The 126365-nt window shown below is 41.1% G+C and overlaps 3 protein-coding genes across 7 annotated transcripts; 1 reads left to right on the top strand and 2 right to left on the bottom strand.

The window, feature by feature from the left end:
- Positions 1-44119: 44119 nt before the first annotated feature.
- Positions 44120-56510, bottom strand: ormdl3 (ORMDL sphingolipid biosynthesis regulator 3). Of its 3 annotated transcripts, none has more exons than XM_039788585.1 (4): positions 56189-56509; positions 54697-54948; positions 52907-53058; positions 44120-50858 (listed from the first exon to the last, which is right to left on the bottom strand). In XM_039788585.1, the coding sequence occupies exons 2-4, from the start codon at positions 54868-54870 to the stop codon at positions 50723-50725; spliced, it is 462 nt and encodes a 153-aa protein (XP_039644519.1). In that variant the 5' UTR covers positions 54871-54948; positions 56189-56509; the 3' UTR covers positions 44120-50722. The 3 variants fall into 3 exon arrangements, with proteins under 3 accessions (XP_039644519.1, XP_039644520.1, XP_039644521.1); XM_039788586.1 differs by having other exon boundaries at positions 54697-54945; XM_039788587.1 differs by lacking the exon at positions 44120-50858 and having other exon boundaries at positions 52903-53058; positions 56189-56510.
- Positions 56511-68606: 12096 nt separating this feature from the next.
- Positions 68607-91597, top strand: LOC120551288 (proto-oncogene Wnt-3-like). The gene is given in 5 exon segments (XM_039788584.1): positions 68607-68919; positions 81768-82009; positions 85337-85602; positions 89793-89907; positions 89910-91597. Coding segments are annotated over 5 exon segments (996 nt in total). The 5' UTR covers positions 68607-68839; the 3' UTR covers positions 90203-91597.
- A 2642-nt stretch (positions 91598-94239) lies between these two features.
- LOC120551313 (vesicle-fusing ATPase-like) lies at positions 94240-126089 on the bottom strand. 3 transcript variants are annotated; one of them, XM_039788633.1, is made up of 22 exons: positions 125971-126089; positions 122410-122495; positions 122207-122303; positions 120951-120990; positions 117691-117857; positions 117242-117349; positions 115896-115971; positions 114547-114702; positions 111866-112065; positions 109510-109675; positions 109252-109326; positions 107958-108145; positions 106477-106572; positions 104526-104682; positions 104266-104399; positions 103771-103837; positions 103548-103627; positions 101754-101888; positions 100954-101067; positions 96166-96221; positions 95859-95931; positions 94240-94554 (listed from the first exon to the last, which is right to left on the bottom strand). In XM_039788633.1, the coding sequence occupies exons 1-21, from the start codon at positions 125980-125982 to the stop codon at positions 95901-95903; spliced, it is 2241 nt and encodes a 746-aa protein (XP_039644567.1). In that variant the 5' UTR covers positions 125983-126089; the 3' UTR covers positions 94240-94554; positions 95859-95900. The 3 variants fall into 3 exon arrangements, with proteins under 3 accessions (XP_039644567.1, XP_039644568.1, XP_039644569.1); XM_039788634.1 differs by lacking the exon at positions 125971-126089 and adding an exon at positions 125733-125754; XM_039788635.1 differs by lacking the exons at positions 122410-122495; positions 125971-126089 and adding an exon at positions 121754-121769.
- Positions 126090-126365: the final 276 nt, after the last annotated feature.

Genomic DNA, 126365 nt, shown 5'->3' with positions numbered 1-126365 from the left:
TTCCACCATTCCACTATCCACCATCCATTCCTTCTTCCATGTGTCCTGTGTTTCCTACCACTTAATCTTCCCTTCCATGTCCACCCTCCATTATCCTTCCTTCCTTCCATTCCATTCCATTCCATTACTCCTTTCTTTTCTTTCTTTATCCATTCCATTTCTTCCATTCTCCTTCCATTCTTCCATTTCCTTTATTCCATTTTCAAATATTTATCCTTCATTCCATTCCATCCCTTCCATTCCTTCTCCATTCCATTCCACTTTCTTCATACCTTTTCCTTCCATCTTCAAATATTCCTTCCCCTTTCCTTCCTTCCATATTCCTTATTTCATTTCATTCCTTCCATATTCCTTATATTCCTCTCTCTCTCCATTCTATTCCATTCCATTCTCTTCATACCTTCATTCCTTTTTCTCTCTCTCTCTCTCACCATTATTCTTTCTCTCTCTTTTCTCTCTCTCTCTTTCTCTCTCTCTTTCTCTCTCCTTCTCTCTCTTTTCTCTCTTCTCTCTCTTCTTCTCTCTCTTCTCTCTCTCTCTCTCTCTCTCTTCTCTTTCTCTCTCTCTCTCTCTTTTTTTTTTTTTTTTTTTTTTTTTTTTTTTTTTCTCTCTCTCTCTCTCCTCTCTCTCTATACTCTCTCTCTCTCTCTCTCTCTCTCTCCTCTCTCTCTTTCTCTATATCTCTCTCTCTCTCTCCTCTCTCTCTCTCTCTCCTCCTCCTTATCTCTCTCTCCCTTTTTCTCTCTCTCTCTCTCTCTCTCTCTCTCTCTCTCTCTCTCTCTCTCTCTCTCTCACCTATCCTCTCTTTATATATATCTCTTTCCTCTCTTCTGTCTCTCTCTCCTCTTTCTCTATATATATATATATATATATATATATATCTATATATATATATATATATATATACATACATAACATATATATATATATATATATATATATATATATATATATATACATATATATATATATATATCTACTATACATATATATATATAATATATATATATATATATATATATATATATATATATATATATATATAAAATATTAAAACAGTATTTTCATCTCTACACTGCCGCTATTCACTTGAAACATTTGGGAATCATCCAATTACTTTCTAAATGGTGGCTGCAGTGCTCATTCTGCCTCTCCTCTCCACATCTAAATCTGCATTCATACACAGATCTACTGCTGCATCTATGACTTTCATATCTTCTCCAAGCTTATGAATTGCTTTTCTGTCCTTTTTTATTAGAGGATTGCTATATTTGGCTGGGAGGAGAATCATATTGAAACAAGCCTTTATTACATTAGCGAGCCGATTTCACCAGTTAGTCTCGGATCAATTGGTAACATTAATTCCTTTTGAGGAATTAATGTTACAAATTGTTACAAACAACTGAATCTAAATGGGTAAGGCTACGAAGCAGAAACAGATTAAGACAAAGGAAAATTTCACACAGCGTGTATGGGGAATATGGGATTGGGATATCAGCTTTTGTTTTTCAGCCGTTGCTTCGGTGTCCTTGACAGAGTAGCAGAGCTTTGCATCATGCCACAGTGCTGCGCAGAGAGAAGGTCAACTCTGTTCACATACCACGCTGTTAGGGTGCCAATGAATACAGTACACATGAGGACATTAAAGCAGTACAGTGTATGTCCTTCAGGCAGGTGTCAGTCAAAACAGAGGGAGCCTCACCAAGGGTCCATTACAACAACGACCTGCACCCATTTAGCCTGTGAATCATCGCCTCTGTCTGACTCAGACTGATGAGTTGCTATAGAGGGTTAAGTGTTGGGTAATTGACCCAGGCTGCTGCTGGTTTTCCGTTCTACTATCCAATTATATGTATTTAGCTGGAATTCCAGGTGTAAAGCTACAGTCGGTCACACATGCGCAAAATTAACATCGACAAGTATCTGCCTCCCGTTCGCTTCCAATCTATGAAAGCAAAGGGGCAAATAAAATATTCGCTTCTGGTCCATCCATCCATCTTCGTCCGATTCTTTGTGGGGTGATTGGTGCACAGTTTCTTTTATGAACTCACAAACAGTTAAATCAGTCATAAAACAATTCCCGTAAAAGAATGCCAAATCATCTTACTGTACAAACCTAACACACACACACACACACACACACACACACACACACACACACACACACACACACACACACACACACACACACACACACACACACACACACACACACACACACACACACAAGCCAAAACATTAAGAGACTGTTTTAGCAACCAACGTAGTAAGAACTTATATAGCGCATTTCATGAAACCCATGTACGCTTTACACAAGTAAAGGGGGACAAGGGAATAGAAAATAGTCGTCCAACACAAACACAGACTAAAAGGAATAAAACGTCCACGCTCAATGGAAGGGGGATGTAATTTAATGTCAGCTACTGGTGTACAGTACAACCACATCGCGCATTTTAAAGTTATTTTATGAATGAAATAGAAATATGACATACCTGAGGGCCAATTCAGGGACGATTGTCATTTACAATCCCGTAATTGTTTCCATCTGTTGAAAGCCCGACCGAGATTGATTCATTGTTCTTTGTTAATTTCCTTCTTTCCTGTGATGGCCCTGCCCCAGTATCAGCCATAACTACAACAGATAACTTCTAAAATAGACCAAAAATACAATTAGGCCTATATAAAGAAATCTCCTGCTACCTTTTTCCTGGCTGGACACACTAACACAGGCTATTCCGGTATTCAGCTGACATCTGTGACCCGTCAGAATGAGTGCTCTGCCTACTGCCCGCCGTAAATCATTTTGTGACTTTGCGGGAAAAATCGGACCCGGCCAGAGGCATCAATAAAAAACTATATTAAAATAGCGTTCTTTTTACCGTTAGTCTTGTTTGCTGTTACAGGTCATTTATGATCATCAGATGGAACACTACACAGTTTTAGAAACATTTAATAGTTACAAAGTCACTTTAATATACTGCCACCTACTGATATTGTATTAACACGGTGGCCATTATAAACATGTCACGTGATTGTGATGGCAGTTTTAATCCCGTGACAGTTCTGTTTAAAGTAACACTTTTAAACACAGTTAACGCTGTTAAAACAGAACTACAGTAGTTAAGTTTAGGCAACAGGGTAAGTAAAACATCAGGGATTGGTTCAAAATAAATCACGTAAAACTGCTATAAAAGGAATACGTTACGTGACGTCAGAGACATCATTGTGTTACGGAAGGTACGGAAGACATTCAAAAAGTTGACCGTTGACTTTTGGTTTCGCACATAAGAGAGGATTCAGACTGTAATACAGAATCAACATGTTCCCGACATTTCAAATACGTCCGTTGGTGGCACTTAAAGTGCTCATATTATGCTTTTTGGCTTTTTTCCTTTCCTTTATAGTGTTATATATCTTTTTGTGCACGTTATAGGTTTACAAAGTGAAAAAGCCCAAAGTCCACCCCAAAGGGACTTACCATCTCCAACAGAAAACACTGTTCACCAACTGCTCCAAACAGCTCTATTGTAGTCCAGCCTTTACTTCAGAGACAAACATGGTCACTTTGGAACACACGTTATAATGCTCGCCTAGCTGCTAGCGTGGCACGTCCTCATACTCTGCAACTGACTGGCTAGTAGTACTTAACTGCGCATGTGCGACTCCCAACAAAGATGGAACAGAAGTGAGATGCCTCACTCTGTAGCTAAAACAGAGCTCAACACACAGGGTGAAAAGAGGAGCTGCCGCAATGTGCAGTACAACAAAAATATGGTGTTTTTTGAAAATTAAACCACATAAATCTATTCTGGTACAACCTCTAAATTATGAACCTGAAAATGAGCATAATATGAGCACTTTAAATATCCTTTTGAATTGTGAAACACTGAATATTGTACATTATAACAGGTTAATATTTAAAGCGCCCATATTATGCTCATTTTCAGGTTCATAACTGTATTTTAAGGTTGTACCAGAATAGGTTTACATGGTTTAATTTTCAAAAAACACCATATTTTTGTTGTACTGCACAGCTCTCTCTAACTACTATAGATCCTCTTTTCATCTGGTTTCTGTTTTAGCTACAGAGTGAGACATCTTTTCATCTTCTTCTTCTGTACTATCTTTGACTGCTTCCCTCCTCACCGATAGTTCAGATGTAGATCATGTCAGCTAGCTAACTCTAGAGACAGTAAAAGAAAGGCTGTTTCTCCAACTTTGGTCAGTTACAAGGCAGGATTAGCTGGGAGACTTCTAAATGAGAGCACACATGTAAGTAATTCTTTTGTAGATTATAGTGAACTTGTGTGTGTTGTAGCAGTGCTTTGCTATTGAGAACGACGTAGCATGCTAGTGTTAGCATTAGCGTTAGCATGCTAATGCTAACGGTTAGCATGCTAACAAGCTAACGGTTGTGGTTAGCCAGCTCATTTCGGACTGTGATGTCACAGTCCGAGCCGATTTTGAACAGCTCACCAGGAGACTGAAGGCAGGACACATTCAGAAACCGTATCTCACTCAAAACAGCATGGATGGATTTTTTTTAAAGTTTGTATGTGTGTGGAAGCACCAGAGACACAAAAGAACACCCCAAATCCCAGAAAAAGTGATTTTTTCATAATATGGGCACTTTAAGGTGCAATAGGTTAATATATCCCATATTATCCACTGCACATTAATATCTTGTTTTACATAGCTCTCAGTTGGTCTTAATCTCTGAGGATGAAAACAATAATTGGGAGTTTTTTATAATAACGTTTGTTTCTTTTTTGCATTAACATAATACATTTGTTTTTAAAGCATTGTGACTAATACTGATCAGGACATTTTACAGTTGAAAAATAAACTTGTCAGTTCTCTCTGGTGGACCGTTTATAATCTACCTCAAATGTTCATTTGGCATTTCTCTACCGCAGTTTTTTGTTACTTAAATACACATACAGTATATGTAGTTATATAAGTTGTGGATGTGTTTACTAGTAACTTGTTCGTGTTTGGCTGTGGCATTTACAGCTTTGTCTATTGTTTGAGTGCAATTTCATGGAAGACATTTTCGAGATAGAGTTTACACACAGTGTTAAAAATTGCCTCTCTGACTCAGACTCTCAGATCTACTTCAACAGAACAGTGTTGTCTTCAGGGCTTGTATGCCCTCCCACTCCATACAGTACAACCGCCTGCAAACAACACACTCTTTTAATCTGAGCCACGCTTTTACACAAGTCTTCATATATCACAGAAAATTCCTACATCAAATGCCGTCTGTTAGGAGAACATACAAGGGTGGAGAGGGAAAGGGAGGAAGAGAACCAAAAGCACGTGGGTGCAAAGAGATGAAAGCACAAGCAGCTTCAAAGAGGAATACCAGTGGTTTTGACCCATGTGGAAAGACAGATATACCGGGCCTCACCTAACAGCTGATTAGTCTTTAAATGGTCTTACATAAAAGTTAATCGTTATGGTGCTCATCAGTATTCTCTTCCGTTTTATGGTAAGAGCAGAATTTGCTTGAAGAGACTGTGCTTTCACTCAGGGGGAACATCTTGTTGCTCTTCATGCGAGTAGGAAAATAATTGTCAAAATGCATTTAACATTATCTTTATTATGCCGTTATTAAAAATTTAAGTTTTTTTTTTTACTTTCCTACATGCATTACATTATCAGACTAACTAATTATGCAAACATCAAATTCAATTTAAAAAAGGGAATGCTGAGTGCAATAAAAAAAAGTTCTGCTTGGATGAGTTTGTATTGCTTCTTAACATAATTTTTCCTTTCAGGGTATTTTAACTCCCCCTGCAACTTGCCAGCAGATTTGTTTATCTAGTATGTAGTCAAAGTGAGCGCTTGGTTATCATAACTGCAATCCCAGGATTGTGTTTGCACCCAATTCCAATTTGAACTGAAGTATTTTGCAACCAATGAGTTATTTATTTCAAAGAGTGACAGTGAAAATAACTAACTAGTAGGCCTAATAAGTAACTTTTCAATGAAATTTCGTCCAGTTTTAACAGCCAGATGTTTTCTCTATGCTATGCTGTCGTCAACTGCTCAACAAACCAAACAGAAAAAAATGGAGACACACGCTTCTGCTCAAAATCAATTTTAGTTTCATAAATCTCCATTAAGTCCTCACGTTTATATGACGACTGACCAACCAGGAACCACTAAAGACGGAGAAATCTCCCATCACAGGGATAATGGTGAAGACGCCACCACGCATATCTCTTGCTAGCTTGGTACTCTTATGTTTGCTTTTCATTTCTTCTGATTACAATGGAAGAAATCCTGGAGTTTGATCATTGCAATCACAAGCTAGCAATTTGTGCTGGGTTTAATCAACTCGTCACTTTCACATCAGACTGGAGGTTGGACAGAAGTGATACATTATTATAATTTTTTGTCCTAACCACTTTTCAAGTGCTTTGAGATTGAGAAACTTCCATATTCACACAGAATACCTACATCTGTCGCACAGGGCGACCACGAATAACCCAAACATCTCTGCTCCCACTCTCACTGTGAATGGGTTCAGTCCCACTCGGCCACCGCAGTAATGGCGTCGGCCTTTGAGAGCGCGACACAGAGTATATCAGCCGCCGGACTCACCTATAAAAAGGCACCAAAGATGTACTTAAAAACTACTTGAATGTTGTTGTGCCACCTCTGAACATTACCTAAATGAAGCAAAGCCTGCAAGCTTGTTCCTGCAATCGACTTGAAAATGCAACTACCCTCACAGCACATCCTTTTCACTTCTACATGATACAGAAATTAGTGATTTGTTGGGGGGTCTATTTAGCAAAGCAGTGGTCTTCATCTGAAAGAGACAAACAATGAGATTTTTAACCAAAGGAAGATGTTATCCACCAATGTTAATTTAGCGTTCTCGTGTCTCTTGACAGCGTTCTGCAACAGAAATGCATGCTTCCTGTAGCTTTGCAAGACAACAAAGTAAGTGAGACCTACATGTTTTTGGCTTGAAAAACATTTGCATTTTCAAACAGATGATAATGACTGTAAAAATTAATTGACAATATTGATGATTGCCAGTAATCACCCTTGACAGTAAGCTGATCATTTCTGCCGGTCTTGCTGTGCTGCAGCACACAGACACATTCAATACATTCACAGGAACACTGACTCATCTCTTTGGATTACTGACATTTTAGAAATATTGCCTCTGAATGCTAAGCATATACCGAATATTTTTTTAATGTGAAAATGTATCCCCCCCCTTTGGGCAACTATTGTATATTGTATCTTGCAAGGTGGATATTACTGCAACACATCCTTCTAAACTTTAATCTGATTTTTCATGTGCAGAGTATTACGTGCATGTGAATTCTGAATGCATCTGTTGAGGTCTTTGCAGAGCCTTAAATTAAATGCCTGTCTAGTCACAGTGAGTCTCTCAGGGTTTAAAATCTCTTCACTTTCATCTCAGTCACATCAGCTGTTCTTCGTAATCCTTAATGCAAAACCTGGAGATATTTTGACATGCAGTCCAGTTGATCTTATCAAGCAAAAAAGAGAGGGCTGTATCAGATCAACAGTAGTTTTAATTTAGAGGTGTTGAAATTAATCAAATAATCGATGCATCGAATCGTGGACATGGACGATGCTGCATCGATAATCGGCAGGCTCATAATCGATTATTTCTGTTTACAATTTAATGTAGGCCTAACAACATTTCTGTTTACATATTCTGCACAAGTGCCATGTGCTCAGTGCTATAGTTTTATTTATCCAATTTATTTAGTATTAGAGCACTGCAGAAGGTTTTGTTTTTGAAGCTTGAAAAGCTATGAATTAAATATCCTAAGTGGTTTTAATAGAACAATTTATTTGATGCATCGTGATGCATCGAGATATCGAATCGAAGACATGATAATCGTAATTGAATCGGGAGATCAGTGAAGATTCACACCTCTATTTTAATTCATATCTTGGACTCCAAAAGAAAACCAAGACCAAATCAATAACGGTGATCTGTAGGCCCTAAAGACTCTGTTAACGTGCTCTACTTGCCTCAGCTCACTGAGTGAAGACAGCATGAACTTAGCTTCATCATCTCCCCATTAGCAGGGCAGAACTGACTCCCAACTGGTGTTCGATACCATAATGAGGTCTGAAGCATCCCATTCATTATCACATTTAATGCTCAAAATTGAAAGGAGTTGCAGTCGAAAATCAATACCAAACATCAATGTTTAGCTTCCATCTTCTGTAAACAACCAGGGGCATGCTTGCTTTACCATTGAATCGATACAGCTTGCTCCAACACGAGCTCCTTGACTGAATCACAAACATCGAGTGCGTCAACTCACTCTCAACGGTTGTAGAAATAGCCAGTGGGGGTTTGCTGTTAGCCACGTTAGCAGTGTGGCTCAAGGGATCAATGTTCGCCTGTCTCTCTGTCCGTCCACCACTTTGATCCAGAATTAAATATCTCAATGACAAGTGGATGGATTGCCATAAAATTATGTAGTGACATTCATGGTCCCCAGAGGTAGAAGCCAGCTGACCGGTGATCCCCAACATTTTCTGTAGTGTCACAACACACAGGCTGTTCTCATTCACTGTTTGTACTTAGGCCCAGTTCAGACCAAAGATTCGCGACAAGACGAGTTGAAACTTGCAACTACTTGCAATGCGCCAATCCGCAATGTTCTGAAACCTGCCAGTTTACACCAATGCGACTAGACGAGACGGTGCAACATCTCCATAGCAACAGCTCTCTGTACTTCCGTTCTAACTTCCTCTTCCTCTGTCGTTTGTGAGTCATAGATATCAAACAGTTAGTTGTAAATGACTTGACCAGCTGACTTTGCTATTGGCTGTTAAAACAAATTCCAACAACAATAACTATTCCAAATTTTGCTGTACAATTAATTGTCTCAGAAATAATTGCGATCAACAATATAACGGTCTCTTTCAGTCTAATTTAAAAATATTCATTTATTTATTAAAGTTAAAAATTAAAATTAAAGTTTATGAATTGCAGGATCAGCTTTTGGTTATATATCCCTGTTATGTGACCCAGATAATGTAATAACACAAATACAAAGCCTATGATTTAAACAACGCCTCCTTATTATCGTAAAACATTTTTGTTGCTATGAGGGTGTATTGGGTCAAGTACCAACAACTAGCATAGCTTTAGCTCAACAGTCCGACCAATAATTCCTAATTACAATTTGGTTCATCCAAACTAAATCAACAATCACCCTTAACAGTCATACCCCTTGAGACCTTAGCAATTATTGCAGTTAAACAAAGAAACCGCGATGTAAAAAATATTGACAATTAGACAATTATGTTATAATTGTTACAGGCCTAGTGACAACCCTTACATTCTAAAACCAGCCACTGGCATCCTGAGAAGCTGAGTCGCAGGCGCCGCCCTCAGCTGGCTTGAGCCGATCTGAGACGGGCCGGTTCCGACGGCTGCAACGTCTCCCAACAACATCCTAAAAACGGGTTTGTCTCGTCACAAATCTTTGGTCTGAACTGAGCTTTATACATACGAAAAGTAATGCAATATAATTAGTGTATAGCCCACGTAATCGTGAGCCAGAACGTGCAGGGCTGCCCACACATCCTCACAGAGCTGCTAGCATTGCTGTAATGTTTGAAACATATAAGTGTGTATGTTTCAATCTCAATTACTGAAATTATAATAGAACATTTTCAGCAAGTGTTTAATTGTATCTGCATTCAATCATTGCACAATGAAAAATGAACACATTAAAGCTGTACAGCAGTTTATATGTCACAATTTCACTGTTATTTGGGCTGTGTATTTGGATTTTTTGATAGTGGTGTTGATGCAATGTGTATCGATACGAAAAATGATACTTTCAAAAACATACAAAAACATTGCTTAAGTAAAACACAGTCTGACAAAAGGAATAGGAAACAAATCAGTAAACATCTGATCAAAGAGGAAGTAAATAAGAGACATTTGATGCAAGCTATTAAGTACATGACAGTTTGATTCTCAGTGTTATGGGCACATTTTTTATTCAATACCATAAAAGTATTGAGGTTCAATACCCAGGTCAAACTGTGACGAGACACCAACTTCCAGAGCACACCTAATTATTAACTGATTGAAAATGTTACATACAAGAAAGCCAGAGGGTAAATTTAAATAACATTTTTAATTTAATGGGCCGATTTGCTTAAAAAAATGAGTTTAATATTATAATTTTATTTAATACGGATTTGCTCAAGGTCAGTTTAGCTTATTACGGTGCTCGAAGCTTTGGAAGAAACATTTTTGTCCCCAACAGATTGCCTCACGTACAAAATGGGCGAGCAGAGGACAAAAACATTGAACCCGTCCATCAGGACACCTGGAGGAAACCTAATCAAAGCTACACAGTCAGATGTCCGCAGAAAAGAATGAAAAACATTACATCCTCTCACCCAACTTGCTCCAAGTTAGGACAAAAAAAAAAAAAGCGATGAAAGTTCTTGTATTCTATTGAGGGTGGGAGGATTAAAGATTGAGAGGACGCAAGAAGATGAGAAGAAAATGAGAGATCTGAATGAGCCCTTGCAGTGGGCAGATTACTTGCGTCTATGGTGTTCACACAGATTTCATGAAGCTAATATCAAAGCAACAGCTGGAGGAAAAGGCCAGGCAGACACACGAGGACAGCTGCAGAAAGGGAATGAGAATGGCAATCTATGTCATAGAGGAGGAGCATGTGTGCGTGTGTGTGTGTGTGTGTGTGTGTGTGTGCGTGCGTGTCCATGTATATATTCATACACAGCTTAGCACCCGCCCGCCCTCTGCCGCCTTAACTTTAAAGGAAATTATCTTGGTAAAACTCAGTGGGCTAATATTTTATACAGCAGCAAACGAAAAACCTTGGTATGAAATCAGGAGCCCTCTGATTGAAAACATCTTAAAAAATGCAAACCCCATCAAAGAGCTCCACTCTGAATCCATAGGAAGATGCAGCTAGCTCTCACTGAAACTTCTTTTTAACTCTCAACAGCTACTTTATTCTCTGGCCTTGATTTAAAACCCTTTGAGTGACAAGAAAAAAAAATGCTTTGCTTTCACCATTTCCTCAAAGAATTTTTTTTTCTCTGACAGGGGACGTATGTTTTTGGTTTAACCCTTAAACTGCTCTCATTCATTTATTGTTCTCACTACTGTACGCAGTAACTTATCTCATGTAATGTGCTATCTGTGAGTGATTTATTTGGTTATTCTGGATCGTATCTCAGAGGTCCCCTAAGGGGACATGAGCAGAAAACAAAAAGTGTGCTTACACAAAACTTTCATGTGCTCATGTGAAACTTTCATGTGCGCACATGAAAGTTTTGCAAAGTTTGCATGTTGTGTACATCCACCTATACCCGTGGAGTTGGCCAGATGTTTGACTTCAATGCCTGACGAATCTCTCTCATTCTCTCCCTGATCCTGTCTTTCACTGGTTGAAGCCTGAAAATACTGTAAAACAACAAATTAATAACATAACTAATTCCACTGGTTGGACTGTTGAGCTCGGTTTCAGACTGATACCTCCGGTTCAGGCTGGTCCTCATCCTCAACACGTGCCTTTTTCAGTCGCGGGAAAATACTTTTCAATATTCATCTGGATTGAAGCAGCAAACATTCAGTGTAAGAGTAAAAAATGACATTATTTATAATACATTTATTAATAACATGCTACATATAGTGTTTTGACCTCGACAACCCAACTGCAGTTTAACTTTCTAAAGCGGGCACAATCGCTTGTTTGCTAAGAGTCAGGTCGGTGATTATGAATGTGTGATTGTGTAAAGGTGTTCACGAGATAGATACCAAACTTTCGTGAACTTGTGAATTTCGCCAGCCGTCTTCTCTCCTTGGTGGAGACAGACGCTGTGTGCACGGTGGGATCGATGGTGTTTTAAGCCTCCAACATCGCCTTACAGGCACTAACCCTCAGCGTAACCTTAAACACAACCATTGCCACGGTGCCTGGAAGGTGGGAGGAGCTGTGTGTGTGTGTGTGTGTGTGTGTGTGTGTGTGTGTGTGTGTGTGTGTGTGTGTGTGTGTGTGTGTGTGTGTGTGTGTGTGTGTGTGTGTGTGTGAGACATCAGGTAACAGAGAGACTGAGGAGAGCAGGGAAAGGATATGCAGAACATATTTTAAATAGCGTTTAAAAAAAATAACGAAACGCAATGTGGCAGCCGGTGTTGATAGTGAGGCGGACAGCCACACAATAGTCTATGTGTGGGAAACACTGCTGTTCTTAAATAAAAGTAATTGCCCGATCCAAATCCCTGTATCCCTTGCGCCGGAACAGATTACAAGACTTTAAAATCCGTTTTAAATGTCGTATCGAAACAATATAATGGTGAAGCAAAGCAGCAATGTCCTTGTAATGAAGACCTAGATTAAAATATAGTGCAACTAACTCCTGTACTGTAGTCATTTCTCTAGCTGCCACTGTCTCCAGTATGGCTCCAGGCTACATCAATATACGGCTTTCATGTGAAAAAGTTCCATGTGCTCACACAAAACTTTCATGAAAGCACATGAAACAAAACTTTAAAAAAAAAATGTGAGCACATGAAAGTTTCGCGTGAGCATTTTTTTTTTTTTTTGCTGTCCCCTTAGGGGCTCCGTACAGAGGTGCATCTTAAGACCATTTAATTCTGTCGCAGAATTAATTTCCTGTGGAAAATGATCTGCCCTAAACTAACAGAGTTCATACTAGAGAAGACCGTTTACATTCAGCTTTCCTTTTTCTATGTTTATCACACAAGAAGTGATTCTATTCTAAAGATACATAAGTGATACAGTATTATCCACCATACGTCAATGAGATAGACCTTCAACAGAAATATTAGTCCACCAGACTGTACTCTGCAGCGGCTTCATGATAAGAAATGGAGAAGAAGGACTGAGTGTTCAGGGGTTTTTCTGCATAGAGAAAGTTTTGGCACCCTGCAAAGAGATTTTCAGCCAACGCCAAAGGAAAATCAAGCGCCAGAACGTCAAAATAGAAGACATTAAACTTCATAACGTTTTGTATTCATAACACAATTGGATTATTGTACAAATTAGTTACAACCGTGATAGCAGTTACCTTATTAAGGAATTTAGGTGTTGTTTTTGATTCTGCGATGCCCTTGGAGCATCACTCCAAACAGTTAATTAGAAACTGCTACTTTCAACTGAGGAACATATCAAAACTCCGAACTTTGGTGTCGAAGGTTGAACTGGAAATTATCATCCATGCTTTTATCTCGTCTCGTTTAGATTATTGCTATAAGAGTCTTTTGTACACGTTTGAATAAGAAAGAGCTTTTCCGTCTGCAGGGTGTTGAGTCTGCGAGGCTTTTAACTCACACAAGCAAAAGAGCGCACATCACACCTGTTTTGGCATCACGTCACTGGTTACCAGTTTATTTTAGAATTCATTTGAAAATTCTGGTCCTTATTTTTAGAGCCTTGCACGGACAAGCTCCTCCTTATATATATATATATATATATAACATTTGTATTGCCTACATTGCTTACAATATCATCTCTCAAAAACTAAACATTAAGTGCATTTAAGTGCCATATTACATTGTTTTTAAAGAATTTTTTTTTCAAATATCAACCTCAAACTAAGGCATACATTAAAATACACAAACATTACATTAAGTTGTGCAACTTAACTTTCAGAACTACAAGTTTCAACCTGAGACTGAGCTGTATATACAGTACGCCTATATGTAAATATTAGTTATACTCAACCTATTTTCATTTATACATTTGATTATAATGTCACACAGCTCTGTTACACTTATACTATTAGATCGTTGATCAGCTGTTTCTCCGTGGAGAGAGAGAGAGAGAGAGAGAGAGAGAGAGAGAGAGAGAGAGAGAGAGAGAGAGAGAGAGAGAGAGAGAGATGGGCAACAATCAGCTGTTTTTCCGAAGGGATAGTCAACGTGTCAGCTCTTTAGATCAGATCGTGGTCACTGCTACGTATTTTCTTGTCTTTGATTTTGGTAGTTGTTGTGTTTGGTGTAGTTCCACCGTCCATACGACTCTGTGATTTACTTTTGTCGGGTCCGCTTCGTGGAATGGATGATTAAGTTAGACTCCATGTTTTCTGTTGAGATACTAAAGCACTGACGTCGTGCTATTATTGTGGTAAGCTAGTTCCATTTTGCAGTAGACACACTGTAAAGAGTTTTAGTTTTAATTACGTTTGAACTGATTCCAAACTTTGGACACTTTCTGTCGTTTTCTCCAGCCTGTCTCTTAGCCCCTCGCTATTTACACTCTGGCATGTGTCGCCAGCAGCAGACTGAGCCGCGTCTGTGCAACAGTAATAATGCTCCGTGCGGAAACACCGTCCGTCAGCGACTTACTTGTGTAAGTCACTCCTACATTTTTCAACTTCCATTATATTTTTAATTGTTACCTAGCACCAGAATTGTATGTTTTCCTTGACATTTTTTTTATCATAAATGGTTCCTAAAAATATATCAAAAAGCAGAAAATTAAGTCTTTGACCCCTACACCCGTTGTTATGGAAAAACTCAGTAGCAGCTTTCTTCAGGATACACGAAGGCTCGGGAGACTTTGATGTCTTACACACAAGCATTTATTGATCTCGATCGAGGAGATCAAGGTAGGCAGTACTGTTTAACCATGATGTGCTATTCTGCAGTGCCCTCCCCAACTCGGAGGTCCTGTGCCTTTTCCTGATGCTTATATCCCTAGCCCCAACAACCAAGTATGTGATATCTCAAGATATCAATGGCGCCAAAGAAAAGATGGTCAATTTACACTTACACTGCTTCCACTGACCTCCAATAGGAGATAGTCCTGGAACCAAACACTCCCTGATCATGCAGCTGTCTACGTAGGCTCCTTGATTGAGACAAGAACAGAACAGGTTTGGTTATCAGAGATTGGATGAATACTCTCGTCCCGTGTCCTGTGACCTATGACGACCTGATGTCTAAACTTTCCCATTAGTCTCATCATACCACTAACATGGTGTTTCTGGAAATTCTACCACACTCGCCACTTAATATGTGTCCCACCAAAGGCCCATTCTGAGCCAGGAAAAACCCTGTTGTTTCAGTTGAAATATGACCTTTAAATGAGATTCATTAATTCTCATTAGCAATCAGAAAGTGTATGAATAAGCTGTTAATCAATTACCAGATTGATTAAACCGATTGGTTGTACCTCTTTTGGGTACGGATGTTTTTCTCAAAGAGCACAGGACATTATCAAAGTGAGACCTGCTGTGGCACAATTGTAATGGTCAGAACTGGGAAGGTTCAATCTAAAAACAGCAATTTGTCCTGGGCAAAAAAGTAGCCATTAGTTGCTAAGCAATGAAACCAGGCTAATTGGCTGCCGACCAGCTGGTGGTCTAACCGAGTCCGTCTTGAGTTTCACTTCAGTCAGGAACACTCACTGTGAAGTCAAAACCATTATCTGAAAAGTTATACAGTTTGAGTGTGGTGGCACAGGTGCTGCTCTGCTCTCTATTGTGCTGTGGGCTGTATGAGCGGTCGACTGAAAATTCAGCAGGGAAGAGAACAAAGCTGGCAGAAAGTCACATAAAATATTCAAGTAATGAGCCAACAGGAATCATCACAGGCACTGTATGCTAATTAACAGGGAACCAAAAAAGAGGAAACAAAGAGCTCATATCAACAGCAGTGTGACAGACACATGCAGAAACCACAGGCACGGATGTTGCCGACACGTTAAATGTATCAATGGTGGATGAGTGATTGGTGTTTTTTAAGATGATGGCACAGGATTGAAGTAACCTGCCTGAACGGATTCAACTTGCAACACTCTTTGTTTATATATTAGGGCTGTTGGAACGAATTCATAAAGTCGAATATAATTCAAATAGTAAAAAAATCATTACTATTCGAATGCTGAAATTGCTATTCGAATGTGATTTTTTTTTTAATAAATAGGTTGGCTAACGTTAGTTTATCTCCCTCTTCTCATGTCTGAGGAACAAGAAGTTACGGGAGTGAGAAATACAAGGCACTGTGAACTAATGTTACGTACCGAGTAACATTAGTACAGGGGAGAGTGACAAATCAGAAGAAGGATGGGATATAGTTTTAACATGACTTTAAAATCGACATCCACCGAGCCAAAATGCTTAGGTTATCAATAGTTAGCTAGCTCGTTGTGGTTTTCTAACTGCGTCGCGAGTTATAGGAGCTTAGCTGGGAGCTTCATGGAGACAGCTAAAGTTCATGTTAGCGGCGCCCTACAGCTGTCAGTTAGCATCAACTTCCTATATTACCTTCTAACAGCTGTATTCTCAGTAATGTGACAATCTGCAAGAAACAGATTGCTTATAAATCACTAAAATAGTAGTGGCAGCACCGTTTGGCTTAGTTATCAATGCCGTTAGCATCGTGGCTAACACTAGTGTTCCTTAGTTTATGACAAATCGTTTCGGTTGTGCTTTCTAACATGATGTATCATTGTGCTAAGCGAGCAACGTTAGCCTTTACAACACTTGTTAGATAATGTTTCATTTTATAGAGTTCTCTGTTGATTTGTGTTTGTCGCTGTGTGCGTGGTGGAACATAATGTAAACAGAGAGCGGCGTGCACCTTGACGTAGATCCCCTTCAAGGCCAGGCTGATGTTGGAAGTCCCTCTAGTGGACAGAACGTGTAACAACAACCATATGCTTGTAGTGGCATGCATATGAGCATTACATTTCCGGCTAAACTGCCAAAAAAAGGCCAATAATCGGTCTATCCCTACTTGAGAACTCAATTTTCTGAAATCATGATGCACAACAATAGCTGAAATAAGTAGTTGACAAAACGGTTAGTCGATGGACAGAAACTAATTTGATAATAGATTAATCATTGCACAGGTAGTCAAGTAATTTCATAGAAAAACACTCTTTTTCCCTTTCTCCAATGTGAGGATTTGCTGCTTTTCCCGTTTTATATTTTTGTAAATGTAATACCTTGGAACGTTGACAGTCTGACAAAAGAAGACATTAGCTTTGATTCTGGGAACATGTCATGGCCATTTTTTTTAAAACTATTTTCTGACACTTTATAGACAAAATAAATGTTTTAATAGGCAGATAATGAAAATACTCGTTAGGTACAACCCTGTAACTAATACAGGTTTTTTTCTAAACCTAATACAGCGGCCGATTTTTTTTTACTTAACATGAACATTTAACATCTAATTTATTAAAGTATTGTGACCACATTATGCACTGACTGGGATATTCAGTCATACGGTTGAAAAAAAACTTTAAATTAAATATACTGCAGACCAATACACACAAAACAAGTTAAACAACTTATTCTAGCCCTTGTTGTGAAACATACTGTACAATACAAGAATATGCCCATCAAATCATTCTACACACCTTCACATTAACTTTAATGTTAAAGGGGTGATAGAATGCAAAACCGATTTTACCCTGTCATAGTTGAATAACGACAGTTCGGTGGGTAAATAGGACATACAGTGCCTTGCGAAAGTATTCGGCCCCCTTGAACGTTTCGACCTCTTGCCACATTTCAGGCCTCAAACATAAAGATATAAAACTGTAATTTTTTGTGAAGAATCAACAACAAGTGGGTCCCAATTATGAAGTGGAACGAAATTCATTGGCTATTTCAAACTTTTTAACAAATAAAAAACTGAAAAAGTGGGCGTTCAAAATTATTCAGCCCCTTTACTTTCAGTGCAGCAAACTCTCTCAGAAGTTCAGTGAGGATCTCTGAATGATCCAATGTTGACCTAAATGACTAATGATGATAAATAGAATCCAGCTGTGTGTAATCAAGTCTCCGTATAAATGCACCTGCTCTGTGATAGTCTCAGAGGTCCGTGTAAAGCGCAGAGAGCATCATGAAGAACAAGGAACACACCAGGCAGGTCCGAGATACTGTTGTGGAGAAGTTTAAAGCCGGTTGGATACAAAAGATTTCCCAAGCTTTAAACATCCCAAGGAGCACTGTGCAAGCGATAATATTGAAATGGAAGGAGTATCAGACCACTACAAATTTACGAAGACCCGGCCGTCCCTCTAAACTTTCAGCTCATACAATGAGAAGACTGATCAGAGATGCAGCCAAGAGGCCCATAATCACTCTGGATGAACTGCAGAGACCTACAGCTGAGGTGGTAGACTCTGTCCATAGGACAACAATCAGTCGCATACTGCACAAATCTGGCCTTTATGGAAGAGTGGCAAGAAGAAAGCCATTTCTTAAAGATATCCATAAAAAGTGTCGTTTAAAGTTTGCCAAAAGCCACCTGGGAGACACACCAAACATGTGGAAGAAGGTGCTGTGGTCAGATGAAACCAAAATCGAACTTTTTGGCAACAATGCAAAACGTTATGTTTGGCGTAAAAGCAACACAGCTCATCACCCTGAACACACCATCCCCACTGTCAAACATGGTGGTGGCAGCATCATGGTTTGGGCCTGCTTTTCTTCAGCAGGGACAGGGAAGATGGTTAAAATTGATGGGAAGATGGATGGAGCCAAATACAGGACCATTCTGGAAGAAAACCTGATGGAGTCTGCAAAAGACCTGAGACTGGGACGGAGATTTGTCTTCCAACAAGACAATGATCCAAAACATAAAGCAAAATCTACAATGGAATGGTTCACAAATAAACATATCCAGGTGTTAGAATGGCCAAGTCAAAGTCCAGACCTGAATCCAATCGAGAATCTGTGGAAAGAACTGAAAACTGCTGTTCAGCAAACGCTCTCCATCCAACCTCACTGAGCTCGAGCTGTTTTGCAAGGAGGAATGGGCAAAAATGTCAGTCTCTCGATGTGCAAAACGCATAGAGACATACCCCAAGCGACTTACAGCTGTAATCGCAGCAAAAGGTGGCGCTACAAAGTATTAACTTAAGGGGGCTGAATAATTTTGCACGCCCAATATTTCAGTTTTTATTTGTTTAAAAGGTTTGAAATATCCAATAAATTTCGTTCCACTTCATGATTGTGTCCCACTTGTTGTTGATTCTTCACAAAAAATTACAGTTTTATATCTTTATGTTTGAGGCCTGAAATGTGGCAAAAGGTCGAAAAGTTCAAGGGGGCCGAATACTTTCGCAAGGCACTGTACATAGAAGCTCAAAATCCCACTGACACCCCTTTACTATGAAAATCTCATATTTTGAAACTGCCGCTGAAAACGGGCGAATCCCAACAAAGCTGAGTTGCTTGCGCAAGCGTCTCAAAATCCGGAACCTTAAGAGAACAGTCACGCCCCAACATTTACATAGGCTACACAACTGACCTGAGATCAGGTAGTCTTCTGAATCTAGCTAGGTCACGAGATCTCTGCTATTCCATTACAAAATTCACTTCTGAAACTTTTTTATGCGAGAAATCAACCATATAAAGCTCAAATATGGGCCGCTTTACGAAAAGGATGGCTAATTGCAAATTTTCTCCGACTGTGTGTCAGAGTTTAGTGCCGGTGTTGGTGCTGCCTGGGTTGCTACATCGCCGCCCTGACCGCAGTGTCAGCGAAGCGTATGTTACCGCCAATCTTTTACCGCAGCCCGCAGGTTCCAGTAAATCTTATAATGGGTATGTGTGTTGAGTTATTTAAACAAACAATCGGGGAAATAAAGCCTCTTGTCCGCGATTGATAGAGCCGCGGTGAGATGGAGTCCATTAATGAGAGCTAGCTAGCCTCCTCCTAACTCTGACATTCACAAAAATACATTCAATTGATATCCGAAATCGGACAAGTGTTAGCTAAGCTTTGTAAGACCTTGAGGAACCTGTAATATTCATGCCGTGACGAAATTCAAACTGTAAATATACTTTAGTTATGCGAAAGTGAGCAAGCTGCGGTATTTCCCCATTGTAATGAATGGGACATATAGCAAGCAGCTGCTCGTCCTACAAAGACGCCTCGCGTTCATAAAAATGCCTTAAAATCAAATCGGACACAACGGTTAGCCTTATAAGACATTGGGGAATGATGTTGTATAAGTGGCGTGACAAAATTCAAAATGTAAATATAATTTAGTTATGGCGACAGTGTAGCTAGCTAGCTGCGGTATTTCCCCATTGTAATGAATGGGACATATTGCAAGCAGCTGCTCGTCCTACAAAGACGCCTCACGTTCATAAAAATGCCTTAAAATCAAATCGGACACATCGGTTAGCCTTATAAGACATTGGGGAATGATGTTGTATAAGTGGCGTGACAAAATTCAAAATGTAAATATAATTTAGTTATGGCGACAGTGTAGCTAGCTAGCTGCGGTATTTCCCCATTGTAATGAATGGGACATATTGCAAGCAGCTGCTCGTCCTACAAAGACGCCTCACGTTCATAAAAATGCCTTAAAATCAAAGTGGCGTGACGAAATTCAAACCGTAAAATATATTATAGTTATGCCGGCTGCTGGCCGCGGAGCCCCGTAGTGCAGTATCCACAAAGGGTGACTTTGCCCTGGGTATGGAGCCCAGCAGGCTGCCGCTTTCTCGTCAGACTGTGTGGAGCTCCTAAAGTCCGACACGTCTTACCAAATTTGCAATTAGCCATCAAATTTTGTAAAACGGCCCATATTTCAGCTTTATATAGTTGATTTCTCGCTAAAAAGTCTCAGAAGTGAATTTGGTAATGAAACATTGCAGTCTCTGGAATATGAGATTCTGTCGCTTCTCTAATGTATGTGTTTGTGGATTCGCTCAACCAATCAGCACGCGCGTCTCTAATATGCGTGTGCCAAGTCAAGCTCAACCAATCAGCGCGCAGCTCATCTAAATATTCATGACCATACCATATTTGGAAGAAAAGCTCTTGTTACAAATAGGGCCAAAACACAGGGATGCATAAGGGCCCATAAAATATCAACCAGGCCATTTTCAGCCCAACCAATGTTACATACCCCATTAGGAGACCATAAGGAACAGTGTGAAATACCCTATATAATCATTCTATCACCCCTTTAAATATTTTCCATCTCCTTCAATTCACTGGGTCATACTGTGATATTAACAATTCTAGGGATGAACAAGGTTTACTTTTTCTGTCCTCAGCTGACAGTTCTGCCAAAGCAACACTAACGCAATCTCACAGTAATCTCATTTAATATGACCCGTCGTGTTGAGAGTTGACAAGCAGAAGCTACACAAACATTTTAATGGACACAAAGTCAAGGTCACACGCACATGGATATTTTATGAACTACAGTGACATGCGCTCATGCCATACAGGACAGAAACATTTCATCATTTATTTATTTAGCCTGACGGAGTGCACAGTCTGTATTATGTATGTTTTCATTCCAACACCTCAGATTCAAGCATTCACTGATAACTCAGACACAGAAAGTCTGATACATTATTTCCATAAACATGACTCAAACGGATTAATAAAATAGTTGGCAATTAATTTAATAGTTAATCGATTCATCTTTGCAGCTCTACTTTGCACCACCGTTCAACATACTTTTGTGTAAGCAAGCAGTATTATGCGTCTTCTGACGCACGGAGCTGTAATTTTTACATCTTTCCGAGGGCTTTCTTGCCAGTTGGAGACGTAAAACCATGGTAACCTCAGCTCTGCCGGCATCACCACATAATACCTAAATTACTGGAAAAGGTAAGCAACTTGTCTAACGGTCGAAAGCTGACAAAATCACTGTTTTTTTAATATGTAGTAATGTTAATTAAAGTGTTTGTACTCCTGCCTGCTTCTCCAAACTGGGGGTGTGCAGACAGTCATCTAATGTAGGTAATAAAAACACTGACTATGGATAAGTACCTCATACAACACCGATTAAAAAAAATCTAATCTATCCCTTTAATACAGTCAAGATTCTACACTGTGGGAACTTACATGTACCAGAGCTAGGGCTGCTCGATTATGGAAAAAATAATAATCACAATTATTTTGGTCAATATTGAAATCACGATTATTTAACACGATTACTCATTAACATTTGGATATAATGGATAGTGTCCAGGGTATAATCTCTTAGTGTCCTTTATCTCACAGAAAGAGTCTTTGTATCAGAATAAAATCTGTTTTACTACTGTGAGTCGGTCCAGCTTTACAGATATCACACATATAACATTACACAGCTAATGAACAGTTCCACAGACATAACACAATGTGCATCTCACATCACATGTTCACTCACTATGACCACTACTACTGTCATTACTAAACATTGTGCCAAAATATCAACAATAATGTCGCCGTCAGTGGGCTTATTTGCTAGCTAACCTTAGGAAAAATCCAGCACGTAGACGGTACCTTAGAGTAACGTTACGTGAAACAGGTGATTTAACGTCCTTGCTCATTTAGTTCAAAGTAGCCACCCTTTGCTTTTTTTATTAATAAGGGAAAAAATTCCACTAATTAACCCTAACAAAGCACACCTGTGAAGTGAAAACCATTTCAGGTGACTACCTCATGAAGCTCATTGAGAGAACACCAAGGGTTTGCAGAGTTATCAAAAAAAGCAAAGGGTGGCTACTTTGAAGAATCTAAAATATAAGACATGTTTTCAGTTATTTCACACTTTTTTGTTAAGTACATAATTCCATGTGTGTTCATTCATAGTTTTGATGCCTTCAGTGAGAATCTACAATGTAAATAGTCATGAAAATAAAGAAACACATTGAATGAGAAGGTGTGTCCAAACTTTTGGCCTGTACTGTATATATATATTTATATTAATATTAATTAATTAATTAATTAATTAATTAATATATCCTAGGCTATTCATTTCAGATAACTTTCATTTACATGTGCTGCAGCTGTATATTTTTAAACTGGTAAAGAAAACCCTGTCTTTGCATTTTTTTTAATCACAATCTGTTTTAATAAAAGAGCTTGTGAAAAGTGGCTTTGACTTAAAACTGAACATTTAGCCTACTTTGTAAAAAAAATACAGAGCTATATATTGTGTATCGCCATTCAGCGTTAACGGCGATGCAAGGAAAAATTTGGATGCACTTAAATATTGTGCTGGTGCACCTAAATAAAAAAAGTTACCTTTTTGCAACCAAGGCAAAAAGTTAGTCTGGAGCCCTGATACTATTTTGGTGATCGTTGGGAGCCAAAAATCAAAATTGAAGTTCAATTAATTGCACAGCCCTAACCAGAGCTAACATTGTGGTTAGAGTATAAATAGAAAACTGTATATTAAATGAAAAGTGCAAAAACCACACTTCCAAAAAATCCAAACTATCCCTTTAATGTGGGAAAATAACATGTCTTGTGAGTTACTCCTGTGTTCTGCCATCAGGGATCCCAGCGTCATTAAGCTGCAGGACACACGCAATAACTTGTCGCCTCAGTCACACACATGGTGTAGCTGTAGAGGTTGTATGCATTCCTTGCGATTTTAAGTCCTCCACAACGAAATACAGTCACTAATTACACCGTTTAGCTGTATTTTAACCGGACCTGTCTGGCCGCAGTTTCTCCGTTGTTTGCAAAACTTTCCTCCGCTCCGTTAGCTAACGTCTAGGTATTTGTTGTGCTAACGGCTAGTTAGCCTGCCTGCTAGCGGGAGTTAAAGCGAACCACTCAGGATTTTGCCTCCTGGGAAATCTAATCTATTCCATATTTTGGTAGCAGTAACGAGCTATCCACAGCTTGCTAATACAAGCAGGAGCACCTGCATTGTATTTCGACTTGTGAAGGTTTTTAGGTTTTAGGAGAAGGCCTCCATCAACGTTGCTACTAGCTAAACTAGCAAGCTACACGATGCCCCCCCTCAGCTGTTCACCTGGCTGTGACTCGTGCCTCCTGTTCAGCCAGAAGATAGTGGAACTATCTAAGAATATCGACTCTCCACCAGATCAAGGCAAGTGAAGAGTTCCTCGACTCCATTATCATTGGAAGTTCCCCCCACACACACACTGACGGATGTTTTGATTCCACTGTGCCCTGCACTACTCTCACCCCACCACGCACTAATACAACCTCTGTCCCTGTTGTCTCTCCTCGGCTTCTGCCGAGGACCCAGCCAGCTCTGCCGACCAGCTCCACTCCACACCAACCTGAGCCATGGCGTGTAAGCAAGCACCAGAGCAGGCGGTCAGGACAACGCTCAGCCCCAGCCCAACCCCTACAACTAGAAAACCGCTACAGCATTCTGACGAACGACGAGGAGTTCCCTTCTCTGCAACGTCCCCACGCAGCTCATCCTGGTCCAGCCACACAGTCGACGCGCCCATTGAGGGCGGACTCTCCCCCCTCGGACTCATCAACCTCCACGCTGATCATCGGAAGCTCCATGGTAAGGGACCTCCACATTCCCCCTTTACCTAGCGGTCCCTCCAAGGTCTACTGCTTCCCCGGTGCCAAGGTCCGTGACATCCAGCACAAACTTCCCGGCATCCTCGCCCGCCACGCCAAGGTCGACAACATCATCGTGCATGTGGGCACAAACGACATCAGAGAGAGACGGTCAATAGCACTCCAGGAAGACTTCACCACTCTCCTCTCCACCCTGATGGGCACAGGAAAACGGATTGTCATCTCTGGGCCTCTACCTACCTACAGGAAGGGTGCGGAGAGATGGTCCAGACTGTTCTGGCTCCACACCTGGCTGGAACCACTCTGCACTTCCCTGAGCATTCCCTATGTCGACAACTTCAACCTGTTCTGGGAAATGCCCAACCTGCTGAAGCTTGATGGTCTCCACCCAAACCGACACGGAGCCAGGATGCTATCTGACAACATAACGACCACACTGAAAGGCAAGTATTGACATTATGTTGAAAATATCACAGATTCATGTCCCCCAGGCATTGATCCTGATAGCACTATACCAGTGGATGAATCTGAAAATGTTTTCTGCAGGATAACATGTAGTACTAGTGTTTCCAGTAACGTGTAGTACTAGTACTATTCCAGTAACATGTAGTACTAGTACTATTCCAATTATAATCAACAACAGACCACACAAAGTGGTGAATAGAGGGGCAATACTTAACAACCTAATTGGAATTAAAACTACCACTGCAATGATAGAAAAGGATAGGAAAATTAGATGTGGATTACTAAATATCAGATCTCTGTCTTCTAAAGCAGCACTAGTAAATGAATTGATATCTGATAATCAAATTGATCTATTCTGTCTTACTGAAACATGGCTGGGCCATGAAGAATATGTTAGTCTAAATGAAGCGACTCCTCCCAGTCATATTAATACTCAAATTCCTAGAGGCTCAGGCCGAGGAGGGGGAGTTGCAGCCATATTTGATTCAATCCTGTTAATTAATCCTAAACCCAAACTGAATTATAACTCTTTTGAAAGCCTTGTTCTTAATCTCGAACATCCAACACGGAAATCAGAACAGCCAATTATATTTGTTGTTGTCTACCGAGCTCCAGGTCCGTATTCTGAATTTTTATCTGAATTCTCAGAGTTTTTATCAAGTGTAGTCATTAAATCAGACAAAGTACTTATTGTAGGTGATTTTAATATCCATGTGGACGTTGACAGCAATAGCCTTACTACTGCTTTCAACACATTACTGGATTCAATCGGTTTCAGTCAGACTGTGCACAAGAAGCCACTGTTTTAACCACAACCTCGACCTTGTGCTGGCATATGGTATTGAGATTGAGGATTTAATAATATTTCCGCGAGAATTTGGTATTATCAGATCATTTTTTAATTACTTTTGAATTCTTGCTACCTGACCATACTAAACTAGATAAAGGCTTCTACACTAGATGCCTATCTGACAGTGCTATAGCTAAATTTAAGGAAGATATTACAACAGCATTTGACTCTATGGCGTGCCTTACCATAAACAGAGGACCTCTATGTTAACCTCAGTCCCTCTCGGGTTGATGCATTTGTGGGCGGTTGCTGCGACTTGCCTACGGACGACCTTGGACTCTGTCGCTCCTCTCAAAAGAGAAGACGATGAAGCGAAGGAAAACAGCTCCTTGGTATAACGAACAAACTCGCAGATTGAAACAAGTCTCGCGAAACCTCGAGGGTAAGTGGCGCTCCACCAAAGTGGAAGAATCCCGTCTGGATTGGCAAGAAAGTCTCAAAACCTATAGGAAGGCCTTAAGAAAAGCCAGATCAGACTATTACTCTTCACTAATAGAAGAAAATAAGAACAACCCAAGGTTTCTTTTCAGCACTGTAGCCAGGCTGACAGACAGTCATAGCTCTACTGAGCCATCTATTCCTCTAGCTCTGAGTAGTGATGACTTCATGAGCTTCTTCAATGATAAAATTATAACAATTAGAGATAAAATTAATCACCTTTTGCCCTCAACTTCTAACAGTTCATCTTTAAATACAGGACCGCTAGAACGAACGACTAGTCCGGACATATACTTAGACTGCTTTTATCCTATAGACCTTCAACAATTAATGTTAAAGATATCCTCAGCTAAGCCATCTACCTGTCTCTTGGACCCCATCCCAACGAGGCTACTCAAAGAAGCGTTACCCGTGGTAAACACTTCACTACTAGATATGATCAATATGTCCTTATTAACAGGTTATGTACCGCAGTCATTTAAAATAGCTGTGATAAAACCTCTTCTGAAAAAACCGACCCTGGATCCTGAGGTCTTAGCAAACTATAGACCTATATCTAACCTTCCCTTTCTATCCAAGATCCTTGAGAAGGTGGTTGCTAATCAGTTATGTGATTTTCTACATAGCAACAGTCTATTTGATGATTTTCAATCTGGATTTAGAAAGAATCATAGCACAGAGACGGCACTGGTGAAAATTACTAACGACCTTCTAACAGCTGCAGACAAAGGACTTGTCTCCATTCTTGTTTTACTAGATCTTAGTGCTGCATTTGACACTATTGATCATACAATCCTGTTACAGACATTAGAACACTTAGTCGGAATTAAAGGAACTGCACTAAGATGGTTTAAGTCATATTTCTCTGAGCGATCCCAATTTGTTAACATTAACGATAAACCCTCCAAGCACGCCAAAGTTAGCCATGGCGTTCCTCAAGGCTCAGTGCTTGGACCAATTCTATTTTCCTTATATATGCTTCCTCTAGGCCATATTATTAGGAAACACTCAATTAATTATCACTGCTACGCAGACGATACCCAATTATATCTGTCAATTAAGCCAGATGAAAGTGGTCAGTTAGCAAGACTTCAAACGTGTGTTGAGGATATAAAATCCTGGATGACCCACAACTTCCTGATGTTAAACTCAGACAAAACGGAAGTTATTGTGATAGGACCAACGCACTGCCGAACCGTTTTCGAAGATATAGCTACTCTGGATGGTATTGCCCTGGCCTCCAGCACTGCTGTCAGAAATTTGGGAGTTATTTTTGATCAGGATATATCCTTCAACGCGCCATTTAAAACAAACCTCAAGAATAGCCTTTTTCCATCTTCGTAACATTGCCAAAATTAGGAATATCCTGTCTCAGAATGATGCTGAAAAACTAGTCCATGCATTCGTTACTTCTAGATTAGATTACTGCAATTCCTTATTATCAGGTTGCCCAAATAAGTCCCTTAAGACTCTCCAGCTGATCCAGAATGCTGCGCACGTGTTCTGACGAGAACTAAGAGAAGAGATCATATTTCTCCTGTATTAGCTTCTCTGCATTGGCTTCCTGTGAAATCTAGGATCGAATTTAAAATCCTCCTCCTGACTTACAAAGCTCTAAATGGTCAAGCACCATCATACCTAGAAGAGCTCTTAGTACCTTATTGTCCCACTAGGGCACTGCGCTCCCAGAATGCGGGGCTACTCGTGGTTCCTAGAGTCTCTGGAAGTAGACTGGGGGCCAGGGCCTTCAGCTATCAGGCTCCGCTTCTGTGGAACCAGCTTCCAGTCTGGGTTCGAGGGGCAGACACCGTCGCAACATTCAAGAGTAAACTGAAAACCCTCCTCTTTGACAAAGCTTATAGTTAGGGAGTGAGGAGTTGCAGCGTCCACCGAACCCGGCCCACCTGCTTCTCCTCGTAGTTAGTTATGCTATTACAATTCTAGACTGCAGGGGAGGCTGTTTCCTTCCTATGACACACTGAGCTGCTCTCTCTTCTCTACTTGTTACTTCTGTATGCATCCTGTCCCAGAATTGCTTGTTACTAATCTAGCTCTGGGGAGTTTACTCCCCGGAGTCCTTATGTTTCTTCTTCGCAGAGCTATGCTCTGTGATTCTCTGCAAATCCCGGCCGCATCCTGCTGCATCCTGCTGCATCCGCCGCATCCACCCATGCTCTGCAGCGCCACGCTACATCCCGCAACGCCCTGCTGTGATGTTCCTATGCAGAGAGTAGTCTGGATCCAGTATAGGGGACAGCACTACTCAGTATGACACGATGTGCCCTGCTATGACATGAACTTCCACGATAACCTTCGACGTCACTGTGACCTTTAATGTGACTATTACGCCACTGTTCATCACACCCCCAACCGGCCCGTCAGACACCGCCTACCAAGAGTCTGGGTCTGCCGAGGTTTCTTCCTAAAAGGGAGTTTTTCCTTGCCACTGTCGCGATAGCCACTGCTAATGCTTGCTCTTGATGGAATTACTGTAATTGTTGGGGTTTTGGAAATTACAGAGTGTGGTCTAGACCTACTCTATCTGTAAAGTGTCTCGAGATAACTTTTGTTATGATTTGATACTATAAATAAAATTGAATTGAATTGAAATTCCTCAGGAAAAACACACATTAAGCAAAGTCTACAGAAATGATTGACGGCAAAGATGAGTGGCAAGCGAAGCATTAAAAAGAGGACACGTGTTGCGACATTACCCTGGTGCAGATGAATGAACATACCCACTGCCTGCCAGCCTTATCTTAACCTCAACTATGTCCACGCTGGGAGTCAAATGCAGAATTAATGTATAAATGATCAAAAGCCAATTTTACACCATTTTATTTAGGCAAAGTTATTGTACGGCTGCTTGTGTTTAGACATTTGAGAACTTTGGCTTCTTATGGGTTTTATACAAAAACATGTTGGTATTTTTCCAAGTAAAAAAATCTGTATCAAAACTCGGCACTTGGATTCAATAAAAGTGATACCCAGCCCTATTCAAATCAGTTTTTTATTTTCCAACGGCATTTGTCTTTTCAATTTTGCATATGTCCCCTCTCACTCTCCTCAAGAGATTTGCCTTTTCAAACAAATGCCTAATCTCTTAGGAAATGTGCAAATGGCAGACTGAGCAGAATGTGATAGTGGTGCTGTGTGCGGCTGTTCATGTGGAATTTTAATAGGCGGCAAAACATTCTGTACGCACGCACACATATTTCTTGCAACAATATCTCTCTCTGCCCTGCCTGAAATTATTTCACTTTCCCACATCAGCCAGAGGAAAATGTCATCTCCAGCAAAGCAAAACTAATTAAGAACAGAATAAATGATGTACCTGCCCAATTGATACACACTAGAACCTCTGATCCCTTGTTATATGGTTCATTTCTTTGCTCTTTGACACCATGATAACCAATTGAGCAGCAGAAATACAGAGTCCATCTCAAAGATCATTTCCATGCAAAGGAGCAGAGCAGACGAGTAGACAGCACACTTAACGAGCACTGAGATATAATGCCCCACAGCCGATCAATAAACAACTTGTGGAAGTGACTCATCACCAGTGCGCTCACCCTCCTCGCCCCTCAGGCAAAGTGCTGAGGCAAGGCTCTCCCTACCTATGTCCTCTCCTGAACGGATAAGGAGAGCTGTGCTGGCCCCACTCAGACACAAGTGGCCGGCTGGCAGTAAGTCCATCTCGTTTCATTGATCTGCTCAGCGTCCATCTAAGAAATATGACTGAGGCCTGATTTCCTAATGGGACCGCAAATGCAAGCGGTAGGGCCCTGGCCTGTCTGCATGATGTATACCAAGCAGATGGACAGGCCACTCGTCTTCTCATTGTCAGCTAATCGGCTCTGCACCATGCCTTGTGTCTCGGACGGGCCATGGATAATAGCCGGCAGGCCGTGTCTTCCACTCTTACACCCAACCCCCATCTGGCTTCAGATCAATGTCATAAATACATACATTTACCCTCCTCAGCCCGCTCTACTCTGTCCACCTTCCCATAGGGGACAGGGCGAGTGCTGCGGTTATGGGTAAGTGTTGCCGTTATGGTTATGCACATGCATTTATAATCAAACTTACGGCCCCTTTAAGGCATCTTTGGTGCAGCGCCACAATTCACATTCAGACACACGCTGCCCACAACTATAGATCATCTGCATTTGGATAGGCTCTTACAATTTATTGATTTTAATAATGGAGACACTTTTCAACTCAGTTGAAGTGATATATAAAAAGTAACCAGCGAGAAAAGCCCTGCTCGGTCTGTCTACAGATGATATCTTTCCACAATATTGAAAAGGTGGAAGATAAGATCAGCCCAATCAATCATGCAGAAGGGTAATATTATCTTTCCAGTACACAAACGCAACATTAGTTAATCTTGGGTTCAAATCAGAGAAACTTTATTAAAATCGAGTTATTAAAAGCAGTGCTTCCCACAGGTTGAGAATTTACTTGTGGTGGTGGGTGGCGCAGGCTGGCTGAGTTCAGTAATAAACTAGTCAAATGAAGGTTTATGAACTATTTTTTGAAAACAATGACTACATTACATTAACCGATAATTTAGAAAGAATAACTATTTACATATTAAACAAATTAGACTTAACGATGATGCAGATAAATTTATTGCGATACTATTCTGCATCAGACACAATTTCAGGGTACTTATTAGTGCTGCACGATATGAGGAAAATATGCGATATGCCTTAACGTTGTTGGATATCCCGATATTACTTACAATAAGTAAACAAATATTAAAATGTACTCAGCTCTGCCTTTCTGCTACTTTCAGTATTCTGCTAAAATACAACAAATTGCTTGTTGAATTTAAAACAAATGAAAGGAAAGTGTAGCGATGATGATTTTTGCCAAACGCTAACGGTTCAGCAGATAAAATACCAGATTACCTGGAGCCCAAATGTTATACAATGATAAATGACGTTCGGGGAGCTTTCACAGCGGTGTGGCCGCATTGTTTCTACGGTTTTATTAGTACAGTTAATCCCACCGCAAGACCACCAGCAGCATGCTACTACTAATGATAGCCTCTGCCTGAAGTGCAGCGTTGACGCTGTCAAGCACGCGGCGCGTGATTTCCCAAGGGGGAGGGGCTGGAGGCCGCAGGTCTGTGTCCGCTGTAAAAAAAAAATAATAGTAGTACCTATGTATGGGAAACGCTGTAAAGTAAACCTACATTTTAAAATGGACTTTAAAGGAGGAGTGTGTAGGCTTTTGTGGCATCTAGCAGTGAGGTTGCAGATTGCAACCAACTAAATACCCCTCCCTTTCCCTTTTCGCCCTCTCTAGAGCCAGTGTTTGCTGGGCTACTGTAGGCTGTGCATTGTGGGCTTCATGGAACATTCAGGTGTATATACACTAATGAATGTTTTTTTGCTCATAGTTAATAGCTCATAGATAGCATGAAAGCTATTGACGAAGGACCCACACTTGTTTCCACACTGGATGTTTTGCTACGCCATGAACGAGATGCCAACTCCAGTGGTGGTGTTAACCACTGAGCTCTGCAGTACATACATACATACATAAATACATACATACATACATACATACTGCTTTATCACAAAATGCAACAACGTGTAAGTGAAACAGACTTAGCAAATGACATACAGTACAGGCCAAAAGCTTGGACACACCTTCTCATTCAATGCGTTTCCTTTATTTTCATGACTATTTACATTGTAGATTCTCACTGAAGGCATCAAAACTATGAATGAACACATGTAGAATTATGTACTTAACAAAAAAGTGAGAAATAACTGAAAACATGTCTTATATTCTAATTTCTTCAAAGTAGCCACCCTTTGCTCCGATTACTGCTTTGCACACTCTTGACATTCTCTTGATGAGCTTCAAGAGGTAGTCACCTGAAATGGTTTTCCAACCGTCTTGAAGGAGTTCCCAGAGATGCTTAGCACTTGTTGGCCCTTTTGCCTTCACTCTGCGGTCCAGCTCACCCCAAACCATCTTGATTGGGTTCAGGTCTGGTGACTGTGGAGGCCAGGTCATCTGGCACAGCACTCCATCAGTCTCCTTCTTGGTCAAATAGCCCTTACACAGCCTGGAGGTGTGTTTGGGGTCATTGTCCTGTTGAAAAATACATGATGGTCAAACTAAACGCAAACCGGATGGGATGGCATGTCGCTGCAGGATGCTGTGGTAGCCATGCTGGTTCAGTATGCCTTCAATTTTGAATAAATCCCCAACAGTGTCACCAGCAAAGCACCCCCACACCATCACACCTCCTCCTCCATGCTTCACGGTGGGAACCAGGCATGTAGAATCCATCCGTTCACCTTTTCTACGTCGCACAAAGACACGGCGGTTGGAACCAAAGATCTCAAATTTGGACTCATCAGACCAAATCACAGATTTCCACTGGTCTAATATCCATTCCTTGTGTTTATTGGCCCAAACAAATCTCTTCTGCTTGTTGCCTCTCCTTAGCAGTGGTTTCCTAGCAGCTACTTGACCATGAAGGCCTGATTCACGCAGTCTCCTCTTAACAGTTGTTCTAGAGATGTGTCTGCTGCTAGAACTCTGTGTGGCATTCATCTGGTCTCTAATCTGAGCTGCTGTTAACTTGCGATTTCTGAGGCCGGTGACTCGGATGAACTTATCCTCAGCAGCAGAGGTGATTCTTGGTCTTCCTTTCCTGGGGCGGTCCTCATGTGAGCCAGTTTCGTTGTAGCGCTTGATGGTTTTTGCGACTGCACTTGGGGACACATTCAAAGTTTTCGCAATTTTCCGGACTGACTGACCTTCATTTGTTAAAGTAATGATGGCCACTCGTTTCTCTTTACTTAGCTGATTGGTTCTTGCCATAATATGAATTCTAACAGTTGTCCAATAGGACTGTCGGCTGTGTATCAACCTGACTTCTGCACAACACAACTGATGGTCCCAACCCCATTAATAAGGGAAAACATTCCACTAATTAACCCTGACAAGGCACACCTGTGAAGTGAAAACCATTTCAGGTGACTACCTCATGAAGCTCATTGAGAGAACACCAAGGGTTTGCAGCACTATCAAAAAAGCAAAGGGTGGCTCCTTTGAAGAATCTAAAATATAAGACATGTTTTCAGTTATTTCACACTTTTTGTTAAGTACATAATTCCATATGTGTTCATTCATAGTTTTGATGCCTTCAGTGAGAATCTACAATGTAAATAGTCATGAAAATAAAGAAACGCATTGAATGAGAAAGTGTGTCCAAACTTTTGGCCTGTATTGTACATGATGTACATGAAGCATCATCTTAAATGTCCACTAAAAATAACAGCAGACCAAAACAGCAGATCTGGTGCAGCGATGAGGAAGCTAACATTCCTCAAGTCAATACATGAAACACACATAAGGTCATATTTCCAACATATTTTAACTGCTGCTCTTCCAATTACATCCTCTCCTTGCGTCCTTTTCTTCTGCAATTAATTAATGGCACCCAACTGAAGAATTACTGTAGCGCCATAAACTGTTTACCTTGATGCACCCAACTACTAATACTCACATAAGAGTAGTGGATGAAAATGAGTTTGAGTTCTCTTCTGCCATTTTTCTGGAAACATTTGCTACATTTTAGATGGAAACTTGACAAATGCTTGGACTGTGGCCTTGTCGAATGTATTCTTTAGATCTTCCACAAAAAGAATGGGAGCTGAAGTTGTGAAAAACACTGGCCAAAGTGCTGCTACTCAAAGAAACAAGGCCAACAAGCAAACAACCGTATGGGTTTAACAGCCACACACAATTCAAAGTGTGATGCCTTTGTTGCAGCGTGCTTTCTCGAGGCAACTGAAATGATGCAATTTTCCTAAATAGATGCATGTAGGACGTAACGGGGGAGATGTACTCGCAGCAGCAGCAACTCTGGCTGACCTTGATGCTCCTCACAATTCAGCCAAGCACTCAGCTCAAGACCAGGCAGGGGGGGAAAAAATCACTGTGAATAATTCCTTAATGCTTTTAAAGAGGAACAAAGAGGGAGGTTGAAGGAAAGGGGTCAGGGAGGAAGTGTGGGGGGGGGGGGCGAGCAAAGAAAACGTTAGAAGAGGAGGAGGACAGAGACAGAGAGAAAAGTTGAAAAGGATGGTAGTGAGACAGAGAGCAAATAAGAACTGGAGACGAAGAGCAGCGTGATGATACATAAAGTCAGAGTAAAAAGGAGGAATGGGAGGGGGTTGCTGTGTCCTGGGATCCTGCTGCAGTCTACATTATTCATCGCAGCACCAGATTCATCCAGGGTGACTTACATCGCTCATCATTTACATGCCATTATTAAAATAATAACTTGTGGGTCTGATTATCCATAAAGTATAGGGGTGAGGAAAACACTGACTTAGGTCATAACAAGCAGCTAAGGCTAAATAAAAAAAATAACCCTGAATAGACATACTGCAGTGGTACACGATCATCATGTGAAGACCAGAGAAGATTCTTGTCTTATTCATTCATTAAATTTTTTTCATAAAATGCTAAACCTGTCTCCAGGATAGGGCAATATGGGCAACATCTTCTATCTCGATATAGATCATATCATATCTCAGTAACGATATAGCCTATATATCACGATATAGTAGTTTTCTTGTAATTCAATAAATATAGTAGATAGTGAAATAACCACAAAGCGTAAGCTTGACAAATGAGAATAGTACAGATTATTTTCTCATTTTATTAAGAACTTCAGTGCAAAATGAACTTAACGTGCAAAAGCACCGTCCAAATGACGTAAATATTGCTGTAACGCAGTCCAGCTGCTGGTCTTTCGACATCGAGATAGAAACGATGTAGAAAAATATATACAACAGACATTTTTATATCGTTTTGACGATATACAGTATCTCACAAAAGTGAGTACACCCCTCATAGTTTAGTAAATATTTCATTATATCTTTTAATGGGACAACACTGAAGAAATTACACTTTGCTACAATGTAAAGTATTAAGTGTACAGCTTGTATAACAGTGTAAATGTGCTGTCCCCTCAAAATAACTCAACACACAGCCATTAATGTCTAAACCGCTGGCAACAAAAGTGGAATGTTAAATTCCCACAGAGGCAGGCAGATTTTTATTTTTAAAAGGCCAGTTATTTCATGGATCCATACTATGCATCCTGATAAAGTTCCCTTGGCCTTTGGAATTAAAATAGCCCCACATCATCACATACCCTTCACCATACCTAGAGTTTGGCATGGGGTACTGTCCATAAAATCATCTCTCAAATCAATCGAACCAGCTATTAGGCTAATCGACATAAAACCATGCCAATCTAGACATTAATGGCTGTGTGTTGAGTTATTTTGAGGGGACAGCACATCTACACTGTTATACAAGCTGTACACTTAATACTTTACATTGTAGCAAAGTGTAATTTCTTCAGTGTTGTCCCATTAAAAGATATAATGAAATATTTACTAAAATGCAGAGCTGGGTGTACTCACTTTTGTGATACTGTATATCATCATGTCGCCCAGCCCTACCCCAGGAGAAAATAAAATAGAATTTAGTGGAAAAGTAGTGCAGCTAACAGCCAAGCCCACAGCACCTGTGTGCATGTTAAATCTATGGTAGGGGTGAAGGAATCAATACCTATACAGGGTTTATCCTGACTCAGGACAGGGTTATGCTGAATGAAATTAAAACCCAGATTAACAAAACTGGTTAAATAACTCACCAGCCTGACTCTGGAGATAAAACTGAGATTAGCTCTCAAGTTTATGTTCCGCTTGTTCAACGGTTGTTTGGTAAATTGCTCTTAAAACACATTTGGAGATGATTTGAATCGCTGTTTTTAATTCTCAAGTCTTATCGCTTTGGTGCTGGTGATTTTCCTTTGGGGCTGGCTGAAGCCTCTTGGGGGTAGGTGGGGGAGGGGGGGAACAATTCCTCTATGCAGGAAAAACCCTGCCTACAGCGTTGATAGGACAGACAAAAAACATTTCATCTGTCTCCCTCTTCCATGTTTATGTCAACACAGACTGGAGATTGGGAAAAAAGAAAAAAAACTCTCTGCAAACAAAGTCTTCTTGTCATCTTCTGACAAGAGTGTGACGTTGGATCAGCTTCTCTGCTGCTGCTGTCACACATCACCTTGTCAGTGCAGAGAAAACACACACATGGCACAGATGGCTGAAGGCACAAGGAGCAACACTTTCTAATAAAAAGTATTTGTATGGTAAAGCATCACCCTCTCCCAGTCCATTACATGGCTAATTACACATATAGTAAGAGCTTTTTAATTAAGCTCTTACGATAACACCGTGCACCCCCGTGGCTTAGGGATCAGGATGCCAACCATGAACCACTGTGTTCAAGTCTGGCCAGGGACCTTTGTTGCATCGCTCTCTACCTCATTTTTAATCATCTCTTTAGTGTCGCTATCTAATAAAAAGGCATTAATGCCTCTCCCGTCTAAAAAATATGAAGGTTTGTGTGAAGTGTGATTTATGGTTCTGCGGAGGCTCCACGCAGAGCTTTCGCCGTAGCCTACGTAAGTGGCCTGAGGGTTATACTTGTGCGTTGGTGTGTGCGTCGATCTCTTTAAGAGAATGGCAGGGCCGGCATGTGTGTGTGTGCGCGGAGTGTGTGGTAGAGCGAGGGAGAGAGTGACGTGTTAGCTTCAGAGCGAGTAGCGACTCTAGAGTCACAGTGAGAGAAACAAAGTGTCTCCCCTGTGCTTTCTGACCACGGTGGGGATTCTGGAGCAGGAGAAGTTAACCCTCTCCTTGATCTCATGTTGTTTATGGAGAAGGAGAACCAGGAAATGAGTCGGGGAAATACAACGCTACCAAGCCGCGGCTGAGCGACTTGCGTCGCCGCGACGTGTACATTTTTCGAGAGGTGCAAGCCAGGCCACGGCGTGGATTTAGGCTAACACAGAAGCATAAATCACGCTTTATAATTTACCACAAAAAAAATCGTTATTTCCTCAAATGAAATAATGTGAAATGATAAAACTCTGGTGTAACAGTTAACCCTTGTGTTGTCTTCCCATCGACCATGAACTTGTTGTCCTTCCGGGTCAGCATTTTTTTTTTTTTATGCTTTTGGCACTTTTTTTTTAAATGTTTTTGTTACTTTGAACACTTTTTTAAATTCATGGTCAAAAAAAACGTAATTTAATTGACGTTATACCTCATTTTTGAGTTTGGAAAAAAAAGCAGAAATTCTGAATTATTTTGACTAATAGTTAAGATCAGAGGATGTTGAGTGGATCGCAGACTGGTTTATGTCAACGTTTGGTCAGGATACTGTATTAAAACCATTTAAAAAAAAATACAACAACCAAAAATGAAATGGAAGTAATCATTCATTTACATCAACGTACATCCATGCACCCAAGTTATTTCTGGGCAATTTGGTTGCAAGAAAAAAAACTTTTAAAAACGGGTCAAAATTTGACCCGAGGACATCACAAGGGTTAAAAGGGATGGTTTGGATATTTTTAAGTAGAGTTGTATGAGGTACTCCAAGTCAGTTTCCACCCAGGTCATCACATCAGCCAGAGAAAAGCCTGAAATCTATCTACCGTTGGGAGTACTTAGTCCACATAAGGTATTGTTAGCATTGTTCTATATTTGCTGCAGCATGCTGTGATAACTTATACTGTAGGCCATATATAGTATTTCATTAAAATATGGTTATGAAGCATGACGTTATTAGAACCAGATGTGACACATGAGAGGCTGCTAAGGTCTGGCGGTTTGGCAGAGTAAACTAATCTCACTTTATGAACTTTATTATTCCCTTAAGTCTTTTTGCAGAACACAATTACTTTAGGTGCTTGGAAAAATATGTAGTGTTCGTGTTTGCTATCTATATATTCTAATACATTACTGTTTATTGGAGGTTAGTTATTCAAAGCAAAGCAAAAATCAGCTTTGAGGTCTGTAGTTTGGAAAATTGGGCCAAAGAAAATATTGATATTTGATATATTCTTTGATAAAGAATATATATATGTATTTTAAAACTGTACCATTTTCTAATTAACCCTAAAACAGAAAACTAAAATAGTAAACAAATTCACTTGAAAAAAAAGACAATTGTCATGATTTCATGAGAATTTTTAGATGTTTAGGATGCTCATTAAGTTGTATCTTTAAAGATTGTTTAACTATATTGCATACAGGTTGCTGTTTACCCTTATAATATATAAACTCAAGCCATCTAATAATACTGTGAGACTGCAGAAAAGTATATTCAATTCAATAATATTGATTACACAAGAGGAAATGTCAAATAGTTGCTGTCTTACTGTCATACAGTCTCAAATAACTATACTATCAAATAAGTATTTTGAATAAAACCGACGAAAGAAACAGGGTTAGACAAATACAGATCATAAAAATTAAGTGAAAAAGACTTAAAAAGGTTTTAATGAGAAATTATAATAGTTGTTAAAATAGATAAATCAATTGTATTTCATTAACAGATACCCTTTCAGGTGATTCACAACTTGTGTTGATTCAATGCTATTTTTCTAAGTCCCAGCAGTGGATAGCCAAACAAACCGTTAACGCTAAACATGAGTATGAATTAGCATGTTCTAAGCTAGTTTGTACAGTCGTAGTAGGCTAGTTTGTTACCTGAGCAGTCGCCATGTTTTCTCCTGTTCCATCATTTCGTCTGGGCAGGGCAGAAGACTAGTGGGGATTTATTATTTTATCCAACGTGTCCCGAAGCAACGTATCAGACTTTAGGAGGCGAGTTTAATCACGAGATGCTACATAAACAGCAGAGGTCACAGGTACCTCAGCTGGTGACAGCAGCCGCGCGACACACCTGCACGTTGAGCTAATGAGTGGGCGGGGCATAGGCAGTTTAAATAGGCCGCCTTGAATGGGTGGGTTCGATATACGATACAGCCAGAGACTGATTGCAGCTAGTGCCGCATGTCCCCTGAGTGTAGCAGCAGATTAGATTAGTAGACTTGTACAAGCGTTGATTGTTAAGAGTCTCTGTGTCGGAGAATAGCGCGGACACGCGCTTCACTCCGCGAGCGTGCACGCGCGCCACTCCGAAAGAAAAAAAGAGACTGCCATACTTTGGTCCGTACGCCACTTCTGACGCATATTCGCAGCACCGTTTTATAAATGAGGCCCCTGGGAACATCATATATACTGTCTATGGGAACGCCTCGGGATCCCCGAGTCAGAGCTGGTTAATGTGGCTCGGGAAAGGGAAGTTTGGGGTCCCCTGCTGGAGCTGCTGCACCCCCGCGACCCGAACTACTACCGGATAAGCGGACGAATATGGATGGCTGGATTGATGGATGTTATTTTTCTATTTTTTTTATTGTAAATTGTATTTCTAAAATGGGCTATTCTACAAAATGTGTACTTTTGATACTTTGAATATATTTTTATGCTGTTTGTCCTTTCATGTAAGTAGGCCTAAACATTTTAATGCAGGATTATTTTTTTTTTTTACTTTGAATAGTATTTCTACACTGTGGTATTGCTATTTTCACCTAAGTAAAACAGGTGACCACTAACAATAGTACTCCCCCCCCCCACTGGTTAAATCCAACCGTGCTGGGATGATTTGTCAGATGTTATGTTACTGACTCGGACCACTTAAGGAGATCCAAAAGAAATGATGAGGTCACGTGGATCCAAGCCCGTCAGTCAGGGAGACATGTAACTCCTGCGTGTCATATGTCTTACAGTGTCTTTGTGCCTGAATAAAGGCTTTCAGCGTGAGCTCTCATCCTTGAGCAAAGTGGTTGGAGAGAGTAATGTAATTGTGGTCCAGCAGATGAAATTACTTCATCCTTCAGGAGACAGTGCATGGATGGGGAGTGTCACCCCCACGCCTCAAAGAAATGTTTGATTTCGACTCCAGTGGGTTAAGAAAAACTACATTTAAATACCCCCCACACACACACACACACACACACACAAATATTTTTATCAAATATTTTACCAGGATAATACTACAGCCCTGATTCACACACACACCTATCCCCTCCCTTTCCTTTCCTCAGCATCTTCTCCTCCCTCGCCTTCTCTTTCCCCCGTGCACTCACACAAAGTGAGATAATAAAACACCACAGAAGCTAACCACCACCCCCCCCACAAACACAAACTCACACACACACAAACACACATACACACACACACTGGTAGAAAACAATAGAGCTACCTGTCCTTTAAAGAGGGAAAATAAAACTAAAATAACATAAAAGCCAGCACAAAATGCTCAGTAAGCCCGAGGTAATTCATTAAGAATGTTCAGATTTAGTCATGGCTTGCTACCCAGCAGTGCAGCCCTAAATTGCTGCCAAGTGAGAGCTAATTATTAGGCCTGTCTGTTAAGCCATGATGTGTTTTATTTATGACTGCTTCTGGAGCGTCTTCTCCATTCATTCTACACTACCGCGGTGACCGGAGAATGTCACGCCGCCGGTTTCAAACTCTGGATGTCACAGAGCAATCATAAATCTTATTGGGTGGAATGAGCGTGTTAATAATGTAAAACAAGAGCAGTTTATGAATATTCATAGTTCCCATGATAGATCTGGGTAAGGCGTTATGAGTTGGCTTGTAGCTCCGCCCCGGAGAGACAGCTAATTCCTAAAAGCCATTCATTATTTGAAGGCGTCACCGTGGAGCGTCTCATCTGTAAAAGCAAAGTAAAGTGGTTTTTAGTCTCCGGTCAAAAACAGTTCTCAGTTCTCCTCTCAAAGCTCTGCATCCAATACTGTTATCACAGCTTCAATCATTTTCAATTGTTTGTTCTTGTGTCATATTAGTTGAAGAACCATCTCCCCCCCCCCTTGTGTCCCCTCCCCTTTTGAACTCAAACATACTAAGGTTTTCTTTCCTAATTAGAATATGTTTGTTTTTTTTGAAAGTAGGGAATGTTCCACACGTTTCTTTTCTTTCTTTCTTTAGCAGCAGAAGAAAAGATAAAACTAATTTAAATGCTAATTTTAGTAGCCTACTCCAGTTTAAAGGGATACGCCACCGTTTGTTGAAATAGGGCTCATCACGGTCCCCCCTAGCTGTAGATAGGTGGGCCAACGCATTTTTTGTTGCATGCATTGTTTTAATTTTGGTGCAATTTTGGTGCAACACCGGCAGCGCCACCGCTAGTTAGCTTAGCGTAGTGAATGGAATCCTATGTTGCCGGTTAGCATGTTGTGAGTAAAAGTGAGCCAGCAAAAGACAAAAAAACAACCTAATTATTTACACTGAGACAAAAAATGCGTTGGCCCACCTATCTACAGCCAGGGTAGACCGTGATAAGCCCTATTTCAACAAACGGTGGCGTATTCCTTTAAGTTTAGAGGTACTGCAGAGACCAGATTGACATGCATATTTATACATCCGTACCGTGCTGACATGGACAAACATATAATCAACACACTGTACTGTCTGTTCTGCTTCATACCACATCTATTTCTATTTTATACAAGACTTTATATAGCAGACATGTTTTTCCTGTGTTTGGCACTAAACCGTTAAACAGTAGACTGACCTGCGAGTTCCCTCTGAGAGCCCCGCAGTGCATTTCAGTGACAGCACAGCAGCTTCAAGTTGTCAGTCCCGCTGCCCTTGGCAGAAAAAAACCCGGGGGGGTATCCAGAGCTCATAATTAATTGATCCAACTCTTGTTTGGTTCTATTTATAGAGTTAACCACTTCCATACAGTAACACTTCCTTCTTCCCTCCTACATGCAACCCATGACACTCAGGATCCGGCACATCATGATCAGGTCAAAATGCATCAACATGTCACAGCAGCGTAGGCTAACTGTACGGTTTGTTGTGCTTCATATCTCATTCTGGATGCACAGAAAAAGAGAGCACACGCTGTGGGACCCTCACTACATGGGGCATGCATATTTCAAACGCTCCATCTGAGTAGACGGCATCGCCACGCTTTCTCTCGGTTGCTGAGGGCTCGACGAGGGCGCTGTCTTTCTGGCGACGGTTGTCATCCATATTGAATGATGTTGTTGGTTGTGTGGCGGCCATGTGTGACATTGTTATTCCTCCCGAGGAAGAAAGCAGACATGCTGCCGGCCCGGCGTCAGCACAAACTTCTCATGGAGTTACAGTATAAGTCCTTTTAGGTCAATATTATATAAATAAATGCATACATACATAGATAAATAAATATCCCTATGAAATAAATCCTGAAATAAGTCAATGAGGCAATAAATATAGAAATAAATGTAAATATAAATATAGGAACTAGTCAGCAGTTCAATATAAATAGATGTGTATTTGTTTTCATAAGGACGTTTTACAAAGAACTACTTTTCTTTATTTCAGGCAACTTTTGTTTCATAATTCCACATTTATTTATTTGATATTGACTTAAATGGCATACATCGGTCACAATGAAATAAAATATGTAATCAGAATAAGGGTTCGTTGGGATTTCTGTTGGATTTTTCCTAGGAATTTCTACAGCAGATGGTGATATGATGGTTAGATTTTCTCTGATTTAACATATACAGCAAAAATACCAGTAAAACAATTTGTTTTTATGAATCTTTTGCAACTCATTACACAGGCTCACTGCTTGCAGATTTAAATGTATTAGCGTCATTCTTCTACAGACATACTGTTGGCAGCATGACTTTTTTAAATAAGTGAACAGAACACTTCCCATCTGTGCTAAAACATATTTTAATTTTTACAAAGTCATATTTCCGAATGAATCCTGGCTTATATGGTTCATGTGTTTTTACATTTAGGACTATTTCAGTGATTTCCTGGAGAATGTAAATCTGGATGTGCATAAATGAGTGAATGGGCAGAGAAGAGAAAACCTCTGGACATGAGAAAAAGACCAATAATCTCTCCCGGCGTTCCTATTTATAGATGTTGAATGTCGCTTCAGATTAAGGTCAATGACAGCCATTTGCTGCCCCCTGCTGGAGAGGGACAGTAATAAATCTTCTTAAACTACATTATTCTGTGACCAGCTCCAAATCCTTTATATTTAACTTTTCCAAGAATAATACAAGCACTAAACAGTTCATATTTAGAATTAAACTGTTGTCACATTATAATGCATGCATATTACTGTGCACTGTATGCCTCACATCTTCACATGGCACAGTATAATTCAATTAACTGGACCATGAATTTCACAGATCCATATTTACATTCGCCCAAGGCATTAGTTGCTTAAAGTTCACATGGTATGAAAAGAATATGATAATGCAAGACTGTGCACATGCATCTAGAGGGGAAAGGGTAATCAGGCCTGTCCTTCAGTGGTGCTATGGTCAAAGCACTCTCATTGTGTGTGAACGATGAGGAGACTGGTCTATATTTGGAGGAGGGTCTGGCAAAGCGAGACTAGTATTTGAATAGACTTAGCACTCACGTTCAGGTGATCCTCTCGCTTCATCATTAAGGTTTAAGAGCACCTCCACCTGTGCCAAAGAGAAGACATATGGCTGAATGGGGAAATTCCTCCAGCCAAAACCGCATTTTGGCATCATCCAGGCTTTCCTCCCCCCCCTCCCCCCCATGTGGATCTCTTCTGGACCTTGTGGCACAGATCCATTCTGGCTTCCATCTTTACTTCTCCTGGATTATTTCCATCTAAGAAATTAAGAGACAAAACAAACCAAACACACACAAAAATATATATATATATATATACAAAATCTCTTGATTTATAGTGAAAACTTGAGTGTTGGTTAGGGTTAGCACATTATAGCCATTTGTGGATTTATTTTTTTCTGTCCATATTAGAGGTGTCAGTGGCACATGTGCACAGAGATATATCACTTCATATGGGTTTAGCATTCTGCTAGGCAAATATATAATTGAGTTCCAGAATCTGACTATTTTAAACCTGTTCACTCTATAAGTTTCCTTTCCCTACTGTGCCATTCATTCTCTCAGGGATGGATGTTTTTGTTCACCTGCCACTGTGGCTGGAGGATTCCAAAATCTACCAGCCACTCAACTTCTTTCTTTTTTCTTTTTTTTTACCAGCCACTTTCATGTTTTTAAACCTGCAAGTGTGTAACTGCATATGAAAAATAACACACCAAGATCTACAAGACTCAAGCATGTTTATTTCATAAGGTAAAGTATTAAGGAAAAATACTAAAATTCTCTCTCATGCACACACATAGCACTCCCACACACCATGACGTTACATTTAATGAGCTGAGCAGATTAAACCAAAACAAAAACATTCCTCCACCCATCCTCATCCCCAGTTCCTTTCACTGGTTCATCTTTCAACATGTCTTTCATCAGATCAAACTAGAACAGGAGTAGGCTAACACCAAAAAGAAGAGAAACTATCACATTGGGCAGTGGCATTACAACTTAAATCAAACTTAGAGTCTGCTCCGTTATGATCATTATTTTTGTCTAACATGGTCTGAAAGGGGCTGGAAGCACATCTAACCTTTCTGGAATTCTGGATTTGGCCTGGCCGCACCCACATTGCTCGTGCTTGGTTGAGACTTGTTCGGTGACTACATTCTAGCATCTAGCGCAGGTTGACCGGTAAAAGAGCAGCGCGGGTCTAGATGACAAACATTGGAGATTGGGCCATGGCTTACGCCAGGTTCAGACAGGAGGAGGCGGGGTGGCTGCCCTCAGCTATACGGGACAGGAAGCGCTGAATGGGTTGTTTTGGTGTGACTTGCCTATATCGATGGTTAAACCTAATCAAAACCCAATGCTGATCACAAGGTGTCTGCACCACAGACCGCAGGGTCGAGATATACATCAGGAGTGAGTGCAACTCAGATGAGACCGCAGCAGATTTAGCATCAGATTAGCAACGACTCCGCAAAAGGAATTTCTCCTAGACAAAGCATCTGCTATCTTAACATAAACAGCCACCTGGGACGGAAGCAAGGTGGCTTTAAGAAGAGTTGTGCACCACCGTGGTACATATACTTGCACTTGTAATACTGATAAATGTATCATTTATGGCTAAACAAGGCTGGTTATTCAGTATGTATGTGTAACATGATCTTTAAAGAAAAACATATTTAAGTGTCAAACACAAAACAAACACGGATTCATTTGTATTTCAGCATGGGATGTAGGAAAACTGCGATATCAGCGACAGACCGACAGAAGGACATTTTGGCTATTTGTATTTAATAACATGGTATACCGTTTAACTTATTCCTGTACTTCCATCTGATTCTATTTACCGGTCTGGTTTTTATACATGAAATGATGATTTTAACCTTTTTCACTAGGAACATTTCAAAAATCAATAAGACCAACCTTTTTTTATACATCAGGGTGCCAGATCTCTGTTTTTCAGAACACTAATCCAACAGGATACCCTGTTAAATTCACTCTAATACCTCATTATTACTTTCACTTAATCGATGTTTAACAATCCTCCGGTGTTGTGCAACAGAGCGCCCTTTGTATGGTACCTGTATCAGCTTGCAATGTTGAAGTAAAGCCCATGGATTACATTTTAGATTTGATGTTTGCTACCAGCTGAAATTGACAAGAGGAGTACAGACCAGCGAGCTTAAAGTTGTGGGCTTTAGGACAACAATGTAACTTTTATTAGCCTGGTGTACTGCAGCAAAACAACTATTGCAAGGCAATCAGCATGCTTTGTGCACACTTGTACGACAAACTAAAGCATTTTTCAACTGTAAATACCCATTTCTGTCACACACACACACACACACACACACACACACACACACACACACACACACACACACACACACACACACACACACACACACACACACACACACACACACACACACACACACACACACACACACACACACACACACACACACACCATTACTGTGGACAAATCAATTCACAAATTTTGAAAGAGTGTTCTACTTTTATTAAGTTAAAATGTACACTGGAAGTACTAAAACACTGTTTCAATACAAGCGTGACTATTCTGAGATGCTTTGTAAGAGTTAATTTACTTCTACAAACGCTTCAAGTCAACATTTCTTTGTCCTCAATGAAGGCTGGAAGTGATCTTTAAATCTATATTTAGATTTCATGCTCAACCTTCCCGATAATTAAAAGCCACAAAAAGGCTGGAGGATCCCACAGGTTTCAAAGCCCTTAATAGGCTGTCATCGTGTCGCACCAACTACTAAACAACAAATTAGAAAAACGTTGGTGTGTCTTAATAAGTCCAGCATATCTCGTCCAACAACGTGAGACACAACGATACAAAAAGAATTTTGAGATACTTAAAAAATACTGTATTTTAGGGTCACGTACTCTTACAGAGGATCACGTTGACATTTGCTTCAAAACGCACACTAGTACACTGATTAACAGACCGAAGCCACTGTTTCACATTTAAAATCAACCTTCTGTCAAAAACCTGTTGTCCTAAACGGTCCAGAAAAAAAAGAATGCATTATCACTTTGTGCTATGAAATATTATCGCTTGTCCTTAAGCTAAAGCCCTTAATGGTGACATTTGGCTTGTTTGAGATGAACTGCGCCTCGCCTGTAAAGTGGACGAGAACAGGTGGCGGTGGCGGCGGCGGCGGCAGCCGGGGGCGGTGAGAAAAAGCCGCGGTCAAGACAGTTTCCAGCTGTTTCCAGCAGCCTTCAGGCTGAACAGGAAGTCACAGAAACCACTCACATCCTCTTAGGTCCGATTCTGATTTAATAAAATGTTATCAGAACCATCTATCAGCTTGTACACAGTTTCTAGTTGTTGTTATTATGACAGAGTAGCTGTCAAAATGCTCTACATGCGATCTGTTGCTGATGTTAATAAACAACAGACTGTAGGTGATCTGTAATCTGAACAGATTTAGTCTCTCTGACTTCTGAACGTCACCACCAGCCACACAAGCAGGGTTCTGTACAGAATAAGCCCTTAAACCAGACAAATAGCAATTAAAATCCCTCCAATTAAAAAACAATAAAAACTTTATATAAAACATCATGTTGAGTCGATTCTGAACCAACCAGGCGTTTCCCAGCATGCCCTGGGCCCGCCTGGGGTCTTGCAGTCGGCGGCTGCGCTGCCTGCCTTTCAAACCTGCGGCCGCCTTGATCTCGTGAGGTTATCGCTGCCCACGTGTGCATGACCTCAGAGCGAGTCGGGATCAAGTCGGACACAAATCTAACCGCCACGCATTGGGCGCCGATCGCCGCTGATCGATTCTGCGCAGGCCTGGCTCATCTCGAACGAGCCTAATATCTCAGAAAACATCACGATGAAGAAATGAAAGCTCCAGAAGATCCACTAGTATTTTTTGGTTTATGTTTGGCGTTGGTTGGATTGCATCAATTCTAAATTATGCCAATATAATATAACAATCTGCTAAAGTAAATAACAGATTAGAACCATTTTGGGTCCAGCTGTAATTATTAAACAGCATGAATCTTGTCCCTTTGTCTACATTAAAAGATGAAACTGGTCGTCTACTATTACTACTACTGCCACTGTCAGTAATATTAATATTTATGCTACAATGGCTATATTTTCTTTTCTTTTTTTTAAATATGGGAAATTATTTCATTCTTTTTCAATATAGGATAGAAAATATTGAATCTTCAGATCGGTTACTTTTTGCTCCTTATTGCAGCATAATGTTTAAAAAATAATTCTGCCATTATCGTGTAGAATTAACACATAGTTTAATGTGTTGATTTGGTTTTGTTTTTAACAATAAAACACATAGGAACACATGCAAACATCAGCCTGAGGTAAAGCCAGCCACATATTTACAAGCCATTCACTCGGTTAAGAGCTACAGAAATTCAAGGCATACATCTCACAACCAGCAACAACAGTAACGTAACTACTTTTCTGGGTAGAAAGTAGTGTAACGCGCTACTACTGAAAATTTGGTAACGAAACGTAGTTCCTTTTTCAATTTTCAGGTTACTTTTCCCAGGGACAGATTTGACAGCGACGCTACCTTCTCAGCTGCGCGCTCACAAGCTTTTGAGAGCGTTTTTAAGCTTTGTGGCTTTTTGCTGGACAGCGCTCTGAGCCAGGCAGACACAAAGCTGACAACCTCACAGATGGATGCGGTGGAGATGGCCTTATACATACACGCAGCAGACCGCTGTGGACTGTGGTTGCACGGACACGCAAGGATGTCTACGACAATGCACAGACCATCGTGGCTGCGCGACCGGTACAAGTGGATACAGACATTACATACACTAAAGGCTCTTATATACTAGATACAGCCCAGCTGGCGCGTGCAAATGTGACGTCATGGGATCGCCGTGACTATTTATACCCGCGCTGGTGCTTGAGACACTAGTTGCAGTCTTCTCCTGAACAGCGGTGGCGCTAATGAGCATAGGCTACCAACGTTGCCCTTTCCACGGACTAGAAGGAGAAGAAAAAGGTCAACAACGGCAGAACTGGCAGCAGCATTGCCGTCAATTCTTCGATTTGATTCGATGACCTACTTCGTCGGATCAAGCCTTTCATTCACCATAAAAGAGCTCATCTTAACCCAGTAAGTTTACAGGAGAGACCTGAAGTCACTCTGAGAGTCCTGGCATCCGGGTGTCGGCGAACTTGTTCAGGCCTCCCGTTTCCGCTTTGACACGCACCGCTGAAAAAAGAAAAGAAAAAAAGAGCTGTGTATGCCCTCTGCTTGCGTGCTATAAATCGGGCGCGCCGGCAAGATATTACGTCATTTTGACGTCACGATGGCGCGCGGCACCTTGGATGCGTCTAGTATATAAGAGCCTTAACACCGTTTAACGCTGATGACCTGTTGATGTGCATTCAACCCGCCCTGGACTGGTTCATAATGAATCAGCAGTCACTCTGTGAGTAGAGAATCCAGTCTGCAGTGTAGTTCAGACACTTCACTGATAAACCAGAGATTGGCTTTATGGTCAAAGATAGTTTTTGTATAATTAACTACAGTCTCTGCCAGAGACGCACCGCTTTTAAAAGTAACGTAAAAGTAACGAGTAAAGTAAAAAGTTACTTTCCATAGGGGGTAACTAAGTGAAGTAATGGATTACTTTTTTAAGAAGTAACGAGCAAACACTACTTCTTAAAAGTAACTTCCCCAACACTGCTCACAACATATCTACTCAAGTGTGTATGCTGTGAGATGTATGCCTTGGATATTTCTGTAGCTCCTAACAGAGTGAATGGCTTTTGGTTAGTTGGCTGGTTGTTTCATCTCAGGCGGATGTTTGCACTTGTTCTTATTTAAATGGGTTTTATTATGATGTCAGGTCTTGATGCAGCAACCTCCCTTTCTCAACCCAGACAATTTTCTCCCATGGGAGACACTAAAGTAATCTTAACCGTTATCACATTCATTCAATGACTATACGTTTTTTGGCTTATCATTACTAAATCAAATTGCGGTTTCCCTAAAATGGGATATCATAACTACTTACTACTTCACATCAACTGCCATGGTGAAATGGTTCATGGACATTTCTGCCTTCCACTGCTTAAAAAAAAAGAAAAAAAGATCATACACATGTATTAGACTGGCAGTATGTAAAACTAAAAAGTTCCCTAAACATCTGTAATGAATAGTAACATATTTGCTCGAATACGAAGCAGCTTTGTAACATAACCCAGAATCGCTTTAGCACTTACATACTACAGAATAACTGTAATTTCCTTGGATGCTAAAAAAGGATGTTGACAGGCTGAAGAGAGAGAACTTGATGTTCTTGAAAGATCGGGATTTGGAGCTAATGTTTCTAATATGGGGGGGGGGGGACCTTTGAGTATTTCAAGATTTACTGCAAGGCTAATATATTGGATTGCATTAGACTGCACAGGCTTACCTAATAAACTAATAACTCAGTGTGTAATGTGCCTCTAAACTGAGGCCTATGCTAATTCCTAAGTACTTCTAGTGCCAGGCATGAGTCCCCAGAATGTAACTATTAATAGAAATACTTGTCTCTTAACTCATATTGCAGGACTTACGTGTACAGTATGTTGAATCAGTAGAGTGCTCTTGCGCATACTTTGTGCACACAGGCCTGACGACTCTGCAGACAGGAGGCTTTCTGTGACACAAACCAGGACAAGAGGAGTCCAAATATGGAAATGGTCAGATAAAAATAAGAGTTGCTTAACTTCCCAATCTTGGCCCTGAGCGGAACAGCGAGGGCTAAATATAAAACCTTGTGGTTTGTCGTGTCTCGCCTCTGCAGCAGTTCTCTTACCATATTATTAAAGTATTGTTACTCTTCTCTCTGCCCAGGAACCTTGAGAAAGAGGAAGCAGCTGACTAAATACAGCAGTGTATCATTACATACAAAATAACTTTCGACAACGGCCCCAGTGTGCCAGTGGGTGTAAAACGGCACAAGGTATTTGTGCAAACACGTTGTCCTCTTCCCCTGACACCTGTCATATCACACAATTGTCATTCCTGCAGAAATGGACATCATCATAATACTCCCTTTTAAGCTTTTAAGTGTCTCAAAGGAGATAGGCCACAAACATTCACAACAGCACACTTTCCCTTTGTGTGCTCTGTAAACCTGGGGTTTGGTACCATGGCAGTATCCCCAGCAGGCCTCATTTAGAGTGCTGCTCAGCAGAGACTAGAGCCAGAGAGCCGCGGATCTTTGTGGATCTGCAGCCAAATCAGAGGCCTGATACTGCTCTCAGCAGTCTACGGGGACTTCTAAAGGAAGGAGTCCTCTTCCGCCTTGTCAGTACTTATTAATCCCAAAGATCCGCACGCCGTGCAGCTGGGGCAGCTTGGGGATGAGAACAGTGAGCAGGGAAACGGTGTTGACCACAAAATGGACCCGATCGTATTTGGTGTAGAAGCTGGTTAGTATATACCTGAATCAGGGATAAATAAGAGAAGAAGGAGTAATGATTACAAGGGTAGAAATGAGTAACTGCATTCCTGTCTGTATTTCTCTGAAGACATTTTGTTAACAAGCCTGAGGAACACAACAAGGTATGGAGTAAAGAAAAAACTACAATTAAAAAGATTAAAATTAAAGCTGTCAAAACATCACTTTAAAAACGTACAATATGTAATTTTCTGTGCTAGGGGTCAAAACAATAACAAAAGACAGTTTGGGGATGTTAAATAGCGTGAGACAAGGTGGGACGAGGGTGCTTTATTTAGTGTAAAAACCCTGAATAAAGAAGTTAAATTAGCACACACACACGTACACCATGTGCAGTAACTCTTTTAGTATGTATATTTCTTTGATTTATGATTGTATTGTTTTACTATTTATTTCTTGTCTTTTTAGATTTAGATTTATGTTTACTGGGTGAACTGCTGCTAAGAATTTCGTTTTGTTTTTTGTGCAATGACAATAAATCTTCTGATCGATTCGGATTTCTTCGGTGGACACGGGGCGTTCCAGAGGAGCTGGAGCCGAGCTGCTTTCTCTGATGACTAAAATCCTTCATCCAGTTAAAATATATAGTTAATAACGACAAAGATCTAAAAAGTGTATTGGAAAATGTAGCTTAAAACTGGATGAAAAGCAAATGTATGACACCATCTGGCAGACAACCGCGATGCTGACGCATGCACAAAGGGGAATGGTGCCAGCACACAACTTAACAAAATATATAACACGCTGTCTAGTCATTTTTAGACATTTTTATGTGGAAATGTTACATATTATACCTCTAAGTATGCAGTAACCTCTCACTTATTTTTCCTCTAATAATCATAGCAAGATGTTTCCTAACTCAAACAGTGCAAACACTTTAGTTTACGAGCACACGCTGGACAGGGTTGAAAAATCAGTTCATTGAACTATGCACATATGATGCTGCAACGCTAATCTACAGTACGTATTGGTAAAGCTCATTTTTAATGAAGAACAACTGCATTAACAGACAGGGATTATGACCGAGCCACAGACATCCAGAAATGTGAGTGAGTTTCCAGCACTTCCTGCATAAACCCTGACTGTGTGCTGGCTTCACGCTGGCAGAGGACACACAGATGTTCCTGGTGAGACACTAGAGTCAATAAGAAACAACAGTGATTGGATATAAACAGCATTTTTAGATATAACTGCACACACCACTAAGGGATTTCTGTGAGCTCAGAATGAGGAATTGCCTGTCCTGTGCTCTGCTGAACAAGTGAGGACATGAAATAAAGGCTCTCGAGAGACTTTTGAAGATATGTAGCTTTTATACCCGAAGCCTAGAAACTGACCACTACTGTAGTCTTCTCCTACGGGCACTGGTTGCAAAACAAAATGACAGATAAAAAGGCCAGCGTGAAAAAAAGTGTACACCTGCAAAAACTGCCTTCACAACAGTGTTCAAGCTGAGCTGGCAAATCCACCCTAGGGAACCTGAGGAGCTACCTGTAAACTGGTTAATAAGGACAGAAAAGGGCATTAAAGCAGCAAGGGGTACTGCTGCAAATGCTTAGTAAGCACCTTAACAAGTTGTGAGGTAGGCTAATACAGGAGCAACAGGGACGCTAATCAATCAAAACCCAAACATAGAGGTACAAGAGGAGGACATTTTTTAAATGAAAAGTACTCCCCCCCCATCCCCTGCAGATTTACCACAACAGGTGCAAAGTAAATTCAGCAAAGGTTCAACTCTGTACCACTTTAGTCTGAGCTAAAAAGGTAAAAGCAAATCAATTGAGACCCACAAACACAATTGGTGCTGGTGGGTGGGAAGCTGGTGAGGGATCATGTTATTCTGGTTGGTCTGTCTGCACAGTCTTCTTCTGTCTATACCTTACCAATGCCAAGCTTTAATTCTCCACAAGGTACCACCCTGCTCTACATGTTTCTCCGCGTGTATTCACATTTTGACCCCCCCCCGCCCTCCCCTTTATGATCAGCTGTTCCCTCCTCTTTGTCACACAATGGTTCGGAGGGGTCACTTACAGAACAATGGGTGTGATGGTGAGGAACTTGCGTGAAGCAGTGAACTGCACACCATAGTCCATTTGCTCCCAGTGTGTAAGGAGACGAGCCTTGCCCTGATCTGGGGTCTCGAAGGGCGTCCCTTTGACCGTGTGAAGTAGGAGGTACATGCACTGCAACGGACAACAGACACATTGTAAGAGACAGAAAGAAAAGCACTGCTGTAACATATGAATAACAAATATCATACTGGTGGATGACACAATTTTGTCTAGAATATTCTTGATTTACTGTATAGACCCCAAAACCAAGAGGAAGCCCAACAAAGTGGATGTGTGCTTAGCATGTCCAGAGTAAGGAACACTTTATTAAAAGGTCCTATGGCATGAAAATTTCACTTTATGAGGTTTTTTAACATTAATATGAGTTCCCCCAGCCTGCCTATAGTCCCCCAGTGGCTAGAAATGGTGATAGGTGTAAACCGAGCCCTGGGTATCCTGCTCTGTCTTTGAGAAAATGAAAGCTCAGATGGGCCGATCTGGAATCTTCTCCTTATGAGGTCATAAGGAGCAAGGTTACCTCCCCTTTCTCTGCTTTGCCTGCCCAGAGAATTTGGCCCAACCATTAGAAGGAGACATCATGTCTTTCAAACGAGCAAAGTGGCAGTTGGTCAAGGCCACACCCCCACCCTCCACCTTGTCCCCCCCTTCTCTCCTCCTCAGACACAGAAGTGGCACATCCTAAGGAAAGCTCATTGTGGGACTGGCTCTAGTGGCTGTAATTCTGCACCAAGGCTGAATTCCAGGAAAGAGACTTCAGATACAGTATTAGGGGACCACTAAGGTCTATATAAAAGAGACTTCAGATACAGTATTAGGGGACCACTAAGGTCTATATAAAAGAGACATCAGATACAGTATTAGGGGACCGCTAAGGTCTATATAAAAGAGACTTCAGATACAGTATTAGGGGACCACTAAGGTCTATATAAAAGAGACTTCAGATACAGTATTAGGGGACCACTAAGGTCTATATAAAAGAGACATCAGATACAGTATTAGGGGACCACTAAGGTCTATATAAAAGAGACATCAGATACAGTATTAGGGGACCGCTAAGGTCTATATAAAAGAGACTTCAGATACAGTATTAGGGGACCACTAAGGTCTATATAAAAGAGACTTCAGATACAGTATTAGGGGACCACTAAGGTCTATATAAAAGAGAACACTTCAGATACAGTATTAGGGGACCACTAAGGTCTATATAAAAGAGACATCAGATACAGTATTAGGGGACCACTAAGACCTATATAAAAGAGACTTCAGATACAGTATTAGGGGACCACTAAGGTCTATATAAAAGAGACATCAGATACAGTATTAGGGGACCACTAAGGTCTATATAAAAGAGACTTCAGATACAGTATTAGGGGACCACTAAGGTCTATATAAAAGCATCCAAAGAGCACCATGTCATGGGACCTTTAAATACACTCCTGTAACAACAACAACAAACTGCAGTTAATATTGTACTCTTCAGGGCCAGACACACAGGAATACCTCAGCTTTTGAAATTAAATGCTGGTTGAAACATTACTGGCACCCATTTACTAACAAAGAACACGACTAGGAGCAGTGAAGCAGCAAGGAGGACTTTACTTTCTTCTTATAATACCTTTGTGCAGCGATGTGTTACCCTCTGACTCTTACTCCACAAAGCCTTTCACCCAGCTGCACTGTACAGCATTGTGTCCTTCCCTGTCCTGACTAAAGAAACCGTGGTAGTGCCGCCTCCCCTGCTCCACTCACCAGATTGTGAATGAGGTTGGTGAGGGTCCAGACCACGGGCACGCTGGCGAAGGGAATGCTGAGCAGGATGACGTGCAGGAGGCCGATGCCCAGGATGTAAGACAGCCACATCCCTCTGCTGTTCATCACTCGGGTGTTGGGGTTCACCTCGCTGTGCGCCGTGCCCACGTTCATGACGGCGGTCTTGCCGCTTCAAAGCACGACGTGGAAACGGTCTTACTTTGAACGTCGGCTGGCGTGACGGTCTGTCTGCTGTAAGATAAACAGAAAGAAGTCGACGCCGGATTATTCCAGGGTTATTAAGACTTAGGGCAACTTCCTGAACTGCTCCTGTGTCATTTATCATATCAGTTGCTTGCTCCTAACTCAAGTTGTACAGTTTAAATAATCACTTCTATGTAGGGCTGGGCGATAATTATTTCATTTGTTCTTTATTTAGACCCCTGTAGGCTATACAGTACTCTCTTTTGTATTTTTATGCTCCTGTTTTTAAACCATTTTTTTGTTGTTGTTGTTGAACATTTATTACAACAAGATCCTTGACAAAGAGTCATACACAACAGGGGTACAGATACAGATAGTATTTACATGAAATTACATACACAGGTGAAGAGTGTACACTATTTGCTGTATACTGTAGAACAGGTGACCACCTCTCTAAATAAATGTCCACCCTATGCCAGTTTTTGATGTCGTTTTACTCTGTAGCACTTTGGGATTGTTTTTAACAATGAAAAGTGCTTTACAAATCAAATGTATTACCTGTGTTACATGTTTCTATCTATGTCCCTCTAAATATCGTATAACAATAGCTACTCCTCCTGGGGTATTTCAATGAAAATAACAAAAAACAGCAGTGATCGTGAATGCTGTGTATGATCATATCAGGTTTTATTTAAACAAAAATTCAGATTCTAAATTCAAAGAAGAGTTACTGCCTTGTTGTTCATTTACATATATGAGGAATATTGATACAGTAAACGCCAGTTAACTGCTTAACATCAATTATTTTCTATACTCTTATGCATATCATGATGTACTATCACTTATTATCATTACTATAGGGATGTTGATTTTAAACCATGTGGCCCAGTCCTACATTTTATAGGTGCTATTAATTCAAATCCAAACACCTAAATAAAGCAATTAATACAATCGAAGATGATTTTAACGGGCACCTTCCAGCCAATCAGAAACCGGTATTTTCTGTGGCCATGCCAAGGTATACATGGAACTAACATGTAAATTAAGATATGGGTCCACTCGGAAATAAGTAAGAAAAACTGCTGATGAAATCAGCATCTGCCTGGTCAACAGCAACTGATTGTAAACAAGCGCTCGGTCATTCCAGCATGCTGTCTTGCAAGTTGCCTAAAAATGTAACATAATTATCCGTAACGTGGCTACAGAGATCTACAAGTGGACCAGCGAGCACTGCTGGAGTTCCTTACATAGGTCTATTATAAGGGAGTAAATAAATCAGCACACTCACGGCAGAGAAAAATGGCTTCAACTCCGACCTGTATTAGTCCGTTATCACAGTTTTTGTCTTATCGATGCCTTCAGTTATGTAACGGGTACTATCACCGGGCGACTGGCGAGGCTCCGGTGTTTCCATCAGTCATCCGGTACCATCTCTCGGCTCCAGACGTGCTGCTAAGCGCTGCCGGTCGGCTCGTGTCGGCTTACAATCAATCGACACATCCACTTTTCCTTCGTCTTCAGACAACAGCTGGTGACAACACAGCACACTTCATGATGTAACGTCACCGCTATTCGTTTTCACGGCCCCGTTTTTTTTTCGGGTGAGTATTTTTTTACTCAGCGCATTCTGCTCTGATTGGTTGCTGTGTGTCACGAGGCCACGTCTGACCTATTGGCGTTTTTAGAAAAAAAGACTGTGGATCACGCCCCCTTCCCACGTCACAGCGGAGGAGGGATCCCAGGAAACGGGCATGATTGACAGGACATGATGGAGTACGGAAGGTGTGTAAAAAAAATTAATACCTCATTGACTTAATGTCAATATACATTTTGAACATGATACATATAACACTGAATTCATGTGTAAATATGTTGTGTTGATTTCACTTTCTATGTACATTCTTGTTTTTGTTGAGAATTCAGAATTTATACGGTCAAACATCACTTTTGTCAAACATCATTTAAAGTATTTGATTTGATGTTCAGTCATGAGAATGTGATTAGAAGTAGATTAGGTAACATGTTCTATTAAAGGACAGGTTCACATTCAGGGTTCAAAATTAACTTTTTTGTCCACCAGCCAAATGGCTAGGGAATGTTAAAATTTTACCAGCCACTCAATAGACCTTTTTCCACAGCAGACATGTTGACATGTCATAGTAGGAAAAGCACAGGTGTATTCAAAACCATTACTGATGGCTGCATTCCACTTAGGAGAGGCCCTGGTATTGTGCATGCTGACTCACTGAAACAGCTTACTGGGACACTTGATGGAATGGAGCCATCGTTAAGGTTATCAATTTCGCTTTTCCCACTATGACAAGTCAACATGTCTGCTGTGAAAAAGGCCAATAGATTACCATTGTTTTTTTGGCTGTGGTAAGTGAGGCAAATCTACCAGCCCCATGTATATTTTACCAGCATATGGCTAGTAGATAGTGATATATATATATATATATATATATATATATATATATATATATATATATATATATATATATATATGTATGTATGTATGTGGCTGGGCAACGATTAAGTTTTAATTGTGATTAATCGCATGATTTCCCTGATTAATAGCTTTCCACTTCGCTATGGCATTTGTTAGCTTCTCTTGCCTTTGTTTATCGATACTTCTCCCACATGCTGCATCTAACGTAGTCTGCCGAAGCCTCGTGCCACTGTTTGTTTCGTTAAATGATTTGCTGGTATCAACTGTGTGTATTTCATTTAGGTGATATTTCAGAATGGAAGTGATAAGAAAATTCAACTTTGCAGTGGTTACAAATAACTTTGGTTCTGTCAACTGCGCCGTCTTGAAGAACTTTAAAATGAAAATGGCCATGTAAAAGTTTTGTACCCTTCTCCATGTTTGTTGGTTTGTTTATCCGCCAATTCTTTTCTTTTCCGGTTCCTGTAAGTGTGGCAGCAGTCAGCAACAGACTTTTACAAAATAAAAGCCTGTGAGCAACAGACTTTTACAATAATAAAAGCTTTGTTAATGCACGATAAAATAATTGCCGGCGTTAATGAGTTAACGCGATAATAACGCGTTAACTTGCCCAGCCCTAATATATATATATAAAAATAAGAACATGTCATCTTCATGTTCATGACCCCAGGAAGAGTAGCAGATGTTCTGCAATTTCACTGGATTTTTATTAAAGAATATATATTAAGACTTTTAAACTTAAAAGTCCAATATGTAATATATTTACTGTAATTAATCCAAAAATGACCCCAATGCGGCAGATATTAAGGAAACTTGCCAAGTTGTCTTTTCTGACAACAATGCTAATGCCAGTATTTTCTCCTTTTGAAATGTGTGTTTGTGTTATGGCCTGTGTGTTGTTATCAACGGCCCAGTTTGACAGCCAGGCCGGGTTGCCAGATATACCTGTAAACACGTAAACCCAGCGCGCTACAGCTGTAACGGTAGTACAGCCATGAAAGCAGCACACAAACAAACAGGATCAACGGAGATAGATTCTACCCGACCTAAAAAAAAAAACATGTTTCTAACAGCTGTATGACCAGAGACTCAACAAACCCCTGGTAAATATTAGAGATGTATTTGAAAGATGGAGACAGCTTAGAGCCCAAAAGGACGCCGAGTTGGCTAATTTCCTCCTGAACAGGTAAGCATTAGCTTCAGGCTAATTTATCAAAGCTACATGGGACGGGCATTTTATGTCATTTCAACATTCGGGTTCTCACACTGAATTATATAACTAGCTAGAGTACCCAAGTTGGTTACTCGCAAAAACAAACAGACGCAGCCAGTAAAGTGATCCTGACTGGTCCTCCAAAACTCCGCCATGCTAAACCTGCTAACTGCTAACGTTACCGGAGGACCAGGCAAGCGGGCCACGGCGGTTTACAACGTGTAGCCTGTTCAGCGTCCGTAGCCGACAACGGTGAGTTATTTTAAGCCAAAAGAGGGGGATCTGTAAACCGGGAAAAGAGGACCGTGAGTTTGCAGTGTGTTTAGCGATTGTTGCCGTAATTCTAAGCCGATCAAGTGTGTATTTTAGTCGGGTGGAAAAGGACGGTAAGGTAGTGGTATTTTTAGCGGTTCCTACCGTAATTCTAAGCCAAGGAAGTGTGTCTGTCTAGCGTGTGGAGAGGACGGCGAGGTTGTTGCATTTTTAGCGGTGTCTAATGTAATTCTAAGCCGAAAAAGTGTGTCATGCAATGTTTGTATATTTGAATATTTGTATGATGATTGAAAAGATAACAGCAGGCACGATTGTCATTTGGGATTTGATAACGGAAAATCAAAAAAAAAATGAATCAAGGAAATAATTTGTGACATTTATTAACCTTTTAAAAAAGAACGGACGTTTAGATTGTATTTTATAAACATTTTTGTATGTGATTATTTTCTTCTCTACTTGTTTTTTTGCAACATAACTTAAAAAAAAGTACTAAAAAAAGAAAACTACTAGAGGAAAAGTCATTTCATCCTGAGGGAGACACAAACGTCTGTACCAAATGTCATGGCAATCCATCAAATAATTGTTGAAATATTTCAGCCTGGGCCAAAGTTGTGGCTTGAACGACCCACCGTCCGACAGAATGGCAGAACTACATGGCCAGAGTTAGTAATTTCTGTTTAATTTAAACAGCCGTGGACTCCGACGCCTCTCTGCTTAGCTCAAGTACAAAAGGAGGCGCTTGACTACTAATGTACCCAAGGTGAGAGGAGACCTTGCTAGAGGCAACGAAGAATGACTGACATGCCTGATACTCTGGACCCAAAATCAAAGATCAACAGTGTCATGTTCTAGATCCCAAGATAAGCCCTAATACTAATTTAGACCCACAGTAGCCTGAGGCCAAATGGGTCAAATGTGTTCTATACTTGCATGCAATGTTACGTGACACCCACTGTTTCTAAGACAGCGGTCTCTCTCTTACGCTCATCGCCGTGGGTGCTATGGCTGTGTTAGCTATGTAAACCTAGAGCTCTGTTCAAATGCGAACCATGGATGACAGTGCTGTGAGATCATTGCTGGCACTGGAACAATGGCCGAATATATGACATTGATAAAACAGACCTCAGGAGGGGGGGCAAACGATGACGCCTTCAGATCAACAAGTCGTTGTCTGGATATATTTTACTTTGAGGGACACATTGTCAGGTAGATAGTAAACTTTTCTGCCCTTTCAGTAACATAAATACTGTACGCACCTATATAAAGTAATGACATAAAATTGGGATACTGTGTGTAGTGCATCCAGTGGTTAAATTGGGCCGGGGCTCAGCCCAGGCACATAAGCCTGCTCGTTTGTGTCCGGATGTGCCTGCTGTCAGTTGCCTACTGGAAATATGTCACATAAAACAACATGAGAACAATCAGAACACGGCAACAACCCGCGCAGAACTGCAGACAATTCACTACTGCGGGTCAACTACATAACGCCTAGTGTCTACATCGGTAGGATTAACAGATAAAATGCCTTCTCCTAAAGCTAAAAACCCCGTTCGCAGCGGTGGAAGCCCGGTGCTCGGAAGCTCCAACGGCCGCTACGAGTTCATGTCGCTGACCAAGCCGTTGAACCGGTTCTCGTCTCGCCGTCGCATCTCCTCCAGTGGCAGGGCTCCGAGCCGGCCACAGCTCGCCTCCGAGCATCGGAGAGCCCCACTCGGTTCGGTGCTCTATGTGTGTGTGTGTGTGTGTGTGTGTGTGTACCCTCCCCTAGTGTGCTAGTAAAGAGAGAGAATGGGAGAAGGAAGTTTGTGTGAGGTGGACCTGGTCACCACAGACCCAAATCTTCTCAGCTGTTGCTACTGTCATGCTGCACTCTCTCTTCATGTGGCACATTATGTTTGGCACATTGTATGGGTCACTTCTTATATCATAACAAGGTAATACAATGTGTAATCAAGTGATGACTGATTAACAGTAATGTAAATGCCCTAATACCTGATGATACTACAACAATGCAAAGTATAGGCTCTTAACCTTGCAGTTTTGCACGTATCACGTAAGACTCGATTCTCCATTTCTTTGCACAAAACTCCAGAAAGTGCCATTTAATGGTTTATTTTTCAAAAAAAATTCCTGGGGGGCCATATCCCCAGAGAGCCCCCCCACATAACATCCCAATTTAACCCCTGATCCCATCTGAAAACAAAATTATAGGTTGTCTTAAACTATAAATAAGCTGTATTCCAAGCTACACTATTCCTTTATATTGTATCCTTGGTCCACAGGGTGTTGCTTTTATGTTTTGTTGTACAGCACCCATCTGAAAAAAAAAAGATTTACACTCAGCCAAGCACAAGTTGGTATCTGATCTTTGTCTTAGGGCGCCCGGATAGCTAAGTTGGTAGTTGGTAGAGCGGGCACCCTCTCTCCCCTTTCATGTCTTCAGCTGTCCTGTCTAATAAAAGGCCTAAAAATGCACACTGCAAACACTTTGGCTTCCACTGATTACGATAAAATCAAAGCTTCAAAGTCCTACAGTCGTATCAATTTCCTCACGACCACATACTGTATTTAGTAGATGTTTAGATGTGTTCCCCTGTAGACTACATATGTCTGCACTTTGGCTAATGCCCGCAGGTCATCTGGCTAAGCCTCTCAGACGTAATGTGATTCTGTTAACAGGACTCATGCAGTAATAAAAGCTTTTAATGATGAGATGCATTTCATGTTGTATTTTGTTCTGGCACCAGTGGTTGTGAAAAACATTCTTTGCTAATGACATATCAAGAATGTACACTAAGCATATCTAACTATTCATAAACCTGTAATTATCACCTACAATTTTACAACCATAATATTATACTTAACATGCATATTTTGTAGGAGCACCAGGACCGCGATATGAACCCAGGACCTTTATGCTCCGTCTGCACTTCGGTTTCAATTTGATGAACTAATTCTCATTCAACTGCTCCAAAACATTTCATACTTTAGGATCATTATGATGTAAATGTTTCTTGTTGTAACATTACTTTTACTTGTTGAATACTCCTCAAAAGAGCCCGCATTATAAGTCTTCCCTTCGTTGATTACTAGAGATTGAAGCTTGTATAGTCTTTATATTATTTTTGGCACTTAAAGATTGTTGGAAAGAAATCATACACTCTCAGGCAACTGCAGCTTGCATTAGTCATGAAAACAGCCAGCTTTAAAATGAATATTTGGAATAAATTCTGAGCTGTTGCAGCAGAGAAAGTGATATTGCAATGTTCTTGGCTTAGGAAATTGGATTTTTGATCTCTTGGTGTACCACAGAATGCAGCAATGTTGTAATTCTGTTATGTAGTGATTTAATCCCAACCATTAGGCAAACCCATCAAGGGAAAAGCTCTCTGCCTTTTCAACAACTTTGCCTGAATTAAACAAATCACAATTTTACAGTAGAGCACACAACATTCAGTTTTAGTAGAAGCTACACATTCCGCTCCTGTTTTTAGAGCAATACAAGCTTTGAAATACAATGATTGTTTTTGAACAGATTGAACTTTAAAGTTTAATGACAATAAATATGTCACAATAAATATGCAATTCTTAAGGCATCACTTTGTAATATGGGTACATTATGATGGCCGTTTGTCACGATTGTTGACATTTTATAGCCTTTTAATAAAAAATAAAATAAAAAATAACTGTTAGTTGCAGCTCTAGTTGTCATGTCACGTTACATCCTCATTGCTTACAAGACATTTCATACATGTAGTTGACAATCAAGCTTCTGATTGTGTGTGACCAGCAGATGTCACCATCAACACACTTAACTGGTTGGCGCCATGCTGGGGTCTGTACTGTGAAACCCCTCCAGTAACTTTAACACAAGCAGTGATGCAGTCAAGATTAAAAAGGTATAAAAAGTAACTCCTCCTGTGTTTCTCCAATTGTACTTGTTTTTTATAAAAGCATGTATCTACATTACTGTGTACTGTAAGGTCAATGTTTATGATGTGACCGTGGGTTTTTCATACATACATACACACATATTATTTATACATACATACATACATATACACATATATATATATACACACACACACATATATACATATACATATATATATATATATATATATATACTTACATATGTATATATACACACATATATATACATACATATATATATATACACACACACAGATATATATATATATACATATACACACATATATACATATATATACACATACACACACATATATATACACACACACATATATACACACATATACACATATATATACACACACACATATATACATACACATATATATACACACACACACACACACACATATATATATATATACACACATATATACATATACATACACATATACACACATATATATATACATACACACATATACATATATACATATACACACATACACATATATACATATATACATATACACACACACATACACATATATATACATATATATATACACATATATACATATACATATATATATATATATATATATATATATATATATATATATATATATATATATACACACACACACACACACACACACACACACAATAATGATAATTCAGCATCCTTCTCCTACCAAATTTAAGTGGTACGGTTGTTGTCTGACTGTTGCTTAATGCTGTTGTATGCTAAATGAATATGTCCTGATGTATATACAGTGCACAGTTATGATTGGGTACACCTGGCTCAAAGCAACGTATTCCAACATTTATTCGCAAACTCCTACCTCCTTGAAAGTTAAAATGTGCAGTTTTTGTTGAATGTGTTTTGATTCAAATTTATGGTCATTTTGGAGGCTGTAGTTTGTGGTCATGCTTTTTACTGAGAAATATTTCTAATAGTCAACCCCATTTATGACATCGAGGGATATACATCCTCTACATTAAGAAGATAAGACAAAGGCACCCAAAATATACAGTATAATCTGCATTCAGCATTCATTGGGCGTCTTGTCATTTCACTTATAAAATTAGCTGATGATTTATTTTAACCAGTAGTTTGTATTTCCAGTACTTTCCACACTTCCTGCCAACATGAATATGCTTGGTGAACTCTGAGCAGTGTACAGATGAATTAACATGCAGTGAAGCCAAAAAAGGGGATTTGTTTATATTCAACAAAAATGCCAAATACCGTTAAACAAAACAAATAAAATTCCCAACCCCTTCTGTACATCTAAAAAGGTAAGGTATCTGAATATTGTAAAATGTGTAGGTGGTTCCCATAACCTGCTGTTACTGAGCAGTGCTGTAGAGAACGTTACTTGAAAATCTAGAAATATGCATGCTTATTATTACAAATGCGTTCTTACGGTCAGTGGCAGTGGAGCTCGTATGGCCTGTAGATGAGCAGGATGTGACAGGAATGGCACTGCTGGGGCAGTGTTCTCCAATAGGAGAGGTGGACTTGTGACCCAGGCAGGCTTGGATGATAGCCTCGCTGAAAAAGGCTGACGCAGGGAGTCCATTATTGCCCCTGGAGGAAGCTGAGGATTAGAACACCAAAGAATTTCAATAAAAGAAGTGTCTGTTTGGGGGTCGGGGAGGGGCAGAAGGATGGTGGTGGTGGTGGTGGGGTGGTGGAGTGGTGGTGGGGTTCCCCTCATTGTCCCAACAGTGATTGAGAGCAAGAAGAGGGGAGTGGGACGGCATTGTGTTTGCAGCTCCTCTGAAGAAGGTGGATATTAGGGGGGATGGCTAAGGAGGGGTGAGGGATGGGGAGGCTGTTGACTCTTCATCTTGTGTGAACAAAGTCTCTGGCACATAGCCCTCTTCTGTCCCTCTGTCCTGAACTCCCTTGTTTACGAGTGCCATGAATTCTGTCCCTCTTGGCGGGGACCCCCACCAACTCCAACTTGCACCGCAGCACATTGTGGAGCTTAAGTGCCCTTTAATTAGGCCGCCTCAGTGTCCGGCTGAAGACCGCTGAGGGTGAGCGGCTCATAGAGCTTCCCTCACACTGCCGAGGGATGAAGTGTTTGCTGCTCTAATGAAAAGAAAAGTTTTGTTGGGGGTTAGCTCTTGTCGTCTTTGTCCCCAGTCTTAAAAAGTCCTGACAAAGGCATTGATATTATCCCTAACACTCTCCCATTTCCAGGACACATTAGCAAGGACTCGGAGGTGAGGCAGCAGTCTCTCAGCCACCAAGAGGCCGATGACTTCCCGAAATTCTTCACACATATCATGACAGTAAACATGATGCACTTCCTGTACAGAGAGAGCACACTGCCTACTTTATTATCATCTGGTATTCATTTATTTTATAGGCAATTGCTTTTCAGATGGAGGCAAAAGAAAATCTGGTTCGTGGTCATTAAATTCAAATGGCAGATTTCCTTTTTTTTTTTTTTTTTTTAAATGTAGAGGAGTGTGAATTCACATAAATTCACCAATCCACATGCACAGCTTTGTCATTGTGATTGAGCACATTTCATTATCATAACCGGGAAAAAAACACAGGATCCAGAGTATAAAAGGGGGTAGGTGGGCAAGAGGCATTGGGAATTTGCTGAACTGCTCTGGCAAAATGAGTAATTTCTGGATGCCCCATTGTGTGAAGAGCTTACAGGGTGAGGGCTCTGAAAGGAAGAGGCAAAGGAAGGATATAAACATGGGAGCAAGTGAAATAAAGTGAAAGATGGAAGGAATGAGAGAGAGAAGAATGAAAAGAAGTTTGTGAAGGGAGCAGGGCGGGATTGGGCGTGTTCAGAAACTTTTTCGCTACAGCCCAGTGTGTGTAGATACCCTCCTAATCCTGGTTTTATTGGCTGCCTGTGTCCAGCCATGCTGGTCGGATTGAGTAGGGAGGGTAGAGAGGTGGGGGGGCCGAACACATGTCCTTCTTTGTGGTAATGCGCTGATTAGGCCTGAGAAAGAGCCGGACCTGGTTACGGCCTTTCTCAGGTCACCGTAGAAACCGGCCCGGTAGGGGACCGCTGTGTGTGCCTCCCCCTCCTGTGCACCTACTGATGCAGACACACAGACCGAGGCCTTCCTTAGCAGGTCTGTACAAAACACCACAAGTGTTGTTGAGTCACAGTTCATTTCGACATCCGTCTCCAATGTTCTTGACCTTAATCGCTGTTGCCTTTCCAGACAGTTTGCGTTGCACTTGTGGCCTCAACCTGGGAAACGTGGTTTCAATGTTGTTCAGATGCAGACCGCAGACTGATTCCTTTGCCTGCACCCATAAATCAGACCACTGTCACATCCCCCATTCATCCCTGGCCCTACAGAGCTCCTACAGAGCAACTGAGATCCAAATCCCAGAGCTGAGCTACGCACATTTCTGATGATGCCGTAACACATGACAATGTTCGTGATCGAAAACAGACCTGCCTCAGTGTCAGCACCGCTGTGACATACCGCATCTTGACTTGAGGCATTGAAAAGTCATCTTTATTCGTACAATGTAGAAGACTCCCCACCACGACTGGCAGGAGAGCAGGCTTCATACACGTTTCACAAAAGATATCTATCAATTATTGTCACATTTAGCAGCTCGGAGGATTCCCCCCCAACCCTCACCCCCACCCCCACCCCCACCCCTTCTCAACAGGGTGGTAGGTCGAGTGCTGCTCAGTCACTGCCTGTTTCCCTATCTTCTTTGTTATGAGGAATAAAACACAGAAGGGTGGGTAAAAGGGGGGCACTCCACTACTGACCTCCAGACTGTGGTCACTGGGCTCTCTCCCTGCCGTGGGCACTCAGCCTCCTCTCTGCAGAGTGCATGCTCCCAGCCCCTGCTGAGCGACCTTCCAGCCCCCTCAGTCCACCGAGCTCACTCACGCCCTGGAGGTCCTCTGCAGAAAGACCACGGCCCCCGGGCAACACAGCAGAGGGAAAGAAAAACGTAGATATTTTATATTTCCAAGTATTAAATGCGGCTGGCCCATTTAAAATCACTAAAGTGTGACAGCATTTGTGTTAGAGTGACATGTCCAAGACAAACTGTGTATTTAACAACAGTGAACGGGTGATATTTGACTCACCTGACTTTTAGCAGCATTGTGAACTCTAATCTACGTCTTTAACAAATGCAGGTATCAAATGGCTGTAATTGTGCATGGATGACATTTCATCTTCAAAGTCATTTTTTTGTTCAATTAAACATCTCTTACTATATTACTAAGTTATTACAACATTCCTTACTTGGAAACTTTAAGACTTTACAAAGACTGGCTTCCACATGGCTCCAAACAACCAATCTGTTGCGAAATCTATCAGGTAATCCATCTGGTCTCATTACTTGTGAATTATTTCCAGTAAGTGTTAACTTACATTTTTAAAAGTGTTCACAAAGGCTTTCAAGTCTAGTTCACGGAGGAAGAATGTAAAATCATGTATTTAATCATGTCATAAAAGAGTGACTTGTCCTAAAATTCAACTACAATCATAACACAGACCTTTATAATAACATGTTCCCACTGACAGCATCAGTCTCTAAAAAACAAATCAAAAAAATCTAGCCGAAAACTGGTCGGCAGATTAATATAATCCTGACGTTAAAGAAACTTCAGAGCCTCACTTTTCATAAAAAGTTATGTTCTGTGAAGTATGAACTTTATTCTGATGAAGCCCTCCATTACTGGTTTCAAAATGTCTTCTGCGGTGGTTGGTGGTCATTCTTTCCAGGACTGATGATCCTTTGAGACAAAACTCTCAACGAGATTGTTATCACCACAACTGGCTTTTGTTTGATCTCTGCCAGGTATCTTGTTTGTATTCGTCCTGATCGGTTTCCTTGTGTGTGTGTGAATCAAATGCTTGGTTACTTCAGGCTAAGTCCATCGCAAGTGTCCCACCCTCCTCCTTCACTCTCTATCTGTCTCCCTCTCCTCTACCTCCTCCCCCTGTCCCACGGCTACTCGCCCCACAGCCCATCAGAATGACAATAGTATTGATGTAAAATGTGTCGCCTTTGGGCCGCTGAAGCATATAACCCCTGCATGCCTGGCCCAGCCACCACCACACTTTATGGCTTTATTGTATCCCCTTTTATGTCCTCCCCTGTTGGGGTGGGCGGACAACAATTTAGAAAATTCACTGTATACGTCCCCGTGAGTTGGACAGAGATTATGCATGTGTTGACGTGTGTGTGTGTGTGTGTGTGTGTGTGTGTGTGTGTGTGTGTGTGTGTGTGTGTGTGTGTGTGTGCACGCACAGTATATATCCGGATCAATTAGTCAGGGCACAACCCCTAAAAATCAATGTGTCAACATGTACGTCAGCTGGTGTAAACCCTGCATTGCAGAGTCTTCTGCCGATAAGCCGGCCTACATCCCTTCACCTACCTCCAACCACTTTGGGGAATTTTTTTTTTTCTTCCAATGATAATATATGAAACAAGTTGAGTAACAACTCTACTCTACCTTTTTTCATGTGTCCCTCCCCATAGCTCCCTCTCTCATTTCCCTCCCTCCCTCTTTTCACTCTTTCCTTTCTTTTCCACATTACCAGGGGGTGGCGTGTGATTGACAGATGGGAACGAATCATAATTTTTTTTTTCGTAACCTAAGGCCATCTTCTGTGATTGGCTTGCCAGCTGACATCTCCAAACCTCTTTCCCCCGCCTCTTACCCCCTTTAATATTGGGCCTGTGGATGAGGCATCCTGAGGGAGAAAAAAGTAGAGAGAGAAAAAGATATCTACCTTAGGGAAGAACCTCAGAGAGAGGGAGGGAAGGAGAGGACGGGTAGGAGCGTGTGTGCATGTGTGTAAGAGACACTTATTCTCTTAACTACTAGGAGACAGACACACTTTCCTGGCCTGACTCAAAGAAGGGGGAAAACAGGAGGAAGATTTTTTTTTTTCTTCAATATCATTTTAATCTTCCTATCATTCAACAATCAAGCTGCCCTAAAGCTTCTCCTCCTGGAAACTCTTCTTCACTGCCTGCTGGAAGTTCTATGTATTGATCCATTTACCCTCTCACACACTACAAGGCTTACCTCATGGATTTGTATCTGATTGGATATTTGATGTGTGTGTGGTTGTCCAGCTCACGGGTGCTTGGAGGCTATCCCATCTGGTGGTGAGTACAAATCCACAGTTTCAGCATCAGACCCTATAGCTGCATAAAGAGAGAGAGTCTTTTTGGTCAAATGATCATTTCTGAGAGGGCAGAATGTGCACTTTCAGTTGACTGCGTGGAAAAATGTTCTCCGGCCCAGTCCAAAGAATCTTAACCTCAAATACTAGTGTAACGGAAAAGGCTCGCCGTTCTTTTCCCCTCTACACTCAGGTCCATTTATCACATTGGAGTATGTTGTGATGCAGAGAGGATGAATTTTTTGTTTGGGAACCACTGAATGATGAAAAATGTAGACTTCTTTTTTGAATTTAAAAAAGGAAAAAACACATTAGCGAGAGGTTGCCTTGTTGATATTAATTGTCAACAGCACTGCGAGGACTTACGAGGCATTTCCACACAACAGTGAGAGTCAGGAAGATCATTCATTATTCCATAAATTGTGGACATCGCTTAAGGTCGATGACAACACTGATGGTGGTCGTGAAAACTCAACAAAGCCGTAAAAAAAAAAAGGCTCCCGTTTCTAAACCATGATCAATTTCTTTCTTGAAATACAGCCATGTAATTTCAGGAGTGCCTCAGGGAGTTAAACAATCACGACTTAAACAATCAGTGTCATTTTGTTTTGTTTGCTATTGTGCGTCACGGTTCTACATTCAGGCCGCCAAATACGGGAGTGAATTGAATCTAAATTGTTTTGGGGCTTTTTTGTTGATAGATGTATGACATGACTGACAAACTTGTACACAATTTCTAAAAATATTACAAATGTGCTGTCTGCCACGCGGTATCAGCTGTAATTAAATTAATCCTTTTTTTTTTAAAAAACAGTTAAGCATATCATTTTGCTTTTCAAATTGGACCACAATTCACCCCCTCCACTACGGATTTGTCAAGAGACAATATGTTTAGGTGCCGCAGGGCTTTATTCTTTGTTAAATTATCCCAGATCGCTTTTGGCACCAGCAACTGAAATTTAGAGGTTTATCTCGTTACAAATTCAGCTACATGCAGCTGACCTCATAGCTCCTGGTCTTCTTTTGTAACATAAAGCTTCTATTTTGGAGATATTTGCGTAGGCGTATGACAAAGCTCTTTTGGCTCACAACACAATACTTGTCAGAGCTACTGCACTTTTAGTAGCCCAACTAGCATGTGGTCCCACCATAGTGCGTCCAAACCGCGAGCATCTTCTGGTTTCATTTACAGAGCAGGCAGCTGCCAAGCACACAGGCCACAGGGCTGAAGTGTTAATGGCAAAGAGGACTTTACACCCACTCCTGGCTTCAGCAAGAACCATCAGACAACAGTGACAAAGAGCCTGGGATTATCTCTCTGTGAAATACCTGCAGCTGTTCTGTTCAAGGAGCTTACATGACACTGGTATAATGTTCGAAGCTCAACAAAGCGCACCACCTTTGATTTGGGTATACAAATTTGGAAGTGTAGGCTGTGGAAGGAATTACTGGGAGGGTGGAAAGATGAAAAGCAAAGCCGTAGCTCCAGGTGACTGGGCAGGTGCTGAGGAATGGGTGTCACACAGCGCTGTCAGTGGCATCACTCCCCGCGGTGTCGGACATGTCCGAAAGGAGACAAAATGAGGTGGTGTGTCAAACAGGAGGGTGCCGAGTTTCAGCAAGGGCCCAGGCAGGCTCCTCTCAGCTTCTGTCTCTGGGGCGATGACTTGGCCATAAATTCTCCAGCCAAAGTGGGACGGATTGGAGGGAAGAGCCGTTTTTGACTGCTTTATGCCTGGCAGCCTTGCTTTTACAAGATGGGGTGTTGAAAACCAAACAGAGCATAAATAACTCTGGTGATATGCACATATGCATGAGCGAAGATGAGGTGTAGTAGAAAGACATAGCAAACTAATGAGGTGGGTTTGGAAAAGGCGAGACGGAGCAGTAAATTGCCTTTTTGAAATGCAAGAATGTCGGGGAAACAGCAGTGTTGTACAACATGAGCGAAATCAAACAGTTAAAAGCTATGCTTTGACTCTACATAATCCACAGGTCCAGCAGTGTCTCCGTCCAATTATCTGACAACGCCAGCCTTTCTGTGGTTTAAAAATGAAACGAATATCTGTTCTTAGACTTATTGCTGTGTTTTGGTTTCACCTTTTAACCTACGTTTAATAATCAAAGAATATCAATATCTAAGATATTGAAGCCGAGGACTATGACATAATATTCTGTTCTGATCAAACGCCAAGGTAGATAATAAGAGTCACGGCTGGTATTGTATTAAGCCTGTGTGGCTCGACTCATCAACTATCTCTAGAACAGCTTAAGCCACTGTGTGTTTTTGCTCCTTGCATAAACAGCGGCGGTTGTAAGTGAATGACAGTCACTTTCAGCAAGGAATTACCTCAGCTGAATTTACCCCCCCCCCGAGCATTAGCAGTGATTATCGGTTTATCTCTGTCATATCACACCGCACAGCCACGAGATGTTTTAATCCAATAACTGTTATTCTTCTAATCCACTGTTATCATCACAGCCCTTTTTAATCTGCAAGAGTAAGCAAAGATATTGTACACTTGATGTACATTTCTTTAATTTTTTTGCAATTTCAAGTACGGCCATTTCATGTTTCCCTTCAAATTTCATTGCTCAAGACTACTTAAATTTACATTGTGGTGGCTATGAAATCAAACAAGAGAACAACATGGCAAATGTTTTTTGGTCAGCATAAACTTTGCCGGTGCTAAAATCATCATCAGCTTTAATGAGCAATGAATGCAGTCCTGATCGACCAATCTTTCTTTGGATCAGTGCACCTGACTGGGCTTTGTACAACTTCCACTCACAGGTGAAACATTATTGGCAGTCTGCAAGAAAAAAAAAAAAAAAAAAAAAAAACCACTCTTATTTTTTTTTTTTTTTTTTTTGTTACAAATGCAGAAATAAGAAAAAAAAAAAAAAAAATGCAGAAATAGGTTCTAAGTAACTCTTTATGATCAGAACAAAAAACAAGAAATACCATTTGATAACAGTGCAGAATAACAATTTAAAAAAGGCATTATCCACAAACACTATTCTGTAATTGGGCATTTTTAAGGCTTTCAGTGATTCAATTTTAACATCCTTTAATTCAAATTTGGAGCATGTTTATGTAAGCTTAAATACGGCTTCCTGTCTAAAATTGTGTTTGCTGTTTGAAGGACTACTTGTGGAAGTTTTGGGAACCATTGAGGCCCCAATAATGTCAGTGGCATACCTCTCGAAAGATCTCACACAAAGCCATCTACCACACTGCCCAGTCTATACACAGACCTTTCCAGTTCAACCTGAGCGGCTTAAATGGGGCTCTAGAGTCCATCGCTGGGTCTCAGGAATGTCATTATCTGACTGCGACACCCCCCCGCCCCAACCTCCAATCTTCAATCCAATCTTCAACCCCAAAACCCCTACCATTGGCAAAGGGATCACTTAAATGATTCTTACTGCGGGAAAATCCTCCGTCTGCCGTCTTGTGTGAAAAGATCAAGGATGTTCGGGTATTATTCTCAGCAGTGCAGTGAAAAGTAGAGAAAAGAGCAGGGAAGTCCAGAAGAATGTCATTCATAAGAACCTTTAGGGTTCCATTATGAATGGCTGATGGCCGCCATAGGGCCAGGGTCAAAGGCAATTTTGGGATAAAGCCAATTGAGAAATGTCTCCACAGAAAGTGACATCCACAGGACACAGGGAATATGGAAGGAGTAAATTCCTACAAAAACATGTATGACTATGTAATACGTTCTAAAATTACTATAGCCCTAAGCAGGTGTACTGCCACTGCAAAACACTTTGTCATGTGACTTCAATTTAATGTATTCTTTTTTAATATCTTAAATAATGTTGCCTATCACAATGACCAAGAATGACACCAGTCTTTAACTGTACTTGTAGTGTCAGTGAGAGTTACCTTAACGTGCCGAACCAACACAACACTCCACAAAACAAACTTACAAGGCAGTCGTCACTGAACAAGCATGGGGGATGACATTATACAGTCAGACTCAAGGTAGGCGAGAGGTTCAAAGGAGAGTGGTATTTCAAAGCAGTGAAGGGGAGTTCTAATCTTCCTACACAATCAAAGGACATGCAATGTGCTCTTGTAGGAAATGACAAAGTCCCCCCAGTGCACAGCTATTAGCAGCACTAAAACACAGGCCAGGGCAGTTCCTCAAAGGAAAAAACGGCAACGGCCAGAGGCAAAGCGATCATTAGGGGACACGTGTGGAAGCACACGCACACACACACACAATATTTAAAGTCTTCATTACCTGGCTGATCCAACCTGTATGGCTTGTTACATAGGTTAACTATTAGCAGAAAGCAATTTCTCTGACACACAGGGTCAGCGACAGAGACGTGTTGCTCACACCTGTATATTCAGTCAAAGCCCTCAGGTTACTGACCAGGTCAGCCCAACAACTGGTGGAGGCAGTGTGGAAAGGAGGAGAGGACTATCATTCAATGTCACCAAATTACAAAGAATTCAGTTTACATATTGTTAGGGCTGGGTACCGAACTTTGATACTTTTAGGCACCGATCAAATTGCCTCCATAGCATCAAGTACCGAAAAATGTCTCGAAATTTCAATACTTAAGGACTAAATCTTGTCAGCGTCAGTGGGCCAATAAGCATGCAGCCTTGACTACAGGCTGCATTCTGCTTAGGTGTAAAGGTGCTGAGATGTATAAAAAAGAAAAAAAACATTTATACTGTAATGTGTAATGTTGTAATTTCATTTTGTTTAAATGGATTTTAATAATAAAAAAATAAAAAAAGTATAGTTCCAGAACCGGTATTGAATTCCCGGTATCTGTACTGAACATTTTTTAACAATACCCAGCCCTACATGTTGTCAAACAAATGCTATTAATAATTTACAATAAGATGTCATGTCTTTGCAATCACAAAACTTAATCTCCAAACATGAATAATAATGATTTATGGTGAAATAATTTGCACACATTCAGGTAGGGCTGGGTATGTTTTTTCATTACTAGTGGCGATATGATTACTGAGTTTCAGGACTGATACCATAGTGATTCCTTTTTCCGATACTTTAAATTCAGAAATCTGACTAACTGTTTCAACAAATCCCTTTCGTTCATTCAAAAATAGATACCTGCATCTTAAAAAGTTCAGTATTGTCTAAACAAAAGCAGCATTTACAAGAACGTTCCCTAAAGAAAATGGTCTAAAATTTGTCCAAATCAGGAATAATCAGATTCAAAAATATGTGAACAATATTGCCAATCTGCCCAGATGTTCGATGCCAGCTTTTTGAAAGTTCAGTACATTTTAGCATGCTCCAAAAATGTATTGACGTACAACACCCAGCCCTATTGAGGGACACAAAGGTAAGAGAGAGAAGCAAAAACATTCATGACAGTTGGATCGGACAGATTGTCTGTGAGTGAAATATCTGCAGACTGGCAAGCTCTGTTAACCGGGTTCAACCCCAACAATGTAGCATTACACCACAGCTTTTACAGAGCTTTTTCCAAATTACCTAAGCATGCGAGGGTGAACAGCAATTAGGTTTTTAACTACTTTTAAACACACAATCATGCGGTGTTTGAAATTGCCACAAAGAAATTCCAGGCATACAATGGAAGATTCCAGACAATCCCCTACGAGTTATGATTTGCATAGGATGCATTACTGCTGACAATTCAAGCAGCAGTGCCAACAAGCTGCCCCTAATGAGCAGTGGCAGGGAACAATGCACTGTTTGAGTTGTGGTTCATTCACACAGTCCCTCAAGACTCTCATTCAAACAAGCTCTGTCCTTTCAAGACAACAGATCAGACTCTGTTGTGTTCACCTCCAGACAGACCAGGACACCAAGCTTCCAGTCTGATGTGCATTTGTCAGTGTATATACTCTCCAGTGCACTTGTGTGCAGAGCGACTTCTGCTCTCATTCACTTTCTGACTGGCAGGTTCACAAGTTTACACCCTGTTCAGTTTCTCTCTTCACATCTCCATACTTGTGACTGCAGGGGCTCCTTGTCCCAACTCCGCACTCTCTGCAACAGTCTGCAGAGAGGAAAAAGGAGGGGAGGCAAAGGAGGTAGAATCAACGAACAGGTTGGAACATTTTTCAGGGGTCCTGTCATTTTTTATCTGATCAGCCAGGAGCTGTTGGACTACAAATCAAAAGTGTGCCAAAGAAAAAGAGAAGACAACAAAACACAGACAGGAGCTTTGCATTCCAGCCTCCACCAGGAAAAGTCCCATCCTCGGGCAAAGCCGGCAACTTTCCTTGGCCCACTTACTCTCTTTCGAATGTCTTTATCTCTCCGCGGACTATGTTTTGGGATTTATAAATGAAATTCTGATGGCAATGTTTTCAATGCACGTCTCTGACTGCTCTGCCAGGGCCTCATTTAGCAACATGATGTCCTCCAGGCAAATCTGACAGGTTGAGCTGCAGCGTCAACATATAGGAGGTAAATTAGAGGTAGATTAGAGTTTAATGCAAACAATATTCTGTTACTGCAGAGGCCTTTTCGGGAGCCTGGCTCTCACCGAGGATGTGACAGAACACACTTGCGACTCAGCGCTTCAGGCACAAACCCAACATAAGCTAACATTAATTTCTCTTTAATGAAATAAGTTAACTAGTTCAGACATGGTTAAGAACGACTGGCACACATCGTCAATGACGGCAAATAACATTGGAATGCAATAGCATTAAATCAAATATAAAGCCAGAATCAAATCTGTGTATGAAGGCTATATCTTGTCAAATTACTTATTGCCTCCATTTAGCTGTAGCTTTAAACTTTACAAGTAACAGAAAAGTCATAGTATCTAAAAACTAAACGTTTTGTATGAGCTCTTTGTTCATAACTCTACTAACTAAGAAACTGCTCTGAAATTAATCCAACCCTAAACCAAAAACAAAAGGTGCAGCAAAAGCCCAGAGAATGTCCCAGCTTGTGATGAAACTGAATGGAAAATTCTATCATCTTGTGTCAGCAGCATTCAGGATGTCCTGCAACAAGGGTGCAAGCCCCGTACACAATTAATACTTTTACAATGTTTGCCCAGAATGAGCAATGCGAATAAAGCATCCCACCTCTTGCCATAATCTTAGTGATAACCTTGTTGGAAGTAGGAACTTACAAGTAGCAACACAACCATGTATTTCACTTTGCCTTCATACATGCATGCAGGTTTCCATGAGTCTTTAAACAGTGCCTAAGGAATAATGCATGGAGGGATGGATTGTGACAGGCTCTCTAATCCCTCGCTTTCCCTCTCTGCTTCACCCTCATACTTTGGATGCCACTTTAACGCTCCAATTTGTTCTGAACTACAAGCCATCTAAAAACTTCAGTCAATAAGCTGAACATAAAACATATTTTGATTTGTGCCTTTCTGACCAGTGCTCATGATCAAGGTTTAATGTCAGCTGAAACCAGCAACGTTAGTGAAAACAAACAATGTGCACTATACTTAAATCCAGTTTTGAGATATTTGTTATATTTTACTTGAGTATTTCAAAATGTATGTTACTTTAGACTTATACTCTACTACATTTTAGAAGGAATTATTGTACTTCTTACTCCACTACATAGAACAGCTACTTCATTCAGATTTTACACACAAAGCATGTCATAAGCTTATAAAATATACTTTTTAATTAAAAATAAACCACCCCACCGTATGTTGCTTTATAATTAGCTCCACCTCGATCAGCTGCAACATTAAAAAGGCTGCATGCATATATCATAACCATCACCCATAGTATAACATAATATAGCAAAGACATGGCTCATTCTGCCTCTATGAGTACTTTTACTAGTGAAGTACAATAAGTAATGTATATTTTGCTAAAAGGTACTTTTTCTTCAATTAAATCTTAAATGCAGGGCTTGTAATTGAATATTTCTACTTTATGGTACAGCTAGTTATTGTTAATGTTAGTTTGTAATAGAGCTGAAACTCAGAAACAATAGTATTTAGCGTAACTTACGTTAACTGTTTACTGGAAACGCAAGCGCATTGACGAGTAACGTTGGGACAAAAAAAATTAAAAATACAACCATAGAAATTAAATGAAGCTCATAAAACACACAATTGTATGTGCTTTAAAGGAACTTAACTACATGAGAAAAGTGGAATGAGTAAAGGTAGGCTATAGTAGAGATTATTTACCCACCTGTTAGCATAAATCATCTTTTACATTGAAGGGATCCCTTAACGTTGGCTCACTGACGTTAACGTTAGCTAGCTAGCTAGCTACAAAAGCACAGCTAGCTAGCGCTCTGTTTGTGTTTCCCGGAAGGCTAAAGTTCACGTTCAAGTTAAATTTTGATTCAAATATTTCGGCAGGTCGTCGACACTTACCACTGTTTTAAATATTTCAAGATTCCTTTAAAATTATTCAAACGTTATCCAATTAAAAGAAGAAAAAAAAAACTCAGTGAGCTGTGGGAAGACGATTAAGTGAACCTTCCACATTCTGACCAAAGATGGCAGCCGGAAGTGACATTTGAACATGTATTTTATATGAAAATATACAATCGTTGTAAATAACAATTTGAGTAATAAATGAGAGTACAGTAAATTCTTAGCAGTGCAATCATCAATGCAAGTGTCAAATAAACAATAAGAAAAAACAATATAAGGCACAAACTACATCTAAACTGTTACAGTTCAAAATGCATACAATTATTCCCTAAAGTAATATATTAATGCTTTTGTGACCATTACAGTTACAATGCTACTTAGAGGTTGGTTGCAGGACCATCTGTATTTGTGTATGTTCGTGTGGAGGTCTCAAGCCTTTGCCAATGTTAGGGCCAAGACCCAAACAGTGTGGCCTAAAGGGCCTACATCGGGTTTGCCCAGAATACATTCACTTATTTTACTTTCCTCACTTAAAGATGAGCAGCAACTCTGACAAGATATATTGAAGTCATATTTTATCACACATACACATGACCGTAGAATCGGAGTATGAGCTGGCACCTGATCATAATGACTTTGATTAATGAGGCAAACAAGCCGGAGATCAGCACCCCTGTTCTTAGATACTTGTATACGGGCCCTGGTTATGAACTTCAAACTGTTTCTGTAGGCCATCAGGCTAAAGGCAGTGAGGTCAGAGGTCATGTTCTGCTCAACAGGTTCAGAGGGTCACCTCTGCCTCTGGACATAGGATGCTGCCACACAAAGAAAGCTCATCTGCGCACAGACGTGTGCTACACACTGACCCCTGTAATGCAGACCTCCCACAATAGCAGCTGCAACATATTTCTGACAGTACAAGATTCCTTGCTCAGAGACAAAATAAAAACAGAGAGATGCCACTCCACTTCTCTAACCTGGCAGCAGAGATTGTAGTTGTGATTTTATTGCATTGGGAGTGGTTGAGTCTCAAGTTTTTGTTGACAGTGTTATGGTCTTGATTGCGTGAATTTCCACTCTTCAGCGAGGTGTGTGGTGGAATCCCTTTGTTTCCTCTGCTTCATTTCTGTGGTTTCCAGCGGCTCGTCATACTTTCACATCAGCCCAGTTTAGATACTGAGAAAACCCCCCAACCAAGCCGTAAACACCCCAGGCCAGTAGAGGCCCCATACGGACCTGCCTGGGCATGCACCTGCCAAGCCCTGCTGTTCACTGCTGCTCTGCTGCTTGTCTCATCCCCTGCAGCAGATTCCCCCGGCATTCTGCCTCTGTGGAGGTCTCTGAATCTCCTGCTCCCTCACTCGGTTGAGACACGTTGCTCGTGGCTTCCGAGAAGTGAGGCAAAGCAGGCAGGATCAGCATGGCTCTCATGTGGTCTGCATGCATGCGTCTGTGTGTGTCTGTTTGCACGATACGCCTCATAACCCCTTGGGGTTAAGACTCTCATTAGCACCTAGCCAAAAAGATATCCCTTTCAACTCATCTGTCCACACGAATCAAGTGAGGCACATCCTTTGCAAACAAAGACAAATAGGCTGGCAGATCCACAGCCTGTAGTCTAAACATGCTATGTCCACAACAAAGACCCACGCGGTTAGCTAATTGATTCCATCAGAAATCCCAAATTCACTGGCTAAGCCTGCATGTCAGAGTCGTGGGCAAGCAGTTTAGCTGTCCTTAATAGAACCTGAAACGTAGCAGAGGTTGGCACAGCAGTCTAAATACAGAGACATCTCACTTGGGCAGAGATTTTCCTTTGAGGTAACTGACTGATGTTGTTGGGGAGCATGTGACACCAAGGTTCAAATTCAAGCTGTGTACAGGGCATCACCCACTCTGGTCCATCCCATGACTGAGAGATTAATGGGCAGTAACCAAGCTAGCAGACAGTGTAATTAAGGCCTTTAGTCACTCAGTCACCAGACGGGGTGAAGTCAGCAACACTTGAACTCAATGATGTTGGTGGGATTGGGACTGGCAGATGACGTAATGTGGCTGCCTTCGCTTCAGTAAACTTAAGACAAGAACATGAATGAGATTGATGAGCACTATCAAATTACTGCTTGGGAACATCAAATTGGGCAAAACAGCATTTTAAGTTTGAATTATTAAGTTGGATATGAAAGAGAAGAGACTCATTCTTTCTCGTGCATAGCGGTGTTTGAGAGTTTTGAATAGTTTATGTAACTGGCTATCCTTGAGGAACTGTGACCCGACAGGGTTTCATACTGAAACTGTTTGTTGTGTATCAGTGTCAGTAAGGAAGCTCATGCCAGCAACACAAGTGGTTTATAGCTGATTATGTGATCATCATACAGTATATTCCATTACACCAGCAGCTGTAAAAGCAAAATAACTCCGCCTCATTTCTCAGTGTGTAAGCTGCACTGGCAAACGTTGATACCTGGGAGGCTGCTGTAACAATGCTCACATGAGATCAAAAAGTTTGTGCGTTTGGGAGGGGGTGGAGGGTGTTGGGGCGTGGGTGCAGGGCTTTGTTGGTAGCCATATGTAGAAAGCAAAAGCACACATGAGCTGTGAACCTATTTAAGTTTTTTTTTTTTCCCCCCCTGTGACTTCAATGGCTTGACTTTTGTGTTGGGGTGGGGCACTACACTGCACTCATCTGTCAGAGTCAGTGGCTACTACGATTGGGTTGCACCCTGCGGGGGTCCTGAGGTCATCCTGAGTGGCGCTCTGATCTGATCAGCGTCAATTGTTTCCCATGATCCTCTCATGGCCTCCAGTGCCACGCTGTCCGCCCAGACTCAGCCAAGTGCTGGAGAGTCTACTCGACACTGGTAAAGCTCTTCTCTTAGAGCTGTTGGCAGCACATCTTCACATCCCTAACCCTGGAAACAACCAAATCACACACATCTGTTGTAAAGCATTCATCTCTTAAGAACGCAGACCTGTACAGAAGCATGCATGTTTCTTTAGATGTTACACTGTTTGCCCAGAAATAAATAAACAGGTAATTTGAGTCTGACATCCTACAGTGAATACATGACCTCTGGAAGAAGCCGCACAGTTTTGTTTGAGCTTGTAATCACAAAAAGCATGTTAAAACATGGGCATGGCAAACATGCTTCTCTCTCTCTCTCTTTTATTTCAAGAGAAATAGAAAGCAATTAAAATTAATTACCTGAATGAAACCATAATGGTTTCTGGCATCACAAGCTGATCTCGGCTGTCTCTTTGTGGTGATAAATCCCTGCTTAGGCACATCAAAGCAAGCCTTCTGGTGAGGCACAAATCTTCAGATATTCTGTTTTCGTCCATCACCTGCAAGCTCAGCTGTATACACTGTCATTCTTATCAAATCAGCTACAGAGGAAAACCACAATTGATGATGGAACTGCAGAGGCAGGTGTTTTCATATATTTGAAATTGTATGAGGGGGCTTTTCCCAGCCTAAACAGACAGGTTCTGGTGTGTGTTATCTGTTAGATCAGCAGATCTGTGTATGCTTACAAGTGGGAACACTTGGAAAAGTCAGTACTAATAGCTTGTATCCCTTCCCTGAAGTGGGCCAATAACCCCCACCCCCCTCTCCTGGTAGAAAAAAAAGAAACAAAATAAACAGGAGCTCTTAGTATAAACTATATTAAACTGATAAGTCAATAAACACTCCAGTATGAATCACTGCACCGTCACAGAGCTACGCTTACAGTTAAACCTGAGATTAATGAATACAGAAGTGGTCTCCTCTGGAAGAGCAAGTTGCCTTTCACAGCGGCCTCCCTGGCAGGTCATCATTGCTATTGTGGGGTAGAGTTCATGGAGGGCACAGACTTGCACTGTGAGGCAAACAGCCTCATTCCCACATCCTATGTAATTGTAAAAGCACTGGGGCTGAGGACTGTTTGCTGAAACCAGTGTGCAATACTTTTTAAATGCCTTACTTTAAGAGATACGTAAAACCTTTTTGTTAAATGTTGTCTAAACGAAAGCAGCAGTGCATGACTTACTATTATATACAATAATGACTAAATAAAGTTGGCAAAAATGGGCAAAATCTTGATATTAATCAGGAACTGTCTGGCCAAAGAATGTACATCCCTCTGGAAAAATAAAGTTTATTTTATTATTACTAATCTGACCAGACATTTCAATGTCAGCTTTCAATACTTTTTTTGTGCTTCAAATACTTTTAGCCGGTATTAAACAATTCAATATAAACCCTAATAAGCAAAGAAAATTAAATGTTCTTTAAAAAATGATGTTCTATTTAACTAAATTGAGTTAAATTTAACCTAATTTTTATTTGCAGTGATGGCCTCTTAGGTGTTTGGTTGCTGTGATAAACCTCTTTTGATCATGTTGCAGTTATTTTTATATATTAATGTTATACAGATACAGAGATGTGGTTATGTCCAGCAGATCTCACCTAATGATGCTCTCTCTCTCTGTCTGTGTGCGTCACAGGTCCCTGGCCCTCGGGCAGCAGTACTCGTCACTGGGCTCCCAACCCATCCTGTGTGGCTCTATCCCCGGCCTCGTGCCCAAGCAGCTGCGTTTCTGTCGCAACTACATAGAGATCATGCCCAGCGTCGCAGAAGGAGTCAAGCTGGGGATCCAGGAGTGCCAGCACCAGTTTAGGGGCCGGCGATGGAACTGCACCACCATCAAGGACAACCTGGCCATCTTCGGCCCTGTGCTAGATAAAGGTAAATAAAAATCTCTATTTTTTTTTTTTTTAACGATGTACATATGTATCCGAGGCTTACGGTACAAAAGATGTTAGAATCTAAATGATCTATGCTAAACAACTCGCTACTGTAAAAAACTATGGCTGAGGCTATTGCAAGCTGTTATGAAACATACACCCTAAAGGCTTAGCACTGCCTGTTCTCTGGGCTTTTGCTGATAAACGCCTAACTAGGGCAATTACAATAATATACACCTTTCCTGGCTGCTGTGAGAAATGAGCGCAGGTACAAGCACTGACACATTATTCAACTTCCATCCATCTTTACCCTCAGTACCGCATTTGTCTTCAGACTCAGTGACTTCTTTTCGGTTTTCCCAACCGTGTTTACACTCTCATACATAAAAGTTGGTCAGCGCGGTAAATCTATCAACACAACCTGACAAGTACAGCTGATATACTGGAGGCATCCATCAGGCGCTTCACACACAGAATACTAATTGTAAGATATCTCCACACTAACTGTGTCCTTTACACAATCCCACTAAACCTGACAGTGAGGGACAATAGGCACAGGTGTCCCGCTTAAGGCATTGCAGTCCCTAATTATTAAAGGTAGAGTTGTGTGTTGTGAGTGAGGCTGCTGATTGGAAATGAATTACCCTGTGTGTCAGAGGGGAAGGAATCTGAGCAGCAATGGGCAGTGTGAGCAGTCCAAGCTCCTCAGTCAAATAAAAAGGGAGAGGGGAGGCCAAATGAGATTACAGGCAATAGAAAAGGGCCGGGGGGCTCCGCTCAACCCCTACTGTGCATGAAGACCAGTGCGCGCCTCACACAGTCCAGCTCCCACGGACGCCCCATTCACACGCCCTTTTGACTCTGTCATGAAAACAGGCTGAAAGGGGATCTCTCCCAACCTAGCCCGGGTGTGCGCTTTGGGATAGGGAAGCAAAGGAAGGAAGAAAGGAAGGAAGGAAGGAAGGAAGGAAGGAAGGAAGGAAGGAAGGAAGGAAGGAAGGAAGGAAGGGAAGGAAGGAAGGAAGGAAGGAAGGAAGAAGAGCATCTCACTTTGCGGGTGATGAATGGAAGAGTTTGAGTTGGGGAAGGGAGAGCTACCAACCACCAGCCCCAGCCACCTTAAGCTGTGTGTTGGCCACGGTGGTGCTGTGGGTGGATGCCTGGAGGAAGTGGGGGGTTGAGATCCTGTGGGTGGTGTATGGGATTTCAGCTGAGGGTGTTGGCGGAGGGGTGGCTAGAGAGAGAGAGAGAGAGGAGGGGGGGGGGGGTTAGGGAGTTCAGGGAATGCCAGCTCCGGGCAGAGCGGGGCTGTGGGGGCGCGAGTCGCTGGGCCCTTTGTGTGGATAATACAGTGTGACACAAGGGAAACAAAGGCGGATTGATGGGCCCAGCAGGTAGCAGAAGCAGCGCTAGCCATGGCTAACAGCCAGAGCTCCAGGGGCCCAGGGCTCACAGGCCCCTGTTGTGGAGGGCCCAGCTAGGCTTGCCAGGGCGAGCACGGGATGCCCAACCTAAGGGACTGAGTGTCATCCAATCATGCAAGCACTCACTGGGGATTTAGACCCAAACTGTGTCCTTTCACTAGGAATGAACAGTGGAAATGCAGTATACATAGACACACACGAATCTAGTTAGTATTTCATTGTTTAGATGCAATATGATATATCTAAAATAACATACTGTGACCATATGGGTTCAGTTTTTATTATTTTTCAAATATTACTGAATATATTTGGGATTTACAGTATTTCAGCATCTGCATTACATTTTCACAACAAAAGACCACATCAGATGATCCATCTGACCTTTCACTCTGTAAATTATTAGCATTCATACACTCAGAAATTTCAGAAATATATAAAAATAATTCATGAAACATCACAAATATTGAGCCTTGTGGCATCAAATTTGCCCTACAGGCTAATATTAAAAAGGTATTTTTGTTTTGTGACTTTGCTTACGGATACTTTCAGGGTGGAAAACACAAGACTAGCCTCCAGCCATGCATCAGTAAACTCAGTCTGTGGCCTGTAAAGTATTCTGATCGGTTCTTGAAAAACGTATTGGCAGTGGAATTGCTGAGGAATTTCTGGCTTTAGTGGCCACTGTGGTCTGCGAAATACGGGTTTAATTCTCTGGTCGTGTTCGTACAAATTTCAAAAACTCAGATCACGCAACTGTGCATGTCAAAAACTCAGGCCGCTCAATGCTCTTGAAAAGTCGAGCCACTGCTCCCCTTGCCTCTGTGTGTGTGTGTGTATGTGTGTGTGTGTATGTTTGTATGTCTGTTACACAGCTAGTGGAGTGTAATGGGTGAGCCTCGGTAAGTGTGCTGTGATTGTGAAACAATGGTGTCTGGTTACGTAATAAGCTGTTGCCTTCAAAGGAGGGGGTAACTCCATCCTTCAGTGTAAAAGAAAAAAAATAAAAAGAAACAGGCCGACGCACTGCTTGATTTCACCAGAAGGCCTTGGGCTCTGAACAGGGACGGGTAGGGGGTGGGGGGGTGACAACATTCCTGAAACACTATCCAGATGCAAAGCAGCACACCTCAGGGATGACAGGAGGTCACTGAGATCCCACTGAGCGTTAGGCCCTCCTGACACAACCACAATGGGCCGACGTCACTGCAGGGACTCTGCTGTTAGGCTCCTTCATGTGTCCTGCAGTCTGGGCCTCCTCATCGCTGACGATGATCCTACTACGGTCAATACTGTGAACCAGTAGATACCAGAGTATCACGATATTTTTCGTGGCAATACTGTATCGATACACAGACGCCAAGTATCGATCTTTTATGATATATGTGTTGGTCAGTTTGTCTGCTTGACAATCCCATTTTGCAGCAATAAAATTGAAGTGCGATGAACAAACAGAGAAATGTATCTTTTTAGATAAAACAGATGTTGACAAAATTGTCCTCTCGGGACATCATTTGAAGTTGGAAAAAAGGGAATACATTGCAATATATCGCAGAATATTGCAATATTTTTAAAATCGCAATAATATCGTATCGTGACATAAGTATCGGGATGATATCGTATCGTGAGGCCTCATGTGATTCCCACCCCTAAAAATAAGAGAGGGTTAAGTTCTTTTCCGAAGGCTTTTTTCGGTTGTCACAGTGGCAAACACCTGGGAATAAATGTGCCTTCTCAAAGATGAAATGTTAGCGTTAAAAGGTTATTGCCTGGAGGTTTCCCTTTCAATACTTCTGTCTGGATGTCGGCAGCAGTAAAGGTTGCCTTGTCCGTGTTTAACACGAGCTTGACACACTCTTTTTTCCACTCTTTCTGTCTTTCTGTCCGACTTCATCCGTCTCTCTCAGCCACCAGAGAGTCGGCGTTTGTCCACGCCATAGCTTCAGCGGGCGTGGCCTTTGCGGTGACGCGCTCCTGCGCTGAGGGCACGTCCACCATGTGCGGCTGCGATTCCCATCACAAGGGACCCCCCGGCGAGGGCTGGAAGTGGGGCGGCTGCAGCGAGGACGCAGAGTTCGGGGTGCTGGTGTCCAGGGAGTTCGCCGACGCCAGAGAGAATCGTCCAGACGCTCGCTCAGCGATGAACAGACACAACAATGAGGCGGGACGCACGGTAAACACATTTACACACATGTACGAGGAAAATGTGCTCAGATTTCTTGTTAGGTTTCTGTATTCCGTGTTAATGTACAATACATGTCAAAAGAATGTAGACATCTGAACATTTCACTCATGTGCGATTGTTATAAATTCATGCGCTGTCTTCTGCTGACAGCCTCCACACTTCTGGGAAGGCTTTCCACAAGACTTACGATTTGCTTTCACTTGAACTGAAGGGGTCTAAGCACAAACCATGAAAAACAGAGGTGGACAGGGGAGTCCACATACTTTTGGCCAGACAGCGCACATATTGATAACCACAAATCTAAACTGATCAGACAGCAGTGGTTGAAAAGTATCTGTAGGACGGACTCTGCAAGACAAAAGAATGTTCCTTTGTTGAGCACATTTTGTACAGTGGAATGAAAAACACTGTAATACATCACATTCATTAGACAACCTTAGCACACACATTGTGCGATAAATTGTAGCAAAAAGGGGGAAACTGAGACAGAGGTGCGGTAAACAATGGACAACGACCTGACTGTCATGCAACAGGAGCGGATTCATCCAGGAAACGCCGCGTGACGTGCCGGGATTTGGTATTTGACTTGTCCACACATTTCTGAGTTTCCACCTGCAAATGAGCACTTGACTTTGAATGACTGGTTAATTACTCATCTGAGCAACACCCCCAACACCGCCCCCACCACACCTCACCTTTCATGCCTTGCATCCCAATGAAAAATTCCCTGACAGTCAAATAACCCGAGTGAGTTGAGGGGGAAAAAGAAGGAAATCAGCTCAGACTTAAAACATCACTGGCTGCTGTCACCGCTTGGGGAAAAAAATAAAGGCTCCCCGGCTGCTCGCTGAGGGGCAAATGGAGGGACCACACGGCAACGAGACATCCCTTTGATCTGAGCACACAGGAGCAGCCAGGGCGACCACAGGAGCTAAGTGAACAGCGGTACTGTCAGGAGACTCCTCTGCTCTCCACCTGGCCCTCTCACGCTCCATTATTTTTGCCCCAGGGGGCCTCTGGGACTTGATGTTGGCATGACAAGCTCACAGAGTGATGTCACTAGTCCGCCCCCCACCCCCCTCTGCCCCTACTTTCCCCTTCCTCAGCCAGAGGTGCCACAGCCACCTGCCTTCCGCCGCAGCTGGGGGAATTCTTGCAGCTAAATATAGCTGTTGAGTTAAAGCACAACAAAATCAGAACACAAAGGTAAAATAAGCCCCGCGGCAGCACACTCACGATGTGAGCCAGTGACTTCAGAGAGAATTAACAGCAGCACAGAGCCTCTGTTCTTCACAGCTGCATGACACTTAGAGAAATTGCAGCCAGTGGCATATTGTTTTTCTTGGCTCGCTCTGGGAGTCTTCAGTGGTTTTGTTTGTCTGAATTTCCTGTTAATTTCTGACCATAAAATTCCAGCAAATCTTGCTCAGGGACGATGACTGCCCCACAAGCACTGAGTCAGTTATCACATTAGGACCAGCACATTCAAGTTAATTACTCTTTAAAGGAATACTCCACCCAAAGTTTACCTTTTGGAGTATCAAATTCTCACCGCCTGTAGGCTCTGAAAAGTTTGTAGCTTGCGTAATCCCAGAGGACGGCGGGGGTTTTCAGCTTGAATTCACAGCAGTTAAATAGGATTCTAGTAGTCAACTGACAGACACCAGCAAAATGTCAAAAGGTCTAATAGTTTGGGGCACACGGAACATATGGATCCACTACATATGGAGAAGTGGTCTACTGTATGTGTTTCAGAAGGTTCAATATCTATTCTATATATTTGTGTCATGACATGCGTGCATGTGTACGTGCATGTGTGCGTGCGTTTGGACTAAAAAAGGTGGTACATGATCTTGGCACAAATTAGTGCAGAATTTTTCACCTAAATGAAGTATTTGAATCTCATAATTAAATACAAAACGAGGGGGCAAATGTTGGCTCAGTTGGCTGAGTCCTGCAGCAGTGTGGGTTGGAATCCGACCTGCTGCCCTTTGCTGCGTGTCGTCCCCCATCTCTCTCCCCCTTTCATGTCTATCCACTGTCACTATATATTAAAGGGAAAACCCCCCTGACAAATAATCTTAAAAAAGACAAATGAGGGAAAAACTGCAGACGTCTAGCCTGACAAGCCAGACCCACATCAAGATGTTGGGTCTGGGAACTCACCATTGGCAGGGCTCAATCTGAGGGGCGGGATAAACGGTTGTCTTTCAAATTCCCTCTGCACGTAATAGGATAGCGCTACAACCAGGCAGAGCAACGAAGAAGGAAGCTAAGCTAGTTGATAGATTAAACTTTTGCCGTATCTGGTCGGAAAAACTTCGAACACATCTTCCTTTTTTAAGAATGATTTCTGTGCCGTTCTTTGTTCTTTTCTCAAAGAAACGCTTAACTCCAAGTCTTCCAGAAGACCGCTGTTCCCAGAAGCAGCGCTAGCCATAAGCCCCGCCCACCGACTCTATACACGATGTGATTGGCCTGACCAGAACTTGGTTTTTCCAGCTTGCAAGCCAACGGAGAGAGTGCCTAGACCCCCTCTGGCTGCAAAATAAATTTGCTGCCACTAGGGTGCGTCTAGATTTCTAGGCTAGCAGAGGTCCACTTTTTGAACCCCCCCCCCCACCTAGTGATGGGCATTCAGGCTCTTTTTCGTGAGCCGGCTCGTTTGACTCAGCTCACTGAAAAGAGCCGGCTCTTTTGGCTCACAAACGGCTCTTTAAAAAAATTTATGTTTTGACTATGATAGGTGTGAAAAACAATTCTAATTAAATTATTAAATGAAATGAAATGAAGACTGCGTTGAGTGGATACATCTCCACGTGAGGTGCTGGCTCCAGTCGCTAGAACATCTGTGTAAAGCATGCATAAAATTAAATAATGCTATCACCCAACCAATATTGTGATATGATCTTTGGGAGAGTCACAGTTCCAAAGGTTAAGTCATTCAGTGCCAGGTGACAAAAGACCAGATATGTTGGTTTTTGCAGGGACTTCTCATAGACAACAAATGCTAAAATGAAAATATTTCCTATTGCAATAGCTAGGTAGATGAAAAAAAGCGTCACTAGCGCAACCGCTAGTTTCTCGAAGCTCCGCTAGCTTCACAGTTGGGTGCACAGTTCGCATATGCCGGTGTAGGTTGTGCGTAGAACCGGCTTTATATGAGATTTTGTTTTGGCAAATTCTACACTGTGCTTTAACATTGTTTACATCATTAAGATGATTCCAAATGCTGCTGTGCTTCCGACTCATTTTCCTGCTTTTGTTTTGTTTTCAGAGCTGTTTTTCCTCTCCTCTGTCCTCTCCTGCGAGTTTGACAGTGTGTGTGTGTGTGTGTGTGTGTGTGTGTGTGTGTGTGTGTGATGGCTCGGCCCCTCCCTCATGCCATATAATTGGTTGACACCTTGTGTATGATTGACAGGAACAGAATGTGAGGCTGATCAGACAGTCGAAACTAATGTGTGCCTATATAATTATTTTTTTGTTCTTTGAATTAGTCAATTATTTAAAATAAAATAAAATTCACTCATTATTTCATTATTACATAATCATTTAATTTCTATAGGCTATATTTTTTTAAATAGTGTCGGCTCTTCGGATATGCGAGCCAGCTCCCGTCGTTCACCTACAAGAGCCGGCTCTTAGAGCCGACTCATTCGCGAACGACCCATCACTAGTCCCACCCCCACTCCTTCCACTAGATTGGGTAAGGGCATGCCAGACATATTTTTAGTGGACTATTGCTTTAAGAGATCAGGAAAAATGGGTTATGAAAGCTTAAACATGTTGAGTGCTTGCCAGGTTGAAAATTACAGTAGCTTTAGTTGTACATACTTTTTTTGTTCCTACCACGAATTAAAGCAAGTCAAGTTTAGAACCGCCATTGGCTTTAAAGATTCCAGTAACACTTGAAGGTATCTACATAAGAGTGACATGACACTGTCATGAAAACATGACACTGTCGTGACACATGAACCCTAACCCTAACCTGTCATGACAAAAACTGAATGACACTTAATGACAGATGCGTTATGTCATTAAATGTTTATGACTTGTCTATAATGTTTATGACACGTTCACGACAGTGTCATGTCACTCTTATGTAGATTCCTTCAAGTAAAAATGTGTAACCCAGATTCCTACAAAGTGAACAGGAAAGTGTCTTCTGTGTTCCTCAGACCATCCTGGACCACATGCACCTGCGCTGTAAATGCCACGGCCTGTCGGGGGGTGAGCTGAGGGATGAGTCCCAGGCGATGGTGCGCAAAGCAGCCACTGTCCGCTGCTGGGCAGACTACTTCGTAAGTACAACTTCTTCAAGCACCCCACCGAGCGCGACCTGGTCTACTACGAGGGCTCGCCCAACTTCTGCGAGCCCAACCCGGAGACGGGCTCCTTTGGGACGCGCGACCGGGCCTGCAACGTGTCGTCGCACGGCATCGAGGGCTGCGACCTGCTGTGCTGCGGCCGCGGCCACAACACCCGGACTGAGAAGCGCAAAGAGAAGTGCCACTGCATCTTCCACTGGTGCTGCTACGTCAGCTGTCAGGAGTGTGTGCGTGTCTACGACGTCCACACGTGCAAGTGAGAGAGAGAGAGAGAGAGAGAGAGAGAGAGAGAGAGAGAGAGAGAGAGAGAGAGAGAGGCCTCTGGCTGCTGGACTACTAAGTGCTGCCCACCCACCACTTCAACTCCCCACCTCCTGCACGACTTCCCTGCTTCCCCCAGACCCACACTCTGCATCCCACGCAAAAAACAAATTCACCAGCACACACACACACTTAGGCCCTAATGGGTAATAATGGCACATCAGCTATGGATACTAAAAACCCTGCCCTAGAACGCGTCTTCCAAACCACTACACCCATTTCCGTAATATCTGCCCAGAAAGCATCCTGTTGACCTGACCCATCTCTACTCTGAGCTCTAGTGCGCTCTCATGGGAAGAAGCTACAGCTGGGCCACTTTCCCCTGCAGCATTTGGCCCCCTCCCTTCCCCTTTGTCTTTATTTATTTCCCCCCTCCATGCCAACACAATGTTTATGGCATGTACAGTAACACTTTTTACCTGTGAGATTAATGCAGTAAAGAAAAAAAAAAAAAAAAAAAAAAAACTTTCAGACTCTTTGCTTTTGGATTTCAAAAAAAAAAAAAAAAGCATCTTTCTAACTAACACCTCACTTGTCCGGCCAGTCTGGCTGGTTTACCTTTATTTTTTTTATTTTTAAACTAAACCAACCTCTACACCGTCACTTCAGTGACACCGAACATGTCGGCAGCCCCAGGAAAAACCATCACTTTGTAACTACTGAACTGAACAGGTGTTGGAAGTGCCAACAGTCCTGTCCTTTTGTAAACTACTGAGCTGATGAACTCCTCAGTGTTGCTGCTCTCCCTGCTGACTGACTCTGCTTGCACCAGTCAACCAGGAAGCCTGGAAGATACAGTATATGCTACAGTCTGATTTTATAGCCCTGCATTTCTTTTTTTTGGGGGAAATATTACCATAGGGCTGGGACTGGAGGTATGCAGCATGTGTGTGAACAAGCATGCTCATTCCACTAACTAACAACCCTATACATGTATATGTATGCACTATTCAGTTACACCAGGTGGTAACGATTTGAGCATTGTTTATGCGAGCAAAATTCTTCTTCAATGCAAGCTAGCAGTTCTTATGAATGACGACTTTGTTTCCCGCACTGGGGCACGATCAACCTGTAAATTGCTCATGATTTCCACATGATGCAACACAGTCGTACATTATTCGGTCTAAAGGAGCGACGCGGTGAAAAAGGACCAGCGTTCACATTATTTGGCCGAGTAGGAGATGATTTGTGGCCGTTTCATTTATACACGTATGCATCAAATGTGAGTCAAGCTTCAGCATGCTTAATATTAATTCTGGTCTTATGAGCAAAGTGATTATTGGGAGATCTTATTATCTAACACTTCATGCATTCATCAGGTCCATCTGAGAGACTTTTTGTCTGACGCAAATCTTTCCTTTATCTGTTTTAAAAAAAAAAAAAAAAAAAAAAAAGGGGTAGACATGTCCAGACCAGAGGTTCTGATTGGCTTTCACGCCCTCCCTTCCTCCTCTCCATATTTTCTTTCAAGTTGGACAGTTGAAGTTTTTAACAAGCCTGATTTATGAACTTGTACTCTTTTCAGCACACCCCAAAAACACTCCTGCCTCGCGGTTTTGGAGATATCGGTAGAACAATGCAGTCATTTATAAAAAAATAATGGCATGGAGGTCTGCCTAGGCTGATTTGTAAAATTTTTAACAAAAGGAAATTATTTTCCAATCATTGAGGTAATTGTTGTGATTTTTGGGTGGACAGAAAAGACTTCCACTTCATGTAGATTCTGAGAACATTAAGCAGACGAAAGTTGGGGAATTTCATCAGGAACTGGATGATTTAAGTGTGCAAGATGTGGATGTATGTGTGTGTGTGTGTGTGTGTGTGTGTGCGCATGACAGCTGCCAGTGACAAACAGAAGTGAATGGAAAAACGGATGGATGGATGGATGGATGGATGGAAGGCAGGCAGGGTGGCTCTCTACCCAATGGTGGAACAAACTGCGAGAGGTTTCCACACAACATGTTCTGACAGTCCCGTCTGCTTCCTATTAATTATATTCAACAACAATCCTACCCAGTAGTGTATAGGCTGTCCTCTCTGTGTGACATAGCTTAGCATTTGGGTCATCTTCTACACAGCCCTCCCTACCTGGGCCTATGTTTCTGTGTCTCCCCCCCCCACACTTCTCCCGCTATATCCAAAGTTTTGTACAAATGTTTTAAAGTGAATAATTCCCTTTTTATTTTATAATCGTAAATGTTATGTTTTTATAAATATTATTTATTATACAATGTATATATCTGTATGACTGAACTAAGATTATATATTTGAAGAACAAAACTGTCTCATGTTTTTTGCTTTATAGCTAGCAGTGCGCACACACACACACACACACACACACACACACACACACACACACACACACACACACACACACACACACACACACACACACACACACACACACACACACACACACACACACACACACACACACACACACACACACACACACACACACACACACACGTCAACACATGCATAATCTCTGTCCAACTCACAGGGACGTATACAGTGAATTTTCTAAATTGTTGTCCGCCCACCCCAACAGGGGAGGAAATAAAAGGGGATACAATAAATCTTTTTATTTATTTTTCAGCTTGTCTCTGTGCATAACATTTATTTTTTCTCTTACATGTCTCTACGACGTGGCACTTTAGACAGCCAATCAGCAGCATTATTAGATCTTGGTAGAAGCATGCTGCGTGCCAATAGGCTCACTGACACTGATGACATTTACTCATAAGGTATTGAAATTGGGTAATGAATGACGAGGCTTTTTTGCGATACTTAAGAGGCAATTCGGTCACACACACACACACACACACACACACACACACACACACACCCCCCCCCAGTGGCTCGACTTTTCAAGAGCATGGACCATTTCCTCTTGTCTGTTTGATAAAATATACAGTGCCCAGCTGTTTTAGTGAATTACTGAACTATACACTAAATTATTAAACTAATTATATTTGTATTGAGAGATTGACTAACACGTTGCTGGTTTTGGTCTTTTCGTGGGATTTCTTATCAAAAATATAAAATTAAGCGTGTAATTTGAACTATTACATTGGCTGCTAATTTGCATAATAAAGTTACATTTTAGAGCAAATCTATTAGTTAATTGGTGATCCAGATGAGGTGACATGATTACATGCCAATCATCCAAAACATAGCAGAATTATGGCATATAAAATTGAAACGGAAAGGAAAGCAATGGTTAAAGCTGATAATCCCCAAGCTCTAGTTTATTTCACTCGTATGTATAAAAGAGGGAAGACCACACGCAGCAAGAGAGTTTCCATTTGTAGCATTATCATGAGGGAAGAGCTACCGACACCTGAAACCCTGGATCAAGATGGATCCCATCCACTGCAGACATGCTGCAGTAGCTACTTGGATAAATAAAAAGGTCGGACTGTTTTGTTGTTGAGCTGTGCAGAGATTGCACAACGTACTGTAGATGCTGTGGAGGTTAACCGCAAATGTCTCAGTAGGTTCATCTCATTATGAGATGTCAAATTTCTCATAATTAAGAGATAATTACGCTAGATTATAATTATAAAAGACACATCCCTATGATTTAAAACGCGCCATAAATATGAGAGCAACACTTTGTCATGAAAACAGCTGGTGCTAGACGGTTCGTTTTCTTGTGTGGTGCGAGAGTTTTCATACGGACTGTGGTGAATTAAGGGAGGTTTTGGAGAATTGAGGGGAATCTCCATTTATAAAAAAGGAGTGCTCGTTTAGGTCATCATTAATTCCAGATACTACAGAGGTTCTTGTTAGTAATAGAATCAATTTATTCATAAAATATAAAGGTCAGACATGAGCAAGTACATAACAAAGAACAAAGTGAGATCTTTAAGTGTAACCATGTCCTGGAATGATCAGATTACAAATCTGTGCACACAAATACGGCCTATATAATCAAACAGTGTTTGTGCATGCACATGTACCTGCCATGGAGATTTTTATATATATATATATATAATATAATATATATATAACTGATGGAGTGCTTGGGGCATCACATGGAGATTACAGCACTAGTCTTCGGCAAATACAATATACACAGATACCACAAACACGGCTTACTTCTCCTATTTTACATGTTCACATAGTGCTGAAGAGGAGGATGTTGCCTGGTTTCAGAAAGCTGCAGTGCAGAGAGAAGTGCACAGAGCTTCAGGGATGGGAGGGAAGGATGCAGAAAGAGAGATGGAAACGTTGTCTCGCTTGCTTCCTCCTGCCAGCCTCTTTCAGGCTTCCCGTTCCTCAGCGACTGAGTGATCAGAGACAAATAGAAGTGAGAAGAAGAGACAGGCAAAGGAGACATGCCGCCACAAGAGAGCACCTGTCTAGTCGACCTATTTTTAGGCACGCTGTGCGCTAGCTATACCATAAGCCTCGGAGGCTGTGATGTGATGAGAAGCAAAGCTCTGGCTGCAAGTTGAAAAGTTTCTGTTGTTCATCATCACCGTGGGCAGCCTGTCCTCATGAGGGTGCATCTCAAAAAAGCAGGATTAGCAAGTTAGCCAGATAACTTAAAAAAAAAAAAAAAAAAAAAGAGAAATATCTTTGCCATTATCACCATGTGGATACAGGACACTAATTTCACAGTTATCTGAAGAACATCCTAATCCTATTTGGTGAAATTGTTTATGGTGCCCACATGGGACTAAACTAAATAGTCACTGTGGACATCAATACAATCACAACCTACAGTACAAGTACAGTTAAGCAGGCTTACCCTGAATCATCTTTAATACAGACTATGGATAGCCAGAGATTGAGACTGATTAAAAGAATAGTTTTCTGTTGCTTGTCAGTCGCGTTGCGGCTGCGTGGCGTTTTCTACGTCTTTGCACGCCAGAAACGTGTCTGACGCGGCGCTGCTACGTGATTTGGATCACCCTTGTTCGACATATGGGGAGAGAGTTGTGGAAATGTACTGCACTCGAGCAGTAGCATACTTCATGTTAAAACATAAATATATACTGATTTGATTAGAGCAAAGACAACGTCGGCAGTATTGACGGCAAAATAGGCTACAGAATATTTCGTTGACCGGTGCAATAGTTGAAAATCGATAATATAATTTTTATTTTTTATTTTTTTTTATATTACATTTATATCTGCATTTATGTCAAAACCTAGAGACTTTCAAACATCAAAATGTCATTTATTAAATGTGTCAAAATGGCATATAAACATATTTTTGTGTTCTATTTTGCCTGGAAACGCTTCCAACACGCTTGCGTGTCGCGTGAGAAATAGGCGTCTGTTCTATTTCTAGCAGGCACGCCTTTTCGGCTCAGCTCGAGCCGCGCCTGAGACGTGCGGGTCACGCAGGCAGTGTGCAAGCTCTAACCTGTTAACATGGGAGCTGAAATAAAAAACGGACACGCCACGTATCTGACACGCTCACGCCACGCAGGCAGTGTGCAGGACGCCTCACTCTTTGGTCGGACTTCTGCTAGACACGACTCGTACAGGTTGCTACACCAGCTCCCTTCACCCCGGACAGGAAATGGGGGGAGTATAAAAATGTGACCACGTAGCCTGATACAGGCCTTGCAATCTTACCGTTGAAGGATCCCTCTTTTTCACTATGTGGCTCCACTGAGTCTAGATTGCCACAAACTTATCAGAACCCAGTCTGCAGGAGAAAAAAAGAAAAGACAAAATGTATATTATTAATCACACTTGATACAATGATCACAATGTAAACACTTTGCACTTCTACCAAGTTCTGTTCATTTCTCTGCTACACGTGTGAACAAAGCGTGGTGAAGGTGACAGATGTGCGTGCAGAGCGTCAGTGTTCAGGGTCACTGACGATACGGTTTTGCTCAAAAGGCAGTCGGGCTAGAGACGGGAAAGGAATACTTACGCTCCTTCGTCCTTCAGCAGACGCAGAAACTTGCTAACTCTGTAGCCAGGCTCCATCTAAAAAATAACAGACGCATTACTTTTTGGTGCATGTACGCAGATAATGTAATAAACGTGCATTTATGAATAGGTCTTATTATTTTTTTTCTTTCTGGACAAGCATCTGTTTTAGAAGCAAGGCGTTGAAACATCAGAGCAATTCGGAATAGTGGCAGGTCCTGGAGTTCACACTTCAGTTTGAACAAACAGGATTGTAGAGAAGGGGAGGTGGAGAGGAAGTAAAATTAATGGCAACCTATGCAATAACTTACAGTATGCCTGGAATTGCCTGTAGCTACTAGAGTTAAGACATGAGAGCAGTCAGAAACACTGGAATGAAAAGGAAAAACGCTAAAGAGAAGACAGAAGACGAACTATGAATGTGTGTGTAGTTGCGTGCATGTCTCGGCAAACACAGATTCATACTTCTTCAGGCTCAGAGAGAGGGGAAGGGGGGGTGCAGGGTGCAGAACATGGCTGCATTTGTGCATACCACAGCAATTACACAGCATCCAGCCTCAACAAACAGGCAGTGCACATCATCAACATACCACAGATACACAGGCAGTGGGAGAAATTAACAGCAGCCAACAGTCAGATTTAGGTCAGCTTCTGCTGCTACTGCTTGCTGCGTACAAGCCTGCTACCTGTTTTGGTAAACAAACATTATTTGGAGGCTACTGGAGTTGATTTTTTTTTTTTAAGATGACCTGGTAATTGTCTACTGAAAATTCTCATCTCAGGAGCATTTAAGAAAAGGCTGGTGTGACACAAATAAGGGATCTGCAAGAAAGCGATTTAAAAAACAGAACCCGCAGACTTTGTTACACTGACTTTGTGTTATAAATGAGTAGCCTCCCAGCCTGTGCTGAGATAACCCTGACATGACATCACTGTGACATCATCAGGGTTGATTTCTTAGACTTGACGAAGCTCTTGAGGCCTAAATCGTAAACCAGCGCTGTGGGGGAAGGTCTGGCAATGCAAGACTAAGACATGAGGAGTGGGGATAGGTTAGGGTTAGGGTGAGAATATCAGGGTAAGCCAATCAGAGTTAAAAGGTATAATTATAATATGCTGTATGCTAATGATAAATCAACACCAACAGTATCTTTGTACCTGAACCAAACCCATGAAATGGACCCCCAATCTGACAAAAAGACATTAAATCTGATCCTAGCGGAGTATAAAAGGTCCAGGTCTTCATTTACAGAGACATTATGGCAGTCAAGTTGCCACCTCTGGAGCGTGAGCGAGTGTTCTTTAAAGGTCCCATGGCATGAAAATTTCACTTTATGAGGTTTTTTAATATTAATATGCATTCCCGCAGCCTGCCTATGGTACCCCAGTGGCTAGAAATGGCGATGCCCTGGGTATCCTGCTCTGTCTTTGAGAAAATGAAAGCTCAGATGGGCCGATCTGGAATCTTCTCCTTATGAGGTCATAAGGAGCAAGGTTACCTCCCCTTTCTCTGCTTTGCCCGTCCAGAGAATTTGGCCCACCCATGAGAGAGAGACATCATGGCTTTCAAACAAGCAAAGTGGCAGTTGGTTAAGGACACACCCCCACTCTACACCTTGCCCCCCCCTCTCTCCTCCTCAATAGCTACAGACACAGAAATGGCACATCCTAAGGAAAGCTCATTGTGGGACTGGCTCTAGTGGCTGTAATTCTGCACCAATACCATACAGTATTAGGGGACCACTAAGGTCTATATAAAAGAGACTTAAGATACAGTATTAGGGGACCACTAAGGTCTATATAAAAGATACTTCAGATACAGTATTAGGGGACCACTAAGGCCTATATAAAAGATACTTCAGATACAGTATTAGGGGACCACTAAGGCCTATATAAAAGAGACTTCAGATACAGTATTAGGGGACCACTAAGGTCTATATAAAAGATACTTCAGATATAGTATTAGGGGACCACTAAGGTCTATATAAAAGATACTTCAGATACAGTATTAGGGGACCACTAAGGTCTATATAAAAGAGACTTCAGATACAGTATTAGGGGACCACTAAGGTCTATATAAAAAGAGACTTCAGATACAGTATTAGGGGACCACTAAGGTCTATATAAAAGAGACTTCAGATACAGTATTAGGGGACCACTAAGGTCTATATAAAAGAGACTTCAGATATAGTATTAGGGGACCACTAAGGTCTATATAAAAGAGACTTCAGATACAGTATTAGGGGACCACTAAGGTCTATATAAAAGATACTTCAGATACAGTATTAGGGGACCACTAAGGTCTATATAAAAGAGACTTCAGATACAGTATTAGGGGACCACTAAGGTCTATATAAAAAGAGACTTCAGATACAGTATTAGGGGACCACTAAGGCCTATATAAAAGAGACTTCAGATACAGTATTAGGGGACCACTAAGGTCTATATAAAAGAGACTTCAGATACAGTATTAGGGGACCACTAAGGCCTATATAAAAGAGACTTCAGATACAGTATTAGGGGACCACTAAGGTCTATATAAAAGAGACTTCAGATACAGTATTAGGGGACCACTAAGGCCTATATAAAAGATACTTCAGATACAGTATTAGGGGACCACTAAGGTCTATATAAAATATACTTCAGATACAGTATTAGGGGACCACTAAGGTCTATATAAAAGAGACTTCAGATACAGTATTAGGGGACCACTAAGGTCTATATAAAAAGAGACTTCAGATACAGTATTAGGGGACCACTAAGGTCTATATAAAAGAGACTTCAGATACAGTATTAGGGGACCACTAAGGTCTATATAAAAGCATCCAAAGAGCACCATGTCATGGGACCTTTAAAGCAAAAGAAATCATGTATTTACTTGAAATGCACTAGTCCTTATGACTCAAGATAAAACCACTAAGCTTCCCAAGAACACTGTGTCTCAGGGAATGATGTATGATTTTGACTTTTCACAGAACCAATCAATAAGATTAACCTAGTGTTTTGACAGGGTCAGGGCCCCTACAAAGCTTTACAAGTAAATAATGTGGGTACACAGCAAACAGCAATGTCAACAATATGCAACAAAACATAACTCTTAGGCCAAACCACAAAACCCCTAAAGGCAACTTTAAAAAAAAAAGGTCAGTACGCTATACCTACTGTATGTATCTACATACATACAACTGATGTTGAAGCCAAGAATCTGCTGTGAGTTGGTGGTCTATGTTGTTTTTTTTCCTGTTTCCACAGTTGGATGGGTTTAATGTACACGTCTGTGTTTGTTTTATTTGTACCTGCTGTATGTGTGGGATGGGTGATCTTTATTGATTTTGCTCTAAATTGTAGGCACACCAAAACCACAAGGTGTGTATGGTTGCTCTTATGAGTAGCTTCCCTCTGATTCAGAACATGTGAATGTAACTTGGAAAGCTATGCAGAACACGGTTTCATAACTATGAATGTATTGGATCTCAACTGTTTGGAGATTGCTCAACAAAGCCACACACTTTTTCATTCCAGCTAATAGATGACAGCTTTTTGTGACGGAGACAGATTCTGTTGACTGTTGAGAATGCTGGCCAGATGTCGAGGAAGAGGAGGGACAGGCTGCTCGAGCTCAGACCGTACTAAACAATAATAAAGAGGCTGAGCCAATTTGAAATTTGTCTTTCAGAATAAAAGAAAAGAAAAAAAAAAAAGACAAGGCTGCCTTGCTCGTACCTTCACCAAAGTCTACTTGACCTTTCTCACATCTAATACCACCAGTGCACATGGAGTTGGATCAGCATTACATTTCCCATAATAACCTCTTTTAGCCAGTAAGAATGTGAATATTTGTGATGTTAGAGAGAAACCAGACTGAAAAGTCTGCAGCCATGTTAGCAGCTCTGTGAGGCTGTTCATAGGCACAGCGTTGCTTTGAGCTAAATGCTAATGTCAGCATGCTAACAGGCTCACCATGCTAACATGCTTAGTTGCATCTTAGTTTAGCATGCTAAGATTTGCTAATTAGTGGGGAAAAAAGGAAGTACAGCTGAGACTGATGGGGTGGTTATTAGTTTTGCAGGGATTTGTTCATATACCAAAGTTATTACAGTTTATCCTGAGGGGGCATGAATGGATGCATGTAGCATACAGTATGAGCAGCAGTGGCAATTGTAAGGTTCTATTCTGCCAAACATCTTTTGCTCAGACAGCTTTTTCTGCAAAATGAACACAGTCCTGGAACTTGCTAACCTGATCACTTGAAATTTGCTGCACACTTCACCACTTTTAAGAGAGCTCCCAAATGCTGGTTAATTCAGCAACAAACCTAAACTCATGTCAACGTTTTTAAATGTAATGGTTGCTTTATAGTACAGTATCTTGCTGTATCTAGTTAGCCTTCTATTTACTGTTCAAATCTCTTAGTTTCATAAAAGCCCTTCTAGGGACTGGTGTTGCAAACACTACAGTAGGATACTTGCTTCGGATAGCTGTTTTCAGTTTGTCTATGTATACTGTAAATGAATAAATGTGCAAATGTATGTTTCAAAGTTATCCACCCAGTAGTTGTCACATTTCACCTAAAATCTCAAAAGTGGCGCTATAGGAAAAGTCACGTGAGAGGATCACCAAATTAATAGGAAACAATCTTTTGGAAACCATGAAGGTCTGTGCAGAATTTCGTGACAACCCATCCAATAGTTGTTAAGACATTTTAGTCTGGGCCAAAGTGACCGACCGACAGATTGCCATCACTATGGCTATTCTGCTAGCAAATGCAAAGAGAGTATCTCGTTCTCACCTGCACGGCCATTTCAATCAGCATGAGCAACTTTTTTATGCCGATCCACAGATTTTGGCCCTTCACAGCTTTAGCTATGCTGGCACGCTCCACATCCTGAAAACTGCCCAGCAGCTGTGGGGAGGAGACAAAGAAATTGAATTCATTATTCAAATTGGGAAATGCATTAATTAATTGCAAGAAAGAATTTCACACTAAAAGTACATGTGTCAGCATAAAAGTAATGCACATTATAGGTTCTGGATAAAACATGTTTAACACCTTTGCTGACAAAGTAAACGTCAAGTGTGTTAAATAGTTTGGGGTTTAAAAGTGACGCTGCATGCATTTAGTGTATGCATGTGTAGGTGGGTTTGTGTGTGCTGCTGTTTTGGAGTGTGTGTGTGTGTGTTGCTGTTTTGGAGTGTGTGTGTTGCTGTTTTGGTGTGTGTGTGTTGCTGTTTTGGTGTGTGTGTGTGTGTGTGTGTGTGTGTGTGTGTTGCTGTTTTGTGTGTGTGTGTGTGTGTGTTGCTGTTTTGGTGTGTGTGTGTGTGTGTTGCTGTTTTGGTGTGTGTGTGTGTGTTGCTGTTTTGGTGTGTGTGTGTGTGTTGCTGTTTTGGTGTGTGTGTGTTGCTGTTTTGGTGTGTGTGTGTGTGTGTGTTGCTGTTTTGGTGTGTGTGTGTGTGTTGCTGTTTTGGTGTGTGTGTGTGTGTTGCTGTTTTGGTGTGTGTGTGTGTGTGTTTTGTGTGTGTGTTTTTGTGTGTGTTTTTGTGTGTGTGTGTGTGTGTGTTTTTGTGTGTGTGTGTGTGTGTGTGTGTTACCTCCAGGGCTTCGACCAGCTGCTCTCCCCTTGAGATGTTGGGAATGTGGATGGTGGTGCTGAAAGCATCCAACATCTCCATTTCCTGTAGGACGTCTTTGCGACTTGTGGTGCCGATGATCAGCAGCTTACGACCCTGACAAAAGGAGCAGACGTGACCCTCAGACTTAAATTTGTTAATTCAACCAACCGTTCATTTGTTCATAAATCTTTAGCTGCTTTCGTCTTAACAGTCAGAAGACTTGTGACTCCTAATTAAAAGTATGAGTTATATATATATTTTTTCCCTTTACTCAAACGTGCTTGTTAATGTTGTCCCAATGTTTTCTGCATATTCGGTCATTCTGATTAATTGGGTTGTAGATGTGGCTCAAAGCAGCTGTCACAATGGGAAAATTTGGTCCTAAATGTATGAAGCTGTCAAAGTTTTGATGCAGGATGCCAAAGCTCTGTGTCTCACAGTGAGATCTCGGACCATTAGATTGACCGTAGATTTCACCACATTTGGGCTGTCCCAGATGAAGGTTAACAGTGGTCAGGGGCCTTAAGGAGTAGCAATGTTCCTGCAATAGAGGAAGCTGCAGCTTCAGGACCGCATTTCTAGGACCCTAGTTTTTTCAGGTAGATGCTAGAATATACAGTAGTTACTGAACGTAACCGGCATGATAACATGGACATGATGCGCAGGTGTCAACACACAGAAGGTTAAGTGAACCCTGCTACAACGCAACGTAGTAGTAAATAAATACGAGGCCAAACTCAGCAATAATCTACTTTATAATTCAGTATACATGAAGTCTTGACTCACCTTATAACTAACGAGATGTAACCCTAACCCATACCCTGTCTTTTAACCTAACCTAACCCTTCATAGCTTGCTAGCTGCTAACTTAAATTTTGACGCTTGCGCAGTATGCCAGTTTCGTTCGGTAACTAGGGTCGTAGAAATGCGGTTGTAGAAATGCAGTCCTGAAACTGCAGCTTCCTCTATTGCAGGAGCACAGTATAGGCCTTTAAGTCGCAACAAGAGCACAGAGAATAGAAAATAACAGCAGACGGGAGGAGACAGGACAACCAAACAGCGCATAACACGACAGAGGACAACAGTTAGAGAAGACAAACATGAGCAGAGAAGAAAGAAGATAAGCAAAAGAAATGTAGCTCCACTAAGCCGACAAGTTGGAGAAGGACCAGGAGAAGAAGACGAAGGAGGAGAGGCAGAGGAGTGGCGAGTAGACAGGGGGATTATGGCTGCCGGCTGCCCCCCCATGGCGTGGGGGGTTGTGATGCTGCATGCAGATGAGGTGCCACACAGGCGGCGGTGCTGCCAGGTCCTGGCTCTCTCACAGAGCCCATTCTCCTGCCTGTCCCCCTGGCCTCCCCCGGCCCCAGGCACCCCGCTGGGCCCAGCGCTTTACAACCCCAGAGGAGCACTGCAGCCAGGCATTCAACACCAGGCCCCGTGCCACTTCTCATGCACATGCAGCCATATAGTGGGCTATACTCTCATTCACAAACCCATCAACAAGAGACACACACACACAAACTACAACCAAAGAAACTATGAGAAATGGGTCTCTACCACCACCATTCACTGTGAGCACAACGGGCCTGGACCAAAACACTCGCTAATAACCATACAGTTGCTCACACATGCCAGTCGCAGCCAAAGACCTCCAACAATTCCTTACAAGACTTTGCGCTGGCATCAATAAGATCTGCTGCCCTCTTTCTGCCACCTAAGGACTAGCAACCCCACGGGGAGCTCGCACACAAATAAATAAGCATCTGTTACCTTTGGAGGAGGTTTCTTCAGCAGCACCAGTAAAGCTTGTAACACCAGGTTGGAGAAACGAGGGCCAATTGGGACGTAGTCTGATGAAGACAGATCATTTTCTATTAGCAATTTTTCTTATTTCACAATAACGATTTAAAGTCCACCCAAATAGAAAATAACTTTAGGTCCATATTTCATTCAACTCATCAGCAGCACAGCACAAAGTGCACTGGTGTCTTACCTAACAGACGTTCAATGTCATCCACAACCACGCAGCTCAGCTGGGACTTGTAGGCATCTTCAAATATCTATCCCAGGGAATTAAAGAGCAAAACAGGTTCAGATCAAAGCAGAATTAGGCACACAGCTTTATGCATGACCTGAAAACACTGAAAAGATGTTTGGTTTGGGATGGTATACGTAAATGCATGTCCGTTTAAACTTCAAATGGTGTCTGTGATTGTTTTTAATTTAAAAATGTCTTCCATATTTCTTCAGTCAGTACTAAAGGCTGAGTTCAATTTCATTCACATGTGTCATAACCATGCAGTCAAGTAATACAACTATTTCATGGAGATACAGATGCATCGATAATGGGGATACATTTTCCACATCTTAACATATTCTCAGTGAGAATCCCAAACAGTTAAAAGCCTGTAGATGATTACATCAATTTTCTATATTTCAAGACCATTTACTACTCAGCGTGAAAAGATTGTCAAGTGGCGAGTGTTACCTTTTTGATAGCTTGGCATTTGGCGATCTCCGAGTGTCCGATCATCTTGTCGGGGGAGCAGATCTTGATAAAGGGGAACTGGGACTCTTCAGAGATCTTAGCAGCCAGCGCTGTTTTTCCACTGTTAGGTGGGCCTGAGGAAGAGGATGAATCCCAAATCAGCTGTTTGTAATTTTTTTATTGGGTGTTCAACTCTTGTGTGATGACTAAGGATGTTGCATGAGGTCAGCGTGTGTTGAGTAGATGCATGTGCGTCCTACCCTCCAGTAGCACAGAGACCAGCGGTGTGCGTTCGCTGTTCTTCGTCTGCTGCACCAGCAGCTCCCCGTCCTCTAGGACCGCTGACACCGGGTCACCCCATCGGATTATCCCGTTCATGATGTAGCTGGCATAATCCTCCTGATTGGTACCAAACGCCTAGATGGGAAGAGAGAGAGAAAAATATTGTTTAGGTCAGGTTTATTTTGTGTGTGAAGTCAAGAGAAAAGAAATACGTACTTTAAATGTGATTTTTCAAATGGGCTACATGCATAAAAGTCCCCTAAATAGATTTAATTAAGGTCTTCAAATGTTTAGATTTTTCCCTAAGCGTCTGTAGGCAGTCTAAGTCAATTCATCTGAACTTGAACCGGATGAACTGCACACTAAATGCCCTTTAAAATATTGTTTGTGAGCATTTACAATGGTTTACATCCATTACGTTTGTGTGCTGCAGGCTGATCAAACAATCTCTGAAATGCTTATTGAACGAAAACTACATATATAAATATACTTTACAATAACATACAATAATAAAAAAAGAAATGGATGTGTGCTACGGAGCAACCAACCAATGGGCTTAAAGTATACAAAGCCCTCCCCAAAATCTCAGATTCAATCAATTAGAGTGCAATCATTAATATCAGACAGGCACGACGAAACATACAAGAACAACAAGAGCAGCTAAAAGTAACATAAAAGACCGACGGTCTCACAGACTTTAACTTGTCTTGTTAATTTCACAATCTCGATGAGCTCCGTTTCGTTCTCTTTGGTGGCACCAGTGGTGATAAGCAGTAATTGCAGGTGTGGTTTTGGAACTCACTCTTACTTTCACTTGTTTTTGTAGTTCCATCGTCGGTAGTCATCGCTCTTTTCTTTGTTTGTTCGGCCAAACCTATACTCTATACTCACGCCATAGTAACTGTTTATTCTGCCATAGTAACGGTTTACTCGGCCATAGTAGCTACGCCGTCGCTGCTATGGCGTCGTGACCCTTTCGGAGTTCTGCGAATGCATCGCAGTGCATTTCACCGCCATAACTCTAGGGGGTGATAAGTCTGAGGTTATTTGCGAGGTGTTTGCCAGCCAGTTTATGTTATGTTAGCAAGCTAACGTTAGCAAAACTGCCCACAAAGTACTGCTTGCTGGCGAAGTGCTAATTTAAAAACGTTACTGACATATGGACACTTTACAAATGGATAACCCCGTCATTGTAAGCAAAATATGTCTGAGTTTATTTGCAAAGCTGATGTCCGTGAACTAGCATGTTGCTACTCGTGACAGTAGGCTGCTTGAAACACCGACCATCAACACACAGGACAAGTTGACCGATCACAGTCCGAGCGTTCTGCGTCGCCTCGATGCGAAGTTACACATTTTTGGAGGTGTTGCATTAGCTCCGCCTCCCCTCTCTGGCGGACCAATCACTGCTAGGTGATGGAGAAGGAATCACTAACTGTGCGCCGCTTGTGACCACTAACCCAGTTCATAATCCTGCAAATGCAAGGGCTTTCATCAGTGAGCCATAGGCTCAATCACCATTGTGTTACCTCATTCGGCGATAGATACTGACTTAACAGACATTTATTTAAGTGATTAATACTTCTTACTACCAAAAAACATCTTTTTTACCAGAGGAAACAGTCCATGCTGATAATGTCAGGCAGCCTATCGCAAGTTACCAGGAGGCCTTTCGTAAAAAATATTGTCTATTTGGGCATGGATGTTTTACATTTTTGATTGTATATTGATATTTTCAACAGAGTTGTTCTTAGGACAGAGGGAGGATGGGAGAATGTGGGGATAGTGAATTGTTTGTGTCATAAGGCTGTTAATGTCACATTAATATCACATGTTCTGTATTCTAGTTTATTTCTCAATACAATGTATCTTACACAGAAATAGAAGGAGACACAGAAAAGAGATAGAGAGTGATGTAAAGCAACTTACAGGTTTGATGTCGTTATTCAGTGAGCCTATAAAGTCAAGTCTGCTGACCACCAGCTTCTCTGCCGTCTCAATGTTTACCTCCACTGTGTTACTGGCCTGCAACACACACACAAACATAAAAAAACAAGTTGAGCGACAGCAGATAATGAGTTACTTTCGTTCCCCGATGAACTCCATGCACCCTCGCTAATGAAATCCATTACATGAAGTATTGCACATTTAGATTGCACAATGTGTCAGGAGACAATGTACTCCCTCAGAGCAGAAAGGTCAGACCGAGAGGAGGAGGGAGGGAAGAATAAGTGTTTAGAGGAGTGAAGCAAAACGTCACAGCCATCAGACATGTGTAAGGCCCTTGTCTGTCATTTATCATCACCATCCAATAACTGTGCTCCATGTGTAAGTGTGTGTGTGGGGGGGAGGAACACTTAACAGATGAGAACTTCACCTTATCTGTTCCACTGAGCTATGTAGATTTGAGCCTATGCACCTGATAAAACACTTAAGTGCACGCACGCACACACACACACACACACACACACTATACACCAGTGTAGAGTGCCTGCCTGTGTGTGGCCTGCACCTTTAACTTAGCAACACAAGACATTAACGTGAGTGCTTTTAAAATAACACTTTAAGCATTACATGCGCAAAATAGTCAGGTTTTTGCCCTTACTCCAAACAAGACAATATTTCTAGTAAGCTGTTTACATGGCTAATGAAAATGAATATTCCACTAATACTTCAGTTAACATGCAGCTGTCAAAATAGGATTTTTTCAACCGTGCTAACATAGCCTCCCTCCACCTTACTGAAAAGGTCGGTGTTGCGATATTTGCGCATATCCAAAAATCTGTTGATATCCAGGTCTTTCATAATGTTTAAAAGTATAGTATAGAATAAGGCCTAATTAAGCTGTTTACATGACCTGTATCAAATTCAGTATTGTCATTATCATATTTGGAATAATAGTGGAATATTAGTGTGCATTTAAACATAGATTTATACAAGTTGAAAGATTTGAGTTTTTGATTACTAATTTTATTTTGGATGTCAAGATTTTTGTAAGTGAGGGGGACATCGATAGGGCCCTCCCCATCCCCTGTTGAAATTACACCCTTGACTGAAACAAGGAGTTGATTCATCAATTGGTCAATTAACAGGTATTGAAAATGTTCATTGCAGATATTTTTTTATTTTTATTTATCAAGCAAAACATCCACCACATTCACTGATTGTTGCTTATCTAGTTTTCTGTTTAATATAAGTTATTGTAATATGTTTTGTACATATATATGGACTATTGGTCGGACAATATATGCAACATTTGAATATATTGGTTTCTGATGGGCACTTTCTTGACTGTCTTCTGATATTTGATACACTAAATGAGTTATTGCAAAAAATAAGGAATTAAGTCTTTGCTCACAGAGTATAACTGTGTGCAGTAAAATATACCAATTGTCCATGAAGACCCTGACCTTGATATGCCTGTTCATGGCAGTGGACTGTGCAGCCCTGACCAGGCCCTCTAGCTCGGCGCCGCTGTAGTTCTTAGTCTCCACTGCCAGCTCCTTAACGTCTACGTCACTGGCCAGCAGATTGTGCTGACGCATCTTTGCAGTGTGGATGTGGAGAATCTGAATGCGGCCCTTTTCATCCGGTAACCCTGGAAGGGGAGAGGGGGAAATAGGGGACGTAAAGTACTCATGTTATGCTCATTTTCAGGTTCATAATTGTATTTAGAGGTTATATCAGAATAGGTTTACATGGTTTAATTTTCAAAAAAAAAAAATAACACCATATTTTTGTTGTACTGCACATTGCTGCAGCTCCTATTTTCACCCTGTGTGTTGAGCTCTCCGTTTTAGCTACCGAGTGAGGCATCTCACTTCTGTTCCATCTTTGTTGGGAGTCTCACATGTGCAGTAGCTAGGTAAGGACTACTAGCCAGTCAGAAGCAGAGTATGAGGGCGTGCCTTGACAGTACCTAGGTAAGGACTACTAGCCAGTCAGAAGCAGAGTATGAGGGCGTGCCCTGACAGTACCTAGGTAAGGACTACTAGCCAGTCAGAAGCAGAGTATGAGGGCGTGCCACGCTAGCAGCTAGGTGAGCATTATAACGTGTGTTACAAAGTGACCACGTTTGTCTCTGAAGTAAAGGCTGGACTACAATAGAGCTGTTTGGAGCAGTTTGTGAACAGTGTTTTCTTTGGGGTGGACTTTGGGCTTTTTCACTTTGTAAACCTATAACGAGCACAAAAAAAAAATAATATATAACAACAAAAGGAAAGGGGAAAAGCCAAAAAGCATAATATGAGCACTTTAAAGTTTCAACACTGCCCTTTTTGACACAGATCAAGTCCCACATCCACAGCAGCAGGCAGCCAGTAAACTACCTCACTAGGGCTGCTGGTCTTAACTGGCTGAATTACTTTAAATTACATTTTATTTATAGTGTAAAATCACAACAGGACTTATCTCAGGACACCTTACAGATAGAGTAGGTCTAGACCACACACTATAATTTACAAATTAGAGGGAGACCCAACAATCCCAAGAGCAAGTATTTGGTGCGACAGGGGCGAGGAAAAACCTCCTTTTTACAGGAAGAACATTTTTGACAGACCCTGACTATCTGAATTTTCAATGGTCTGAGGAAAGACTTCTATGTTTTCATTGGTACAGTTGTAATTCCCGTTCCAGTCTACTGAGATCAACTGTATGGGGTTAACACTAGAGTGAAACCTTATCAGTGCGTTTTTCACTTCTTACCAATCTCCATCTTCACCTCCAGTCTTCCTGGCCTCAACAAGGCGTCATCTATCAGATCGGGCCTGTTGGTCATACCTGAGGGAGGGACAGATGGACAGATAGCGGAAAGAGGAGAAAGCAGAGGAGAAGGATTAATGAGGGAGATGAGTTAGAGTGCAGATGTTCAGGGAAGACACCGGAGAGCCTGCGAGTTTGAAAGTGTGTTACTTTGTGGGAAAGGAGGGGAAAGGTATGTATGTAATGTGTGTGTCTGAGCACCTATGACCAGGATGTTGTTGAGCTGCTCCACTCCGTCTATCTTGGACAGCAGCTGGTTGACCACGGTGTCGTGGACTCCGGTGCTGCCCGCCATGCTGCCACGCTGCTTACAGATTGCGTCGATCTCATCAAATATGATGATGTGAAGGCTGCTGTTCGCCCCGAGCTGTGCAGCAGAGAGATGAGAAGGGAAATAAATGAAAAGATATAAAAAAAAAAAAGTGAATGTGGGAACTGTAAATAAGTGCTGTCTACTATTGTCTTTAACCATCTGCTTACACCAGTAACTTGTCGTGCACGATACTTACGTGCCAGTTAATGGTGGTGCACAAGTTATTTACTCAAAAAAACACAATATTTACTGGGGCGCCCTGGTAGCTCACCTGGTTGAGCGTTCGCCCCATGTACAAAGTCTCAGTCCTTACCGAAGCGGCCCAGGTTCGTGTTTCAAAATTCGTGCATCAAATTAAATGATTTCCCCATGCTTTTCAATGTCTTCATGTATTATAATTGGCCTGTTTTGACACCTTTAGAAACACTTACTTTACACTTTCAGAAACAGAAACTGTTTTATTGCCAACTAGGTTTGCAAGCAATTTGTCTTGGTCTTTTGGTGTATAACAATTAAGAAAGTCAAGAGATGAAATAGAAAAATACATTAGAAAAATATGAGGAAATATAAGAAATACGTTAAAAATATATCGGTTATCTTTTATTTTGCATCCTTAAATGAAGGTTTTAGAAGATTTGAAAGTCTAAGAGTTTACTCCCAGGACAGTGTCCTGACCTGTTGCATGCTAATACATGTTTTAAACGACGATTTGGTAGCTAAAACTGAAATAATTAGGGTTCTGGGACATTGCCATGGCCTTGAGAATTTATTAAATTACAATAAATTCATTAAGTTTGAGTTATGCGAATATTACTCCCATATCAGAAAAAATGCATTGAATTTCAAACACTTTTAGGCTATTGAATAAGAATAACAATATTTTTTATTAACAGGTTGCGTTATCATACACATGCAAGACTCAATGAAACCATGTACTGTCTCTGCATACAGAGGCTGATTTGTATTTTTAAACATTTCATTCCTTTTACGAGGATTTGGTTTGGACTCTGAGTCATGAATTGTTTTCTAACCAAAAAAATAACGTAAAATATATCACAAATTACAGTAAACGTTTTTTCCCCCCGCAACAAATATGCTACACCTTTACATAGGATTAAATTACTTACGATGCCTATTGTCAGCTGGCTGGGGAGTATAGCTGGAAATTAGCCGTTGAGGCTAAAGCTGCTCCTTTTACTGTATAGTTCATTAAAGGGGACTGTCCACGACATTATAAACTAAAAAAACTAAACTACATGGTCAACTAGCAGCTAGTAGGGATAACTACTTTGACTACTTTTGTAGCATTAGCTCCAGATTCACTTGCTGAGACTCAAAGTGATTCTAAATCGAACATAAAATCATGTTAATATTGTCCTCCAAAGACGACAAAGACTCTGCTGATGTTTTTCTTTCATGCTGACCTGAAAATCAGTTCTGACCCTCAACAGAGAGACGGATGGAAAAAGGGAGAGAGCAGCAGGGTGGGGGGTTATCCCTCCATCTACAGACCTGTCAGTCTCAGACGTAGCATTTAAAGCAGGTGTGGAGCTGTCCTTACTGCACACTGGATGGTGTGTGTCTGTGTGTGTAAGGAGGTCTAATAGGAGGTCAAAGACAGCCCAGCCCCTCATTAGGTGGTGAAGAGTGAGGCTCAACGCTGGTGTCTCCCATTCTAAACCAACCATCACTGCTGGGTTTAATGCATAACTGCCCACCCTTACACACACACACACACACACACACACACACACACACACACACACACACACACACACACACACACACACACACACACACACACACACACACACACACACACACACACACACACACACACACACACACACACACACACACTTTACCAAAGTTATTACAGATAGGACTGGCTAAAGGGCAGATCTCTCCACTCCTAGAGAAATTAGTTTTTTTTTTCCTGTATAGATAGATGAAATGTGTTTGTGGGGGATAATGGGAGAATACTCATCCCTGAGGACAGACTTTTTCTAGGTTGTTAAAATAATAAGTTCAGCAAAGTTGGAGCACTACAGGTAATGCATCTGGAAGTTGTAATAAAACAGACTCATTCATCAACTTTGCTATGTGGGTTTAGCTATGCTTAAAATTCTACACCTCTTGAAAGCTCAATAAACAGTTTTTAATGTCCTGTGATAAAAGTAAAGAGTGTCTGAGAAACGCTCTTGTGCATGCGAGTATAGATATGGTAATGTGTCCTCCTCTTACCCTCTTCTGTTCCTCCTCTGCGTCTGCAAACAGCTTCCTGATGTTGGCCTCGGACTCGCCGACGTACTTGTTGAGAATCTCGGGGCCGTTGACGATCTTTGGCTCCCGGGCATTCAGCATCTTGCCAATCTGTCGTGCCATCAGGGTTTTACCGCAGCCTGGGGGTCCGTACAGCAGGATTCCCTTCACATGCTTACAGCCTGGAGACAGACAGACACAACCAGGGAGAGAGGAGTACAAGTTAAACTGAGCAAAAGCCTGTTTTGGTTTTTTTTCAACTTGTACAGAGGAATATGTATCGACTAGTTATAAAGCTCATATCTTTGTTACGTGAAGCCCAATCAGAGGTTTCAAACATGGTAATCGATCAGCAGTAATTATCCCTTTCAAGTGTAAACATTTAGATCACAATTTGTCTTTTTGTCCCCGTTTTCCTTAGCCCACTGGTTTACTATTGGCATTGGCTATGTAACAACGAGTATGAAAAGGTGGTGGTGACCCATGAAGCCTAGTGAGATACTGTATTTATACAAATGTAAAGAAAATCAATACCGCGCAAGTTAATTTACTGCATCATCAAATAGTTCAATGACTCCTTGAATAAATTATTCCACCAGTGAATGCAATTCTTCAAAAAGGTGTGTTCTGTGCAATCAATAATAATCTTTGATTTAGGATTCTGTTGCTTTGATAAAGTATGCGTTTGTTTATAGTAAAAATGTTCACTTGCATACTTTAACCATAAATTTATTGTCTCAAAATGTGCACGTCTCTGTGTGATGTTAAATCTGTCTGATAAAGAGCAGTGTGCTCGTGGTGATAATAAACGTTTTTTGCGTTGGGAGATTCCAGTGTCCGGACTTCGCTTACCATGAATTTATTACGAGGCTGTTCAATCTGGACCCAGCTGTTCTCATCACAGCACCACTGATTTCCTTTTGTTTTTCTCCGTCTCCATAAAGATCAAGTGTGCAGGCTCAGACTGCAAGCTCTCCAGTCAACCAAGTTTACAGCGTAGGTCTTTTAATGGCCTTTTGCACCTGCTTAATGACATTTAGCCCAGACTAATTGAGAGGCCCCAGATACCAATCTGAGCTGCCATTTGGTCCTGCTGAAGGAAAAGCCGCCAGGATGACAGGTAGAGGGGGTGGGGGTGGGGGTGGGGTTCGAGGGAAGAAGAGGAACAGCTTCTCCAGCCGGGCGGGGGAAGGTATGTGGTTGTGTTGTGTTTGGGAGAGAAAGCACTGAAGCTTCGGTCTGTCTGCTTCACCTCTCTGGGAGCAAAGGGGAGACAAGGTGAAGCTTTCAAACTCTTGCTCCGCCGCACACACAAATGTGCAACGCACACACGCACGCCACCTCTCTGTCAGCGCCTGCTCTCCCTGCCCCCAACGCCTGCCAATTACAGCTTTACCTTTAGCTGGATGCTCTATCAGGGCATGCCATCTCATTACAGCCGCCAGCTGGCCACAGCCAAAGGCCGACTCCTGCACACAACCACCCGGCTAAAGGTCAGCTCACACACTGCAGGGCGCTGCCACAGGCCCTGAGCGCCGTGGGTACCAGATTTAAGTAATGTGTGTATTTGCCAAGCTCAGCGGTCTTTACAACAGGTTTTCACAAGACGTCTGGGAGCAAGGATTAAGACTGATGTGACTGTATGTGTGTGGGAAGGGAGGGTTTTGTGTATGACTCACAAAGAAGAATACCTGATGGCCCGTCGTAATCTGACAGCTGTCAAAGATCTATTAATGAGTGTGTGCAGGTCTCACTGTCAGGGGATGCCAGGCCCTTTAGTCATGGTCCTTGTCTGCTAATCAGTGATTGTTGGGTTTCGCTGGTTAAAGCGATGACACATATACCTCAAAGGAATTATTCAAAGTTTTGGTTTGCTATAATGTTGATTTAAGGATTAAACACAAGCTGAATATAATAACTGAAAATGTAGGGATTATTTTTTGCCAGGTATTAGTAATCCATTTAACCTGATGAATGCTGAAAGATAGAGAAGAGACAAAACCTATTGTTTTTTTCTTCATTTAGCATGATGAGAAAATGTTCTCACATCGCTTTACATTAGTTAGGAAAATTTAAATACTTTTCGTCACGCTATTTGGAGTTTTGCCAGTGAACCTGCCCCTGTCTGGACTTCAGCGTGGGGCTGTGGCCCTGGCTATGCTTCTCACAAGCAGGGTCATTCTTTTGAAATTGGAAATCGCCTGACACTCCACCATTCAGACACTGGGTTAGAGATCTTCTGCTGAGGTCTTTGGGTTTAGAGAAGATAAGGTACACACTTAAGGGTAAATGCAACATTTTCTCTAAGATCTGAGACCTCTATAAAGCTTATCTGGCGAAGACAGATTGTTAACCAATTCTTTCCCATGGTTTTCATGTCAAAGACATGTCCTCCCCCTCTCTTTTTTATTTTCTACTCTCATCATAAGTACTTTTGTCATTATTATTATTATTTCATCGTATAATCTTGCCAGCCATGTATTGTCTATTTTTGACCCCTATGCATGTATGCATGCGCTTAACCATATTTTTTAGCTTGTCTGTATAACTGACCGGCTACGTAATGATCTATTGACCTGAATTGTTCTTGTTCCGTTTGTGTTCTTAAACACGAAAAAAATAAGTAAGTGATGTTGGGATGAAAAGAAAGAGGGAAAACTCACCCATCTGTTCTACTATGTCTGGAGGGAAGACTCGGGAGGCAAAGGCTCTACGGAAGATGTCAGAAAACTCCTTATCAAGGCCGCCAATACCCATCCTCTCAAAGTTCCAGTCTGGGCTGATGATGGACTGACGGGACTCTCGGGTCTTGGCTTTCCCTGAAGGAGTGAGACAAAAACAGACACTAAAGGCTTTGTTTAAAAGGAGAGCCTAATGTTTTATGATTATTTACTGGGGGGGTGAAAATTATTTAATTAAAAAGTAATGATGCATTAAACAAGCTCTGACTGAATAACTGCTTTGTTTCTTTTCTATGAGGTAAGAGTCAGTTATATTATATTATATTATATTATAGCCACATTGTTTCTTTTTCTAATTCACCTTGCTGTTTTGGTGCTTGATAAAAATAAAAAATAAAGATAAAAAGGGAATACTGCAAAAAAAACAAAAACAAAAAATATAGAATAGAAAAAATATACAAATTACAAATACAAACTTGAAAAATTAAAGAGCTGTACAGTTTTAGAAGTTTGCAGGAATGTGCAAAAGGCCACAGTATGAAGTATAAAAAGAACATGTGCAATACAGTTTACAGAGATAATAGTCAAAACGATGTTTTAGCTTTCTTCAATATGCATATAACCAGAATACATTACATTTACAACTTTTTATGAAGGTAAACTGGCCATCAGGTGGCCATTGGCTCAGTTGGACTTGTGAATGAGAAAGGGAAAGCGAGCTGAGAAAAATGTGTGAAGTGTGCACCCTTGTGGAGAATCCCCCTACAAACAGGGAATTTTCTTTTATGAACACAGTACGTTTGCAGTGGCTTCAGAAGCTGACTGTCATCTTCATGTCAGCTTCAGTGGCTGTAATAGGGCTGCACTATATGAGAAAAAAATGCGATAACGTTGTTGAATATTGCGATAATGATATTACTTGCGATAAAACAACAGATATTGAGGTGTACACATTTCTGCTGCTTTCAGTATTCTGCTATAATACAACAAATTGCTTGTTGAATTTAAAAAAAATTAAAAAAGGAAATCACCGCCAACATTTTTTTATTAACCAAATTCAACATTGAATCGAATATGAAAGGGACCATTGAAAAAATAATGACTTTACATTTTAAAGTCCAGTTTTCTACTCGTAAAAAAAAATCTGTGTCTTTCGCGATATGTTGCAGCCTTTTGCAACATGTGTATTGCGCCAGTTAATATTGCGATGACGATTAAAAAAAACAATATATTGTGCAGCCCTATTTAACATTTGCACTGGCTGTTCAGCGGAGATTTGACCACAAAAGATACAAAGGTGTATCTAGCTGTTGTAAGTTGTTGACACTTACCAACCAGGGTCATGGATGAGCTCTCGGACTTCTCAAAAATCACCTGACCGTTTCCCAGCAACAAACCGATGTCGATCTGCAGAAAGAAACAAAAAAGATGAGAGCCCGACCGATAAAGGATTTTTAAGGCCGATATCGATACAAATATTTGGTAATTTAAAAATCCGAGATATCTATCTATCTATCTATCTATCTATCTATCTATCTATAATACAGGCCAAAAGTTTGGACACACCTTCTCATTCAAAGTGTTTCTTTATTTTCATGACTATTTACATTGTAGATTCTCACTGAAGGCATCAAAACTATGAATGAACACATATGGAATTATGTACTTAACAAAAAAGTGTGAAATAACTGAAAACATGTCTTATATTTTAGATTCTTCAAAGTAGCCACCCTTTGCTTTTTTTGATAACTCTGCAAACCCTTGGTGTTCTCTCACTGAGCTTCATGAGGTAGTCACCTGAAATGGTTTTCACTTCACAGGTGTGCTTTGTCAGGGTTAATTAGTGGAATTATTCCCCTTATTAATAAAAAAGCAAAGGGTGGCTACTTTGAAGAATCTAAAATATAGGTTTTCAGTTATTTCACACTTTTTTTTTAAGTATATAATTCCATATGTGTTCATTCATAGTTTTGATGCCTTTAGTGAGAATCTACAATGTAAATAGTCATGAAAATAAAGAAACACATTGAATGAGAAGGTGTGTCCAAACTTTTGGCCTGTACTGTACATATATAAAATCCAGAAAACATAAACAGATTTCCTTAACATTAATTATTTGTAGTTATTTATGAGTCCTCACTAAAATAATATGATAACGCAGTTTAAAAATAAACTTGTTTGTTTTATTGTGCCAACAGAACAGAGGAACATCAAAATATATTAAAGTTCTGATAAATAAAATGCATAAAAATACAAACAAAGATATTAAACTTAAAGTCCTTTGAACAAAACACAGTAATAACAAAAATCAAAGAGTGTAGCCAACAGGGAGGTTGTAGAGTGCCCTCTGGTGGACAAACTATGCAACGCCAACACTCAGAACATGGTTGAAGGGGGTTTCCTCGGTTTTTATTTTATTTTTTAAATATTCATTTATCGGCCATTATAAATGCTGATACTGAAAGTTTGGAAAATGCCTATAATAATATCGGCCCGCCGATATATTGTTATGAATCTATTTTGATGCGTTTTCCCATAACTTTTGTAATTTTACATATGTTTAAAAATATTGAAATTAATATCGATATCGCAATATCATATTTTGTCAATATTGTGCAACCCTAATGTGTATACATACAGAACATCATGGGACATTGACAAATGGTTCTGTAGTTACCTTTGGTTTCTTGCCAGAGGCATGGTCTCCCTTGAGGATGCTGGGGTCCATCGCTTCAATATCCTTGATCACCAAGGCAAACAGCTTATCACAGCAACTAAACACCAGCTAGACAACGGAAAGAAAGAGATAAGGACAGAATACATTTTAATTACTGGAATGGGAAATTGTTGTACTAGCATAGGGGAACGTTAATCTAAATTAACAAATTAATGAAGATACAATGAATGCAACAAATGTAACAAAATCAAACACTTGAAAACACTCCATTTACTGTGAACATACATCACGGTCACCTATGATTTAAATAGGAATAAGTCTCTCTCTCTCTCTCACAGCTACAGACCTGTAGTCAGCACTTCCACTAAATTCTACGATAAATGCGGAGGTTGTCCAGTTTTAGAATATTTAGATTGGCACATTATTGCCCCCTTAAAGCCCCCAAGCACCTGCTGGCCGACGCTGAAGGACTGGTTGTTGAAGTGCTTGCTGAACTCGCTGGCCATGAGGTCCGAATCGTAGGGGTTGCTGTCCACATTCTTCTTCTGCAGGAAGTCAATTTCCACCGTCATGGTGCTTATACACTGTTTGGACTTGTCAAACATGTAGGCTCTAACTATAATGGGATAAAAAAAAGCAATAGGTGGTGAGGTTTTATAGTTTAGACAACATCTGGATTATTTTTGATAGGACAGTAATTTCTACTTGAAGCCTAGCAAGAAACCCAAAAAATGGCCCAATTACACAGTTTTCTGCAGGTCCTCATGAGAATATATCTTCCTTTTACTTTTGTACTGCTTAAGCTGCATTCATTGTTGAATAGAGCAGAGTTTGATGGTCGGAAAACCCAAACAATGAGCTAAATGAAACTAAAACGCTGCGTAGCGCGGGAGAAAACGGCAGGGTTGGCTGATAATCATTTGTGGGTTTGCCTCTAGTGTCGACCCCTCACACGTTTGATCAACCTACCAACCTTGAGCACCTACGGTTATGTTATCTTAGTCTTTTGTACATTTGCACTCTTCCAACTTTGTTCTGCAACTGCCGCACAGTTTTTTCCAAGAGCTCCCCCCACTGCAAAAGATTGAAAGACTTGAATTGCTGTTTTGCACAAACAATCCCTTTTATGCTGCTACATTACCATCACCACTGTTTTAAAAGGTCACTTTTTAAACACTGTTTTACTATAAGAACTTGCAATGTGCATGTATGCACAAGTAAAAAATGCATTCATTTAGCTGTTATTCATGTTTGCTCTATTCGTCTTTGTTCCATTTACTTAACTTTTGTTCTATTTATTAAAATATTTTATGCACACTGCTGAAGAGCTGCTAAACCGATTGCCATTGTACTTTCAGCCCAATGACAATAAAAACCTACCTACCTACCTACCTACCTACCTACCTACCCAATAACCAGGGTTTGGAAACCAGATGTTGCCATTTTGTACTGCCTGTATCAAATGCTCCGAAACACTGAACCATTTTCAAAACAGCTGCTTCATAGTGATGCAGTGCTTCAGAAAGCAAGGTTTCTCCCATCACTACTGAATATCACCCACAGCTCTTTGGCACATCTACTAGTATCTCTAAGATTTATGGTCCAATTATGTCCAATTAGACACTAACTAGACAGCAGGGTCTAAGCCCGTTCGTACATTGGGAGTGGTTACCAAATAAATGAATGCCTTGTTAGCAGGCATCTTTATCCTATAATGCGAGTAACGAAATCAGCAACTAAACAGGCACTTCCTGAATTTGACCCTATATAATTTGGGCCCTATTTAAATTGTCTGCATGTCTTCAAACTGCTGCTAATGCCTCATTATGGAAATGAGATTCACTGTAGGTGGCACAGGTAATTAAACCCGCAATAATGCTGCATTAGTCATATCACAGTTCCCAGGAGACATTTTTTTTATTCATCAATTCATTATGAAACTGAATTAAATGGTTGATTTAAACAGACAGAGAGAGGTTTTATTTTCCAAGACCATGTCAAGAAAGTTTAAGGTATCATGAGTTTTTTTTTTTTTTTTCTTCACTCAGTGGATTATATTTTCATTCCTCCTTTTCACTCCTGATATGCAGACAGTATCATAATAGCGCCCGTCATTTTGGGCATCAGTTGGCTTGGAGCGAAATACTTCAAAGAACTGGTCTTCTCTTTCTCTGGATGCTGGCCAGCCTCTGAGACAGATGTGCAATGACACCACCTGCCCATATTGTTATACTGTCTCTCCCTGCTCTGGGTAAATCATGTTCCCGCCAGCCCCCATGACACCTCGATAATAGCTAAACCCCCTAACCCTGCGTATAATTAGTACTCCGTAGGATATGACCATCAGAAGTTGGCACAGTGAGATGCTTCTCTGGCAGAGAGAAAGGCCGCAGCCTTTAAAGAATTCATGCAACTTACAAGTCTGAGGGTTTGATGTCTGATGTTTCTACTGCAGTGAGGTGTCTGTGACTCAAAAGGCATTCAGTGATAAGAGAGAATGACTGTCAATCACTGCTAAATCAATAGATGACAAATGAATGGCAGCCATCACAAAAGGCTGAAAGGACGTCGTCGAACAATCAGAAGTCTGTGCAGCTTGTAGATACGCGTGAGGCACGGCTAACCTGTTACCACTAGCAACCAGTATTTTTTTTTACTTTTCCTTTAACCTGAAAACAGCTGGTTAAGTCATCATTTTTGTTAGCTGAAATCATTGCTGTACATTTTGCCACAACAAAAAAATCAATTCATCTGCCATGTTTTATTTGAAAAGTTGCTAATCTTCTTTTTTTTTTTTTTTTTTTTTTAAAAGATTACTTTTTCGGGCATTTTAGGCGTTTATTTCCATACGACAGATGAAGACATGAAAGGAGAGAGAGATGCATGCAGCAAAGGGCCGCAGGTCGGAGTCAAACCCACGGCCGCTGTGTCGAGGAGTAAACCTCTACATATGTGCGCCTGCTCTACCAACTGAGCTAACCCGGCCACAAGTTGCTAATCTTAATATTTTATTTTCTGCTGACCGTTACAGCTGACAGAGCATCAGATGTTACTTTGGTTAATTGATTGTAGATGAACTGTAATGTTTTCAGGTTTGATAGATACATACTGTAAAGACGCAGATTTGAAGGATAGGCCAAAACCAACAATGTGTTAGTCCGTCTCCCAATACTTTGACTTCCCTGCCCTGTCTTTGGCACGCAGCCCCAAGCCCATCTGTGGCAATGGTAAATTGTTCAAAAAAATAGCTCACAAAACACGGAGTTTTTATTTTTTTTAAAGGCTCAGTAATTTCCTGAACCGGCTGGGCACTGTAGTTGTTGCCGAACGTAACTCAAACAGGAGGAAATAGAGGATTTGTTGGGGACTATTTTTAGAGGCGGATTAATCCACATTTGGTGCTCTAGTAAGTATTTGTTGCATCAGGACACTGTGTGTGGGATTGAGTCAAAATAAACTACAGTGTGTGTGTTCATGGTAATGAAGGAACATGTCACCCAGTGCAACAGTGGGGCTCACTGATGTTTTATTGAACAGTTTTTTGGATAACAGTGGAGCTCTGTGGCACAGAGGAAGATGACATATCAGGCTTTTATAAACATAAAATACTTATTAGATAAATTGTTGGTTTTGGTCTTTTCGTGGGAATTGTTGACAATGAGAAAAATCTAGAGAATCACAGGTGTTACACTGTAAATGTGAAGCTTACCTTGAACCTCTTGTCCAATCGATAGGCCGGCCCATTTTCTCTGTAAAGAAAAAAAAGCGAGGGATTGATTTAGTTTAATGTCTCATCATTGGGCTGGGCAATATATCGATATTATATCGATATCGTGATAGGAGACTAGATATCGTCTTAGATTTTGGATATTGTAATATCGTGATATGACATAAGTCGTGTCTTTTACTGGTTTTAAAGGCTGGATTACAGTAAAGTGATGTCATTTTCTGAACTTACCAGACTGTTAAAGCTGTTCTATTATTTGCCTTTTCCCCAATTAGACATTATGTCCACAAGTGTGAAGATATTTTGTTAAAGCACCAATTGTCAACCCTAGAATATCGCCGCAACATCGATATCGAGGTATTTGGTCAAGAATATCGGGATATCTGATTTTCTCCCTATCTCCCAGCCCTATCTCATCATTAGCTTTTGTTTGAGAGCACATTATTGCAATGGGAAAAAAGGCAATTGGTAACAATTTAGCCACCAATGAGGCAATTACATTTTCCAGAAGAACAAAGTTATCAGACAAAGGATAGCTATACTTTTTTAATTAACAGCACTATGCGTTTCAGAGACATCAGTGCAACGTTCCTCTGCAACATGGTCTTATTTCACAACAGTCCTTTACACTAAAATACAGCAACTTTTATCTATATTTAAAACATCTTCAATGGTCTACTTTTTTAACAGAAAGTAGTTTTTCAGATGTCAAATATGAATCTATCAATCAGTGGATAATATTGTGGTAAAATAAGACCGGCGTCTGGAGGAGGTTACAGTAGTACCTGTGTGCCGTTGTGGCTGCCATAAAGACGGAAGAAGAGCAGGCAGAGGAAAGGCGAGCAAAAAAGGAAAAAGCAGTAACAGTTTGAGACAAAAGAAGAGGTCCATGCAAAGAGCCCACAGATCAATATGCAAGAATACAGCATAACTTTTCCCAGAGAACATCTTGACTTGGTGACTATCAAAGTTTAAAAAAATAAATAAATACAAAGCTTGCGATGACTGTAGTGTTGATGATCGTACAGTTTGCTGAATTCAACCTCACCTATTAAATATATGTATTATTTAGAGAGAAAATATAGGCATACATTGGTATCTCATTTTATAAGGAAGAACAACACTGCTGAGGACATCTGCAGAAAACTGTTTAGCAGCGATGCACAGCTTCCATCAGCTGACGCAGGAATCATTGAGAACATGTGGGACAACTTGGCTCTAAAAACACTGAACCCTACCTGTGGCAGGCTGAAGGCAATGGACCCGAGGTTAACACTGGGATGCCTCTTCAAGGTGAACACGTACTTGTGGGCTAAATTCCGCACAGTCACATGTCTGCATTAAGTGGAACAATAAGGAGACAGAAGGAAAGGATTCAGTGTGGTACAGATCTAGTGTCAGCCCATGTGTTAACTGTTCTTCCACAGGGAATCCCACTCACTGTTCTGTCTGTGGCTCCTTATCATTGATGACGGCACAGTTGCTTAACGACAGTTCGTCTGTTGGGCATCGAGCCACATGCATCACCTGAAAATAGAGCAGAGAAAAATGAAAACAATGACTCCACTGAGAAATTAATATTTATACGCAGTATGTGAATGATGTGGGTTTTTGAAAGCTGCTACTCCACATTTAGTAAACCACTAAATAAGCCATTGAAGGTTCTTTTTTTCAGTCCTCTTGAAGCTATTTCCTTTTAACTCATTGGCAATGGATCACAGTTTATGGTAGAAAAGGGCAAAAAAAAAAAAAGTATACATGTAAATTACAAGAACTGCTAGTGCCATAGCTGAAGAGCCAGTATTGTGGACTGTTAGGGATAATCATTTACAGTGTTTACAGTCCATATGCATAGATCCCAGTACAGTTGGACATCTACAGAGAAAGGCACATGGTGTACTTCAGCACCCTTAGTGACTTTGCTCCCCTTCAGCATAGAGACCAATCACACAAAACCACCATTACATGTCATGCATGTTGCCATGGTGATCCCTCTACACGGATAAAGCCTCTCGAGACCTTCAGGACACAGGAAACGTCCTGCTAGGTCTGATGCTTCTTAAAGTCTTACTCTAGTTTATGTTTAAATGTCAAGTGTCTGTATGTCCTGTGTAAATTTAGCTTCCTCTGTCTCGAACAACCATTAAGATGAGAGATGCAATAGCTTCCATTAGCACTGTCAAATGTCCATTGTTGTTTGCTTAAATAGAGTGTGACATGAATGTAAAGTATTGTCAAATACAGACACAGAGCAGTGTTGCAGAGGTTCCTGTTGCCTTTCCTAACATATCCTGTTCTGTTGACTTGTTGTACCAGTCCAATATGAGAGTCAGTTAAAATAAACCTTGTGTTGCAAGAAAACTTGTTTAATTTGTTATGAGTCTAACTTTTATCAATATCGCAATATCAAATTTTGTCAATATCGTCCAACCCTAGTACAGGGAAACATGTTTCCTTAATGTGCATATGAAAATAAAACGTTGAACTTGAATGATGAGCTAAATACAAAATATATGATGCTGTCAGGCAGTGTGGAGAAAGGTGGTTTTAACAACCTTAAAGCTACTTAAGGGGAAATGGAAGTGGGGAAACTGGATGTTAAAGAACATCATTATATCTAGAGGAAAGCTGCAGCTCTTCTATCTCTGCTCACTCCGTGAGTGATTTACTGCCATTGCCTCACACTGAACTACTCAACAGACAGCAGCAAATCATCATGGGACTGCTGCAATATTGTTTGAAAACAGTCTGACCCACGGTATTAGCTGCTGGCTGGGTTCATCGGCATCCCGATAGCTATGATGAAGCAACCAACTTCGTGATCCACTGTGATGAAATGTCTACCAAATGTTCGCCTTTACTTGGCCTCAACTGTTCTACAATGCAGCCTAGACCAAATAAAAGCACAAACAAAAGTAGATAAAGTACTTATGGTCTATTACAAATACCTAAGAGATTATAAGACAACTAGCATTTGTCTGTGGGATGGAAAACTTCACAGTATCATAGATTTGGATTAAACCAGTTTGAGTTAGGCTAATAAGGATAAAACCACACAAATACCCATCACTGTTCAGTGTCGACACAACATAAATTAGCAATATATACGCCCATGGATCAATGTAACCAAGGTTAAAGGGCATCGACTATGCTTACCAAATAAATCAGGAATTAAGTGGGGACTTAAAATAACACCAGGCCACGATGCACGTCATTATTATGTATTACATGTAGCTTCCCTGTCATGAATAATGGGCTTGGTGGTAAATAGATGTATTGTATAATAGAAATGTAATTTGGGAGATGCTCTCGTGAGGGCTACACACGTCACAGAACTCCTCATTCTCTGTGGATCAAGTTTAAAAATCAACCTATTAAAATCAACAATAGGAGTATTTGCGAGGATACGGTCAACCCAGTCATTTGAAGTTATAAGAAAAGACCAATCTAATTAGAAACGTTATTAAACTAATTAAGTTGCAGCAAACCGATAGAGACACATATGATGCCAAGAAAGATTAACCTTAACATGCTAAATTGTTCACCAAGTTTCCAGTTTATTTGGTACACCCAGCTAGAAGTTCCTCTACTCCATCAGCTGAGGAAGACAAGTGAGATGCGGTTGACATAGAGCTGGGTGATAATGAAGAAAACAAAATATCACAATATTTTTGACCCTTTGAAATTCATCGATGTCGATATTGCTGCAATATTGTAGGGTTGACTTTTTTACAAAAAATTGACACATTGACATTTTAGATTATTCATCAATAATGTGGATACAATGACTAAGTGGGTAAAGGAAAATAACAGAACAGCTAGAACAGTCTGGCGAGTTCAGAAAATTACATCACCTTACTGTAATGCAGCCTGTCAAAAAATGAAAAGACAACACTTGTGTCAAATCACGATATTACTATATATACTCTCATATATCGATGTCAACATAATATCGATATATTGATACCAGGCCAAGGTTGACAGCTCCAAAAGAAGTGGACCTTAAGTTAACATTTGTTTTGTTAAACTCTCTAAACTAGTTTAAACACAAACTGAAATCAGTCTTTGATTAATCAACTGACAAAACATTAATTGCAGCACCATTGCGTCATTTTTTTAAGTAAAAATGCCAAGAACATGTCGGCTCCAGCTTCTCATACGTGCATATTTACTGTTTTTATTTTATAGTCTTCTGTGTCATTAAACTGATGATTTTTGATTTTAGGCTGTTGGTCGGACAAAACAAGCAATTTGAAGACGCCACTATTTTCTGACATTTTAGAAAGTATAATAATAAATAATTGTTAATTGCAGCCATAATAATAACAATTTCAATGAAGGTAGGACTTATTGCAGGGCTGTTGCATTAGCCTGCAATACTTCTACTTTTAACTAGCTGCACCTAATAATAACTGCGTGTATGTGCAAACTGCTGCATAGTGTAATAACGAAAAACAGTTAGCCTACTTTGTTTACACTGCAGCTACTTGAAAATTGCCCCCTGATATAATGAGTTAACTGAGCATTCAACATCAGTCCAGTTTATCTCACTGCTCTACTTGCTCCTTTTAGCCATTTAATGCAGTTAACGTTACATTCCCTTAAGAGTCATCGTTGGTGTAGCTAGCCTCTCAAATCGGAGCTATATTTACAACCTTTAGCAGCAGTTTTACATCGAAGTCAATAATAATATTGACAATACAATTTAGCGACTCTGGCTGCTCGGTGGCTAAACTACCCAAGCTGTTTCACATATTAATTTACATCTAGCACTAGCACAACATGCTAGCAGTGGTGGTCACCAGATACTCCATTCCTCTTCCGGACTGCCTACGAAGTTTTGAATGACATCTGATTCTGCCACACAGGCTAGTGCTGTGCTGGCTCACTTTACGTGTAACAAAAAAAGCTTCTAGTCTTTTAACTACACGTTAGGTCTAGTATTCAATGTTTTCTGTTCGTGGTGTATTTAGGTTATAATATTCGCTTCAAATAAACTCACCTGGTCGGTCATCTTTGTTTGTTTTTTAACTCCTGTTCAAGTGCAATTCAGCAGAAAGGTTCCGCTGACAGTACTGTAGCGTTGAGAAAGTGACGTGCTAAGAGGCGGGATCTGCCGACGCGTCGTGACGTAATCACGCACAAAATACGTAGATAAGTGAGAGCTGTAACACTTATTAGCACACAACAAAACATGTATTTTATTAATTGTTTATGAATAATAGTATTCTGAGGGATTATGTTGCTCGTCAGATAAAGCATGTATTTAAATTAATTTAAATGTTGCAATTTCCTACTTATACTATGCAAAGTGATCAAACAATGCAACCCAAACATGAATTGACTGGTTCTTTTTGGTAAAATGTCAGAATCAAAATCAGAAAAGGATTTATTGCG

Source organism: Perca fluviatilis, chromosome 21, assembly GCF_010015445.1.
Source record: "Perca fluviatilis chromosome 21, GENO_Pfluv_1.0, whole genome shotgun sequence".
Classification (NCBI taxonomy): Eukaryota; Metazoa; Chordata; class Actinopteri; order Perciformes; family Percidae; genus Perca; species Perca fluviatilis.
Note: the sequence above shows the minus strand (reverse complement) of the source record. Positions and strands in the feature narration are given on the sequence as shown.

Excerpts from the sequence above, each read along its gene's own strand:
- ormdl3 (XM_039788585.1), bottom strand. The coding sequence starts at position 54,870 with ATGAACGTGGGCACGGCGCACAGCGAGGTGAACCCCAACACCCGAGTG. Across the intron at positions 53,059-54,696 it reads CCAACCTCATTCACAATCTG|TGCATGTACCTCCTACTTCA; the intron begins GTGAGTGGAGCA and ends TGTCCGTTGCAG. Across the intron at positions 50,859-52,906 it reads ACCATCACACCCATTGTTCT|GTATATACTAACCAGCTTCT; the intron begins GTAAGTGACCCC and ends TCCCTGATTCAG.
- LOC120551313 (XM_039788633.1), bottom strand. Across the intron at positions 117,858-120,950 it reads GATTGGACAAGAGGTTCAAG|TTAGAGCCTACATGTTTGAC; the intron begins GTAAGCTTCACA and ends ATCCCATTATAG. Across the intron at positions 114,703-115,895 it reads CTCATCCATGACCCTGGTTG|GGAAAGCCAAGACCCGAGAG; the intron begins GTAAGTGTCAAC and ends TCACTCCTTCAG.